General features: G+C 40.6%; 2 long non-coding RNA genes and 2 gene segments (V, D, J or C); 2 read left to right on the top strand and 2 right to left on the bottom strand.

The window, feature by feature from the left end:
- Positions 1 to 11,525: 11,525 nt before the first annotated feature.
- LOC118724741 lies at positions 11,526 to 59,723 on the bottom strand. The segment is given in 7 exon segments: positions 11,526 to 11,555; positions 12,967 to 13,080; positions 13,420 to 13,485; positions 14,067 to 14,345; positions 21,779 to 21,823; positions 59,039 to 59,359; positions 59,508 to 59,723. Coding segments are annotated over 6 exon segments (870 nt in total).
- On the top strand, positions 46,911 to 65,985 carry LOC123652696. Its single transcript, XR_006742163.1, has 4 exons — positions 46,911 to 47,001; positions 63,169 to 63,273; positions 64,377 to 64,410; positions 65,799 to 65,985. It is a non-coding gene; the product is annotated as an uncharacterized LOC123652696 (long non-coding RNA).
- Positions 65,986 to 82,655: 16,670 nt separating this feature from the next.
- LOC123652783 lies at positions 82,656 to 83,301 on the bottom strand. The segment is given in 2 exon segments: positions 82,656 to 83,026; positions 83,201 to 83,301. Coding segments are annotated over 2 exon segments (417 nt in total).
- Positions 83,302 to 92,007: 8,706 nt separating this feature from the next.
- LOC118724852 lies at positions 92,008 to 110,884 on the top strand. Its single transcript, XR_004989707.1, has 4 exons — positions 92,008 to 92,139; positions 105,274 to 105,283; positions 110,167 to 110,178; positions 110,873 to 110,884. It is a non-coding gene; the product is annotated as an uncharacterized LOC118724852 (long non-coding RNA).
- Positions 110,885 to 126,037: the final 15,153 nt, after the last annotated feature.

Below are 126,037 nucleotides of genomic sequence, written 5' to 3'. Positions count from 1 at the left end.
TTCCAAGCCAACCACCTGCCTTTATACTTGAACTTTTTAGAAATTTGAAGTCAGAATTTTGGAATCAAATCCTCAGAGAGAAGTGGCCTTTCTTTGGAGCTTACAGAGAAATAAATAAATAATTAGTTAAAAAAAAAACATACCAAGAAAACCAACACCTTTGGTTTAAAGCGAGTACTTACTAAGTTTCACTCTCACTTGAGTCCCGGCTCCAAATGTAAATTTCCTATTTCCTTCCTTCCCACAGGAGCTGATGCCTTTACATAAACCAGACTCTTGCTCACCCACAGGAAAGGTGGTTTGATCTTTACAGCCTTCCCCCATTAAATGAGGGAATTCAACATTTGGCCAAGAATTTCAGCTTCCTGATGGTCAGGTGTTAGATATGGAGGGGGTTTTGCTAAATTGACGTCTGAATGGAGATACTCACCCAGGCTTACAACTAACTGTGTCCCCTTCCCAAAGATGGGTTTCTCAGTGTTCTTCACACAGTGCCCAGGCCCTTTACTAAAAGTCCCTCTTATGGCTGAACTGTGACTTCCTCTTCTCAGATCACAGCCTATCTCTAGTGTGGTTAAGGGCACAAGAGGGGGCCAACTTTGTGAGCAAGGCCATTTAGGGGGCTATGAGTAGAGAGGACTGCCCATGTCAGGGTGGCCCAAAACTCTTCTCTGGCCTCACAGGCAGCTGAGACCCCCAGACCCTGAACACCTGTAGGCAGTTTCTTGCTGCTGACCTTGTAAGAGCTATGATGCCTGGTGGTTGGTTCACCACTGGCCTGGCCCATGGCAGGGAAGGAGACCCCTGTGGGCATCAAGTATGCAAAGGATGCCAGGCCCCCTCTTTTTCATTTATTGGAAAGACAAAAAAGTGCCACTTCTCCTATGCTGACAGCTAATTTCAGAAATGTATGATTCTTGAAAAGCTGTCCCCCAGCTTTATAGAGCACCTCAAGAAAACTTAAAATTGAAAAGATAAGTCTTCCCTGCAAAATAATCAAATACATGTTAAAGCCAGTCACAAAATAACATTTTTGATTATTACCTGGTGTTTTAAATTAGCCACGTGTTGTGCACACCTTTCCCCCCGAAGCAGTGCTTCTTACTCAGGGCCACAATGAACTGTGTCTGCATCTCAAAGGTAAATCTCTTCTTGTGCCTCCTTTTCTCTGGCCGGCTGGGAAGCCCCCCTCCTCTCTTAGAGCATTGACCACGTCTCCTCAGAAACTGGCCAGATGATCCCTGGGGAAAACTGCAGGCACTTCATAAATATTTATTAAATGGAATGTATTAAACATTCACCTTTTGTTCCTATTCCTTAAAAAACACTTGGCTATCTCTGACAATTTTCAGATGAAAAAAAATTAATTCTGCCAGATATTACTTGCTGAATTTCATGATTCTTCTAGTCTAGGCTCCAAATGCCAGTTTTGAATTAATTGCATCCCCACAGCAGTGAGCACCTTTACAAAAACCAGAAGCGTCAGCATGGTTGAAAGGGATGTGACATCAACTCTGTTCTCTTTCCTCCCTAGGCTGAGACACCTCATTGTCCCCCATAGGAGCCCATCTCCCTTGGGAAGGTCTGTCCGTCTTCCCTCTTTCAGAGCAAAAATAGGACAGGGGAAAAGATCATTTCAAGATAAAGATGATAAATAAGATATCAAATGTTATCAGACCACGCAGAACCTTCTTTTTTGGGGAGAGGGGGGTGAGGATGGTGCCAAATTGATGTTTTCACCAAAGACTGTTTTCAGCACTTTCTCTCTCCCAGATGCAGTAACAACAGATTCCAAGTTGGCATATGGGCATGAACCTCCAAGCTCTGATGAGTCAAACATATTGAATCAAGAAATTATGCTAACCCTGAATGAAGAAGCATGTTTCGCTACCCCCTAACCCCCGCTAGGCAATGAGGAGTTCTAGCAACATGCACAGGGAGATATAAACTAATAATTCTCTTAGATCATATCTGTAGCTTTAAAATTTATCATTCTAGAATGCAGGACCTGGAAGGGAACTTTGCAACTGCCTGGGCCAACACCTTCATTTTGAAGATGAAAAAGCCGAAGTCCTGAGGGAAAAATTTGCTCAAGGTCAAGTAGGTGAGTAGACCTGAGTCTCATACTGTTTTCTGCAGCTTCCTTCATGTGACTCAGGGAAATAAGGACCTTGCCTGAGTAGTCCCCATCCCTAGAGGGTCTCCTGACCAACCCAAGTATGATTATTCCTGTTAATCAGTGGATATACCATTGAAGGGAGGTGATTGGTGTTGGTGCATAGTTTGATTTTAGAGGGAGATATAGAGCATCTTAATTAATTTTAAACATCTAATTTCTTAGGCTGCCGGCAACAACAATAGATAGTGGGAGAAATGGCTCATTAGATCACAGGAAAGACAAGGGAAAGATAGAGATTTAAAAATTTGTCCTTTACTAAAAGGATAATCCAACAGAGAGTTGACTCTGATTACTCTTTCTCTGTGGGACTCATTACAGAAATGACATCCAGGGCAGGGATGGCAAATGCAAAACAGTGTGGTGCTACCTGCTGCTCCTGCTCTCATGGCAGATATTGCTAATAAACACATCATTCTTTCCCTCTGAGTCTAAAAATGGCCTCACAATCCTTCTTAACAATGTGCTTTCGAGAGCCACAACCAATTGCCAACTCTTGGTTATTGAGATATAACCTGTTTGTCCTCCCTGTTTAAGGGATAATTGGAGAGAAAACCCTATAGAAGGCTTGATAAATCTGGTTGGCAAAAGTCAGGCCAGGTTCCTCACAACCCCATCGTGAAAAGTATCACTAACCTGGTTGGACTAAGACTTCTTTCCACAGGCTTTGCAGAGGTGACAACAGCAACACCATGGAGTATCCTGTCTTCTTCACAACTTTCCTTTAAACATCAGCTTTGCAGAGGGCATTGGGCAACAAACCATGGTAGGGTTCCTCATTCTTGGTCTTGCCCAAAGGGCCTTCAGCAAGACCCTTCTCCCAAACAAAGGTCCTGGGGATGGAATATGACTGCTGGATGTCAATCCCTCCCAGGCATGCTTCCTTTATCCATCAGCCCAGGTCTCCTGGGTGAGGAAGAAAGTGATGCAGAAACTCTTTTCTAGGCCACTCACTCCCATACATTCAGACGTATTAAAGCTTTTCCTGCTCAGTCATGTTCCAATTCTCTCATGAAAAAGAGATGCACTTGTCCATATCCAGCCAAAGAGATTCCCCTGTGCCCTTTGCTATTGCATTAAGTATTTTGTTGCCAGACAAATGTCAGTCTACTCTTTTAGGGTGTTGTCTCATATTCTCAAAGACAGTCTTTTTTGAGTGATGGGGGAGAACGAGCCCTTTGGGCCAACCGAGAAGCAGCTGCCAATCTCAGGGTTGAAAGGGGAATGGGAACAGAAGCAGCAGCTTGGTTTGACTTAAGCTGTGAACAAAGAATATTTTCATCTCATGACCTATTTTCTGTCGACATCCAGTATGACTTACTTAAGGGGATGGGCTAATTAGAGCAGTAGAGGGCGCTACAAGGTCAAAAACAAAGCCTCCCACCTCAGAAGAAATTGGGAGAAAAAGTCCCTTTTATCAGTGAGAATAGCAATCAAGATCCAAGCAGTGGGGCAAAAGTAGCCTTGTTTACAAAATCCCTTGGGCCCTGCCAGGTTCAAGGGTCCCCTCTGGAGCGGTGGTTTTTGGCTACGGAGAGGCAGTCCAGGGCACTCACTGCTCTGGGTTGCTGCTCAGACTTCAGATGCCAGTAGTTTTAAAGGAGATGTGGTAGAGAAATTCAAGGGCAGTAAGTCTGTAATAGAGCATTCAATCTCGAGAGTCTTTTTTCTCTCTCCCCTTTTACTGAATTTATTGGGGTGACACCGGCTAAAAAAAAGTATACAGATTTCAGGTGCACAATTCTACAACACATCATCTGTACACTGCATTGTGTGTTCATCCCCCCAGGTCAAGTCTCCATCACCATTTATCCCCCCTTATATCCTTCTCCACCTCTATCCCCCCTCCTTCCCCTCAGCATTGAAAGTCCTTCTTACTCTGAAACTTTGGGGGCCACTCGTTTATACATTGTGGTCTCTCATGAACAAGCCTGTGCAACTTTTGGAAGACATGGGACAGTGGCTACAAGGAGCGTTTCTCTTGCTCTCAATGTTCTTAAGGATTGGGGAAGAGCACAGCTGTTTCAGGTCTTTGGGGTAGCACAGAGCCCTATGACATGCTTGCAGCATTGACAGAAAATTAAAGATGTCGTTCACCTTTCCCCCCCACTCCCCCCGCATTGATCAACATGTCTTTTGTCAGATCTCTCAACTTTACTTTTCAGATTCACTCAGCATCTTTTCTCTGAACATCTTTGATGAGAGTAAAGCTCTCAGGAACTATATTCATCAATTTATTTAATAAAAAACAATAGCAATAGCAATCCCTAATATTTCTAGATTATTTGCTGTTGAATTGCATGTGTTATTTTATTTAATTTTCCAACAGCCCTGTTAGAAAGCTATAATTATTATCTCCATTTTACAGATGGAGAAATTGACAGTTGGAAGAATTAGGTCATGTATGTTGTTGCACAGAAAGTAAATGCTAAGGCTGATCTGAACACAGGCAGTCTATCTTTAGAACTCAACTTTTTTTTCCAATTAAAAATTATATTTTTAATTCTTCCAGCTTTATTGAGATGTAATTGATATATTGCAATGTGTAATTTTAATGTGCACCATGCATTGATCTGATGCACTTATATGTTGAAAAGTGATTACCACTGTGAGAGTAGCTGGCACTTCTATCATGTCAGATAATCACCATTTCTTTTTTTGTGGTATGAACTTTTAAGATCTCCCCTCTTAGCAACTTTCCAGTATATAAATAGTATTATTAACTATAATCATCACACTCCACATTAGATCCTCAGAACTTGTTAATCATGTAACTGGAACTTCATATTCATTTGACTAAAATCTCCCCATCCTCCTCGCCTCTCCCACTCACAGTCCTGACAACCACCAATGTACTCTGTTTCTGTGACAGAGCCTCACTCTTAGCCATGATTCTGAGCGGCTGTTCTGAGAGGTGCCCTTCCTAAAGGGATGCCTTTCAAGGTGTGTTGGGAAGACACTGTGTAGGGAGAGTCATACTTCTGCCACCTGAAGGAGGTCTTAGTGTCTGAACCTTCCATGCGGAGCATGAGGGAAGGGTGTGTCCCTCTTTGTAAAGGTATCTGGAGCTCTCTTCTTCGTTCTCAGATGTAGTCAGATGTAATTGAGGTGGGACAGTCAGAAGAGGAATGGAAGTTTAATTTGAAAACTGTTATCACCGAGATTAGGCGGGAACACTTGGCTGGGCAACACCTTTGGAACAGGAACAGTCACCAGGAGCCTAGATGGGCACTGGCAGAGCCCATGGGTGTCAGAGACCTGGAAGTTCTAAATTCCTTTGCCAGCAGAAGGCTGGGTCCCTGTGGAGGGGACCCCTGCCTGTAGGCGGCAGTGCAGGCCTGGGCAGCAGTTGCTCCAGTGGGACAGCCCCTGTAGGAGGCGGTCATGTTGGGACTTTGAACTGCCTGGTGTTCGCTTTGGGTATTCTCTCTGCCTAAGGTTGCCGGGTAAAATACAACATACCCAATGAAATGTAGATTTCAGATGAACAATGATTGCTTTTTTAAAGTACAAAATATGTCCCAAATATGACTAATTTTTGTTGTTCCTTTTGAAATGCAAACTTAACTGGGTGTCTTGCATTTTTATTTGCTAAATATGAGAACTTCATGCCAATGGGGAGTTTTCAAGTGAACAAAGTTGCATTCTGTTGTTCCACAAATATATATTTATTGATTGTCAATTATGTGGTAGACACAATGCTAGGGGCTGGGGATATATCAGTGAAAAGATAAAGAAGGTTTTTGCCCTCATGGAGCTCACATGGTTTGTGCATGTTGGGGGCTGGTATGAGATGGGCAAAACAAATAGCAAATGTGAGAGAAAATAAGAAGGAGGTGTCATTGAGGGTGACTCTGGGTTGGTGGAGTGGGGAAGCCTCTTTGAGCTGAGGTTTGTGAAGAACTCAGACCAGAGTGTCAGGCAGCTGGGAGAGCGAGGCAGATAGAGGACCAGAAAGAAGGCCCCAGCAGCTGAGGGGAGTAAGAGAGGGAGGCTGGGCAGGAGGCAGGGAGTTAGAGACCCAGGAAAGGACGTCCAGCTGGCATCAGGATTTATTCCATAAATACCCAGAAAAGAGGTTGCCCAGAGATAGAAGCATAAGCAAGGGGACCAGTCAGTGGTCCTAACAAGGAATGATGGTGTCCAGGATATGAGAAAAATGGATGGACTGGAGATATATAAGGTGTTCCCCAAAATGTATACAAACTTTGAATAATTATGAAGACAGTATTTACTAATGTAAATTTCATTTTTCAAAATTGAACTATCAGCTGTTAAAGTGCGTTTACAATTTTTGAGGAAACCCTGGCAGAGAGGACAGAACTTACAGAGTTGGGGGAAAGGGAGTCAAAGGAATCCCTAGAACCACTCCCAGTACACTCCTAGGTTTGGCGGAATGAATTAGTCAGTCTTCTATTGTTCAGGGCAGTGTTTCCCAACTATTGTTATGTCCTGGCTTTTGCAGAAAGCAGCATCCGTATGGGGTGTGGCTAGGAGAGCTGGCCGCAAGGGCTTCAGCTTCTCTCCCACCCCACCCCATGGGCCACACAGAGCTCTGTCTCAGCAAGCTTGTACCCACTCATGGCAGTGTGGCCATTGGGAAGCTCTGCTTTGGGGAAGAATTTTTCAGCTGGAGTCAGTGTGTGCTGCCAAGGGTCCAAGGAGAGAGGTGCAGCAAGCCCTTCCAGGGTCAGCGCAGTTCCTAAGAAACAGAAGTAAAAGACTTCTAGAATTCAGGGCTGAGACAGATTTACAAGTAGAATTGACTTTGTCCATCCCTCTCACCCCTGTCTTTACATAGAAGTGTAAAGGACTTGTCTAAGGTACTAGTTCATTTATTCCATTTACCAAGTACAAGTGTGCACAGCTGTGTGAGGTGCCCCTCTACAGTGCTGCCATGGCCAGAGTGTGATCACATCCTGGCACCCCAGTCTGTGATCCGAACATATGGAAACGGAGGGTAGCCCTGGTGTGTTTTGTTCAGTGGTTAGAATCTTGGCCTGAGGACTGAAGGGTCATGGGCTTAATTCCCAGTCAAGGGCAAGGGAAAGTACATTGGCTGCAGGTTTCCTAGCCCCTGCAGGGGCACATGTTAAGGGTGTGTGTGTGTGAGGCAACCAATCCATGTGCCTCTCCCATTGATGGTCGATGTTTCTCTCTCTCTCTCTCTCTCTCTCTCTCTCTCTCTCTCTCTCTCTCTCTCTCTCTCTCTCTCTTTCTCTCTCTCCTCTCTCCTCACTCCCTTCCACTCTCTCTAAAAATCAATGGGAAAAAGTATCTTCGGATGAGGATTAAAAAGAAAAGAAAAAAAACGGAGGGCAGGCCACTTTTATAACAATTTGATATCTAAGCATGTGATTATTGGGCTTGCAATTTCTATTTCTGTCTTTTTGAAAAAAGTAATTTCTTTTCTTTTCTTTTTTTTCTTCCCCCCCCCCCCCCCCCCCCCCCCCTAACCAAAGTACTAGCTCAAGATGGATTGAGGACCAAAATAACAACAGCAATGCTTCCTTGGCTAGAGCATTTGCGTCAGGGAGTAATTCAGTCATGTGACCGCCAGGGCTGCCTGTCTCCTCTCATTTCCTTCTGATCTCTTTCCTGTCAGAACCCCTAAGATGGTCTCAGAGGTTTCAGGACCCTGTTTCATTCTCTAACCTCTGATCTGACATGAAAAGATGTTCTGTATTGTGGCATTTAGCCTTTTGCTTTTCTGTAAGTACATTCCCTTGTTGATGTCCCTCTTGTTTTGCCATCCCATTTCCCTTTCTTTGACTTTCAAAGGCTTGACGTCTTTCTCTCTCACACTAGTTTTCCAGGTATTCTCTGCCTCTGACCTTTATCTCTGTGTCCTTCTCCTGCCTCTGCCCATTGAGTTCCCTCTGGGCGGGTTTGTGCTGGACCCAGTGGCTGGGGGTGCAGGACTTCACTACATCCTCGGTTCTTCTCTTCACAGACAAGGGCGCGCTGTGTGACACAGTGACCCAGCATCCCCTGGACCAGACAGTGGCAAGTGGCAGTGAGGTGACACTGCTCTGTACTTATGACACCCAGTACTTAAATCCAGATTTATACTGGTACCGAAGAAGGCCAGACCATTCCTTTCAGTTTATCCTTTACAGGGATAACAGACTGGCCTATGATGCGGATTTTACTCAGGGTCGGTTTTCTGTGCAGCACAGTGACACCCACCAAACCTTCCATTTGGTGATCTCTCCGGTGAGGATAGAAGACAGAGCCACTTACTACTGTGCCATGAGCCCACCACGGTGATGCAGGTGCCCAGGAAGTCTGTGCACAAACCCAGCACAGCCTGCCTTTCAGAGCAGCTCACATCCTTGGACATGGAACTTCTTCCTAGTCACGTGTGTGCCAACCTGCCCTCTCTGCTGAATAATAAAATGCCTGTCCCATTCAGGGAGCATACTGGCTTCAGATGGAGCAGAGAATCTCCCATTTCTGACTCGGTGTCCCCCTGCTACTTGAGCATCTTCTGTAGGGAAAAGTGAACTGAATGTCTGAGCGATTGTCATCTTTGTGTCCCCAGCATCCAGGTCATCCTGATAAAGAGTGGGCATGACAAGTATGTGCTGCCTATGCTGTGAGGGTATCAGCATGATACAAACAAAGGGAACCCATCAGAAGTGTTCTTATTTTAGCTGTTCTATTTTCTTTTTAAGATTTAAATTGGACTCAAAGTTATCTACTTAAACACATTTTCCCCAATTTACCATTTGTTCTGTGTCTTCTAGTGCAGCCACTTTGTTCTTCCTGGATGCCTGTTGACACCTCCAGTTCACTTACTTCATTTGGGGAACATTTTTTCTTTCACTGAAGAGCATTGAGATATTCCCAGAAACATGTCTGTGAATCCCAGAACTCTAGCTTGAAAGTCCAGAGTTTGGAGCTCAGAGGTGTCTCCAGGGAAGAGAATGACCTCCAGGGAAATGAACTCTGTGATGCCAAAATAGATACACCTTCAGCCTGGTAGTCGGTGTCCCCTTCCTCTACCTCCTCTGAATTTTCTGCTGTGACAACTAGTAGAGTTACTGTATGTAATCTTAGAAATAGTGGAAGTCTCAGACATTGTTTTATAGGAAGTACATGGAAGCCAAGAGAGATGAAGGGTGTTCCCAAGTTGGATCACTGGTTAACGACAGAGCCAGGGTGCTGTGCTGCCTCTCTAGGACTCTCTCTTGCGGCTGCAGCCTAGGAGGCTTTGTGGCTGATGGTTTGGGCAGCAGTTTAGCTAGGCTTTAAAACAGACAAGTGAAGAGCAGTCGCTGTAGAGAGGAAGGAAAAGAACAGAGTGAGGGAGCCAAAGGCCTTGGGCAAATGACTCAGCCTCTAGGACATCTGTTCTGCTGCCTACTGAGTGCATAACAGTCTCTCCCAGGGCTCTCGTGATGCTGCCTGTGAAACTATAATTCACAGTGTGATGGCCCCAGATCTGAAGGCAGCCACAGCCCCATCTGGCTCCTGCCTTCAATCTTTTCTGAAGGCTTCTGTTGGTGGAAGGAATTCATGGTCCTGTGATGTGCTAGGATGTCTTTTTCTGGTGATTAAAGTGGGCCAGAGGGTGGCTCATTCATATACCAAATAAAGGATAATCCTATATTTAGACAATCTGGTCTAGCTGAAACTTCAAATCGACACCTAGCTCTTGTTTGGGGGATGCAGTGTGCTCTTTTTGGAGATATATATATATATATATATATATATATATATATATATATATATATTCTTCTTCTTTTTTTTTTCCATTTGAAAAATGAAATGTGATATTTTGTTCTTAGTAACTTCAGAGAAACATTTTAATGTGACTCCAGGTAACAGATGTGAATGGTTTGGAAACAAGCATTCTTTACATATACAAGATGAAGTTGTGTGGCATCTTTTCATGGTTTTTACCTGGGTGGACCTGGTTTAGCCATTTAGATTGTCTCACCCCATTGACTCAGAGTGCTACTGCCTCCTTTCTTTGATTTGGGCAGCAAGGACGTGATGTGGGAGTTAGCTGATGGTGATGGCAAGGGAGTTGCTGGTGAGGGGTGCTCTTTCACTTGTAACCTCATAAACCACCACTCAACACCCACGTGAATGCTGAGGAAGCCACAATACTGGGTGCTAAGCTCTGCTACTTCAGTGTGTGCACCTGGAAACGACTGAGGCCTTGCTGAGACGGGAGTAGCACAGCTCATGGGCTATCCTGGGGACACTGCTTATATGAATTGCTGTAGCAGAAGCAGCAACAACAGGAAACCCAGGGCTGGGCCCCTGAAGCAGAAAGCCTGAAGGTTGGGGGCTCAGGAAGCTGGGGTTTGACCTATAAGCTTAGCCTGATTAACAGTGAATTCGTAGTGCCCTGTGGTAAATTTTTGCCTGTGGCGTCACAATAGGGTAAAGCCAGAGTTGAGGCACACACAATGCACTTTAATAAATACAAGAGACATGTCAGAGAAGAATGGCAGAAAGCCATCTATTCCAAGGGCCCAGGCCAGAGTCAGTGCCCAGTGACCTCCAAACTCTCCATGCAGAGACTGGCAGGCAAGAGATAATGGATATATGGTTTCTACAGGGAAAATCTAGGGCTCTCATTTCTATCCATCCCTCCAAAAATACCTACATTGTGAGCTGCTTGAAGGCAAGCCCCTATCTTATTCATCTTTGAACCCTCAGCACAGTGCCTGGAATTTTAGAGGGAGTCAATTCATGTTTGTTAAATCAATGAATAGAAAGAAGTGCACTTCTTCTGTCTTACTCTGATCTCTGTGAATGGCTTGGAGAGAATTTAGATGATATTAAAATACCCCCATTGCCTACACAGAGAGTGTTAGGGAGTCAAATGTAATTTTGTTTGTAAAGTAGTAGGAAGAGCAGAAAGTGGTTTTGTGGACCAGATGCCAGTTTAGGGCCGATCTATTGATGGATTGAGCAGAGCCTTTCATGTTAAGGTAAAGGACACCTGCCTCCTTCCCCCCAGAATCTGCTTTCCTCTTGGAGAACAGAGCTGGGAACCTGTTGGCTCCCACTTTCTAGTCCTGAAGGCAAAGAAAGTAAAAGGAACAAGATACCATTTTCAAAGTGTATCAATTGTAGAAATAAAAAATGAGTCCTCTGTCCCTTTTTATCTCTATATCCATTTATAAAGCAGCATATAAAGCACTCAGGATCATAACCCTACCCCCCAGGACTTTGTCTTTCCACCAGGCTGGAGGATGAGCTGGGTTTGTTGCCTTCAAAGAGAAACTTGTTTGGGAAGCAGCCATTTAAGCAAAGCTGGGACCAGTTAACTTCAATCACTGAGAAGTCAGAAGCCTTAGAAGCACTTCTGTAGGCTTTGGTTTCTTTCAGGAAGTGTAGCTGTCTCCTGCCTGTCAGCCTGCAAGTGAAGGAAAGTTGTCAGAGTTGATGTAGAGTCATAGACCGTAGGTGCTGGAAAGAATCATAGCCGTATATAGTCTGGGGATGGCCAGTATTGGTTGTGGCTGTGCCACTGCAGTCATCATTAATCAGTCATGGCTATTTCCCTTCTACACATGGCAATAGTTCATCTGTCACTATCAGTGTTGGCACAAATCATGAAACCCCATTTGCTCTTAGTCACTTTTAACTCTTTGTTTTACAGATGCAGAAACTCAGGCTGAGAGAAGTGAAGCCATCTGGCTAAGGTAACGTAGTGAGCTAGTGAAAAGTCAGGACTAAAACTCATATCTCTGACTCCTAGTGTACTACTCTTTTCATACAGTCATGTGGTCTGTGTCCTTGCTGTTGGTAAAACAGTCATCTGTTCAGGAATGACTGTGAATGCTTGCAGGCTGAGTGGGATCAGCCAAACACTCTAAGTCTAGGGTTGTTCCTAGACTGGGAGCTGAGACTGAGAAGTAGTTGAGGGTTTTGGAGAAGGAACTTTATAGGAAAACCTAGGCTCTGATTTGAATTTCATATCTAAGTTTACCTGATGAGGGAATGAAAGTGATGTCTGGTAAATAATTACTGTCTCAGCCTCGACTTAGTATGCATCCTGAGTAGCTAGTAGTGGGCTGTTCATGATTAATGGGGGTATAGGCTCACCTCAATGATGAGCTGGTCTATACATTTGAGTCCTATGATTAAGAATTGGGAGCTGACATACCCTTTGTCTGGGCAAAGACAAGTTCTGCTCCCCCTGAATATACTTTAGGTAGGCTTTACTGATCTCTTTGTAATTCACCAATGGTCCCATGGCCAAATAACAAAAATAGTCAAGTGAAGAAGACTAATTCTCCTTATTCAGCTCCAATTTTTAGCTCCTGCATTGGAACTGTGGGTTATTGACTGGTATTACATTATACTACACAATGGGTTTGAGTCTGGCTTGAAATAAAGGATAACAGGAAGTGGGGTATTGCTTTTTTAAAAAAAATATATTTTATTGATATTTTACAGAGAGGAAGGGAGAGAGATAGAGAGCTAGAAACGTCAATGAGAGAGAAACATCGACTAGCTGCCTCCTGCACCCCCACCATCGGGGATGTGCCCGCAACAATGTACATGCCCTTGACCGGAATTGAACCTGGGACCCTTCAGTCCCCAGACCAACGCTCTACCTCTGAGCCAAACCAGTTTCGGAGGAAGCGGGGTATTGTTATGCTGAGCATCTGAGGTAACTCCCCTCATTAATTTGAAATATGTGTCTATGTATTTTTCCCTTTCCAATACTTTTTGATCTCTTAACAATTTCTAAACTGCTATTTTCCCCATGCACAGCATAGTTCGGGTGGAGTTAGGAATAAGAAGCAGCTAATTCTTACCTTAACAGAAAAATAACTTGGCAGTAAAGAGAAAATTGACAGCAGCCATCTTGGCAAACAGCATTCGGAGCCCCAGCACTGTGAGGGACATCATGTTCACCTTCTCGGCATGAACTGTGGTTGAATAAGAGTGAAGATGGTGACTTCCTTGAGAGAATAAATTCCCTTCCAAGAATTGGGCCCACAACACTGACACCAGCCTGCCCCAAATCACCATTATTTTTTCTGGTCTGCAAGCCCAGCTTGGTGCCTCAGTGACCACAGGCTGCTGCTTACAACCAGCTCAGCAAGCTTTGGAAACCCATGCTTGCAGCCCAACCTCTGCTGGGAAAGTCAGAGGGAACCAACTGGGCTCAAATATGGTTTTTTTATTCTTTTGAAATCTGGTGATTTTTGGCTCCAGAGTTTGCTTTACCCCTCAGTTGTGAAGCTGGTCTTTTGATTTCAACTAACCTTTGGGTTTATGGCTGATCTTTGAAGTTTGCTGTATCTTTTCAGCTTCCATTGGTTTTAGATTATCTGGAACAAACAGAAGTGGTCAGGCTTACACTGGCAACCAAGAGGCTCAAAGGATTTTAGGTTTTAAAACTGGAGAAGATTTTAAGGAAGTTAACTGAGGACGAGAGGTGAGTCTTGGTTAAGGTCATACAACTATTTGCACAGCCAACATAACTACCAGTTAGGGCTTGCTATCATTACACCATGAAGCCAATATCCAGGAATGCGTCTAATTTGTAGGAAGAACTAGGATTCTTAACCTATGAGAGGCTAGGCTGCTTTTTGTCTCGGCCCTCACACTAGATTAGACTTCACTTGGATTTTTAACTCCAGAGTCTAATAGTAGGATAATCATTAATATAAAGGAGACAGTTGGTGAAGAAGAGAGATGGGGATGAAACAGATAAATTTTATCTTAGATTACAACTCAGAAATGGAGAAAGTTCAATTTCCCAGCCATGACAGGGTATAGTTGGGCCTATGTCTTGTTTCTAAAGTGACACTATGTTGAGAGTCATCTGTTAAGAATTTACATTTTCAACTTCCCTTTCCCCAACTTTTCTTCTCCACAATTCCAGACTCCAAAGCCAGATATGACATACCTGAAGAATTTACCATCTTTTCAAATTCAGTGGAGTACCAGGTTTCATGGTTGTGTTGAACTGAACATGTCACTGAATTAGAATCTTCATACTGACCAAGCTTGACAGCACTGTACTTCCCACTGGGAGAGACAACGATAGCAGGGTCAAATTCTACTATTTTCTTGGATGAGAGGAGATTTATAGTTACATTCCTCGGGTAGAAATCTTTCACCAGACAAGCAACATTGGTCCCATTTTTCATGATGAAAACAGATGGTTTGGCAGGAGGCTGACTTTCTGCAAATATAATCAATTTATTTCATGAGATGATTATCCACAATGTGTTAGAGTTTGCCTCAATTTCCCTGGTGCCAAACACTACAACCCACACTTCCCTTCATCCTGTTAGTAACATGGACTTGTTAACACCTCCATGAAAGAATGGCCAAGGGGAGTAAAAATGAAAGTCAGTCAGTTTAAATTCAAGTTGGAGCTGCTAAGAGATATGGCTAACTATTAAATAAAGCACTGGGAGGGACATCATGGTTGAATAAGAGTGAAGATGGCAACTTGATGGTGAACATGATGTCCCTCAAGATATGAAGCAGAGATGGAAAATAGCAACTACAAAAGTTTTTTTTGATCATCTGAGTTTCAATTATCTTCTGGACAATCAAGGTCAGGTTGACTACCTGTCCACATCAATTGGTTTATTTTAAATGCATGGGCCTTCAGAGGGAAATCAGGGCAGGTGTTGTGTTCATGCTTTGCATTATGTTGATTAAAAAATCAAGGATATGAGAAGGACTACATAACTGGTTCAAACACTTTGAGGATGCTAATGTTGGGATCACTTCAGGGTGTCACCTCCATTTTCCAGTCTGGAAGGGATCTACTGAAGTTAAGTGACACATCCCTCTATCTTTAGGTGAATACTTATTCTTTTGTAAGAGTCCACCCTATAATTTCCTTTCAGTCCATTGTCAGGAAGTCCTTATATACTGTATTTTCTGGCATATAAGACGACCGCCCTAATTTTACAGTTAAAACATAGGTTTAGACCTATATTCGCTGTATAAGACTACCCCCCCCACTTCCAAGGCAACACCAGTTCTTTTTTTAATAGACCACCTCTCTGACTCTGAGCAGGCTTTTTTTTGTTTGTTTGTTTCAAAAGTCGTCTTATACGCCAGAAAATACGGTATATAAAATCAGTTGGTTGAAGTCCATTGTTCTTGTTTTATTTTAAGTGGAGCTCTGGAAAGTTGGTCCCAATAACTGGGTCTCCTCCTACCCTTTTCTTCTGTCATGCCTCACCTTGATTTACCATCTGTCTGCTACTCTGTATGGGTATATTTTATCCCTCTTAAAACCAAAAGTCTTGTAGTAAAGATTCTTTTGCATTGTGTCTTACTGAAGTTTCTGAATTGTGATACATTTTTGTGTCCATGAAGACTTAAACTCTTAGGCTATCTTAAAATCAATGCTAAAGAAAGAGCTCCACAAATGCCTGAAATAAAAAAAAGATATCCAACCTCTGAATGATCTGGATAGTTATACCGGTTAATAATGAGGATTTTTTTCAATAGTTACATATACATTGATATATATGTGATTTGATATGTTGCTATTTTGTTGTATTGACAGTAAGCTTCAAAACTTCATATGTCAAATTTTCTGAAGGTGTTAACATCATAGATATTTTTATGCTTAAAAATGTTGAATTTTGTGCCAAGAAAGAGCATTTGTGGGAAGTTTTAATTCATTATTTTATTTTGAAGAAAAGTGCTGCTGAAAGTTATGGTATACTTTGGGAAGCTTATGGTGAACATCTCCCATCTCAAGATATTTGTGAACGCTGGTTTAAATCAGTAAAATGTTGCTTCAATGATCTGAAAGAAAGTCTTTTTTTGCATTGAATTGTGACTGGCAATGGAAAGTGGATTTTTTTTTGAGAATCTCAAACGCACAAAATCATGGGTTGATCCAGGTCAACCATCAATATTGACTGCAAGTCCAAATCGCTTAGGAAAGAATACAAAATGCTCTGCATTTGGTGAGATCAGGAATGTGTGGTATAGTATGAGCTTCTAAAACCAGGTGAAACCATCAATACTGATTGCTACTGAAAACAAATAATCAATTTGAACCAAGCTTTGATCATGAAATGACCAGAATATTCCAGAAGACAAGGCAAAGTAATTTTGCTTCATGATTACACACCATCACACACTTTAAAACCACTAAATGACACATTAAAAGATCTTGCCTGGGAAATATTAACCCACCCCTTGTATTCACCAGAACTTTCTCCTTCAGATTACCACACGCACTTTCTGAGCAGCACTTCAAAACGTACGAAGAAGTGGAAAATTGGGTCTCAGAATGGTTTGTCTCAAAACAAGAGAAGTTCTATTGGGACAGTATCCACAAGTTACCTGAAAGATGGGGGAAATGTATAGCTAGTGATGGACATTACTTTGAATAAGGCACTTTTGATGTTTCTCTTGAATTTGTCATATTTTCTTTGATTACAAAATCCACATTATTAACTGGTACACCTAAGCTTAATTGCTGACTTTCACTGTTACTACAATAGCTTATGTGAATATGGCCCTTAGTATACAAAATTTAGTTCAGTTTGGCTTCTTGGTATCAAATTAAGTAATGTTGAATACCAGTGTACTTTTATTTACTATGGTCTATAATCAAGACATAAGGTATTGCTAAACTAACATCTTGGTAATGAGTGTGTATATGGAATAATTTTTCTAGTGTTCTTATCTATCCTAACTCTGGATTTGGGGTTCAGCTGTGAAGCTCATGGTAGCAGAGCTATACCAAATCCATCAGTTATATCTGTTTGAGATGGAGTGGTTGCTTGTCAGGAAGTTCTTGCTGATCACCATTCTATAAATGGACCATGGCGAATCAGCTATTCAAAGAATTCTCTCTCCCCTTTACCTCTTCTGCTGGGAAGCTTAGCTAAAAGACTGGATTCTATCACAGTCACACTCAGGGCAGGAAACTTATTCCTAAAAATCTACCGTGTTTCCCCGAAAATAAGACATCCTCCGAAAATAAGACCTACTTACAGGTTTCCTTCTGAGTGAAATATAACAAATCCCCCGAAAATAAGGCCCCCCTAGGCTAAACATGAGAGATTTGGTCCACTGATTCTGAAAGAAATGTAGTCACAAGAAATTCACCAGGAAATTCAGGAATTGGATTGTTATGATGATGTTCCAGAAGATGATGACATGATTGTCATTGAATAAATGAGTAAATTCTTGATACTATAGGATTCATAGTTTGGTTTGTGTTGACTACTGTACTACCATACCGTATACAGGTAATAAATTTCCTTTATTTTCATTTAACAATAAATGTGTACCGTATTCTTCTTCATGAAAAAATAAGACATCCCCTGAAAATAAGACCTAGCGCATCTTTTGGAGCAAAAATTAATATAAGGCACTGTCTTATTTTCAGGGAAACAGGGTAGTTTCTTATATTTTTGGGCATTAACTCTAGACAAGAGAGGGTTTGGGGATTTTTCAAAGGGCTTTCCTGGAAAATGCTTTCAACCTACGTGAGAACCCAAGCCACTGATAACAGACACTGATAACCCGAGCAATAACGGCTTAGAAACCACATGCTCTGCTCATACTCCTCCCTCCAGAACTATGACATTTCTTGCTCCAGAACTATGACATTACTTATACTGACTTTGGTTTGAGATATATCCCAGTTGATTTTCAAGGGAGTTATGAGTTACAGAAAAAGGAAACTTGTCTATTAAAAAACAAGCCAAAAAAACCTCTATCTCCTTGGCTACTTAAGCTTATCATCCGATCCTAGTCTGATTTAGTTGGCTAATTAAGGCTTGCTTGGGATTTAAAAATTTACATTCAAAGGCAGTTGTCAATGATCACTTTGGGCTGAGAGACCTGGTATGAATAATTTGAACAATGTAATATAGTTGGCAACACAGGTATCTGAAGAAATTCATCCACTTTTAATATTGAGCTCTGAATTAGTTAGTCAGCATTTGAGATAGAGCACAGTGTACTGATTTGGTAAAACAATTTTCTCAGATGTATTATTAGTCAGTGTCTATTCAAAACAATTGTTTGAAAGGAAAGTGTTTTATCTAACTCATTCTTTGTTATCATGGTAACCGAAGAAAAGGCTATTTGATTAGGTTGAACTTTTTAAAAAAACGGAATGCATTAAATATGGTTACCATATGTGACTTGGTCTATTCTTATATTTAAACCAAAAACTTGGAATTGTATAAAATTTGCACTACTGTAGTCTAAAACTTAAAGATTTAATTAATTGCTTATCTTTTGAGAATTTACAGTTTTTCCCCTTGGTTCACAAATACAATTACATTTCAACATGTGTTTCAAAGTGTTATTTGTTTGAGTAATTGTTATCTTATTTTCAGACTTTCTCTTTTTATGAGTTCCAGTCCAATGCTAAGTAAACAATATGAAAAGAAGTGTATACCGTTCCTAAACAATATTGCTAAATTTTAAACTTAGAAATCATTTAGGTTTTATATTCACTTAGAGAGTCCTACTGGTTCCCTAAAAATTGCAACATCTATAACAATGTCACTCACAATTTCAAGGCGCTCTGCCAACATGAGAGTGAACTTGAGCACTAGAATATCAGTTTGCTCTACCTGATTATTCTCACCAGGTTAAACACATTTGTCCTACATCTTCCAAGATGCAGGACATTTGTTTTCAGGTCGTAATGAGGCAGGCACATGAGTCAGATTAACCAAAGGAATGTGTGTAAGGATAAAACAACTTCCGGGAGAATCTGGGCCCACGTTCTGCCTCTCCTACACTCAGCTGCTCCAACTATTATTATAAATCTTCCAGAATTCTTTGTGCTCTCTGGGCTGCTCTGGAGATTTCAGAAATAAGTGGGAGCTATGGTTTTAACATATGTTTCTAAAAAATAAAAGCAGTTACAGAGCTACTTCAGCGACTCAACCTAATGTCTCCATTCTGGCCCATTTCACATCTCCTAGGTATACTTTTTCAATTAATGCAAATCTGTTGGCAGCCCCTGTCTCTCAATTTATCCTGAGAAATACAAATACTCACGGGGTTCCACGAAGAGCTGGGTGCCAGTTCCAAAAAATATCTGTCGGGTGTCCCAGGAGCACATTGCGATGCTGCCTCACAGGTAACCAGCCTAGGGCTGGCCCTGGGGCCTGGGCTAGAACATCTGCATCCTGCCTTCCCAGCCTGCACCCAGCCAAGAGACCCCACAGCTCAGAGAACTACAAAGCTGCCCTTGATGAGCCCAGGGGGCCATGTGCACAAAATCTCAGTTTTCTTTGGGGCTAGTAATAATTGAACTGCTGGATAAGGATGTGAGCATGAAATCCCACCTGAGAAACACTGGGATAGGAGAATGCTGAAAGAGAGAAAGACAAGAGAGTGACAGGTGACCGATAGCTGCCTTCAAGATGGAAATGTATTCCTGGTTTATGGGGAGACCTGTCTAAGAAAAACACAATAGCTTGGGAGTATGGATGGCGCATCGAATGTTGACATTTCTTATAATGAATGTTAGAATGTGGAATGTTAGACATGAGTCTTGTTCTCATATTCTGGCTCCTTTCTCTTGGGTCACAAATGCTGCTTTTTTAAAATTTTATTAGAAACCTAATTTCTCCCCTATCACTCACACCAAATCTCACAATAAGAACAAATTTGCTTCCTAATTCCCTGAGTCCGGGGAAAGGCTTTCAAAGGACCTGAGGGTTGAACAAGAAATTGGCAGCTGCCAGAGGAGCCCAGCGGTACTGCCTGTTATGAATGCAGGTCGAAGAAACCAGTGCTTGCTCTGGATTGCTTGTTTTTGTTTTATAATTTCTCCTGACTCTGGGTCCAGATACGAGCTTCAGGAAGATATAGTAATCATGTGAAAATGAACTTAAACACCCTATGGATTTCTCCATCTCATCACCAAAAATCAAGTGTCTAGGGCTAGAGCCAAAGGGGCTGACAGTTGTATAGGTCCATCATTTGCTGTCAAAACTTTAAGGATTGGGGGTTTGATTTGAAGTTCCTACTCTCCCCACACGAGTTTCACATCTCATGTTATACTCCATCACTGCTAGAAGGGAAAACCAGAGAAGGAAATAGAGTATCATTAGAGAGCATGGTCAGCGCGTCTTGGCAGAGGGGTTAAGTATCAGTTTCATCTCTTATTTTCTAAAGCTCCCAAAGGTGCAGCCTCAGATATTTGATTTGAACAGTGCAGGTAATTATGAATTTCAAATGGAAATAATTTCCCCCCAATCTTCACCCAAGTATATTTTTCCATTGATTTTTAGAGAGAGAGTAGAAAGGAGTAGGGGGATACACACACACACACACACACACAGAAAAAGAGAGAGAGAGAGAGAGAGAGAGAGAGAGAGAGAGAGAGAGAGAGAGATATCAATGTGAGAGAGACATATAGATTGGCTGCCTCCCACATGAGCCCTGACCAGAGCTGGGGATCAAGCCTACAATTGAGGCATGTGCCCTTGACCAGAAGTGAAACTGGGACCCTTCAGTCTACAGGCAGATGCCTATTCACAGAGCCAAACCTGCTAGGACTCAAGTGGAAATGAGTTAAAGGGAAAATTAAACATAATACTTTTTACTCAGATGCAATTGACCAACATCAATCAAACTGCAATCAGCTACAACATAATTCTGTTTCTGTCCTTCTTTTCATTCCTCTAGTAAACTCTTTCCCCTCGAAGGTAAGAAAATTCAGCAAATTCCACTATTTCCCTGGAAGCAACAGGCAATCAAGTACCCCTGGAATTTATTTTACCCTCTGAAAGGGACCGATGTTGTTGACACTATCAGTTGCTTTCTGGATTGTCAGCCTCACCACATTCGTGTACCTTTTCCCACTTCTTTACTTCCTCTGAAATGAAAAATAAAACCTAACAACATCTAACCATGTAAGGGGTAACATCTTCCCTATTGGACTTGGCATTTTGTGAAACCTTTGAAAGATCATTGATTTCTGGACTGGTCCTAGTGTCTGACTGTTGGGCAGCTGCCCCAACAACCTCTATTGTCTTGAAGTTGTTGGCTGTGTTTCTATATTGGATGTAGGCTCCTGAACCCTGTGCAGAGTCCTCAGATTCAGGGCTAACAGGGAGGTGAGCACATTAATGCTCTCAGCAGACCCAAGCTCATATAGGACCTTGTAGATCATTCAGTTGAAACAGCCATGTTGATTAAATGTAAATTCTCAGCAAAAAGAGACAGGCGAGATTGGCTTTTGCCTTTGAGGGAGAGAAAACTTTTTTGATTTAACTCCTTTGATATTTTTTTTCTAATCCTCCCTTTTCTTACACCATGGCCTTTTTCCTCAAAAACATCGAAGAGACTTTCCTCATCTAGGGCTTGCCTTTTCTCTGGTCCCAGTCCTTAATCAGGGGCCAAACTAAGGGGTTTTGCTAGGCAGCTGTAGAGGACTATAAACACTAATCCTTAGAACAGTTCCTAAGCATACATAAAATATTTTCATGAGAAAATCCTAGTGAATTTGCCTTCAAATTTTACCCCAACTGTTTGCAACAACAACAACAAACCTCAATTTAGAACCTCCTAATATCCCAAGAAGCACCTTTCATTCAGGACTATGCCACAACTCCAAGGAATATATAGACTGAAATAAAATGTGTAACTTACTTGGTTCCACGATGAGTTTAGTGCCCTTTCCAAAGATGAGTTGTGCTGTGTAAGCACCACTTTAGGTGTCATTACAAAAAACCTTGCTACCTATTTGCCCCCGTCTAGTCCATCTGTTAGGAAGGGGTGGGTGGAGCAGAAGAGAAGGGGTAGCTGGAGTCACAGAACTTTGCAAGGGTTTTTGAGATCTAAGCATTGCATTTTGGAAGCTTGTTTGATGTGAGTTGTCTTCTGAGTGTTAACATTTAGGGAAATCTCTAAGTTTTCTAATATTATCTTCTCAACATGCCATCTCTTTCAGGTCCTGCTTAGAAATCTGGCAGTGATGCAAAGTAAACAAAAAAGGATCACCTTTTCACAGGGAGAAAGTAATTATTTAGGTTCTTCTAAGAATTGCCAAATGGCTAATTTCAGCTGAAACATAACTTTAAGGCTTAAGTAAATCACAAAAAACTATGCCTCAGTTAGAAGTGGAAGGACATGCTGGTGGGAGCAAAAGCCATTGATGTAAAAGACTTGGAGTCTGTAGAGAGGATCATAATATTAGATGATTATCATTTGTCTAAGTATTTACTACTTATAAACAGCTTGTGCCTACACTACCTCAACAAACATTATTGTAATCAACTCCATGAGGTGATATTATTAGGCTCGTCTTAGAGTGAGTCACTGAAGCTAAGAGTGGTTAAGATAGTGAGTGGCTGAGCTGGTCCTCACTTTCAGGTCTCCTCAGTTCAGTTTCCAGCCATTGAACCAGAGTAATCAATAATAGATTGAAAGGAGCCCCAGTGATCATTTGTCAAAACCTCTGTGGTCGCATAAGGGCTAATTAATGAATGCATAGGGAGAGTTTTGACTCCTTTTCCAGTGCCTTTAAAAAATGATAGCACAGAATTTCCACTGGTATTTATACCATTGGACTTCCTTATTTTTCCTCATTGTTCCTAAGAATTGGTCTGAATGATAATGAGGATCATAGTGTCCTAAAGCTGGAAGACACATTGGAAATCATTTGGTCTAGTTTGAGGGAAACTAGAGTTCAGTGAAGTTAAGTCACAGAGCTTGTCAGCCAAAGAGAAGGATTAGTAGTTGGTCTTAGAATTCTTGGTTTAACATGCTCATGACTACACCTCACATTTACTAGATGTACTGTAGTACAGGTCTGGTTATGTTCTAGATCTGTAAATGGCAAAAGTTAGAGTATTAAGTAAGCTGGTTCTCTAAAGTTAGTTAAGTAGAGGGAAGACAAAGACTCCCGAGGAAGGATAGTGGATGAAAAAGATCCACTGTAGCACACTCCCCTCCCCCATCCTAAATTTTATTAGATACCAGTCCCTTGCTAAATTACATGCTGGAAGGATTTCTCAACATCCTGAAAAGTATTTCCGAAGCTGGTAACATGGGAAAATATCTAACAAAGATAATTACCAAATATAGTGGTCATAGTAAGGGAAAAAAAGTCAGTTACTTACTTGGTTGTACTTTCAAATGGGTTCCTTTGCCAAAGATCAGTACTCACAGCTGATAAACCTAAGCTAAAAACTGCCTCACTTCCCCATATGTCAACCCTGGCCCCACTAACCAAGTCATGTGGTAGACACTGGGTGGGATTTTCTATCTCATCTGGCTTAACCTTTTTTTTTTTTTTTTTTTTTTTAATTATTCTTATTGAAATTATTCTTATTGGCTTAATTTCTTTTCTCCTAAGTCTTGGGGGCTGTCCTTCAGGACAAAACAGGAGGTGATTATTGTGTCAAATAGAAATCTAAGCTTTTGTCATGTTTCATTGCAAATCTGTGCTCTGAATGGGAGAGACAAGAAAGGAGTCTTTTAGTTTGATCAGGAGCAAAGAAAGGCGGCGCATTGGCCATAGAGTTGTGGTTCTCAATCTTTGGGCTATACTTAGGTGGGGCCAAGGTCTAGTGAGTTATGCACCCCATTCATTTCTACTTTTTAAGGGAATTTCATTTTGTATTCAGCCAGAGCTTTGCATCATGGCCAAGCATTGTGCAGCAGCCAGACTTCTTAGCATAAAGTAGAATTAGACTTTTCAGTAAATTTTAATAACATATTCATGAATATAAAATTTCAGCAAGTTTTAATAACATACTCACACTTAAAAGTAACAATTAAATTAACCTATGTCATATACAAACGAGTCTATGAGATTGCCTGTATGTCCCTCTAAAACTAGAGAAAGAATATGCATTTTGAGATCAGTTTATAGCCCATAAAGGACTACAGATCATACTTTGAGAATCATCACAATGGAGAGTGGTTCTCAGTTGTGGTGAAGAAAGATGTCAGAAAACCTGAAACCTAGTTAGACTCTGTCCCTTACTAAGTGTGTGATTTGGCCAAGTTCCTTAAGTTCACTGAGCTTCATTTGCCTTCTTTATAAAACAAGGGTGATACCTTCTGTATTGGGAGATTGTAAGATTAAATGAAAGGGTGTAAAGCATTCACTAAAATAGAAAGCCTAGGTGTAATTATTAGAATGTGTATTAGGGTTAGATGCAGAGATTGCATTTATTTGAAGGATGTAATTTCACTAAGCTCAGAGCTCCCAGGGGCCGTCCTGTAGGGCAAAGTTCCTGAGAGAGGACAGAATCTTCATTTTCAGTGTTTGAGATGAGAGTGTCCATTTTTTAGGGCTGTGGGTGAGGACTGGAATCCAGTTTTCTGTCTCCCTTGGTCTTCCTCTAGGTCAGGTGTGACCTCTATTCCATTCTCTATGAGCCAAACTCCTTACAGTAGTCTACAAGCCACCCTCTCCCTACTTCCTTTATCAACTTGACCTCCTTTCAAATCCTCTCCCTGTTAATCACTTTCCTCCAGCCACATGGGACTCCTTACTATCCTTCACACACTGCAGGCTGCACTTGCGTTCCCTCTGCCTGGAGTTGCTCTTCTTCCAGAAATCTGCATGGCCACTCTGTCACCTACTCAGGTCTCTGCTCAAATATCACCTTTCCGAAGAGGCCTCTGCAATTCCTTTGTTAAAAATTGCACACTGTTCCCGCCCACCCTTTATTCCTCTTCCTTGCTTTATTTTCCTTTACAGGGCTTACTACCACCTAAAATACTATATATTTTATTCATTTATTTTGTTTACCATCTGCCTTTTACCATTAGAATAATAGCTCCTATCACGCACAAATTTCTGTCTGTTCTGTTCACGTCGATTCCCCCAGCACCTAGAAGACTGCCCGGCATCTAGGGACAGTGACTAGTCACAGGTTGTAGAGCTAGAGCTCAGGCTTGGGTCTGCAGGCTCTCAGCTTGCTTTCATTTCTATTTCCTTTGCCTTACACCACAGCTGACTTGTCCTCTCATCCATCCATCCATTCATTCATTCAACAAACATTTATTTAGTGCCTTCAGTGTGTTTGTGAACAAGTCACAGTCCTTGTCCTCATGGAACAAGGAAAACAGAAGATAAATGATCATAAAAACTTTCAGGTGGAGATGAACATTATAAAAAGTGCAGCAGGATAAGGGGACTGCAGAATGTTAGGGGATGCTTGAGAAAGACCTCGCTTGAGGTGACATTTGAATACAGATCTGGAGAAGGAGAAGGAGAAAGCTGTGTGAATCCATGGGAGAAAATGGCTCCAGGCAGAAGCTCCATCCTGGGAGACCCATTGTGTGTGAGAGGGAATGCCAAAGATGGGAACTGGAATTTTAGAAATGAATTGATGAGCCAAAGAAAACAATGAGCTGGTGCATCCCACCATCCTTTGAAAGGAAAAGTTGAGGGCCATTCAGAGAGGGCAGGATCCAGAATATCTTTGAATGGAATCAGATGCCAATTCTGACTTTGCAAAGCTATGTGATCTTGGGGGACCCCTTCTAATTAGTAAAAATGCAGGTAATAGTATCTGGTTCTGTATGATTATTGTGAGAATTGAATAAAAGGCCATTCATTCAGTGGCTAGAGTTAGTCGGCTCTCAAAAGTGGTAGTTGATATGATGATAACATATAATAACCCATACTAATTTAAGTCCATCTAATGGCCCATTTCATGAAGATGTTCCTAATGACTAACACCCTTTTCTAAGCTCCTGTCGTTGTCATGGTCCTTAGCACACATTTATATTGTGGTATTTATTCCATGGTGTGTTGCCTTGTTCTCTGGTTCTGTTTTATGAAGTTAAATGGTATCCTCACGTTTTCTCTATCCAGAGGGCTAAAACGGTGTGGTGGATTTGGGGCTGTGGGTTTGTGTGGACCTGTTCTGTTAGTGTGGTGCTCTCTGGCAGCTGCAAGTAAAAACTTGAAAGAAGCATCAAAAGGAAGTAGGCTTCTGTGAAGATAAAGGCCCTGGGTTTGCACTGATGCCTCTTTAATCCAATATTAGTTGGCTAAAAAAGAAGGCACTATTTAAATATATTCTGGGTCCTGCTCTGTCTGGATGCCCCTCATCTTCATTTCAAAGGATGGTGGGATGCACCAGTTCAGTGTTTCCCACACTTCAATTAATCACATCTCCTTTTTTTTTTTTTATCACACGCATCTATTATATAATTTAATAGTTTTAATTTACTCACTTTTTAACATCAAATATAATTAAAAGGAAACTAAGTCCTGTGAGTTTAATAACCTAGTTGCACTATTTTGATTCCCATTAAAAGACAGTGCAATTAAAATTAAAAGAAAGTCTATCTATGTACCATCTGAAACCATGTGACATACATGCACACTTAGGAAACACTGGATCAAGTGAGTCAGTAAACAGAAGAACATAAATCCAGTCAGAAGGTCTTGATAAAAAAGGGAGATGAAGGAAATTAGTCACTAACTTTGCTGGGAGTGTGGATCACATTATTATTTCAGTGACTTTACGTTATTAAAGTCAATGAGATCTAAAAGCAAGGGCCTGAATTAGTTGAATTTTCAAAATATTAAAAAAAACCCCCGAGTTTCTGTGCTCTGATTCTGCTAGCTCAGCTTTGGATTTTTTTCTCTTTTTGGATACAAAGCTCCTTCCCCATAGTGTATGACATCTGGGAACATGTAGCCTGAACTTCCTCTTTTTCCTCCCTCTGCCCTTAATTCTATGTCTTCTTCACTTCATACACCCAGGACTGTCTTGTCTGAGAGGAGCCCACTCCATTACACTCTCTAGAGCCTTCTCTTACCTTTTAAAACATAGTTGAATGCCAAAGCATCAGGCCAGGACATGCTGTTACTTTTCCTGTAGCCAGTGTAGCAGATTGGGACCACTGACCCCATTGCTAGACTTCCCAAGGATCTTTGAATTTGCTTATTACATTTTCTAGCTTAATACTAATGTCTACTATCTACTGGAAGCTGCTGCCAAATGGATATTGCTGTCTTTTTTTTTTTAAGTGACATTTAAGTGGCAGTTAAATTCAAATGTTACTTAAATGACACAAAAAAAGATGCTTTCTGTGTTGAGTAAAATCCTCTGACAAGTATATCCTCTGACAAGTTTAGCACTGATTGCTTTATGACAGTTAAGTAGTGAGTGGAACCAAACCCTCTTTGTGAGGGAGATGAACACCATGAGCCCTCAGGGAACTACTCCTGGTTGTGTCCTATAGACGTTAAAGCATTTCTTAGTTGGAAACATTACACATTCACTTTTTTTTTTCTGCATGGAATATGTCTCACTGGGAGCCAGAACTTTCCAGCTTCCTTAATAGTAACTTAGCTTCCATTTTCAGCCTTAACAATTGGAAAGGAATGTCTGGTTCCTTTCTCCTGAAGAAAAATGGCAACATCAGCGACCACTTACTGGACTTGCCCTTTATTCTCAGGAAGCTGACTCAGTTCTGAGCTCTCCCAAGAGCTTATGTTTGGCCTAAGGCAGTGGTTGGCAAACTCATTAGTTAACAGAACCAAATATCAACAGTACAACGATTGAAATTTCTTTTGAGAGCCAAATTTTTAAAACTTAAACTTCTTCTAACACCACTTCTTCAAAATAAACTCGCCCAGGCTGTGGTATTTTGTGGAAAAGCCACACTCAAGGGGTCAAAGAGCCTTATGTGGCTCGCGATCCATAGTTGCTGACCAAGGTCCTAAGGCTCTAAGGGATTGTTTATGTCTGCAGCCAAATTGATAAAATTTTCTAGACACAGATCAACCTTGATTTTGATCAGTTCAGACTAGACTCAGGAACTCGAAACAATGACTCATGCTCTCTATAGCCATGGATTGAGCAGAATTTTCTCAGTTTCCCCTGAGCTATGGGAGGTCTTCCACAGCCCTAAAGTTTATTTATTTTTTTTAGCTCCATATCAATTCCTATGCAGTGGGTTAACCATCCCCTCGCCCCTCTCCTCAACCTGCTACCCATTTCACATTTTCTAATATTTTTGCCTCCTTAGATGAGGATGCCTTAACCTCAAAGAGCAGACAAATGGCTACTTACTAGTACTTGGTTCCACGGATTCCTTTTCCAAAGGTGAGTTTGTCTGACACAGCACTTGGGGACTTTCCCAATACCTCAGCAGTGCTCCCACCACTCTTCTTCCTATGTAGGTCTAGGGAAACCTTTGGGGCTTGGCTCTTAAAAAGATGGCACCTGTCTATCATCCAGCTGATTCATGATGATTATATATATATATATATATATATATATATATATATATATATATTTAAATATATTTTATTGATTTTGTACAAAGAGGAAGGGATAGAGATAGACAGCTAGAAACATCGATGAGAGAGAGTCATCGATCAGCTGCCTCTTGCACACCCCCTATTGGGGATATGCCCGCAACCAAGGTACATGCCCTTGACCGGAATCGAACCCGGGTCCCTTCAGTCCCCAAGTCAACGCTCTATCCATTGAGCCAAACCAGTCTCGGCTATTTATTTATTTTTTTAAATATATATTTTATTGATTTTTTACAGAGAGAAAGGGAGATAGAGAGCTAGAAACATCGATGAGAGAGAAACATAGACCAGCTGCCTCTTGCACACCCCCTACCGGGGATGTGCCCGCAGCCAATGTACATGCTCTTGACCGGAATCGAACCTGGGACCCCTCAGTCCGCAGACCGACGCTCTACCACTGAGCCAAACCGGCTTCGGCTGATTCATGATGATTTAATCAATTGCCAGTAGGAGTGAGTTTGCTTTTGGGAGTTTTTATTTGTCTGAGGAGTAGGTAGGAGCACATATTCCTAGGCTAAGGTTTCTAAGGCAGTACATGAAGTTATCTGAATGTTGCTTTCAATTGTTTTAAATTGTTCTCATTTCCTAGACCTTCACCTAACTCTCAGTCTTGGAAAACTAGCATCACCAAGTGGATAGGTCTTAGATCCATGACTGTTCCATTGTCAAGGCCTCCACAGTCACCAGTGCTGCTTAAAGGGCAGAAAACGTGTGGCATTACTAGAGGAGACAGGCTGTGTGAAGCACTGACCAGGTACCAATGATTTACAGTGTAGTCACCGTTAGCATGAGCAGCTACTGCTGGTGATTGCCTAAAAACAAGTCAATCTCTGCTGAAATTCATCTCCTCAAACTGCAAAGTAAAGCACTGGGCAAATCTCTCTACGGATTTGGATTCAGAAATTCCCTATGTGATGGCTCATGTAATTCCCTTTTGCAATAGAATCAACGCAAAACCAAGACAAGGACATATTTTAAAGAAATACCTTTTTGTATTCCTAAACCTGGCTGTAGGAACGTATTGAAAAGCCAGTTTCACCTCAGCGAGAATAGCAGGGAGTGAGAGGCCAGGTGCTGGGGTCACTTCTCTTGGCCTGGTCAACTTCCAGGCATCCCTCTGAGTCACTGAGCAAGGAGGGATGGCTACTTGCTGTGTTCACCCTCTGGGGCAAGGTATCCAGGCTGAGGACTTCCCAGGGAAGTGCCACCTTTGCCCCTGCAGTTTTTGTACAAGTCTCTGTGGTTTTTGTAGCACTGTGCGTATCCCCCCAATCACACAATATTACAGAGCTTTACAAAAACCTTCCTGGGTTTCACCCCTGCGTGAACTTCGAGAACCTCTGGGGCCGGATGTTTTCTCCAAGTCAAGCTCCCGGCAAGATCAAAGGGTTTGGCAGTTGGCTCAGGGCAGGCTTGCCCAGATGCTTCTGTCTGAGGGTCTTCTGCCCCACTGGCTACATCTGCCCTGGAGTTTGCAACTGGAATGGACTTTCAGAAACCATCACGTCCACTCCCATCTGTGCTTTCTGGTCGGTTTCCTTTCAGATGGTTTCCCACCGAAGACCTTGTCAGCTCTCTGAATGTTTCAAGTGGGTTCTACCTGCTGTGGGTGAGGCAGAACATGCTGGTGATGAATGTAATTTCTCCTGTCACCCACTAAGCTCTGGATTACCTCTGCCTGCCCCTGCTTTACACCTGAATAGTGTTAAATAGTTTACAAAAGGTTTTCACATAAATTTAAAATTTAATCCTCTCCATTGACTCTCTGGTTTCTAAATTCATGGACAGTAGGTCATATGGTACTTTGTACGATTTAGAAAAGGCAATGGCACTGGGCGCATGCAGAGGCAGCAGCTTGGGAAACAGATGGCACCTTTGTGTGCTTTATAAAAGGTTTCCCTTTCTCCAGTTCATGCAGCTCCACAACCAGGTCTTTTGGCCCCAATTGTCCCCTTGGCCAAGCGCCCTTATGCAAGGCATCACTGTGTAACTAGCAGTGGCTCTGTCCAAATTAAATTGATATTTTTAACTTATATTCTTGTTTAACCTTTGCTTTTTGACACAGTTGCTCCCTATTTGAAAACTCTTCTCTGGGGCTCTCAAGACACTGGTCTTGGTTCACCTTTGATCTCTGTGTCTATCAGTATGAAAATAAAATGACACAGTAGGCTTATCAAAAATGACCTTATTAAAAGGGAACCATTAAAGGAGAGTGTGAATTTTGTTGTTGTTATCAAAAGGGAGCAAGATTAAGAAGGTTGATCTTCAGACTTTCCCTGGAGGATCTTATCCAAACTGATGGCTTAATAACAATTTTACTTATAATCTTTGTGACAGCTCCTTCTTTCTCTGCATATAACTGCATGCCTGCCCCGTATAAAGAACCAAACATGTTTCTGCTGTGTGGAAACCCCCCAAAAAACCAAATAGGAAATGAGGAAATGAAGAAATGTTATGGCCTCAGTAACAAAGTAATAGGGGATGGCTATTGAGAGCAGGAAAATGTGAGTGTCATGAGGAGGGCCAGATGAGAATAAAGAATAGTAATTTCTTGAGTATAGCTGTTTTAAGGTGCTAATCTTTGATCTGACAAAAGGTTGGTGGTCACTGTGTTGAATAATAGATTAAGCTTCTGAGTAACCCCTGTGAGACTCAGTGACCGCCTTGTGCTTTGAGCAGTCTTCCCCAAGCAGCTGTCAGAAATTGGTTTGAATAGAACTAGTTATAGGAAACAAAAAGTTGAGAATAAAAAGGCAATTAAAACTTCAAGTTATATCAAAATTTAAACTATGCAACCTTGTGGGTCTGGGGCAGTGACTTTTACAACCCTGTGGCCATGGCAGAGAGTTTTGAGGTGATGAGTCCTGATGAGAATGCAGTTGCTGCGGTTCCCAACATTCCCAACAACAGAAGTGTGCATCCATGTACCACATGGCTTTGCAGTGCCTCCTAGTCTAGTGCACATCTGACTCTATTGACTTTGGGGCTTGGCCATGGTTTGGACCATAGAGTATGAGTACAAGTCACAGTGTGCCAGTTCCAAGCTGAGGCTTCAAGAGGATTTCCACCAGCACTCTTGAACCTCCACCTTCTGAGAGGAGAAGAGTATGCTCCAGGGAATCATTGCTGCTTCAGCCTAGTTCTTGGAATGTAGGGCAAACCTGGATCTAACCCACATCTTGAAGCCAAGTCAAGCTGGCCTGCAGACCAGTAAACAAACAACAGCAACAACAACAACAACAAAAACAACAACAAACCATGTTTGTTGTTCCAAGCAACTGATATTTTGGGATTGTTTGTTATAGATCATAATCAGAGCAGAAATAGCTGGTTAACACAGAGGCTAAGCTAAGCCTTGGTGGGATCCCAACTATGAAGTTAACATGCTTAAAATTGTTGGTGGCTCCCCATCATTTTCAGGATAAAATTATATGGAACATAAGCTTTTGTTTACCCTCCACAGGCCTGTATTTTGTACCTTTCTACTTGCTCCTTTAAACTCAGCTGCATTGAAACCTCCAGTTCTTTCATACCTTTTGCCTTTCTTATGTGATTGCTTTCACCTTACATGCTCTTTCCTTCTATTCCCAAATTTGGTCCCTAAGCCATCTCCTTAGATCCTATTCCCTTAGTCTTAGATTAGCTATTGATTGCCTTGGAAGTCCTAAATGAAGGGTGAAGACTGGATTGGGTTAAATGCTTACCTCTTCCCTGAATTTTCATGACATTCAGTGCTTATCTCCATCATCACACTCAAAACCTCTTTTTTTCTTCCTCATAAGTTAGACATCCTTAAAGAAGGGGTTTTTCTTGATCATTTCTGTATACCTTGTGCCAGCACAGTGTCTGGCTTGATGAATGCTCAGAAAGTGTCTTAAAAAAGGATGTACCCCTATGTCCAGAGAGGATAAATGAGGAAGTGACAGAGTAATGGCCAGAACCCACACAAAACGAACTCACAGTGCCCAGCTCTCTTTCTGGCACCAAGCTGCCTTATGGAATACTACCTTTCATATGCTTAGCTGAGCATAGCAACATTAGTGGTAAACAAATTAATTTTTAACATTAGCCTGACTTAAGTATCATTAGGAAGATTAATTTGTTGTGATTTGCTTCACACAATCAAAGACATTCTAAAACCAAATAGAAATGAGTTTCACATTGTCTTCATATTTGGAGTATTCAGATCACATTCTTTTCCACCAACGTGAGTAATCAAGGATCAGTTGTTTTTCTGGAAAGGGCTCCTAGAATGTCATAGCTGGAAGAGATTTCAAGGATCATATATTCACCCCCTTGGGTGTTCAGATGAAAGAGTGTAGAAAGGTCCAGAGAAGTTTCACAACTTGGCCAAGGCAACAAAGTTCAAAGGAACATACAAGAAATCAAATATTCCAATTCCTAATTCAGTTATATTTTTTAGTATATTGGGTAAATAGCCAGTGTTCTTTGGCCTTTTATTCTGTTATTTATTATCTGAAAATGTTTCTGAGTATCCTCTTAGTCCCTCAGCTGACCTCCATCCCTGAAGTGGCCATAGAATGGCCCCAGGTGACCTGGCATTTTCTTTGTCTCTGTGACTTCTCAGTATTGTATGAGAAATTCTTCTGTGTGAAAGGGGTGTGGTTGACAGGTACAGGGCAGGTATAATCTGAAGTTCAGCTCTTCCTGGAAGGAGCTAGGCCATGTTCTCAGTGGAGAACAGAGAAAAGGGACAGTGTATGCTGGGGACGAGGTTTACCATGGTAATTTGTCCAGTTTTGGCTGGGACCAGGCCTCATGCTCAGAGACTCAAAGCACTTTGAGAAAATTTATGGGATACAAACCTAAGAAGTAAAATAAATATTAGAGAGGAATGTCCTCCAGGGATATGGACTTTGAACTAGCTTTATTTATCTCTACTTCTTGCTCCCAGTGTTGACATGTACTCTTTGAGGGTTATAGACAAACTGCAGTATATTCAAAAGAGAATTCCACCCCTCGTCCCCTGACTGTGTCCATTGGTTATGCTCATATGCATACATACAAATCCTTTGGTTGAGCTCTTACTTCCTCAACCCCCACCCCCCTGCCTTTCCTCATAGGTTGGTCAATAACATTTTAAAGTAAAACTGACTCTTCCACAACATGTACTGAACTCCACCAACAAATACATGGCAATGAAGAATATAATGGTTGCTATCATAGTACATTATGAAGAGACTTCAAACTATGTACAAGGAAGAACAGCTAAAAAACATGGGAGACATAGACCAAAGGAAGGGGTATCTCTAAGAGTGTTTGATCATATTCTTTGGATATTTGTAGGGGAAGAGCTAGCTTATTAAATCATGTCTGTTAATGCATTCTATCTATTGCAATTATTGTTTTGTTGAAATACTGTATATGCAGATATATAGTTTGAAAAGAGAGGTTAGTTGCAGTGTGGAATCTGAAGCCATGTTAATGAACTTTCCATATTCTATTAGATTAAAAATCCATTGGTCTATCTTACATTTTGGATGGAACTCTTATCCATATATGGTTTTGTAACATTATCCTTTGGTCAATTGGAAAATATTGGCTTATGAGTTAAACAACTTCCACATGTTGACACATTTCATTATATAATATCAAAATATTATAGTAGCTAATATCACCATTAATATCCTTAAATTAGAAAAGTATTTAAATGTTGGGTACCTATCCAGCTCATGGTAACTCATACAAGTTTTCCTAAACTCTAATTTTTGCCTAGAGCTCAGATTTTTATCATTAGTAATAATTATCAGTTATTTTTCTTGATGTGACAAGCTCAGTTTGTTCATTTTCAAGAAGATTCCTCCAAAATATCCAAGTCTGAATAACTATAGTTTGTCTGTCAGTCATTCTTTCAAACAAAAATGGTGTTTCATGAAAGGAGCTGCTCATTCAGTTTGCAACTCAAACAATTGCACAAATGTTTTCTCCTGAGATAACTATCATAATGAGCAGAAATGTACATCTTTTGCCACACAGAATGTTAAGAAGACATGTACTCAAAAGTTGAGATTTAACAAATTAAAATTTTGCTACTTTGTCCATGTTATGGACTGAATTTTGTCCTCCCAATATTCATATATTGAAGCCCTCCCTCCCAGTATCTCAGAATGTGGCTATATTTGAAGATATGACCTTTAAAGAAATGATTAAGTTAAAAATGAGGCACTGAGGGTTGGGTACAATCCAATTTGACTGGTGTTCTTATAAAAAGAGAAAATTTGAACTCATAAAGAAATGAGACATGCAGGCACAGAGGAAAGACTACATGAGGACACAGTGAGGAGGTGGCCTGTAGCAAGCCTAGGAAAGAAACCTCAGGAGGAATCAAATCTGTAGGCATCTTGATCTTGGATTTCCAATTTCAGAACTGTGATAAAATAAATTTTTCTGTTTAAGCCACCAAAACTGGGTATTTGTTATGGCATCCCTAGCAAATTAATATAGTCAATAACATTTAAAAAATTTAAATTCTTTACTGTTTAAAGTATTACATAAGTATCCTTTTTTCTCCCATTGACCTTTCCCTGGTTGCCCCCAACCCCCAGCACATACCCTCACCCTTCGCCCCCTCTCTCCCGACTGTGTCATTGGCTATGCTCATATGCATGCATATAAGTCCTTTGGTTGATCTCTTACTCTGCCTGCCCCCCTGTATTCCTTCATAGGTTGGTCAATAACATTTTAAAGTAAAACTGACTCTTCCCCAACGTGTGTTCAACTCCAGCAACATATACATGGCAGTGAAGAATATAATAGTTGCTAATACAAAATTGATGCCACTGTCTTGATTCATGCTAAGGGTCTAGAAGTTGTATCCACCATGGTTTTTGCACCATCAGTGAAAATGTAAACACAATGAAAAAAGGAAAATCATACTTTGGTATTATTATAAAAATAGTTCTGACTTAATGGATTCCTAAAAAGGGGTTGGGGTCCCTGGAGGTTCATGGACCATACTTAGAGAACCTTTATCTTAATTTTTTATTGTTTGTGCTACTGAAGTTGCAACAGTAGCAGAGCAGTCAACTCCAGGTTTCCTCTGCTGCCTCATCTCTCTCTACTTGTTTGCTAGTAATTAGTAGAGCAACTTTATCATATGCTTTGATTGATCAATGAGTAAATGGTCAGAAGCCACACCTAAAGAAACTAGAAAAAGAACAACAAACAAAGCCCAAAGTGAGTAGAATGGAAAAAAATAAAGATTAGAGCAGAAATAAATGACATAGAGACTAAAACAACAACAACACAAAGTATAAAAGATCAATGAAATCAAGAGCAGGTTCTTAGAAAAGATAAACAAGATAGACAAACCTAAACCAGACTCATCAAGAAAAAAACAGAGAGGAGCCAAATAAGTAAAATAAAAAATGAAAGAGAAGTAACTGACAATACAAAAATATAAAGAATTTAAAGAAAATATTATGAACACCTATATGCCAACAATTGGGACAACTTGAAATAAATGGATAAATTCATACAAACATACAGTCTCTAAAAACTGAATCAGGAAGAGCCAGAAAATCTGAGCAGAACCATTAAAATCGATGTTATGGAAGTGTTAATAATAATAATAATAATAATAATAAAAACTCAAAGCAAACAAAAGTTCTGGACTGGATGTCTTCAGAGGTGAATTGAACCAAACTTTCAAAGAAGAACTAACACCAATTCTCCTCCAACTAGTCCAAAAATTTAAGAGGAGGAAATACTCCCAAGCTTATTTTACAAAGCTAGCATTATCCTAATTCCAAAACCAGATTAAGACACTACAAAAGAAAGAAAATTATAGGCCAATATCCCTGATGAACACTGATGTTAAAATCCTCAACAAAATATTAGCAAACTAGCTCCAGCAATACATTAAGAAGATCATACACCATGACCAAGTAGGATTTATTCCTGGGATGCAAAGTTTATGATAAAAACTATCAGCAAAATAGGAATTGAGGGACTATACCTCAACAAAGTAAGGGCCATATATAACAAACCCACAGCTAACGTTTTGCACAATGTCGTTAATTGTCAGAGAAATGCAGATTATAACAACAATGAGATGTCACCTCACATCTGTTAGAATGGCTATTACCAGTCAATCCAGAAATGACAAATGTTGGATGTGGAGAAAAGGGAATCACTATTGGTGGAAATGCAAATTGGTGCAGCCACTATGAAAAACAATATAGAATTTCCTCAAAAAATTAAAAATAGATCTGGCTTACAACCAATGATGCCACTTCTGGGAATTTATCCGAAGAATCCCAAAATACTAATTTGAAAGATTATATGCACCCCTACATTCATTGCAGCGTTATTTACAATATCTGAGCTATGGAAGCAACCCAAGTGCCCATTAATAGACAAGAAGATAAAAAAAAGCTGTGGTACATATACAGTCAATCCTCATTTCTCAAACACCTCCCATCCTGAACAATTTGCTTCTCAACCAAGTTGTTCACAGATAAAAATGTCTGGGTAATGGACCAAAACTTCAATTTTAGACCTGACAACCCTTTCATGTTGAGGTATCAGCATGACAAAAAGCTTCTCACAGGCAAAGAGAATGCTTTTGTTGCTGGTGATTAGCACAATTGTAAAACATCAAGAGTGCTAAAGTTGCAAAGGATGTGAAAATGCTTACAAAACAGCTATAACAGGCAATTGAATAGGTAGAAAACTGTTGATGATCAGATAAAGGAAGTTAGTTGGTGATAGCATTTTTGGAGGCAGTGATATATGAAACATCCCTTTATGGCTAGTAGGGGGTGATTCAATAAATTTAAGAAAAGAAGTGTTTATTTATAAATTAAACAGTACATTAGACATTTACTGTATATAAGAAAGGTTGGGGGGGGGGAAGATGGGAGCAGATTGGAAGAGGTTAATGGGGGGAAAAGGAGGACCTATGTAATACTTTCAACAATAAAGATTAAAAAAAAAAAGACAAAGGTTGAAATAGGGAATCATATGGGGGTCTGAAATAGATTGAAATTATTTCTGAAATAGAAATAATTGAAATTACATTACTTTTAATGGGAAAAAATGACTAAGTTTTTGAACAAATTGCTTCTCGAATATCCATCTGGAATGGATTAAGTTTGAGAAGTTTGAGAAATGAGGTCCCACTGTATACAATAGAATATTACTTGGCCATAAAAAATATGAAATCTTACAATTTGCAACAGCATGGAAGAAACTAGAGGGTATTATGCTCAGTGAAATAAGTCAGTTAGAAAAAGACAAATACAGCCAAAACTGGTTTGGCTTAGTGGATAGAGTGTCTGCCTGCAGACTGAAAGGTACCAGGTTCGATTCCCCACAGGTGCCCACTCTGTAACCCCTCTCCAGCCTGCATGTCTTGTATCCCGTGTCTACTTTCCCAGGCCTGTGATTCTTTCCTACATAATCTTTGTCCTTCTACCCAATATGAGCAGCTGGCTTATAGTGGGGTGCAGAGCATATTTTTGTGGATGAACTGCTGCTCTCCCATACTCTGGCAGTATTGGAATAAACGCTCATATATGATTCAACCCTGCCTCTGCTTAATTGGCTCAAGTAGTGACAGGCAGCCCAGATCCCTTGGTTGTCTGGTTACATAACCACTAAGCCATATACCCAAAACCAAAATATAAAAAAAGAAGTGAAAATGGTTCTTAATTTTTGGCAAGATGCTCAAATGTATTCATAATAAGGGAAATGTAAATTAAAACTCTACTGAGTTGTAACCTCTCACTTATTCAATTGAAAAGAATAAAAGTTTCATAAATTAAAAACAAAAACATGTTTTTTTGCATAACTATGGTACTACTGTTTTCCACTTAAGAAGGTTAACAATTCTTTAAAATAATTTAATAGACAGTTCATGGTTAAATTTTCCTAATTGTCCCCAAAATGTTTTTTTATAGATGGTTTTTAAAAACAATAATCTAATCAAAGACTACACATTTAATTTGGTTGTGAAATCTTTTAAGTTTCTTTAATCTGTAATAGTTTTTCTTCCACTGCTTTCCCTCCATGGTATTACCCCTAACACCCACCCCTACTTTCCATCACATTGGGCCTGTTGTCCTATAGAATGTCTTACCTTCGAATTTTTCTAGTTAGTTTTTTGTATAATCCTTTAAAAAATTAATTTCAGAGAGAGGAAGGGAGAGGGAGAGACAGAAACATCAATAATGAGAGAGAATCATTGATTAGCTGCCTCTTACACGCCCCCTATTGTGGATCAAGCCTGCACCCCAGGCATGTGCCCTGACTGGATTCAAATTGTGACCTCCTGGTTCATGGGTGGACCTTCAACCACTGAGCCACACTGGGTGGGCACTTTATATAATCTTTTAACTTATTCTTCTAGCTCCCATATCTCCTGTTGGAATTAAAGGTTTGATTAACTTTGTTAAGTTATTTATTTTTTTGGCAGGAATTCTGTGTAGGTGATGTGTCCAGTGTACTGCATCAAATTAAGATAGAAATTACTTGCTTGATGAGGCTAAGATCAATCACTAGAGTAAAATGGTGACAGAAAAACCTATCTGTGCAAAGTTATATATTCCCATTGCAACCAGAAAGTAATCTGAGACTTTAAAATGATGTTAAACTTTCATTTTTTTGGCTTGGAACTTTCCCCCCACCCTGCATAATTTCTTGCATGAAGCAGGAAGCTGTTCCTATATATTTTTTCTGTTACTGTTTCTGCTCTAGCAGAAAAAAGTTTCAAACTCATCACTAAATGCTGAAAAATTAGTATTTAAGAGTTTCATCCTTTACAAAATAAATAATCCAAAGATATGTTCCATTACTGTGCTAAAAATGAGAATTTCATTAAAAGTGTCATCTTTCACAATTGTTTATATTCCATGATTTGATTGCGTTGATGTATTCTATCTTTTAAAAGTTATTTTGAACAACCTTGGAGGAGGCATAGGCATAGTTTTCTTTCCCCATGCAGTGCTTTTGCTTTTCTGAACTTAAAAGAGCAATTGGACTTGCTGTGCTAAGTGGTGGTTGTCATCCCAGGATGAAGGGATTAAATCCTGTGTTCTTGGATCAAATATATGCAGGGTTCAGACAAGAGTGAAGGAGAGCCTAGGCTTCATAAGCTCTCAAATCTATGTAATTAACCATTGACTGATCCTCGGAAGTGAACAGAAATATTGCTTAGTTCCCAGGAAACATCTCTCAAAAACACATCATTTAAGTCTGTAGGCATAAATGTGTCCTTGCTCTGGGATGAGGAGACTGCTTGGTGGCATTAGGTCCGAGAGGGAGATGCCTTAATTTTGAAACAAATCCCAGTTCTGCTAGGTCTTGCGCTATCGTCAAGGACCAGCTCAAAGACTGATCTTTTAAAGATCTTCCCAGCTAACTCTACCCAATAAAAATATCCCTTCTCACCATCTGTTTACTTACTTGTGATTTTCTGATTGCTCAGGTTTTATTTATGAAGAATCTGTACTCCTCATCTTATCACTGGGCCATTTGTCCTGTGCTACTTAACAATGACTATCTTGCCATCTCTACTCCCTCACTTGACAGTTTTCTAATGAGAACAAGGCACATGAACTGCTAGGGTGAGGGGATTCAGAGTTTGAGATTCACCTAGTGGATCTGCTTTCAGTACGGCCTTTACAAATACATTATTTAAAGTAAGTTGAACTCTGCCAGCGTGTCGTATTGCAATGAGATGGAATTCAATTCACAACAACCAGTGTTTAAGCATTTTTGTACATTTTTAGTAAACATTTTGGCATTTAGTAATGCTTTTATGAGGCATTGAATTATTTGAAGGGAGGAGTTATGTACATTGGGCAGATATGGATTTATCTTCTTGGTTCATCATATATAAGTATGTGACCCAGGATATAAGCTCACAGTCATTATTTGCCTCATTCCTTTTACTTCTTCCTTGATATTCTCTTTTACATTGTTCCGAGTACAGTTAATAAATGTCAAAATGTCTTTTTGAAATTATTTATTACTGATGACTTAGGTAATACTTGTTCATTCTGAAACCATTGCAGTAGACAATGAGTAAACCCCTAAAGATAGGAGTCTGGAGGCAAGGGGCAATAAAACTCATTTTATTTTCCCACAACATGCAGAGGACTCCTCTTGAGGTGAGACATACATCGTGGATCATAGTTGGGAGTTTTTCAACAAAGGCTTAATACATTTCAATCTCTGTGGTAAGTAGTCACAGTGAAACATAGCAGTACAAAAACTCTCTTCTTCCTTTTTTTCTTTCCTTGGCATTTTGCCATTACCACCCTCTTGCCATCTAGAGCCTCAGAAATCTCCTTTCACCGATGTTGTTATTGTGGTTAAATGTTATAAAATTCAGAGGCACAAACTTATTATAATCACACAAATCAATAAGTAAAGCACTAAGAATCTAAAAAATAATGGGTGAAGAACAAATGAAGACAGTCACTCATTGGTTAACAAACTTGGAAAAAATGTTTTGACCTTCTAGTACTAAAAAAACGTAAATGTAAATAAAGCATTAACAACCCCCCCCCCCCAGATATTTAAGTAATGTTCTTGTTAGAAAAGGTGAAGTTCCCCATGTTACTTTTTTTATTGGAAGCCAATTAATGAATATAAAGAGGGTGAAAACATCCAGTCAGAACAAATATTTCCATTTTGAGGAATTTGCTGTAAGAAAATACTATACACGTTTGAATATAAACTGAGGTTTATTATCCTCAGAGAAGGGAGAGTCCCCTTATATTCGATTTCCTACAAATGACAAAAAGCAATATTATACTGCTTTCATGCAATTGTTTTATTTTGCACAGTTAAGTACAGCTTAATGAAGACATATTATCCTGGAATGATCTCAATCAATGCTAGTCCATGGATGCTTCTGGAAGTCCCCAAATGAGATTAGTGAAATAGATTAACTACATAATTGAACAAAAAATTAGTAACTATTCTTGGGAGTATGCCTTTGAAATTACAAGTGTTCAATATTGTTTAAACAAGTCTTTTAAAGTAAATGTTTTGCTGTGGAGATCAATAATTTCACAGGATAAACAGCAAAGCAACTGTTCTAAGGTTATGTGAGTAGATATTGTGGTTCAAAATGTTTTTAGTGATAGCTTCATGTATGAATTTATGATGTGCTATGATTCAAATAATTGAGACCCAAGTGAGTTTGATGTGCTTTGGAAAAATGTTCGAAGATTTAAAAAGCAACTCTAGTGATGAAAATTACATTGATTTGAGATGCCTGTGAAGCATTTGAATAAAATTTGTGAACTCTGAGAATTAAAAAAAAATAATTCAAAATTAATATCCATTTATATAATATATGATTTTAAATATGCATGTGTAACTAAGTTGATAAATAAACAATATTTTGAAGTAGAATTTGACAATTTCATCTACAACCTTAAGTGTTTAAAAAGTATATTTAAAAAATTCTGATTAAGAAAAGTAATAGCTCCGAAACCGGTTTGGCTCAATGGATAGAGCGTCGGCTTGGGGACTGAAAGGTCCCGGGTTCGATTCCAGTCAAGGGCATGTACCTTGGTTGCGGGCATATCCCCAGTAGGGGTTGTGCAAGAGGCAGCTGATCGATGACTCTCTCTCATCGATGTTTCTAACTCTCTATCTCTCTCCCTTCCTCTCTGTACAAAATCAATAAAATATATTAAAAAAATCTTAAAAAAAGAAAAGTAATAGCATAGAGAATTAATTGTACAATGTTAAAATGATGCAGATGTATGCTAAGCGAAATAAGCCAGTCAGAGAAAGAAAAATATTACATGATCTCACTCATTTATGGAATATAATGAACAACATAAACTGATGAGCAAAAACAGATCCAGAGACAGAGAAGCATCTGTCAGACTGTCAAACCTCAGAGGGAAGGTAGGGAAGGGTGGGGGTAAGGGAGAGAGATCAACCGAGGACTTGTGTGCATGCATATAAGCCTAACCAATGGACACAGACACCAGGGGGGTGAGGGCATGAGGGGGCAGGGTGGTGGTGGTGAGGGGGGCAATGAGGTGATAAGGACACATATGTAATAACTTAATCAAAGAAAAACAAAGAGATGCAAATATGTATAAGGAAAACTGAGAATGTAAAGGCTTCATCTTTTTTTAACACAGACTTTTATAATGAATTCTAGGGAGGAAAAGAGCTCAGGTGACTGAGTTCTAGCTCCCAGCCAACGTAGGCGCCATCCACCTGAACTCACTTTCTGACAAGGATGCTTGTTTCACTGATGAATGGCTTTCAAATGATACAAAGTTATTCCTGCTATTGAAATGAAATCTTTTTCAAGGTATCTTCCCTCCTCTTTCCAGCCCCCATCCCATTAGTCCTAATTTTGCCCTCTTCTGCAATGGATGGGTTGATGCTCTTTGGCTACAGACTTCACTGGGCCTTTTCCTGGACATGGGAAGATAGGTGCCTGCTTTGGGAGACTCCACGTTCTTCTTGTATGATCACACTGAGCCTCCAAACAAGGCAGAACGAAGTTTCATTTGGACAGAGTTCCTCAAGCTTTGAAAATTCTGCTATGGTTGCTTCAGTCTTTAGCTTATGGCTATTATTTCTATTAGAATACAATGCTCCCATCCTCCCAATCCAACCTTAAAAAGTTAAAGCCTCCGTTATTTTCATCACTCACAAATTATAGTTGACTCCTGCACAACACAGATTTGAACTTCATGGGTTCACTGGTTTCAGATTATTTCCAAATACCAGTTTTTGATGGGAATAGAATGAAAACCAGAGGGATGTGATGGGGAGGAGGGTCTGAGGAAAGGACACAGAAAGATGAGAATCATGACATACTTTACAGTTTGTAGAAGGTTGGCAGCTGGCAACTTCCCTTAGCTTTTGCCAAGACTTTGGATTATTCCAGCCACAGCTCTGCATTTCTTTTTGGTGGGGGGTTGGATTCTGTGGGATTTAAGGATTCTGCACTGTTTGAATTTTTATATTTTCTTTCAGAGAACTTAATAAAATACATATCCTAATATTGACCTTTATCTTTTCTGAGGAAATCAGGTTAATATAAATTAAAATGATAAATACTCTGAGTCCACAACAGTATATTTCCTGCTATTAATGTCTTTGTTTCTCTCCTTGCATTTGTCCCTGTCCTTCCTATCTTTCTTATCTTAGTAAAGAAAGTGCACAGTAGGGAACATTTTCTTGGAGGAAAAAAAAAATCTATAGACTTAGGAACAGCCAAGGTACAATCTCTTATAGACAGCTGCAGGACAAGGGCATCCTTGAAAGGCCTGACAAACTGGCAATGATTTCTGATTAGTAGAGTTCCCATTGCCATGTCATACACTCAAATAGAGGAAGGGTCCTACTGCTGATGTCTTTTAATGCCTATTCAGCGTATGATCAACATGTGAGATTCAGAGTGGAAGATGGGTAAGGTCCGTAATGTAGGGAAAGCATTATGTCAAAGTTCTGGATAGATTTTTAGATTTTCCTAAAGTACATGCTGAGTTGTAATACCTACTTTCCAATAATTCCCTTAACTATCAGTCTTAGTAGTAAATTCAGTCTTCTTAATTCTCAACAGGAAACATTAAAACAATGAAGATACTCAGGAGAAAGTTTCCCAGTCTCTGTCTTGGAGCAGGTATTCTATGATTGATGGGATGCAGTATGGGAATGCCTAAGAAACTGATTCTCATGCCCCTGCCCTGAAGGATGCTTCCTGGGTAGTTGGCAGTTGAGACCCACATCTGTTGCGAACTGGCCCAATGCCATCAGCTTTTGTTCTCTGAATTGGAAAGGAACTCAAAGGTGGGGTGATAAGGGTACAGGGAACCACAGGATGTGGATATTCTGGGTCCCTGATGCCTCATAAGGAAGATGAATCTGTTGGATTAGGCTGCTGGTGAGAAAACTGAGTCAGCAGGGGACAAGAACAGTTTCTTAGCTCTCAGGGCCCATCTATCCTACTGCTTTCTACCTTTGTTAGAACATAGGCTTTTCCTGAGTTGTTAGCCAATCTGAATAGTCAGGTAGGACTATGGAGATCAGTGTGATGGCATAAACAATGCTGAACAAGGAGATCCTATCTCCAGATGTGTCAGAGACCAGATGGCTTGTAGTGTGGAAGCCAAAGGCTATGGCAAAACCATTCTAATTCTTTCTGGCAAGTGATCTGTCTGTACTGATAGTTAACTTGATGAGTGTATGTAGGACGAAGTCTCAGTTTTCACCACTGAACTCTCTATATGCAGAAACAATGTATGGGAACTGGTAGAAATGTATCCAAATGGAAATGCAGTGTGATTAGATATGTGTTTAATTATAGCTCTTGGAGTCTGCATTAGAGATAGAAAAAGATTTTCCTCTGGAGTCAGATTCACTTACTTTACCTTGAGCCTCCAGACTAATTCAAGATTATGTTGACTTATTCCAGGTTATTTCTGAGTAGACCACGTCTGCCATAAATACATGGTAGAATGAGGTGAGGTGTTAGAACAAAAGTAGACCAGAAAGTTGGAGTTGTCTAAGGTGAGAATCCTTCTTTATTCCATTGAAGGGATATGATTTGGATATCTCCCATTACAGTCCACAGAACTGGTACACTCAAACCTTTGCTCAGGTGCATTCAAATCTTTGCCCAGGAGCCATGTATCTCATAGAATCTAAAATTCAGTCCTGAGCTTTTACAGGAGTGATATGTACAATAGATAGCCCAATCTTTTCCAATGGCAAATATATCGATGGAGTAGCTGGAGCTGGATTTAGGTAGAAACTTCCAAGTCTTTCTGAATCAGGCACCTTTAAAAGTCATAATATCAGTGGAATTCAGGTGCAGTTCTAAAGTGCTGCTCTGGGGACAGATCTCTGAGAAAAATGACTTGAATGGCAGAAGGGGATGTTATCTGTCAGACCCACATGGGTTGGGGTAGGAGTCAGAAGCAAAAACAGAAATAGGAAGGGACCTGTTTTGCATCATTTCCCTGCTGAGACTCAAATGGTTTGGGAATGACCATTGTTGGAAGATGTAGGGCACAGGTCAGGGAGGCTGGGAGAAGAACTGAATTTTAAAAAATTATATAGTATCAACACTCTGTGAGCAAATGTTATAATTTTATAAAGTGGAGGTCAAAGGATCAAGATTAGAGAAAGATATTTAGAAATAAATGCAGCAGGAGACACTAAGTGAATGATTGGGTATAGAACAATAACATCGAGAGCATTTTTACTGATATTGTAAACTATGCCAATGTACAATGTAGCCCAAGCTTGAGCTCTTTGCTCCTCAGAGCTGCCTGGGATAACAGAGAAATGGAAGAGGACATTTCTACATAAGGTTTCTGAAAAAATATTTAATTTGTACATTGATCTTGTAATGGAAATATGAAAGCCCAAAGGCTTTTGGGAGTTAGCTTCAAAGGGAAATAATAGAAAACACAAATAAACCAGAGCATTTACAGAAAAAGAAGACAAGCCCGGTTTAATGAATGGTCAGATGTAACATAGCTTGGAACATATAATTTTCTTTCAGAGCACTGATAACATTTCAGTGAACTTGAGTCTGGATGCCTGTGTTGAGCAACAATGGCAGCCGCTGTTTTGTGTGAGTTCAATCAGGAGAGACAGGGAATAATTAGTCTGATTCCTGACACTGTTGTTTATCAGAGCCTTTGGCTCAAAAACACTGTGAGATGTCTTGTGGGTTTTTAAAAAATTTATTTTTATTATTTATCTGTTTGTTTTTCAATATCATTTTTAAAAAAATCCTCACCCGAGGGTATTTTCCATTGATTTTTAGAAAGAGGAAAATACAGAGAGAAACATGAATATGAGAGAAACATCAATTCATTGCCTCCTGCACTCACCCTGGAGGCACGTGCCCTTGACCACAATCGAACCCAGGACCCTTAAGTCCACAGACTGACACTCTATCCAAATAGAGTGTCAAACCAGCTAGGGCTTGTGTTTTCCATATTTTGCTTTTGTTTTGTGAATGTTGTACAGAGCTACTCTTATGCCTGAGGACCTTGCCTTTTCACACTGTGTATGTATGTATATATATGATACCCTATATTGGTGACACCAATGATTCATTTGTAAGCCTTTCTTAATGCCTAATTAATATCAGCACTTCAGGTAGCTTACAATACTGGATTCGAAGGCCACAATACAGGAATATAGACTCTTGGTCTTTTTCTTACTGTCTCCAAATGTAACCAGATAATCCTCTAGTACTTGGGAGCCAAGTTACTGTTTTTGCGAAAACGTTCTGGAGTGTTGCTTTAGAAAACCTAGGAAAGTGTAAGACTAAAGACAAGCCACAGCCTGAAGCCCAGACTGCTGACTTGAGCACAGATGGGAGAATGTTAACAGCCAAGAAATATGAGGTCTTTGGCTCCTTTCCCAGAACTGCCAGGCTAAGACCTTGGCAGAGACTCAACAGGAAACTGAACTCTATTTGCATATCCTTTTATACATGGGAGATTAAAAGCTTCAACCTTGAGTGATCACAGTTTTTGAGAATCACGATGAGGCATTAAAGAGGAGGAGTGTCCCAAGGGAGATGAGCTGGAGGCAAAGCAAGGTAGGTGTGAGGTTAGCAATGACTTTCAATTCCCTTTGATTAATCATGAGTGTATTTCATTTAGTTCTTTTTACTTTATTTTATCCTTTTTGGGTCAGAGCAAGGCAGAAACCTGTGCTTCCCAAGCTTGGGAATCTGTCAAATTTGATTTCCTTTGTCCCACAACTGTTTTCTTCTCATTCTTGCTGGTCAGAGACCTATAGCTTATTAGTGCTGAAGGAACCTTATAGGTCATCCAATATAAACTCTCTATTAAACAGATGAGAATCGAAGATTCAAAGAGATTAACTGATTTATCTAAATCATAACAAAAGAAAATAAGTGTTTGCCTTCCAAACCATTTCCCCTCCCAATAGGCTGCTAGCTCTGGTTAGCAGGTGAAAGTTTTCTCAGCTCTCAAATTGCTCCTTTCCATCCAGCATGTGGTTTACTATTGATATTCTCATAATCTTCTTTTATCAGAACATGCATTTCTGGCACAGCTCTGATTCCTTGGTCTTTCTTCCTAGCTCCACTGGATAAGGTCTCTATAGTTCTTTATCTATCTATCTATCTATCTATCTATCTATCTATCATCTATCATCTATCATCTCTATCTATCTATCTATCTATCTATTATTTTATTGTTTTCAGAGAGAGAAAGAGTTGGGGGGAAGAGATAGAAACATCAATGATGACAGAGAATCATCTACAATATTACCTGTCTCTTGTATGCCCCCTACTGGGGCTCAAGCCCACAACCTAGGTATGCACCCTGACTGGCAACTGAATTATGACCAGGTCCTGGCTCATAGGTCAGGGCTCAATTACAGAGCCACACCAGCCAGGCCTCTATAGTTCTTTAATGGAAGAAGCTAGAGGACTGAAACAAGGCTATTTATCTGGGGGAATCATTAGGAATTCATTTATTTGATTTTCTTGGTCAAGTAGCATAGGGAGAACCCCATATAGACAGCATGGGCAGAATGAGGATGGACAAATGCTACCCTAATGGGTTAGTAACTAAATTTTATAGCTTCCTTTTTAAGGATGAGAAAATATCTCTATTAATAAAAGGGTACATTAATTAAAAATACTGGGAGACGTAGCTGGTTTGGCTCAGTGGATAGAGTGTTGACCTGAAGACTGAGGTGTCCCGGGTTCAATTCCAGTCAAGGGCACATGTCTGAGTTGTAGGCTTGATCCCCAGTAGGGGGGATGCAGGGGGCAGCTGATCAATGATTCTCTCTCATCATTGATGTTTCTATCTATCCCTCTCATTTCCTCTCTAAAATCAATAAAAATAAAAATATTAAACAAACAACACAGGTGACGTCCTGAAGGAGAGCATCCTCAAAGTCAGATAAGGGCAAACTTCTGAAAACTGAGATCCCCTTGTCCAGTGATTGTTTTAGACATCTGAACCAAATCTATTGGAAAAAGATTTTGCATAAAAATCCATTCTCCTTGTTACTTCTGATAAAGCTGGGACTGGCCAGAGCCACCTTCATCTGGAATAGACACAGGGCAATGAAGACACAATGTTATTGGGGAGCCAAACAATCACAATAATGAACTTGTCTTTGAGGCTTTCACTATCATTGGTGCAGGGAAATAATTTAGAGAGGTTGTCTGGAAAGAACATTCCTGATGAGGTATTTTTATGAAAATAATACTGGCAGCAATTTGGATTTAAAAAAATTTTTTTTTTTTGAAAAGTGGTGGTAGTCATTGTCAGTGTTCCCTCTCATTTTCTATCTTTTTCTTTTTTTTCCAGGACAAAAACCACTGTCCTTCAGACCATTAATAACTAAGGGAATTAAGTATTAGCATTATTGAGCACCTTTGGTGTACTTGTCACCCCGGTGTGCCAGATGCCTGCTAGCAATCATTTCATTTAATCCTCATAATAACCCTATGAAATAGGTAGTATTATTGTCTCTATTTCATGAACGAGGAAATAGAGGTTTAGAGAAGGTGAGCAGCCTTGATCAATTCCCATATGAGTAAATGAGGAACTGTGGAATTACCTATTTTTGTTGAATTCCACAGCTCATGCTCTTTTTACTACTAAAAAGGACTCACATATAAAATCATATTTAGTTTATAGACCAAAATATATTTTTTTGAACAAAATTTTAAGCTTGTTCATTTTAAGATCAGTGAAAGGACCTTGCCAAAGTTAGGGACCATGTTCAGATTATTGTTTTTAAGTTCAACACATACTAATATTTTTTTGTGAATGATTAAACATATTTATTTTTTGTATGTTATTTTACCTACTAGAGGCCCGATGCATGAAATTTGTGCATGGTTAGGCCTTCCTTCCCCTGGTTGCTGGCACCAGCTTCCCTCTGGCACTAGTGATCCAGGCTACCCTCCTGCCAATGGCAGCCCCACTTCTTCCGGAAGGACATCTGGTCTAATTAGCATATTATACTTTTATTATTATAGATATTCACTATATTGCCACCTATTAAAGAGAGGAAAATATACCTACTTAAATTGTGCCATAAAACTTATTGTTAACAGCACAATAAAGATGTTTTCATGGATCTGCAAATGTGGGAATGATTATAGAAGTTAGGTATCTGGAACCCAGATAAAACCCCACTCCCATCTTTCTTTCAGTTCATCATTACATGTTTTGCTCTTTCTCACTTTCCTCCAATGTCCTAGAAGTCAAAGGCTAAGAAAAACAACTGTGATGGGTGGCCAGCTCCACCTGAGGGCAGGTGTGAGTTAGATTTTTTGACCACCCAATCATTATTCAGAACAATCCTTCTGCCAACAGAACTTTTGGAAAGATCACTCAGGACTGATTCCTTACCTCCTTACCTTTTGGCCCAACCAGCTCTGGATGTAGTAAGTTGGAAGTTGAAAAAACTGAGAAGTTCAAAGGAGCAGAATGAAGAGGTTGTGTTTCACATGTGACGAAGAGGGTAGTCCCAAGCTGATGAGGAAGGAAGTGCAGGCCTGGGATGGGGAGACCCAGCTGGAGAAAGATCACTGATTGTTTCTACAGGTTCTCCTTTTGTTCTGCCCACCAGAGAGCTTTCTCCTTTATTTCCTTTATGGTTCACTGTGGTGAAAGCACAATTATTCTGTGCTGATTCTTCCTGTTTTAATCTGTTGGTCTATAAACACAACTGATTTTTGATATTATTCCTGGTGATAACAAACCTCTCCAGGTAAGATGTGTAATACTTAACATTCCCCAAAGGACTAATTTTGGAAACATATTCACATGGTCTTTTTTGGAGCTTGGCTGTACCAGTTCATCCAGAGAAATCCAAAGTTAAAGCCAGACGTGTTGCAGGTGATCATCAGGGAGTTGTGGTCCCTCTTTCTCCGAATCCACTAGCTGATTCAGTGAATGAACCTCTGGAAAAGAGAAAGAACGGATGAAACTTGTAAGAGACAGACATTATGGTACCTCCAAACTGATGACTCTTGCACGACCATAGAGAAACAGCACAAGGAAGGTCATCCAGGAAAGACAGTACATGCTAGAGAAGAGGGTGGAAAAGTGCCCACAAACACTTTTTGGATGAAAACTATAAGGGTAGTACCATGGGCACCCAATAGGAAATAGTTTTGCCCTCCTTGCACAGCCTCCTTTTATAGAATAGAGCTACTGTAGTCAGAAAGGATTCTGGGAAGGTACTGGATCCATTCATGCCCACAGACATGATTTTTTAAAAGCTTTCAATAAGCACCAGAAAAAAGAAGCTCTCGAGTCATGTGGCAGGGCATCTTTGGAGCAGGCTGCCTGAGCTTATGCCCAGGCTTAGCTACTCACCAGCACTAAGACCTTTGGCAAGGCCTTAACCTCTCCTTGCTTTGCTTTCTTCATCTGTACAGTAGGGATAATTTTGTAATGGGTTATCATGAAGAGATGAGACAAATCAAAGTATGTAAACTAATTTGAACAGTGACTTGCATGTAAAGTATCACATGACTGTAGGCCTTCCGTTATTATTATCAGCAGTACCTCTTTATATTTGTTGATAATTTTCATTTTCAATATTTTATTTTTAACCTCTTTTTGCTGAAATTTCAGAAGGTTTTCTCTTTTTCTCCACTTATCTGTAATGGGGATGACTGATCACAGTTATCGAGGGCGAGAACTGGAAGGGCCCTCAGGCTGTCTCAGTTCCAGCTTCTTCACTTTATAATGAGCCTGGGGAGGTGAAGTGATGGGCTCTTCTCGCAGTGCAGAACTGGTTTTGAACACAGGTTTCTGGATTTCTTTTCTATCATGTAATAACTCTTTACATGCCACAACTCAATATTGTCTAATTTCTCCTGATTAACTCAGGGTACCTTGGAAACATACCGGGCCTGTGACCGGTGCTGAGTATCATAATATTGCCATTCTTATGACCTTATAGCACCCCATTGACTTTATTTTTCTTAACAGCATTGTCATATTGTTGACTTGTACTTATTTTGGAAAAGAAAGGAGAGGAGATTTTGTCTCTAAATGAAAGGCAGGCTCTGGCCATTGATTCATCTATTGCTCCACAGAAAGGATCAAAGGTACTGCCATGGGGATAAAGGTCAGGGAGCAAGGAGCAGGGTCCCTAAAGAGTGGGATTTATTTAAGTTGAGATGAGAGGGGAGGACTGGTCTTTGTTCTTTCAATCCACAGCATGTACTCTAAGTGTGAAGCTAGGCACCCATTAGAATGCAAAAGGACCCATCTTCCTTCCTTTCTTTCCTTCCTGCCTCCTTTCCCCTCCCTCTCCCCCGCCCCCCTTCTTTCTTTTCCTCACCCAAGGATAGAGAATATTTTTTTCCCATTGACTTCTAGAGAGAATGTAAGGAGGGGAGGGGGGAGAGAGGGGAAGAGAGAGAAACAACGTGAGAGAGGCATATCGATTGGTTTCCTCCTGCATGTGTCCTTGTTGAGTATATACACGTGACCTTTCAGTCTGCAGGCCAATGTTCTAACCACTGAGCAACTTATGCAGGGCTCAAGGAGTTTCTTTAGAAAGAGGTGGAGAACAAAGACAAACTCTGGAGTTCTTTAGGGCTTTGTACTCCCACAACACAGAGGAGACTTCCTACTCTTCAAACTGCAAAGTCACTTACTGTAAGGGGCTCAGCTTGGCTGGGAGGAGAAAGATTTTCCAGCTGATTGGAGGGGAAGAATTGCATAGCAGGGATGTGGGCTGGAAATACACTGCAATAGAATGGTTCCCATGGCAACCAGATGTCAGAGTACAGGGGAAAGAGTTCTTGACCAGGAGTTTGGGAACCTGTGCTCTTTGGCTTTGCCACTGGCTGGTTGTGTGATGGTGCGAGTGTCACTTAATATCTTCATTCCGAAGTTTTTACATCTTCAGTTGAAAAGGTTGAACCAGGAGGTGATTAAAGTTTTTCACTGTTCTGACACTGTGCATGTGTTTGTGTGTGTAAGGGGTAGGGCTGAGGAGGATGTCCTTCACATGGAAAACATAATAATGATTTGGATGCTGACAAGTGGATTAGCTGTGAACTCATTTTTAAGCTGATTTTTTGCAACAGAGGAGGGTTATTGCTCCTAGACCACACTATAAGGGTAGTACCATGGGCACCCAATAGGTACTGTTTAACGTAGTGACTGTTATACTGACCCCTTTGTGGTTCTTTGTTTCCTTATTTGTAAACTTGGCGCGTTAAATTCTTCTCCTCTTTAGACGACTGGGACAGTTAATTGCCTGTTAAGCACTCTTGAATATAACATGTGCTCTGCAGACGCAGTTTAGGTCTTTATGAAACAGGAGGCCTTTGACATGCAGAGCTTCTGACAACACAGGACATTTCTCCCTGGTGCTGTCCTGTGGATGTCGACTTTCCTTCTCATTGTCTATGAGCAATACTGCTCACTTCTGCCACATGGCGGGTGAGGATGAAACTGCCTCTGGGGCCCACCCTAGGCACACCCAGAAGTCCTAGAGGACGAATCTCTAAAGCTTTGGTAGGGATTTTGAAGACACTCCAGCTTTCTCCACAAGCACTCCACTCCCCCCTTCCCCCACCCCCGACCCTCCCAGGTTTATCTGTGACTGGCTTTCTTTGGACGAGGAAAAAGCAAGAACCTCACTGAGGTAAATACGTTTTATTTCAGGGTCCCAATCTATTGGACCCATTTCCAGGAGACACATCGGTCTGCAAAGGTAGATGAGGCTGCAGATTTGTCTCCTGGGGCTGTGAGAGCAGCTGGATCTTGAGGATCAGTGTGAGACAGGAGTCATTCAATCTGTATATCTCGCTTTATGTTTAGGAAGCAACACTCATCAATTCATGGAAGGTGGTCACGAAAGTGGGGAGAGAAGACAAAAGGCTCAGTGTTATATATTCCATTTGTCAGTATTCCAACTCTACCATCTCCCATTTCACCTTCTAAGTTTTGACCTTTTTAGGACTTTGTGCTAATTAATGGAATTCTATTACTTAATCTTGAAAAATGAAAGTCTGAACTATTTTGGGAAAGAGCTCTCAGCAAGGTAAGAAGACAAAACTATTGCTTATTCTCCCAGTTACAGAAAAGCTGGTACTATTATGTGTTATAAAGTGGGGCATGAAAATATTTCTAAAAGAAAAGTCTGGCAAACATCCAGACTCCAAATATTACCATCCTGACCACCTTCAGGCTTTTGTCGAATGTAATCTCACTGTAGCCTTTCTTGACCACCTGATTTAAAATAGTTATTTCCCATAGCCCCTTGATAGCATATTCGGTCTCCCTGTAGGGTCTTACATGGCAATTATCACCATCTAACAAATATTTTACTTTGTATTTATTTTCACTAAAATAAAGTCATGGGCTTCTGAGCATTGTATTCCCAGTGTATCTAGAAAGCTATGTGGCACATAGTAGGTATTTACAGTGGGTACTTAATAAACTGTTATTAATAAATACTTCAATGTTATATTCTAGGAAAGCAATTTTAACCTCCCAAGGTTCATACTTTGCATTAGTTTTCTTTCTTAATAATTTTCTGCCATAGCAATATATTTGTACTGACATTTCTTTTTCTTAAATTTATAAGTATTCATGAGGTTTTGTCCTTAAAGCAGAAAATAATAATTTAAACTTTCCTATTTTCCCACATGTGTGCAAGTAAACTGAAAACTTAAGGCTATTAGATTTCTTTTTTAAACAGTTTGAGAACCTGTCTTATTTAAAAAGCAATTGCTTTTTTGGTTTGGTTTCCTTTGTCCTGTCACCAGGCATGCTGCTCCTTGGGAGCTCTTGAGAATCTGGGATATGCGTTCAGAGAATTCCTTCAGTGTTTGATACACACTACTTACTGTATGCCGCTACCATCCATAATGCATTTGTGTATGTGTGAACTTCTAAAAAAAAAAAAAGAACCCAGATTCTGCATTTTTGAAGAACGCCCAAATCATTTGGTGGTGGTGAATGGGGGAACGAGGGGGAGTTAGGAATTACTCTTGGTTTAGGAAAGGTGTTATTGTGGCTTAATTTACCCAGCAGGTCTGTTTGGAGAAAAAGTTTGCAAAATCCCTTAAAAATAAAGTAGAAATGTTCTCTGACAGTCCAAGCCTCAAGGCCTGGGGCCTTGGGATTAAAAGGAAAGAAAAGGTAGTGGAAGGAGAAAGCCTGCTATCTTCCCCATTTTACTCCTGCCATGGGGGATGTGCAAGGAACACAGGCACAGGATGTCTGCTTGCCAAGGGTTAAGTAACTTGGTGTTCTAGAGTACTCTGTTAGTTACCCTTCAGACATTCTTGTTACAGTCAATAGCATTTTGTTAGTGGCTAGACGAGGCTTAGAGAAAGCATCTCAGAGGGCAATGCTAGCACCAGTGTTGTGTACTGCTGCATCCCCAGCTTCCAGCGCAGGGTAGGGAATGTAGTACTCACTCATTCAATGCTTCACTCACTTGCTCATTCCACACATTTGTTGGTTGCCCATTTTGTGCCAGACTTATTCTCAGTGCTGGAGGTAAGGCAATAAACAAAACAGGCAAAATCCCTGCCTCTTGGAGCTGTATTCCAGTGGAGAGCTAGATAACAGATAAATAAGGAAGTAAAATATATAGCACATCAAATAGTAATAAATGCTATGGGGGACAATTAAGCAGAAAGGAGGGATGGTATCTGCAAGAGGGATGAATAAAGTATCTTGCAAAAAAAATCAGAGATGCATATTCCTGTCATTTCAAGCAACATTTGGAGGCAATAGACTGTTTTAGGAAGAGCAGGAAAGAAGCCTGGATTCTGAAGAGTCTTCATCTTGTCAGTGCGGACAGATTATCAGGCCTCACTCCTGTCAGACACTGCATCAGGCTCAGACTCCCTCTGAAACAGGTTAAGTTTGGCTTGAACTCAACTCTCTTTCACATGGTGGCTCCTGCACCTTAATTCACTGCTGTGCTTTCTGGCGTCAGTTTGCTCATTATGAATGTAGAGAACTGTGGACAATAGGTCTTGAGGCCTTTGCTGCCTTGGTATACCAGTAAAAGTAATAATAAAACAGAGAGAATGGAAGAGACCAACTCAGACACTCTGCCTCACTGTACTGTAGATGGTAAGGTTAGCAATTTTGTGGACCTGCCAGAGACCCATGGAGTTTCTCTAGCTCTCATCCCACTGGCCACAGACCCCTGGACTGCCATTGTAGGCAGGCCCTGAGAAGTAAAAGAGAAGGCAGTCATTGCATTAGTGACCCAGAGAGTCTGACAAGGTATTGCCTTCCACAAGCATTAGGAAGGAGAGGTATGGGGTCATTTCCCATGCCATGGGTAGCCGCTGTCCTCCTTCAACCCAGGGAATGAGGCATCTCAGGAGAGCAGCCTGGGAGCTGAAATTGCAACTGGTGTTTGAAAGCAGGGGAGGGAGAGTTGGGAGGTGGGAGGAGTTAGTTATTTCCACCCCCATCCCCTTGTGGGGATGGCCCAGGAGTCAAAGGCACCCCCTGCATCACACAGATGATTGGACTTTACACACCTGCTCCCAGCTCTTCTTTCATTTTGATATTGTTACAGGTGATGCATTACTATAGTATATCCCACAGCCCCTAGCCCAGTGCCAGGACAGGCAGCCTTTGACTCAGACCCAGTTCTTGGCATTGCTTCTGTAACCTTCAGGAAGCTACCTAGTCCCCCTGAGGCTCAGTATTCCCATCTGTAAGATGGAGCTGAGAGTAACCACCTTATGAGGTTGTCATAAGGACTGAGTGAGTCCACACCTGAAAAGTGGTTGCATCTTTAGTGTGGCGATTGTGGGGAGAAGGGAGGGGGATAAATGGTAATGGAAGGAGACTTGACTTGGCATAGGGAGCACACAGTACAGTATACAGATGATGTGTTGTGGAATTGTGCACCCAAAACCTGTATAATTTTGTTAACTAGTGTCACCACACTAAAATGGGGGGAAAAGATGAAAAACAAGTGGTTGCATCTTGTCAGCACTCAGCATTTTAGTTCACTTTTTCCTCAATTATTTCATTGTTTAGTTTCCTCTTTAAAAAAAAATAAAATATATATATATATATATATATATATATATATATATATATATATATATATGTAGCATTTATTGACTAGTGCTATATGTGCCACCCAATTTACTTACTTTCTGTCATTAGCTTTTTACAACAACACTGGGAAGTTGGAACTCTTTTATCAACCCTAAGCAGAACCTTAGTTCAGGCTTTAACACTAACTTTAAACCTAACTGTAAACATAGTCCTAGGCTTACTCCTAGTCTTAACCCTCACCCTAGATGGTTTTAGAAGACAGTGTAAAGTTTATGTCAGGATCACCAAGTCTCCGAGTTAGAAAACATTTGACAGATCATCTGGATCACTGTTCCATTATCCCAATTTCTTGACAAATGGGAAGGAACATCAGTTTGAACAGGTCTGGTGGTGAGGGCACAGCCCTGTTGATCCCTGTTTCTAACGTTTTGGAGGTAGCCTTGTCTATGGCTCCCCCATCGTGCTGTGTCCTCTAGCACACGCTCCAGAGTCTGAAACCTGTTGCCTTCCCTTGCTAGCTTTGGAAATTTGGGCAAGTATTTTAGCTTTCCTGTGCCTTCATGTCCTCATTTATAAAATGGGGATAATAAATAAAAATTGTTTTGAGGATGAAATAATAGAATAGATGTAAAGTGCTCAGAAGAGTGCCTGGACTATAGCAGGCAACAATAGCAAGATGCTGTTATCACAATTAACATACAATTTTATGAATTTGCCCAGATATTTTCCTCTTCCTCCTAAAACACATTTTTCCAGGTTTTTGTCAGAGGATCCATTGGGTCTCCTCCTAAGAATCCATCTTGCAAACCTTATAACAGCATGGTACCAAAACTTTGACAGCATCTGCATAATCAGCTTCCAAATGTCATTCCTTTTCCAAAGTCATGATTTCAAACAGGGAGAAAATTGTACCCTTTCAGTCTTGGAAGTGCTCTTCACCTTTAAATCTAGCATAGATTTAAAGAAGAACAACAGGATATGAATAGCAGGTAGTGGGCTAGATGAGTATGATAGGGCGTGGGTGGTAACTTGGATACATCCCAGGAAAGTTGGATCCAAATTTCCTTCTAATAATGTAGGGCTCAAGATGCCCAATCTGGATGGGGATCTGAGAACCTGATTTTATATAAGGACAGAAATCAATATTCAGAGCCTTGAGACAGTTTTACCAGAGAAACCATTCAACAGAGTGGGGCAGTGAGGTAGAGGCCAGGTAGAGGCCTATGTTGGAATTAGGACACTAGGACAGAGTGAGTGGGTTTGAGATAAAGAGTTGAAAAGAGAGATTCTTGGAAATGTACCTGTTTGGGGAGATAAATGAGAAGAGCTCATGAGGTCATGGCTAAAATGCACAGAATAATTACACATTATAACTATATACATTATGTATATATGTGCATATATATGTGTATCTATCTATCATCTATCTATCTATCTATCTATCTATCTATCTATCTCTCTATGAATGAAAAGCCAGGCAGAATCATGAGAGGTGGGAGGTTTGGGAATATTCTTGGTGAAACAAGTAAGGAGCCCTGACTGGAACCAACTGTGTGTGTCTGCAAACTTGTTAGTCTTTTTGTACTTTTGTGGAAAGTATCATAGAATCTTTGATAAGAAGTGTTAGTTGGAGAAAGTATTCCCTAAACATTGCTTGGAGTAGTCTAATAAGGCTTTGACAGTTATTTTTATTTTAAATTAAAAAAATATTTTTGACTTTATTGATGTGCAATAAAATGCAAATATTCACAGTGCACAGTCTGATAAATTGTATATACCTGTACATCCATGAAACCATCACCATAATCAAGTTACTGAACATATCCATCATCACTGAAAGTTCCAATGAGGTATTTTATAAGGTTAGTGATAGATAATTCTAGATGAGGCCAGAAGGATAGCCACAGGTACAGCCTCAGAATAGTCTGTCAATCATCTAAGTCTGGGAAAGTACATTGTTTAAGATAAAAGTGGAGTTTAAATTGAGTTGTCTACGGAAGGATAAGAAAGAAATTCTCCAGGATTTATTTCTAACATATATATATATAGAAGTACAGAGGTAGAGAAGGAAGGAAGGTCAAAAGGCTATATTCTGTCAGTAATCATCAAAACAATACAGAATGCAGTGCATACTGTTGATGCTGAAGAAAGGGATTCTCTTCACTCCCCCCCACCCCCCTTCCAGAACAGCTATATTCATGGTGTATGTGACTGGGGAGAAACTGGACATCCATTACCTGTAGTCATATTTTAGAAAGTGCCCCTTTAATCTAATGCCCTAAACACTTTGAGTATGGGGCCAAATCTTTTATGAAGTTTCAAGAAAACTGTTAAAAGTGTACAGTGAATGCTCCTGACTTTGGCTCTGTCTCTCCTCCTGTCCCATACTGGGCCACACCCACTGGGGCTGCCTCTTTGAGTAACATGGGAGCTCCTGAGTGACCAAGGGTGAAGGAAAATCAGCCTTCTCTGGCCCCCGTTTCTTAAACTATTTATTAAAGATGAAATCATGATCTTGTTGAAATTGCTGTTCTACATAGATCTCTATGGTTTTTGAGCTGCTCAGAAGTGGGCCAGCAGCAGGGTGGTAGTCGCTGGCACAGTAGTAAATTCCTTCATCTCTTTCTGATGCTTTAAGGATCTCAAGCTCAGCCTTGTTGCTTGAACTATCAATGCTAGCCCGGAACTTGCCGAAGAAACCACGGCCATACATTCCCCCTTCTCGGTGTATGTAAGTCATTGTGTTACCCTCGGTCTGCCTGTACCAGCTGATATAGTAGTTACTGATCATTTCTCCCTCCAAGGAGCACCTGAGGGTGGCAGACATCGCCAAGAACACAGTCACTTCTTGGTCTTGTTCCAACTGGACAGCTGACATGACTCCTGAAAGCAAAGACATGACAGGGACTCAGTGAGGACTGGGACTACAATCATCAAGTAAGGGGCACTGTCCATGAACTCCAGGCCCTGGCATTCTTGATGCCTCATTGTTGTTAGTCTTACTTGATTGAGTTTCTAGGATCTACCTTACCTGTCCAGAAGAGGGTGAGATAGATGAGTGAGCAGTTCCTCTGCATGGCTCCACTCAGAAATAGCTCTGCCTCTAACTCACCCTCTGCCGGGTCCCTCCTCTGAGTCAACACCTTCTCTGTGACACATGTGTGACTGAGGAAATCAGCCCTTGTCGGCAGCTGTTCTGTTTCCCATGAGGGGTTTTTGCCAAATCACAGGAGTGTCACAGAGCTTATAGCTTGTTACTGGGATGATAATACCACCTTCAAGATTGATAATGTGGTCCAGATAAGGAAGGACACTTGAAAAAAGGTAAAGACAGCTTATAATATTTGATTGATAATAAGGTTCTGCTTCCTGCCCTAGAAATTACGTTTGATATTATGCTCCATTTTCATGTTAGATATACTTGTTATGTGCTCTGTGGTGATGTCACAATCAATGCCAAGAAGAATTATTGATATTTACAGCTGTAATCAAAAGAACCATCAAATAAGAAGATCGATGGACTGCGGGTGTTGTAATGATTTTGTGTTGACTGCAAACTCCCTCTAGGCAAAGTTGGATAGCTGCATAAGGGTGATTCACCAAGTGTAAAAGAGCAAGCAAAGGAAATATTGTCTCCAAATTTGAGCCAGTTTCCTGATCTTTATTGAGCTCATCTGTCTTTTCTGAAGATAGGTCACCTATGTTGAATTACATAGAGCCAAATATTGTTAAAAAACTTAGAAACCACCACTACCTTCCAGTTTATGACAACCTAAATTTATGTTTTCAAAACAGAGGCATGCTTGAACTTTCAGGACCAACACTTTTGAATTTCAAGAACAATAATCTATGCAATTTTGAAATAAACAGGTAAATTAATAATGGAAACTAGAGGGTACAGCAGAAGCGGGGAGGAGGATCCTTTGATATGCAAAGAAGCAGGAACAACGTCAGCACCCAACATCTGAGGCTAGCTGCAGGACCTAAATTCCCATGCTAGTGGAGGAGAGACCCACCTAAACTTTCCTGTTTTCTCCATGTGACTGGGACCAGACTGGCCTGAAGAAATTCAGATAGAAGCAAGCTCAAGTTTGCTGGATCTCATAGCAGTTGCTCTCCTAATCCTTGAATCATCTCATTTGCCCAATTGCCCACTACAACCATTCCTAGAGGACCATTAGCAAGTACTCAAGGTGGACTCATTCTTTGAAATGATAAATTCCATCATCAGTGCTCACTTGAAGAACACAATGATGCCCATTCTCTATAGTTCTTTGAGAGCTGTTGAGGGCAGCTTCTCTGGACTCAAATACTTTATCTTTTTATATCAGGTTCTTAGCTCTTGGCACATCCTATAATTTTGTCATTTTTACTACACACTAGATCCTAAAGACTCACTGGTAAATGACAGATGTTATCTCTCCTCTTATAAAACTTATGTTCTAGCATGAGACCTCATCACTTAATGCATAATTTGCATAATGAATTCCTCCACTGCAGCTGTTATAAGTACTGCGCAGAAGCAGAAGTAATATGAGACCATGTTGCTGGGGCCAGGATCTGGTAAGGGAAGGCTTCCCTAAAGAAGTGACTTTGCAGATATGATTCCAAAGAAGAAGTTACCCATCTATGCTAGATGGAGTCTTTTTGTCCCTTCAGGTTTACTCTATTTCTTACTCTAGGAGGCTGACCTTAATGGACAACATCCACCTGGTTCCCTTGCTCTCTGGTATGCCATTGGGAGGTACTAAGATTGGAGAGGAGGAGAATGAGGTATGTTGTTATTACCCCCCATTACTTCCTGCAGAAATGCATATTGGCAGAGGCTGCTTTCCTCAACTGCAGGCTATAGCTTCTCTCCTACACCTGCAGCATCCAGTAACAGCTCCTCTACATCATGCTTCAGGACTAGGTGGCAGTGGCTTCTTTGTTGTCAGACCCAGGATGTTTTATCATATTTTCGTTTCCCACAACCCAGCTGCATTAGTTTTCTCTGACTGCCTTAAAAGAACCACAAACTGGGTGGCTTAAAATAATAGAAATGTAATGCCTCACAGTTCTGGAGGCTAGAAGTCCAAAATCAAGGTGTCAGCAGGGCTGAAACCTGTAGGGGGATTCTTTCTTGTCCCTTTTTGAACTTCTGGTGCTTTGCTGCAAATCTTTGGTGTTCTTGGCTTGGCTTTTGGTGTGTCACTTCAGTCCCTGCCTTCCTGGTCACACTGTGTTCTCTCTCCATCTCTGTTTTCGCATGACTGTTTTTCATAAAGATGTTGGTCATATTGTTTTTGGGGCCCACTCTATGTGAGCTGACCTCATCTTAACCAATTATATTAATTTCAATGACCCTATTTGCAAATAAGGTCAATTTCCAAGCCCCTGGAGGTGACAACTCAACATATCTTTTCTTTTTTTTAGAGACATAATTTAATCCATAACACCTGCCCATACCTTTGTAAATGCCACTTTCATTAGATTCTCTCAAATCACCACTCCAAGAGTATCCTCTGCCTGATACACCAGGTATCAGGGGACATGTATAGGGAAAGATTATTCTATATAAAAAAACAAGTTCATGTAAGAAAAAGCTCTGAGGCAGGAGGAAGTGTTGTGGGCTTAAAATTGCACTAAAAGCAAGAGAACAATTAGCTAGGCTCAAAGAAGCCTGTCTTCTTAGATAATTGCTCTTGAGTTCTCCCAAATTATTCAGCAAGTAATTCTGAAAAATCCCAAGAATGTGCTTATGTTTATGATTATGACTTATATCTGCTACAGGTTAGAAGCAATTTTAAGAGTTGATTGCTAATGGGCAAAGGCAACCTTCCTTAAGGCCTGACTAGGAGTGAGTCAATGTTAATAATAAATCAAAGCCAGAGATAGAAGACAGTAGTGGAGAGGGAATCAGTTATGATGGTGTAGAAGCTTAGGGCAGTGGATGTCTAGAAGCCATGCCTTGCCTGGTCTGGGAGAGTCAGGACCTGCAGCATACCTTGGCCTTGGTCAGGTCACATGGCAGGAGCAAGATAGAATTTGAACACAAATGTAGCCTATCTTGGGGTGCCCAGATGGAAGATAGGAAAGTATGCCAGGGCTTTGCCTTTGGACTCTACCTTTCTCAGGCTCTGTGCAGGCTGTTCCTTGTGCTGGTTCTTTCTATATCAGGGACAGCAATTAGCCACATCTTCCCATGACCTGGGGGATGACTTTTATTTCATGTGATTTCCCAGGAGAACTAATGTTTATTTCAGCCTGTGAGGGATAAATGAGATAATATTTGCAAACACTTGTCTCATTACTTGGCTATTTGTTAGTTTCCTCCTTGATATATTTTTTATAAAAACAAGGATATTTGAGACTTGAGTGGTCAATAGCAGAGGCAAAGTGGTTTGGAGGGATTTATCCTTCCTTCCCCATCATCTCCATCAGCTTCCCATTTTGACATCTTCCTATTTTGAAAATACAGCCTCAGGCAAGTTCCTAAGGCATCTTCCAATGAGATCACTACTCTTCAGCCCCTTGCCTGTAGAAATTTTGAAGTTGCCTTTGCATGTAGTGCTTTATGATATATAAGTGCTGCCTCACACTTGTTACTCGGCCTGTCTTTATCTCTTGGGTAATCCCTCCAAACTCCTTGTAGAACTCATACTGCTCCTCAAAAGTGCTGATTGAAATGAAATGATTTTTTCTGCCCACAGGATGCCTGACTTGAATGTGAGTTGTTGTCTACAACATACAAGGAGAGCAAAGGAAGACTAGTAAGGAGCTCATTCCCAAGGTCATGACCATAGGAAGGACCCCAGGTTTTTGGGTTGTGGCTTTAAAGATAGACTATATCATTATAGAAACTTCTGTTTCCTTCAGCCTGACCAGACAGAGGAGGATTAAGAAAGAGACCCTAATACACAAACTGCCTCAAATGCTTTCTGCTTTTGTGTAAGATGTCTAGAGATGGCTGTAATGCTGAGGTCATTAATATTTCATTTTCAGGGCCACAGTGCTGCTTACGGGTCCCAGGCAAATCAACCAATGAATTACATAGAAATGGAGGAAGATGTGTTTATTGAAAAAAGAAAGAAAAATATTTGATGTCTTGGGGCCCTTAGCAAGCCCTTGAATTTATGTTTCAGCTTTCACATCCCATAATCTCAAGCAGAGGAGCTGCTTTTCTGTTCTTCAAATGAGTTCTTTGAGCTCATCCTCCATTTTCTTTGAATTTTCACAGACTGTTAAGAGCAGGCAGCTGGGTAACCCTACCTTTTCTCAGACAAGACTTAAACAGAACACTACCTATAAGATTGGGCTGGATGGGGTCCTGGAACTTGGGGGGTGGTCCTTTTTTTTCCAGTGCCTTCTCTAGTTCTCAAGAAGTAGTTATGCTCTAGTTCAGAGACCACTGTACTTAGAAAAGGCTTGGAAAATCTGGATTTGTGCCTGATACCATCACTTAACCTCTCAAGACATCAGTTTTCTAAACAATAAAATTGGGATAATATCACTTCATGTGGTCATGAAATAATGGATGTGAGTACACTTTGTGATTGATCTACAGTTAGGCTGGCACTGGAGGTCACCTGACAGTGTGGAAGCTGCTAGGGGCAGGATTTGATTTGTGGCCTATTTGGAAGCAGAGGAGCAGCACCACCCATAGAGCAGCACAGTAAGAAGACCCCCTCCTCTTCCATGGCGGTTTTGACTCTCCAAGGAGAATTGGCATCTACTATGAGTAAAGTTGCTCTGGAGACCAGAGCCATAGATGTCTCCTTGTTGATATATAATTTCAGGAAGCCATCTTGGCTCACTTTAAGCCAGTATATGGTATGGTCATTAATTTCCCATTTTGTCATTTGGCACTGTAAAATTTTGCTTCTACTAAAAGGAACAACTTTTATTGTTGCTCCAACAGGCATCTAGCTTGTTTCCTGAAAAACAAAATCAAGGTAAAAGAAACCATAATTTTTGATGGTTTCTTACTCTATTTGTAAAAGTTCTTTTTATTGTTTATTGAAATATATTTACTTTGGATCTTTTATTTATATATCAAGAGAGTTTATTCCTAGGAAGGGAGATAGTCTTTGCTAAAATGCCACTCTTCCACAGGACAAGAGCCCATAACTGTCACGCAGAATTTAACAGGAAACATTATTGCATTGATGTAATTCTTAGTGGCATTTAAGTGCCTACTATTGTATTCTGCCCATATAGAACACATCATAAATGTAGATGCTGGACTGGAAAAAAACACAACACAAAATAAACATAATGGGAAGACAAAGGAAGTGAAGTGGGCAATGAAAATTAGATGAGAAAAAGCAAAGTTAAAGCATGGAAAAAGGTTTACTAGCGTATTATAGACTTATCTGCTCAAAGAACAGAGTAGATCAAACTAAAAAAGAAGGGAACTATAACAACTTAGATAAGAGAATGTGAAGGCAGAGAAAAATTGGAGAGGAAATTAGGACAGTTATTTTCAGGCAGTGGTTCTGATTCCCAATCTTGGCCCCACATCGGGATCACCTAGGGAGTTTTCAAAAGTACCGAAGCCTGGGTGCTACCCCCAGAGAGACTATCTGGGGTGGGGCCTGGGAATAAGAATTTTTAAAAAGCTTCCTAGGTAATTCTATGTGCAGCTGGGGTTGAAGACTACTGGGTAAGAGATCATTAGTCAAACAAAGAATAAACCATGCAGTGCAGCAAAGGCTTATTACAGTGTTGTTCTCAGGGGACAAGACAAAGCCTGTGGCCAGGTGTCACCTGTGATTGAATGGCTCTGACAGTCTTCTGTTCCTTGTCCTTTATCCAGGAACAGAATGGACATTCAATGGCTCTCCTCCTTGGTAATTGCTCACAGTGGTCTCTTATGAATAAGAGGGTGTGAGGGCCTGCTTAGGTCAACATCAGCCATCTCTTTGCTCCCCTGAACTCCTACAAGTGAGAGCAGTTACTTAGTGCTTAGCAAGTATTTGCTAGCTGCTATGGTCCTTGTCCTCTGGGTCCTTCTATACTAATTGAAATGGGCTAAGTCTGTGGTCCTTGGTTCTTCCTCTTAATCCTACCCTGACCTTTAGGATCCAAATTCTGCCCTATTCAACTTCTGTCTGAGAGGTAGAATTCAGCCAAAGGGGCTGCTAACAAGCTGTGATTCCTTATACTGAACAACACATCACTGTGTGTGTGTGTGTGTGTGTGTGTGTGTGTGTGTGTGTGGTGGAATGCAGCCTATAGCACACCAGACTGACAACGTAATGGGTTATTTGCTGTATTTCAACTATTTATTTTTCCTTTTTTCCCTCCTATTTTTCTTTCTTCCTCTCTATTTTTTCTCTAGTAAATCACAGGCTCACAGAAGATCACAGTCATCTGAGGAGATCTACCACAGAGAGTGAAAATGTGTTCAGTGTCCTGATGTTGAGCACCAGTATTTAGAGGGGGTGACTTACCTCTGCTCTCCTGGAACTGCTGATTTCATAGTAAAGATTTGGAGAGAGAGAGAGAGAGAGAAAGAGAGAGAGAGAGAGAGAGAGAGAGAGAGAGAGAGAGAGAGAGAGAGAGAGGGAGAGAGAGAAAGAGAGAGAGAGCGCACTGTGGGTAGAATGTAAAGTTATTGCTGTCACTGGAAATCTTCTTTGATTTCCTTTGCTTGCTGGAATAGCTGTGGGGCCTCAATTAGAACATGGAGAGGCCAAAACCAGAAATTTTTATGCTGAGAAGAGAATAATCTTATGCCTTTGCTGGTAGAAGTCTATTTATAAAAAAAACAAAGTAATGGTAATTTTTGCTTTCATCCAATAATATCCAGATAAAGAGGAAAATGCTAGAAAAACTTGGATTGGTTATCAGTTTAAAAGAATCTGAATAGAAGCCCCTCTTCATTTTTTTCTATTTTTTCTGTGCACAAATAAAAAGCACTTCTAATTATTCTCTTCTGAAATAGGGAAAAAATATTTCACTCAAGATTCCTGGTTTGGAGTAGGGTTGGGATAAAGGTCAGAGATAGGGATAAGATAAATGTTTTGTGTGTTTTTTTGATGACAGGACTTAGAAAAAAGTAGAATGTAGATGCTTCAGTGCTTATAAGAAGTTCAGATTATGTATTTTAGAACTATACAGCTGTGGAATTCATCTTATATTAATCTCCAACTTGGCATTAGTCTCCCAGGACAGGATGTGGTGGCATAAGGAAATTCTCTGTCTCATCTTCCACAGCGAAGTAAAGGCCTTTATCTTTCCATCAGAGGGGAGGGGAGAGCTGCAGGAAGCCTCCTTAGGAGTGAGACCCTCCCCAATCTACCTCAAGTGGAAGAGAGTGAGATGATCCTATCTTCTGGGTTGGGTCTATGCTGCTAAGAAGATGGAAAAGCCTCACTTTCTTTCCTTTGTGAAAGGGGAGTGGTGGGCCCAGCTGCCAGGACAGACTGGTCCTCCATGCCAGTAGCATTCATAGCCACCAACAAAAACTTGCATTATCCATGCTCTTTCCTGCCCTGACACAATTCCATAGGTGCCCCCTAGTTCTTGGGTTCTGAGCTAACACACTTACTACTTTTACTTAGTTTCATCAAAGGAATGAGGCTGAAAGCATGCCAAATTTCCAAACATAGAGTCAGCCCTAAAGAAAAAGGACTAATTGAGGAGACAATGGCAGAAAACATGGATCTACTCTAGTGTGCTTTGGGGAAGGCAGTTGTGTAGATTTAAAAAAGAAAACAAAACAAAACAAAACAAAACACAAACCCTGGCTAATGTGGCTCAGTGGTAGAGTATTGACCTTCACACCAAATATTTGATTCCCATCAAGGACACCTATCAGGGTTGCAGGTTTATTCTACCTCTACCCCCCCTCCCCCCCAACCAAGTTGCATATGGAAGGCAACCATTTGATGTTTCTCTCTCACACCAATGTTTTTCTCACTCGCTATCTCTCCATCCCTTCCTTTCACTGTCTCTAAAAATCAATGGAAAAAGTATCCTTGGGTGAGGATTAATAATAACAACAAAAAATAAGTAAAAAGGACCATGAGATAGTTTGGGGGGCTAAAAGAAGAGAGTTCCTAAACCAACTAAGCGGTAAATTTAGTATTTGAGCAGATGTTCCTATAACAACTTGGGTCATCATAGCCCAGTGCCACACCCTGTGCACCTCTGACTTTCTGGGGCTTGTGGTGAGTCTTTATTGGAAACTGAAAATGGGTATAGAGGCAAGGATTTGGGTAAATAAAGGGTGGGGCAAAAATAAGTTTGCAGTTCATGACATAGTTTATTCTTGTATTATTATTTATTAACTAGAGGCTTGGTGCATGAATTCGTGCATGGGTGAGGTCTGACAATCCTGCATGTATGGGAGCCCATTGGGGTGTACCAGCAAGGGGAGGAACATGGGCAGTTGGTCTGCTGGCCCTGCCCCCAATTTGAGTGTTGGGGGCCAATTGGGGGCCAGGCTGGCTTGAGGGGCAGTGTGGGGGTTGATTGGGGCCTAGATCAGGCTGGTTGCCAGTTGCAGTGCACATCATAACCACTAGTCATTCCAGTCATTCTGCCGCTTTGGTTGCTGGGCTTTTATATAGATAGATCTTTATATTATTTTCCATACAAACAACTGTAACCTACTTTTGCCCCACCCTGTACTGCATCTGTCATATTCACCATGGCTAGAGATACCATAGTTAAGATGACTATTTATTATTTCCATAGTACTATTGCACATGTGTCAAACACAAGGCCCGTGGGCCAAATCCGTCCTGCCAGGCCTTGCAATGTGGCCTGCACAGCGCTGTCATCACTGCACTCTGCTGCGTTTCCATCACAATGACAGTTTATGACTGTTCAGTAAACCATTCGGCCCGCGATTTAGGCTGGATTTTAAATTTTGGCCCCTTCTCTGATTGAGTTCGACACCCTATACTATTGTGTTAGAGCTTAGTTTAGAATGCGAGTGCTGTTATGTACAACATGATGAGACAAGTTAAAGGGCTGTTAACACTGAGCTGTGTAATGAACACTTAGTATGAGTGAGTGAAGAGATTATTGAATGGAAATACAAGCTATTCAGTTGGCAGGGTTTTAATTGCCAAGTTGTCTAAGGGTTTGCATACATGCATGACTGAGTACTACTGACTGTGAACTTGGGAAGTTACCAAAGGAGGGCAAAGGAAATAGTACGTGCAGCAAGTCGGCTCTGCATCATGAACAACCTCAGCATCTATCAAATGGAAATGCATGGTGAGTGAAATAATGGTGCATGACAAAGCACACAGTATTGATCTAAGCTGAACCCCTGAACAGTGTTCAGGCCATGGCGAGAAAGCATGGATGTAGGATGACAGACACTGCACAGGGAATGGCTTATGCCAAGGTGGACTAGTAGAGCACATGGAAAGAGGATTTTTGCAAGACTCAACTGACAATGATCTCTCTTTCAGAATACCTTCTTTTAAAAAATTCTAGCTCTGTCACCTTACTACTTAAATAAGATTAAAAAAAATAATAATAACCCCTTTGTTCCACCTTCGTCTCATGGACTTCAAGAATAATTTAGTTCTGGCTATGACTGGTTTGGCTTAGTGGATAGAGCGTCAGCCTGTGAACTGAGGTGTCCTGGGTTCGATTTCAGACAAGGGCATGTACCTTGGTTGCAGGCACATCTCCAATGTGGGGGTGCAGGAGGCAACTGATGGATGTTTCTTTCTTATTGATGTTCTGACTAACTCTCCCTCTCCCTTTCTCTCTGTAAAAAGTCAATAAAATATTTTTTTAAATAAAAAAATAAAAAGTTCTAGCTCAAGTCTCAGAATCGGTGACTCAGAGGCTGAGCTGAGGGTCATAGCTGCAGCATGCTAGGAGAACTGTTGTCTCTACTCACCATCTGCTGTGTTTGTATTGACTCACAGTGTGGTTGGGGACTCAGCTGGACAGCATACCAAATGCCCAGCAGAACTCCCAAAGTTATTGTTGGTCCAGAGGGTCCCTTGTTAATAAATATTATAGCACAAACTATTTATCCAGGGAAGTATGATAGGGAAGGCATACTAGCAGAAAAAGAAGACATATTTTAAAACACTATGGCAATTGAAAAATGTTTATTTTTGAGGAAGAGATATAATCCAGACAATTTCCCCCTTGTCAATAGGGCAACCCTAAGCTTCAAGCATAAGAGAGGCCAAGGACAAACTTTTTTTTAGGACAAAAAGGTGAGGAAAAGCTGCCTCTGTGTACACACACAAAACCACTATGCCTTAGAGACCATGGCCACATTACAATGAGAGTCTCCCTGTGTGGTTATCAGGGACCCTAACTCACTTAGGCAGATCATCACGTATGAAAAAGGCTCTCAGCTTCCCTCTATACAGTACTCAGGTTCCATCAGTCCTCTCTTTTTCTAACAGTGTGTGAAACCTAGCTCACTTTGACTGGTAGAAGAGGCCTTAGGAAAGGTTTGGGGAAAAAATAGGATCAAAATTAACACAAAGACCAGAGGTGCAGTTATTAAAACTGCTGGTTAAACATCTTTCTGCAATCCAGGCAGTCCTCCTCTTTTGACCCCTTCTTTGGTCCTGCAGCTACTAGTAAATTGAGGAATCAGCATTATGCGCTTGAGTTGCTGCTCTGGTTGTGTGGGAGAGTTTTAGGCAAGCTCTGTCACTTTAAAATATACATATATATATATATATATATATATATATATATATATATATATATATATATATGTACACACACACACACACACACACATATATATATATATATTTTATTTTTTTATTTTTATTTTATTTTATTTTATTTTATTTTATTTTATTTTTTTTTTTCATTTTAAAGTAGGGACTAGATCAATGTGGGACTATTGTGAAGAGTAAGTCATCCATGGCTGCATCATACCAGCATCACCAGATGGGGTGTGGGAATGTAGGCAATTTATAAAAACGTGGCAGCTTCTGTGACCACAGGGGAAGATATTGACTTGACTTAGCATTTTTAAATTTAAGTATTCATCTCATGCCAATGTATGTAGCTGTTTTATCTCATCTGAGGTTGGTTATTTGGAAATACAGAAAGATGAGACATTATTTATTTAAATAAAATATTCTCTTTCATTACTTCAGTCCCAGGCCAATGCTCTATCCACTGAGCCAAACCAGTGGGAATAATGAGCACATATGTGGAATTTAACACCATGAGCATAAGTGAGATCATGTAGGGCACATGTGTCAAACACAAGGCCCGCGGGCCAAATCCGTCCCGCCAGGCCTTGCAATGTGGCCCGCACCGCGCTGTTATCACTGCACTCCGCTGCGTTTCCATCACAATGACAGTTTATGACTGTTCAGTAAACCATTTGGCCTGCGATTTAGGCTGGATTTTAGATTTTGGCCCCTTCTCTGATTGAGTTCGACACCCCTAATGTAGGGAGAGATAGGAGAAGGGAAGGGGGATCCAGCAAGGGTAATGGGTGCTCTATAGTTAGAAGCAGATAGAAGAGGAAGAGTCAGTGAAGGAAACTGAAAAGGAGAGGCCACTGGTGGAGAGCATTTCAAGAAGAAATGGGTGGCTACTGCTGAGAGGTTAGCTGTTTATTCCTGTGTTTGCTTTATGTCTGTTTTCTCTTCTCTTAAACTGGTACATCCATGAGGGCAAAGCCCATGTTTATTTTGGTCACACTATGTACTCAATGCTTGGCCCAGGACTTGGCACAAAGTAGGGCTCAATTTATATTTGTTGCATAATAAATAAAAGCCAGTCTGGAGTCTTTATGTTTAATTTAGTAGGCAAAGAGTAGTATCAGATTCCTAACATAGAGTTTGATTTTAGAAAAAAAAAAAAAAAGGAAGCCTGTGCAGACCTTTAGGCTCACTGCATACCTCCTCTTAACATCATTAGGTGTCCTTCAATCTGGACACCCAGCATTAAGGAAATAGAAAGAAACTATCTGAGTGATTCTCCCATAATCCTTTAGGGCAGTGTTAGCTACTAATACCTCATGGGATATGAATGGATGCCATTATAGAAATAGTTCTCTGATGCCAATCATGGGTTAAGTAGGTATCTTTACATCAGGCATTCTCAGAGCACTTAATATGACAATAAAGAATTGTGGAGGAGAAACCAAGATGGAAGCATAGGTAAACACCTAAACTGTTGCCTCGCACAACAATTCCAAAACTATAACTAAAAGACAAAACAAACATCATTCAGAACCATAGGAAAGCTGGCTGAGAAGAAATTCTACAACTGGAAGGAAAGAGGAAAGCAGATGGAGAATCAGAGGAGCTGCAAAAGGCTGAGGTACAGAGACACCTGAGTGGGGGGCTGAGTGCCTGGCGGGAAGGAGACAAAAGCTCCTTACTGTGCTGAACCCCAGTTCTAACTGCACTGAACCCCAGTTCCAGGGGAGACTCTGGGGACCCAGGCTTATATGGAGGGAATCTGGACTGTCAGGGGAGCTGCAAAAGGAAGAGAGGTCTGGAGGCCTGTGCGCAAGTATGCGAAGAGAAGACTGTCTGCTGAGTGAGCCACTGGCTTTCTCTAGTGGGTGGGAAACGGAAATTCCCCATTGTGCTGAACTCCAGTTCTGGGTGAGAATCTGGGAATTCAGATTCATTGGGGGAGAAACTGGACTGTCTGGCAGTGGGCAAAATTTGATGGAGGCTTACTCTTAGAAGTGCTTGCAGTGATTACCGAGGGACACTGAGACCCAGGGACCTCATAGGGCAGGGCTGATGGAAAGCCAAGACTGTCTGCTCAGCCTGGAGATTCTGCCCCATCCAAGGTGAGCATAGAGGCCTTTGCAACTTTGCAAGTATTGTCCCATAAGGCTATCTCCAGCATAGAAGTTCTCCCGGTGTAGACACAGCTGATCCTCAAAGCCAAAAGGCCTGAAGGTCAACTTCTCCCACTGATACCAACAACAATCAAGACTTAACTAAAACAAGGCTGTACACACAGTCCACAAAGGGTGCACCAAGAGTGTTCACCATAGGTAACTGGGGAGGCTGAGCCACTGTGCCCTATAGGATACCTAGCACACAAAGCTACCCTACCAACTCAGGGAAGCAGTGAAAATGTGGAGACAAAGAAACAGATCACAAAAGAAAGAAATAAAGGAAAAAAAAATGACTGGATATAAAGTTCAAAACCATGGTTATAAGGTTTTTCAAGAATTTCCTAGAAAAGACCAATAAATTTAGTGAGACCCTCGTGGATATGAAACAGGACCAACTAGAAATTAAACATACGTGGACTGAAATAAAAAATATACAGAGACCTAACAGCAGTCTAGAGGAACACAAGAATCAAGTCAAAGATTTGAAATACAAGGAAGCAAAAAACACTCAATCTGGAAAAGCAAAAAGAAAAAATAATTAAAAAATTTGAAGATAGTGTAAGGAGCCTCTGGAACAACCTTAAGCATACCAACATCAGAATTATGGGGGGTGCCAGAAGAAGAGAGAGAGCAAGATACTGAAAACCCATTTGAAGAAATTATGACCGAAAACTTCCCCCACCTGGTGAAAGAAATAGACTTACTAGTCCAGGAAGCACAGAGAACCCCAAACAAAAGGAATCCAAAGAAAACCACACCACGACACATCATAATTAAAATGCCAAGAGCAAAAGACAGAATATTAAAAGCAAAAGACAGAATATAAAAAAGAGAGAATATTAAAAGCAGCAAGAGAAAAAGAGTTAGTTACCTACAAGGGAGCATCCATGTGATTGTCAGCTGATTTCTCAACAGAAACTATCCAGGCCAGACAGGAGTGGCAAGAAATATTCAAAATGATGAATAGCAAAAACCTACAACCAAGATTACTCTACCCAGAAAAGCTATCATTCAGAATGAAAGGTCAGATAAAGAGCTTCACAGATAAGAAAAAAGCTAAAGGAGTTCAGCAACACCAAACCAGTATTATATGAAATGCTGAAAGGTATTCTTTAAGAAGAGGAAGAAAAGAAAAAGGTAAAGATAAAAGTTATGAACAACAAATACATATCTATCAACAAGTGAACCAAAAAAATCAAGTGAATTAAAAATCTATGTACAGAATAAACTGATAAATATAATAGAATCAAGGGCATAGAAAGGGAGTGGATAGGAAATTCTCAGTGGGAAAGGGTGTAGGAAGGTGGGTGTAGGAAGAGACTGGACAAAAATCGTACACCTATGGATGAGGACAGGGTGGGAGGAAGGGAAGGGCAAGGGCAGAAGGTGGGGTGGGAACCGGGTGGAGGGGAGCTATGGGAGAAAAAAAGAGGAACAATTGTAATAATCTGAAAAATAAAGATTTATTAAATTAAAAAAAATTGTGAATATTAACAGAGATATTAATATAGTGCATTTGCCAAATGTATTGGACCATGGAATTCTTTTAAATTGCTTTAACTGTTAACACATGAAGGGACTGGGATATTCTGAAGAACAATTTGGCAAATGTTGCCCCAGAGTTTTGTAACAATTCTAAGAAGAAAGAATTCTTTGTTAGTTGACATGGGGAGAAATACTCCTTGTTGTGTTGGAGTCAAAGGGTATTGTAGGTTGATTCATTATTCTGAAGCAGTTGATCTTCCTTCTATGTGAGAGGATTATCATTTCCTGATTATTGCTACATGTCTGTCTTACAGTGACTTCTGTGGGAAGGGTTGAGTCCCTGTCCAGTAGATTGGGAGATTGGCCATAGGAGGGCTTTGGCCAATGAATATGAGTGGACATGGTGTCATGTCTGAGCAGAAGCTCTAAGGAGTATCTAGAATTTCTTCCAGCAGCTCTCTTGTTCTTTTTCCTCTGCCATGAGAACAATGTGTCCCAAATATGGTTATCTTTCAACCTGGATTCTGGAATGGGAAGACACAGAGAGCAGAGCTTGGCAGGCACCAAATTGTAGTAAAGACAGAAGCAAAAGTAAATTTTCATTGTCTAAGCTGTTGTTACCACAGCAGAATTGATTGATATAAAGAGAAAAGTGTGGAAGGCTGATATAACTATGAAAGCTGTTTCTTTCCCAAACTTCTAGAAGAGAAACAACTCCAGAGAAGCAAAAAACAGAATGGCTTCATTTAAAGCTGAATTTTTTTATACTTCACAGGAGAAAACATACACTCTTGCTCTGACTGAAAACAACCCCATGAATTGAAACAACTTGATCAGCCTAGATAAAAATTTATAGAGTTATTGTAGGCTATAAGGTGCTGGCATATCTGAGAAGAAATCTCAATATTTCAAACCAAATGAAATCAAAGAACACAGAAGTGTAAATTCATGGCCAGTCCCAGTGGCATTATTGCCTCCCTGTGGAGCACATTACTTTCTTAATAGTCTCCAGATTTCCTCACAATTCCCATTAGCAGGGTGGGGAGGAGGTCAGTGCCCAGAAGCACCAAAGCCAGATTTGGGAGGGCTCTTAAATAAGAACCAAACGTTGATGGGAGTGACTGGTATTCAAGAAAATAACATTCTTTCCCATTCTCCTTCCTCTCTGCTTTTCCTAATTCTTTATCTTCTCAACCCATGCCATTATAATTTTGCTGGTCTCTTTTGCAGGTGTACAGTAGCAGAATTTTGGACATCTCTAAGCTTTTCTTTATAGGGAATTTACTACATCTGTCAGTAGGAAGCCCTTATGAAAACTTGGATAGACAATAGCTTCCTCATAAGAAGAGACTGTGTCTAGTCTAAGTTCATTATTTTTTCATCAGTTATCAATTTGTTGGTCTATCTACATCTATTTCTATCTATCTATCTATCTATCTATCTATCTATCTATCTATCTATCTATCTATCATCTATCTATAATATCATCTATCTATCTATCTTCATCATAATCATCATCATCTATCATCTATCTATTTATCTATTATCTATCTATCTATCTATCTATCTATCTATCATCTATCATTTATCATCATCTATCATCTATCATCTATCTAAACTAAGACTATCATACCTAAAGGGGTGTGTGTGTGTTTGTATGTGTGTGTGTGTGTGTGTGTGTGTGTGTGTGTGTGTATACTGTTGAGGGTGCTCATCTTTCTTCCTGAGTCATCTTAGGAATCCTCCAAGCACATGTTACCTCAGGGGAGCAGGTGTTTTCTCTGTTATTAGATCCATCACCTCCTCTGAGAACCCTTTCCCAGTTCTAGGCCATTACTTTTCTCTCTATGTTCTCACAGCTGTTTGCTCCTTCCTCTGTTAATAAGTCTCTATTTTCATGTCTGTTTTACTCACTAGAAAGAGCACCTTGAGGACAGAAATTGAGCTTTGGTTGTTTGTGTAACTCAGAATATGACACCATACCAGGGATACTGAATGTATTCAGTACACACATGAGGGATGAGAATATGCAACCCCATAATCATAGATTTGTGTATTTTAATAATATAGCTACTGAAAATATCCACTCATAATTCAAAACACCCAAAGGGCTCATCATATTCCAGCCAGGAGTCACAGGGAAATAATAATAATAACTTCTCTGATTTGCTCATAGCTGGTCACCCTCTCTCTCTGGGTAGGTTTTGCTTACCTGAGTTCCTATGCAGAAATGGCTCAAAAATATGAAGAACACTTTAATCCTTTCGGTTGACCTGTGTGCCCCCAAATAACCTTTTGAGTATGTCAGACAGTTAGAGAATGGGTGAAAATCATTGGCCTCTGAGAACCCTTGGCCCCTAGATTACTCAAAAGTGGAAAGGCTTGGGGCCCTACTGTGGCTGAGAGTCAGTGATGCTTACCCATTTCTGATAAATCCTAGAATCTGTGAGAGCCATTCCTTTAATCATACAAATACATTTCAATTGGTCTTATTCAATTATAAGCAAAAGCAGATAAAGTCCTTGACTTCTAAGAACCTATAAACTAGTGAGAAAATAGACATTAAAGAAATTAATGAAATATTATTACAAAGTGATATATGAAAGTATATTAAAAAAAAAAAAACACCCTAAAAGCTAAACTCTGAACTTGTTGGATGATCTTAAGATGTGTCTGAATAATTGATGTGTAAACTTTGATCCAAAAGATAAGTAGAAATTAAATAAGTGATGAGGAGATAGGAGAGGTGTTTCATAGGAAGGGAATCGTATGTGCAAAGGCCTTGGAGTGGGAGGGTACATTCAAGCAACTGGAAGGAGGCCTGTTTAAGCATAGGCAACGAAGAATAGAGGGGTAGAAATTATTGGCAGTGGAGATGAGAAGGGGTCAGACTGTGCAGAGTCTTAGAGGTCACTTTAAGGATGTTTGGTCATTTGCTCTTTTCCCATATACATTGGGAAGTCAGGGATGTAACATGATCATATTTGTATTTTCAAGAAATCTTGTGGCTGCTGTGGAGAGGACATATTGGAAGGCCCCAGAGACCAGATAATTTGTTTTGTTTATTCAAAAGGATACTAAAATGATTCAAAGGAAAAAAAAAATGCAGTTTGGACCAAGGTATTTGTAGTGGAGGATGGAGGGAAGTGCATGAATTTGAGATGATGATGTTATTCAGTGAGATAAGAAAGTTTAAGAGAGGGCCATCTTTGGAAGGAATATCTCCATTTAAGTCTTGGAGTTGAGTTGCAGTATCTTTGAGACATCTAAGTGGACATGTTGAATAGTCAGGTGAACACATAGACATTAATTCATGTATTCAACTCATATTTATTATCTACCCACTACATGCTAATCACAGTATTGAGAATTGCATGAACCAGAAAAATATATTAAACTTGAATTCTCCTCTTGAGAAATTTAAAATTTATGAGACAGAATGGTTGAAGATATTAAGTATAGAGCTGTTCTTGGCAAACTGTGGCTTGAGAGCCACATGCAGTTCTTTGGCCCCTTGAACGTGGCTCTTCCACAGAACACCACAGCTTGGGCGAGTATATTTTAAAGAAGTGGCATTAGAAGAAGTTTAAGTTTAAAAAATTTGGCTCTCAAAAGAAATTTCAATCATTGTACTGTTGATATTTGGCTCTGTTGACTAGTGAGTTTGCTGATCACTGGTATAGAGAAATAGGACTTAAAAGGATATAATAGCTGTCTTCAAATATTTGAAAAAATGATGGTAGAACTTAGTTTGTGTTGTTTCAGAATATGCAACAAATACCAACATATCTATATATATAAAAGGTTAATCTGCAAAGTGTTCTCTCAGGAGTTTGACCGGGAGACAGGAGTTTGATCATTAGCTATGACATGTGCTGACCATGAGGGAACAGTGTAGAATGAAGGAAGGCCCCAGCTGGCTGCTGGCTGCTGGGGAAAGGAGGCCCCAGTCAGCAGCTGGAAGGCCCTTATTGGCCCTGATCGCTGGCCAGGCCTAGGGACCCTGTGCATGGATTTTGTGCACTGGGCCTCTAAGAAAGTTATAAGGAAGCAGACTTGAATTTGGTATAAGAATTAAATTTTAAAAAATAAGAATGTTCATTGAAAATATTTGACTTGAGACTGGATGATCATTTATTTAATTAGTATCTAATGAATTTGAGTGGAGGGATTCCTGCTTGACCTTTAAGATCCCTTCTGACTTTTAAATTAAATGATTCTAATGTTCTGTTTAAAAACTTAATTGTTCAGAATGAAGGTCACAACTTGGATTTCCATGAGTCCATTTTCTTACTTGGGCTCTCCTGTTTACTCTTTGTACATTTTTAGACAAGATCGGGTGAGTTCAGGGTAGTATGGCCGTAGACTACTCTTTGTGCATTTTTATGATGCTGCAATGAGTAACTTCTTCAAGATTGTGATATCTTTAGAATATACAATGTAGGATAGAAATCACATTCTCTTCTTTGAGTGTTTGTGGCCTCCTTTGATGCAGAGGAAGAATAGTACTCCCATTTCCTATTTTTCTCTTGCTCTGAAACCATACCTTGGTTCCGTGATTTTGGATGACCTGTTTGCAAGTAGAGCCAGTCAATGGCACTGTTTGTGGATACAAGCAACTTCTTACTTGCTGCCTTTGACCAATTATGTTTTCCATTTCTAGCTGCACAGGATGCCTAAGATCTCCTTTGCTTGGGACCCTGGTGGAAGTGTCATGCCTGTTATGCCACTACAGTTTGTGGAGAGCAGATACATTGTTCAGACGGGATCAAACCTTGGACTGACTTGTAGCAAAGCCACATGCGAGTCCCAGCTTGGATGGCAAAGTACTTGCAGCACAACTATAGCCAAAAGGCTAGGGTTGTAAGCTTGACCTTCTAGTCTGACTCTGCAGTACTAGGTAGCTAAGGGATGTGGGCTTTGAGGGGTGCAGCAAGTGCCTTTATAGAGTTCAGAGAATGTCAACAACAGGAAAGAAGCAGATTTGAAATTCGTAAGAAAATTGTAAGCATCTTGTCCTTATTTTGCTTTGTGTGATCTAACTATAAAATAAAGCTTCAGTTTATTGACTGTGTCACTGTTTCCTCATCCAGGCACAGTGATCCCACCTGGTCCAAACTATTCTCTTGTCTGTCTTCTTTAATCCTTCACTGTCCCTCCTCAGGTTTAACCTGGCCACGCTGGAAGTGGTTCACAGTTTAACTCAAAGATCTTTTAAGAGGACAAACGATACTCTCTGGGATTTCTTTTCATATATCTGGAATATACCCTCCCCCCCCCTTTTTTTTAAATGCACAAACCAAGATAATTGGGGCAATAATATGAATTTAGTCAACTTTCAATTGCTTTTAATAATCCAGTGGAGGAAAATATGAACAATTCAAAAATATTAGCTAACATCATGTCATTCACTTGGTTTTGGGATTTCCACAGAAACACTTGGTCCATGTCCATACTCTGCTAGGGGCTTTGGTATCTGATCTACTCTTACACCTGAGGCTCCAGGTATTATATAAAAGGCTTTTCAGCCCTGGCCAGTGTGGCTCAGTTGGTTGAGCATCATCCCATGCACTGGTTGATTCCTGGTCAGGGCACATGCATGGGTGTGGGCTCAATCCCTGCTGAAGGGTGTGCAGAAGGCAGCCAATGGATGGTTCTCTCTCATCTATCAATGTTTCTCTTTCCTCTCTTTTCCTCTCTCTAAAATCAGTAAAAAAAAAAAGTTTTTTTTTTTTTTTTTTTTTTTTTTTCTCCCCTCCTCTCCCCAGTTATATGCTGGCAAGCTTAGGAAATTTCTCCAAGTATTTAATTTTAATTCTTATCTGTTTTCCTTTTTCATTGTTTTATGTTCAGACTCTCTCAGATTACTATTGGGTGGTCTGGTTGCTTTCCCCAAGATGTCTCTCTTCCTTGGCTCCAGGCTCTGTTTTCTATGCTCACTCCATGCCCATCTCTGGTTCTGAGTTGTCTCACCCAAGTATGGGCAAGAACTTCATGTTAAAATGTATTCAGCAAAGGAATGAGGCACACATTCTCATCTTTACTCACCAATTGGTTTTAATCAGACACTAATAATTCATATTTGTTTTTCTGGTTTGATCTTGAGTTGAAGGTATATGGCACAAGGTCCTGGGTTGCAGTGGATAAACCATGAAGGTCACATGGTGTGTTAAAAGGAACACTGGCTCAATAAATATTAATTCATTTCTTAACCCACTTGTGGATGAATAAGAAATGGTCAGACCAAGAATTTATGCAATGCCCTATTCCAAGGAGTATACAAGGACAAAGTAGTATCTCATTGAGAATATTTATTATATTAGCAACACAAATAACATATAACCTGATTTGGGGATGACTGATTGCTTATCATGAGTCTCATACCTGGCTGCACATCAGAATTCCTTCAGGAGCTTTTTACAAACATAAATTTTATGTGGCATTTGGGAAAAACTGATTTATATTTCTCCACCACTTTGAAAATTTTTAATAATGATGACTTCCCTAGACCAGTGCCTCTCAAACTTTAATATACATATAATTCACCTCAGGAATCTTGTTAAAATGCAGATTCTGATTTAGTAGATGTAGGGTGGTGCATGAGATTCAGCATTTTGACAAACTTGGGGTGATGCTGATGCATCACCAGAGACATACCTTGCAATAGCAAGGTCTTAAACCTGAGAGGCTGGGGAGGAAGGTTGAATGACAGACCTCTTGCTCACACCAATTCAATTGAATCTCTGGGGATGTATGCCAGATATTGGTATTTTCAAATAATTCCCTTAAGTGATTCAACTATACAGTTGGAATTGAGAACCATTGCTTAAGAGAGATACCTTGACCACATCTAATATCCATTTTTTTCTGTAGTGAGGGCAGATAAGCTTGGGCACATTTTTCTTGTATTAAAAAAAAAAAAAACCAAAAAACAACAACAACAAGAAAAATAAACAACCCAACAGTTCTATTGCTTATAGTAGATTTTCTTAAAGCATGTCCTTGGACCATTTGCATTAGAATGACTCTGTTACTTGTTATAAATACATTTTCCCAAACTTGCCCCCAGATAAAGTGGATTAGAATCTTTGCAGTCTCATCTCAGGAATCTGATTGGACACAATCTCTCCAGGTGCTTTGCATGCACAATGAAGTTTGAGAAATACTGGCTTATAAGATAAAATTAAATCTCTTTAGCTTTGCAGTCAGGGGTCTTTAAATAAATTGGTTTCTACCAGAATTTTTAAGCCCTCTCTTTTTCTGCTTTACTGCATTAATCAGGAGCCTTTAAGATGGCTTCCAATGACTTGGTATTCTTGCTGTCATGTAATCCTTTGCTCTTGAATGTGAGCTGTATTTATTGACTCATTACTACTGAGTAGAATATGGAAGAAGTAATAGGATTTCCCTTCCAAGATTAGGTTATAAAAAAACTGTGCCTTCCATTTTGGATGTCCTCTATCCCTTAAAGTTCTTGCTATAGGGAAGCAAACTGCAATGTTATGAGAAACCCTATGGAAATGCCTACCTGAGAACTCAAGTCCTGCCAACATCCACATGAGTGAGCTTAGAAGTGGTCTCTTCCAATCAATTCCGGACAATGTCTTGATTGTACCCTTTTAAGATACCTTGAGCTAGGGGACCCAGACAAGACCCACCTGGATTATTGACCCATAGAAACTGTGAAATAATAATTGTTTTGAAGCTCTAAATTTTGTGATAATTTGTTATGTAACAATAGATAACTAGTACACCCACCTTGAAATACCCTTCCTCCTCCTTCCTACTTATCCAAACTTACTTCTTTCAAGGCTTAGCTGTTCTAAGAAACCATTCTTACAGTGATTTTCCTTTCATGAACTCCTAGAGCACTGCATATGAAGTCAGTAGTGATCATTGCTAGATAGTATGTGCTTTTTTGTATTCATTTATAATATTTAATTGTAAGTTCTAATGCTCTGTCTTTAAAATAAAATATAAACACATGAATGAGAATATAAGTTATAATGGAAGTTGATTTAGAATTATTTCTATTCCCATGAACTATTCTATTATCATAAATATAATAAGTGCCATATTAGAGGCAATAGGATAAGAGAACTCCCTTGATGATTATTATTCTAGGGTTGCATTTTTACACTCCCTGCCTATCAGCCAGTTCAGTGGATTCCTCCAGGTCTTGACTCCCTATAGTCTCAGACATTTTCAGCTCACTCATTTCAACTTGGGACTGAGAGATCTGTATTTTTGATTCAGTTAATTCATGACCAATTCAGAAATGCCACATTGCCACAAGTATTTGTCTTCAAGATCTGTCTCAGCAAATCACACAAAGAAAGCCCATCTGTTACCCCTCCCTGGCCATTCCTCTTGGTCCCTAGGACTCCTCTGTAGTGAAGGGATAATATAAAACATTCAATACCTGAAATTGTTATAGGAGCATTTCAGAAAATGACTCTATTCATCTTTCTTCACAGAGTAAGAGTTAAAGCTATCTCTAATGGCTTTGGAAATTTTGATTAGGATGGTAATGGAAACCATTCTTGCTTTATCTAGTTTATGCACACGAATGCTTTCTCAATAAAGACTCTGGAATGAGCTACAGCACTCATGATAGTGGAAATTCTGTTCACTTCAGCCGCCTTCACAATGAGAGGGCCTTCTCAGTACTGAAGGTTGTTTTTTTAAACCTTTCCTCAGAGTCTGGAGAGTGGGAAGCATTGTCTTTCTACATAAACCCTAATAGCATTTGGGTTTAAAAGCTGACAAAGAAAGATAAGGCTCTCGCCCCAACTCAGCTTTTGTCTCTTTTATCAGATGTTACTAGTAAGGTTATCAGTGTGGTCTCATCTAAGGCGTGGCACACATTCTAACCACCGAGGGTCTCTAATTGGATCTGCCACCCCAGTCTGACCCTGTGGGTTCTGAGGTGGTCAGAAGCAGAAGAGCAGCACTGTGGATAACGGACCCACAGTAGTAAGTCCCAACGTCTTTTGTTGTTGTTTCTTGAATGTCCAGTATATATTGACTGTTCAAAACATCAATTTTCCCTTTGATATTACTTCTTAAATGGTCATTAGAGTTGTTGCTTGGTCTATATACTAAAGTCAGTGAGTTATCTTCATGCTTCTTATACCAGATCATTTGATAATTTTTCACGTCCGCTCCTGTTACATGGCAGTGGAAGGTGGTAGTCTCCCCAGCTAGAACCGTCAGAGTTTGGGTGTCTGATTCCAAAATTATATCCAACGAGACCCCTGAAAGGAAAAGCCCACAGTTAGAGCGCTGTGGAGGACTCCCTCCACCCCAAGGGGCTACGTGTCAGAGCAATGCCCAGAAGTGGTTTCCCTGTTAGGCGCCTTCCCCCGCTCAGCTCACTGATCCTGCTGCACTTTGCCCTGAGAGTAAACGGCCCAGTGACTTGCCCTTACCTGCACAGAAGATGGCGAGGTAGAAGAGGGGGTAGGTCCACTGCATGGCTCCAGCAGGAGTGACTCTGGGGTATTCTGCTGCTCCCTGGCTGCCCCTGCCCCATCAGCCGCTGTCTGCCCATGAGAAGTTTTGTCCGTTATAAAGGTGGTTGGGCGTGAGTCACTTCCTCAAAGAGAGGTGTGACAGGCCTGCAAGGGCACAGGTTAGGCTGTTTATTTAATAAACTTGGGCTAACTACCTATTGCAGACCAGGTACTATTTGAGAGATGAAAAGGTGAACAGAACATGGCTTCTGCCTTCAAAGATCTCAGTTTTGGGGCAGACAGACATGGAGGAATTACAGAGTAGTGGTAAGTGCTGAAAGAGGTGGGTACAAAGTGATTCAGGAGCCCAGAGGAAAGAGCTGCTTCTGCTTGCGATGCTCAGGAGAGGTAACCCCGAACTGAGCTGTGAGTGTTGAGTAGGGCATTCACAGAAGAGAGAATGGCATGAGTAAAGGCTCAAGAAGCAAACCAGCCTGCAACCGATGGTTATTCTGACTCCATACAATTCCTGTGCCGATCCCTTCTCCTTTGGCCTCTGCCATCCCTGCCTCAGTCTGAGCATCCTTCACCTGTTGCCAGCCATTGCTATAGTATCCCAAGAAGTCTTTCTTCTTTCGGAATCTCCCTCTTTTTTTCAACCATTTTCAAGCAGCCACCACACTGATTTTTCTTCAGACCAAAAGGGGTCAGTGCTGAAACTCTTTTAGCAGCTCCCCTTGGCCTAAGAATGGGAGGATCCTATGTCCTGGCCATATGACCTCCTGATCTGCTTCCTTCTCCAGTCTCACTTTTGCCTACTTCCCCACTTGCTCTAAATATGTCAGCTGCACAAAAATTCTTACAGGTCCAAAGATTTATTATAGTCCTCATATACCCCATTTTTGTATTGACTGTTTCTTCTTCCTGATAAAACCATACCTTCCTTCTCCTCCCTTCCCAACCCAACTTGAGAGAGGTTTCCACCTGGGCTCCCTGAACTTGTTGGGTCAAGGCACTTATCACCTCTATTATAATTACATGATAAGTTATTTGTTTTCTGCATTGGACTGTAAGATTCTTTAAAACTGGGATGTATCTTATTTATATTTGTGTTCTCAGTGTCCAACCCAAAGCTTGTCAATATTAGGAACCTTGCAGATATTTGCTAGTGCAAGCAGGATTTCTTTCTGTAGCCTCCTGCCTCAAGGAGCCTTGTAGATTGCTTAACTAATTAAATATGGGATTAGGAATGGATTTGTCAACAACTAAAACCTGAGGAAGCCAGTTCTGCAGGTGCAAGATACATCACCATCCCCCCTCCCACCCCCCTGCTTGGTTAGAATCTGCTTGCAATTGGTTGTGACTAATATTCTGATATCACCCATTGGAGCCTAGGTGGTATCACTTACCCACATTATCTACATACAAAAGGAGCACTCGCTTTGCAGGTATAACAGCCCTGGGTTTTGAATCTTGCCCTGCAATTTACCAGCAGCTGGGCAAGTTACATCTCTTGAGTCTTGATTTCCTCAGCTGCAAATAGGGTAATTGTAGTTACCTTGCAGGGATGTTGTAAGGTTGAAACGAAAGAACACAGGTGAAGCACTTACTCCTGTGCCTGACATACATTTGTAGGCCCGCTGTAGATGTTAGTTCTTTGCCTCAACTCTTTGCTTTGCCATGGTTGGGTTAGTGCCCTACTCAAAGCTACTTACCTTTGCCACAGTCACCAGGGAGAAGCAGAGCTTATGATTTCAGTTACAGAACATCACTCTGTGGGAAGGAGGTGTTGGCTGAGCTATGTTAAGACTTTGTGCAAGTAAATGGATGAGCCAAATGGAGTTGTGTTAGAGATGAATGGGTCAACAACTTTAAACAAAATATATATTTTATTGATTTTTTACAGAGAGGAAGGGAAAAGGATAGAGAGTTAGAAACACCATTCAGCTGCCTCTTACATACCCCATATTGGGGATGTGCCCACAACCAAGGTACATGCCCTTGACTGGAATCGAACCTGGGACCCTTGAGTCCTCAGGCCGATGCTCTATCCACTAAGCCAAACCAGCTAGGGCTCAGCAACTTCTTTGCCCTTAGACAAAGGACTGTCTCTGCAGTTAAGGATGGAGGCCATGTATGAGCTACAGCCCCAGTTTTCTTTGTCCATTGGGATGAAGAAAGAATAGGAGAATTTGGAGAAGCAAAAAGACCTCAAGGTGAGATTAAATTAACCCATACTGGCTACTACTTGCCCAAGCCCAGTGCCATTCTCTCTGAAGGTCTCTGCCACTCTGGGTCTTTAGTATCAAACATGTATCTGAGTATCAGTGAGGCAGAATGCCAGACTTCTGATTTTCTCTCAAGTTGAAAGTCTCTGGGCCTGCTTTGCCTTTGATTTTGATTTGAGAACATATCCACTCTCTCCCCACCCTCTTTGAATTCTTTGGATAAAAAAGAGATAAATTTAGTGCAAGTCCTTTCTTTGCTTTATCTCCTGCTCATTACCCTCAAACTTCACACATAAAACTTAAGCAACCGTGGAGGCAGACTGTGATGTGTGCCCGTGATTTATGTCTATGTAGTCCTGGTGGTTATCAGATGTTTGCTATTTCTAGTTGCTGTTTTCACTCTCTGGTTTCTCTGCTCTAGCACTGGCTGGTTGGGAAAACAACAGGAATGAAAGTGAATGAAAAGAGAAAAAGCTGCGTTTCTGTTTCCCTTGGTAAGGATCTCAGCTGCCTGGTATCCCAGGACGGCCTTCAGTAAGTAAGTGATTCTTCTCAGTCTGATTGATTTGGGCTTAAAATGCTCAAATGGCTGGGATTACTTTGTTTCTCTGATTTGTTTTCACTGAAATGCCTAAGCCCCATGAGCTGTTTTAAAGCAAACAAGATATTTTTGGAAATTAGTGAGGAATTTCAATGGGTGTCAAGAAAACTCACGGTGTCATTTGCTTCTAAAAAAAATTTTTGGTTGCCAATATTCCATCTGTGACTCACTTTCCCAGCTGTGTGGCACTGAATGAAGCAGCTGCCAAGCAAAGCAGTATAAAGACAAGTTGGGTCTCTTTTGAGTTGTAATTCTGCTTCTGTTACTGACTTGGGACCTTGGGATGTACATAAATAAACTTTTCCATATTTAGTCTCAGCTCAGTTCCTCTAAGATGTGTTTTCTGACTTCCATCATCCAACTCATCCTGAAATCTAAAGGTACTAATTCCAATTTGTATTTGCCTCCTGGAATACTCCTGTAACTATTACCACCAATTACTTCTCTTGCTCCCACATATGCCTGATTTGGTCCCTCTATTAGGTTGTAAGTCCCACTACTGTGTGAAGTTCAGAAAGGCAGAAAACTTGTATTATTTGCCTTGATATTCTTGGCCCTTGGCATGGTGTCTGGGACCTAATAGACACTCAATATATATCGCTGAGTTAAAAATAGACCATGTAAAAAACAAACACCACATCACTTCTCTACTCTGATATGTGATAAATACTTGTTAAATAGTTTAATCTTACTGCTCAGCTTTTCTCTTATGATTGTTCTTCAAAGATCACATAGGAAGATTGGAAGGCTTTCAGTTAGATGATGAGGTAGCTGAAAGAGATACTCTCAAAGATATCATCTACTCCACCACAGTTTTCATTTTTGTTCCTATTGTTCACTACCAGGAAACCCTCCCTTGGGCAGGTATCTTCAGTCAATGGATAAGTCTCTGATGACTTTGTTCTTCTTTCAAACTTTCCTTTACATTTGATATTAATGGGTTTTGAAAAGGAAGAAAGATATTTCTCTCATTGAGATTCTTAGCATGGTGAAATCAGAGACCTGGGTGACAGAGTCACATAGAATCTCCTATTTTCCTATTGCATGTGACATGGCTCTGGTCTTCCAACTTTAGCTCTAGGGAGGAATTACTGAATAGCTTCTTACTGGCAGGGTTACTGGAGTTGTGCGTGTCCTTTACATGATTCTTCCAGTTTAACATTCAGCAATTCTGGGGATGCATCACCAATAACCCCGAGATGCCCCAGAGAAGAGCAAGCCCAGGAGGAAAGTGACTTATTCACTCAGCAAACACTCTCTTGACCTATGTCTGTCCCAGGAGGGTTAAAACTTTGAAATCTAATCCCCAAAGCCAAATTCTGCAAAGGATCTTGCTCTAGTTCTTTATCCCAAGAAAAGCCTTCTGTTTTGTGTGTTTCTGGGCCCATATGCTGGCTGCAAATGAGAAAGCCAGCAAGACAGCAGGGGATTAGGTTTTTTACTGATGAATAAATTCAGGATCTGAAGCAGCAGGAGACCATGTATCTTCAGAAGAGAAAATAGAGAAGAAAGTCCCACTTACTCTCAGCTCGGTAATTCACACCAAGGAGTTTCCATGAATGAACGATGCCCAAGTAGATGTGTTCTGGAATCTGGAATAATCTTCCTTGGACAGGTTTTTAGGATGTCTGATGTACTTTGACTTAATTGGTAATCCTCTTGGAGATGAGAACTTTTTTAGTAATATCTCTGTTATGTTGATAGAACCAGTTCCTTATTTATGATTATGTTTATAAACAACTTCAAGTTTATTTCTGGCTCTACATTTATATATTATTCTGCTATCTATTTAATGAGTGGGGCTACTGTTGTATTTTAATACCTCATAAAATCTATATTTGTTTTATGAAGGGGAGAAATTCAAGATGACACTGAACACCCTTTGTCTTGGTGGATAACCTTTCTGAATTTTCTGTGTTGAGGCTCACAGCTTTTGTTCAGTATGATATTAACATGCATAATGGTGTTTGTACCGCACACTAGTAAATGGCATTGTCTCTTGGCTGCATGTATATAATGGTTGAAGGACAGTTCTGTCCACAGACAACTGGTAGTGCTCCAGTTCTATGGTGCCTTGAAAGGCACGATAGATATAGGTGAGCCTTTGGTTAGTTCTCTGTAGATACAGTACACAAAGCCATCATTCCCATTAGGAATGTTATATCGGCATTGACACATCCCCAATCATGGCAACTATGTTGGAAGATTGTATAATTGCAGGAGTTGTCTGGCGAAGGAAATGAGAAGTGGTGGAAAACCACACCAGTTTACCTGGGAGCTACTTACAGAGGAAAGGCAGCACAGTGCAGAGAAGCTGGTAAATGGTGCTTCTGAAGTTCTTCTTCAGTGCTGTGCATCTCGCAGCCTACTTTGCATGCACAATGCACTCACGCCACCTTATCTGCAACAGCCATGTGGCTGCTTCATTGCTGCAGCAATAAAGGAAAGAGGTCCTTAGGGGTAGTGCTTGTGCTATTGAAAGACTCACTCAGATTTGTTCAAAGGCAGCAATCCAACAGGCCCCTTTACAGAAGGCTTGGATGCCCCTCCTTCATGTGGGTTCTGTGTTTTCAGCATATGGTCCCATTCCCTTATCAGCCCCAGGAGGCTCCCCAACAGGACTCCTTATAAGGAAACAACCAGGGAGATAGTCTTTTGCTGAAAGACATTTGGAGGGTTATGATCTCTTGGGTCCATGTCCCTGAGTTTTAGGAATGTAAGGTGCACAGAACAGTGAGGAAAGATAGGACTGCATTATGGCTTCTGTTGCCCATCTGGATGTTTCTGGTTTTGGGTATCTGGTTCTAGGACTCACTCATCATAAGCCAGATAGGAAATAATTTGTTTATTTTTAATTAGTGGATGAATCAATTAACCATCTATTCACTAAATATTGAGTGCCAACTATACACAAGTTTTCTGTTGAGTGCTGTGGAAACAATGAATTCTAAAGTTGATTTTAAAGCATGGTGATGAAATTTAACTTCAGGGAAGAGAAAGAGGTACAGCCAGGCAGGGGCGAAGTGAAGGGTCTTCTGGTTCTGCACATACCACACATAGGACTTCCCTTAGTTAAATGGCTGGTAGCAAGCTACCCACAGAGGAACATAAACTTGGAATTTTCCCTAGTAATTCATGCTTCACCCAAGAGTCAGAGGGTTCCTTTTGATTCACCTTCCTTTATAACCATTCTCCCATAAGAAGTTATTTTATTTGTTGACAATTCAAAGTCTTGGAGTTCCTGACTTAGCATTGTTACCATGCTATTCTTGGAGCAGAATCAGTTTGGCTGTGATTGTTCCCACTGTGAGGATAACTACATCTTTTGTGTGATGGTTTTCTTTTCATTGTGTGCACAATGACTGCAGAGCCAGTAAATTTTAATTTGGGATAAACAACAAGCTATCTTTAGGGCCAATCTTATTTTGACAGTTTTGAGAGTCAGGGCTGATGGAGGTCAAGGATTCTTTCTCTTTTATCACTTTTCTCAAAGCTTTTACTCCCACCTCTGCTTCTATCTTACCTCATCTTTTTTCTAAGACTATTTTTCTGCAAGATACTCTCATGAACAACTTCAAAGGTACATACAATAGGACAATGGGCAAAGAAATAAGGAGACACCCTAGAATGCCTGAGTTTAGAGGTACCCAGAATAGAGCTGGGGACAGCTGGGGCTACATAGACATGCAGATAGACATGTGGAGGTGGAGGGCTGGTGGCATGGCTGTGAGTGTGCCTGTCCAGAGCAGGGAGTGTGACAGGAGAGTCTAGGAGTCTGCCAGAGGCTTGGCTACAGCAATGCGGACGCTGCTGGAACAGGAATGCTGGTTGGGAAGATGTATGTGTGCATGGTGGTCCTACACAGGCTCCCTAACAGGACTCCTTGGGAAGCCATCCCTGATAGTGGGGGAATGCCACACTCAAAGGGACTCTAACAAGTCAGGGAGGGAAAGAACTTGTGACACACGTTCTCTGGGTCTTTCCCTACACAAATCTGAAGAGAGAGGAGAAAAGATAATTCAGAGAGTAAGAAATATAAAAGATCTTAAGCTTAGATTTCATATTTAAATAGTATTCAAATAGTTTCAGGCATAGTAGTTGGGCGCTCATTCATACTTTATTTATAAACAGGAGATCTGAATAGTCAATTATATGAGTTTTGAGGGGCCCAAGAAAACTCCTGCTCCTAAGTTTCCTTGGAGTTTAATCATTTAGGCCATAGATACATAGAAATATTTATAGGAGAATTGACACCTTAGGCTTTAATATACTAAAAATGAATAAAGATTAATTCTGATGGCAAAACCTTGTAGCAGAGAACTAGGGGATCTTCCAGCACTCAAACAGGATGCCAAGAAGAGGCCATCTCTCTTTTCTCCTTCACTCTCACATGTTTTTCATCTACTTTTGAAGCATCTCTTGAATGTTTCCCTTTCCAGGTCCTTATTTCCGATTCTTATTGTCCTCAGTCTTTGCATTAACTTTATATCTATTCTCACTACTTTTAATTTCAGAACCAATCTTTCCATCCACAGTGATCTTTCTAAAACACTGTCCAAATGCATTTCCAAGAGGAAATCTTATGTGCCTCTGATTTTTGTTCATTTATCATAGGATAAAATCCAAATCACTTAGCCTGGTTCATAAGACCTTTCTCAATAGGCGACATATTACCTTTCCAGCCACTCTTCTGTCCCAGCCAATGCAGATTCATTTCCACAGAGTGGACGCTGATCTGCAAACATGGTTCTATCCACCTTCCTGACTTGCTCAAGCTGCACTACTTCTTGCCACATCTTGCTCCAGTCCTCCCAATGGTCAAAATCCTTCATTCTTTAATTTAGTTCAACTATAACATCCACTAGGGAGCCTTTTCAAGTCCTTCTAAACCAAACTAATCTCTTTCTCTTTGGGCAACTGTGCAATGTATACTCTGACCAACATTACACATGGTCTGACTTTAGAAACTAATGACATGAGGGTCTATATATGTCTCCCTTTGAATAATACTCGCTTCTCTCATTCTCTCATTGCATTCAGGAAAGTCCATATGCCTGAGGAAAGGGTAGATATTCCAAGGAGCTGATTTTCAAGGCACTGCTCATGTGCTCTGTCCAAAGTCTGCTGATATGCAGTAGTATCCCAGAACCCCTGAACAGAACTTAAAAGAAAACTTTTCTCTTTGGATAATTTTTGGTAAGTGTACTAAAGACCTTGGCCCTTATGTTGGTGATATTTGGGGAACAGTCCTTATTGGGATCCTTGTGTTCAACAAGGTAGTGTAGTAACACCATTTCCCTAGAGGATAACCCATTGTATGTGGTTTGGAGGGACTGACCAAGATTTCCTCCACAGCCACAGCTGCATGAAAAATTCACTCTATCAAGCTATTAACCGGGGCTGTGTGGCATTGGAGTCATAAAAAAGAACTATGGTTTTAAGGCAAACAAACTAGATGCTTCTCACGTGGGAAAGACTGAAGTCAACAGCTTGAAAACTCAGGAAAAAATCTGGGTTTTTCAAAATCACAAGGCAGTGAGGTCTGTGGCCTGCTGTCAATGTCAAACCTGAACATCAGACCTGGTATCAAAATCTCAGGCATTACCACCCACGGGAAATCTAGACCTGGAGATTAGAGCACATGCAACAGATCTATTTGAATGCAGTGAGCTAACCCTGGTGACTTTTCCTTGCCTTTTGAGCCTTATATATTGTCTGTCAATCTCCTCTCTAATGGAAATGTCTGTGCATTATTTTTTCCAGGTATAGAATTGAGATGCTCCAGATATAGAACACCTAGAGAGTTGTCCCTTAATCACACTGAAGGCATGTTAAGAAAGAACATAGTATAGGCCAGTGGTCAGCAAACCATGGCTTGAGAGCCACATGCCTCAATCAGACTGACAACATTTTTAACAAAGGCCAGTTTAGGAGTATCCTAATTAAGGTAATAACAATGTACCTACCTATATACTTTAAGTTTAAAAAATTTGGCTCTCCAAAGAAACTTCATTCGTTGTACTGTTGATATTTGGCTCTGTTGACTAATGAGTTTACTGATCACTGGTATAGGCCATGCTTAAGATGTGATCAACTCAACCGCATGGACAATGATAGAAAAATACTATTTTAGAATGAATTTTTTTTCTCAATTTCTGTTTGTTCTCAGGAAAGGTATCTTTTGATAACATTTTTTTTTTTAAATGGGAAAGATGAGGACCATTTACTGTGAGAACCTAGACTTGGAACTGTAGGGAGAAATTTTAAGTTAGAAACCTTTGTAATAGGGATACCTTATAAAAGAGTTTCTTTTTTCTTTCTTTTTCCTTCAACAGGAAAACTGCTCTTTGTTAATCAGTAGAATTTCTAAATTACCTTTAAAGCACTCTTCTTTTGATGAGAAAGCTAGAGTATAGTTGAGAATGAGTTTATTCACATATAAGACAACTATCCACACATTGTTGTGGATATTATGAAGTCAGTATAAAACTAAATGCAGATGTTGTAGACTAAGATGGTAAATTTTCTGTTATGAAAAGTTAATTGGTGTCTTTATAATTATAATTAGGCACATATACCCCTTTTCTCCCCACCAATATGAATTTAATCAAGGCTACTGGTTTCTCATACATGGTATTCTAAGATCTAATATACCTTGTTTGCCTTGTTGGACCATGAAGGTCAGACTCCACCTGAGGGTGGAGGGCAGGTGGAGAGCTTTCTGGGAGGAAATGATATTTTCCCACTGTCAGTCATTCCAGGATGGTAAAGGACTAGCCTTAGGTTCTGCACTGGGAGATAGGGATACCTGCAGATGAAAAAATATGTTTTTATTGGTTTGAGAGAGGAAGGGAAGGCAGAGAGAGAGAGAAACATCAAATGGCTGCCTCCCATACAAACCCCAACCGGGGATCAAACCCACAACGTAGGTATGTGCTCTGACCAGAAATGAATTGGCAAACTTTTAGTGCACAGGACAATGCTCAACCAACTGAGACAGAGCTACTTGCAGATTTTTTTTTTTTAAACTGGAGGCACTGACTTGTCCCTGCTATGTGGCAGCCTGTGGGAGACAGGGAGAGTCTCATGTTGGGTTTTAGGGTCTTGACATGTATACTTTTTTCTCCCCTCAAGCACTGATCTATGTTCTGAATTATTAAAGGAGCAGACTACCATCCTTGGGGGACAGAATGGATGCTCCATATTCTTATGATAGAGGTTAAAGGTATTTGTAAATTTAGTATTAATCAGGCAATGTCTGTATTTTTAAATCTATATGCAGGTAAGGTCTGAACATAGCTGGTTGACATAATGAAGGACTTGCTAAAAGTAAGAGATCTGAAACTATTAAAATGGTGCTAAAAAACACATTTGTACAATGACAACCACTGCTTTAATTAATGACCTGACTATCCTTAGCTGTCTTTAAGACTAATAATGCTCAGCAACTAATTGATGGCTTACACTCAGCAACTAATTGATGGCATTAAAAGAGGTGGGAAACAGCAACAAATCTGAAAATAGCCAATTCCATTTTATCCATATATATCTATGCATTCATCCATTCATTCAACAAACATTTGTTGCCAAGTCCTGTGTTTACTGCCAAGAATATAGAGCTTACGAAGACATTACCCTGAGGAGTAGGAGGAGACAGGTAGTGCTCTGCATCTCTTAGTCAGAGAGACAGATTGTTCCTGGTTAATGACACAAGGAGGCAAGTTCTCCTTTCAGTCTCTTTTCCAAGGGATTGTTTCACTCCTGGAGCCAAATCTGCTTTCTAGTGAACTTCCTTTTATTCCTATGTTCCAGGAGCAGGAAAGCCATTGTAATTAGTTTGGCTGTGCCACTGCTCTCTGGGTGCTCCAATGGTCCTTGGTTTTTGTTTCTAAGTAGAGGCTGCATCCTGGAATGACAGAACAAGGTGGGGACAAAGGTGGAGTGGAGCACAGAAAAAGATTTGGCCGGTCCAGCATTGCCCTCAAGTGGTCAAACGCAGGCATGTGGGGAATGGAAAATTCCTGGGATGAAGTTCTGAGGTGGATAATTGAGGATTAATGAGGGGACTCAAGAATGTTTTTCCCAGATGAGATTGAGAAAACAGGAATTGAGAGCCATAGCTAAGAAATTAAAGAAAAGATTAAGATTTATCAATGACTGGACACCTGGAATGATATGTGTAGAGAGAACCAGAAACAAAGACAAAATCTGTTTCCCAATCTAGGTCTTGTCAGGAGGATCATAACTGGCTGACAAGATGACCTGGTTACCTAGGGGACTAGAACATGTGGTGGTGGTGGTGGTGGTGGTGGTGGGGTGACCTTGAGTCCTCTCAGTCCCCCCTGTCAAGGCTCCAGGAAATCTCTGATCTAGAATCATTATCTTCAGATTGATTGGCAGTCCAAGAATGAGCACAATCTGAAATGAAATGAGATGCAAATTTGTGTGTAATGAAGTTTCAAAAAATTAGATTTACATAGGAAGGTAAATTTTCTCTCAGCATTCTTCTTGGGGCTCACATGGTCTCAGTCTCTCATTGTGTTACATGCAGGGGGTTCAGTAACTTGACTTTGGAGGGAAGTTTTTCTTTCTTAGCAACAAGAAGCCTCCCTCTTCCTTCCCTCTCCCACCCCAACCCTCTTGGGTTTAATGCCACTGGAAGATATCTAGCACAGGACTATGAATCCTGGCAGCCAATCTGCGCATGGCAAATCTGCAAGTAGTACAATGTTTGCTTCCTTCTTCCTGTTTCACTGTAGCACACAGTGTTGTTTAGATATATTATCACTTCCCTTATGAGGTCATGGAAGCAATGGGTTCACACCCTGAATCTTTCCCTGCTTTATTTCTTTCAGTTGACCTATGACTTGACTTTGTGAACCTTCAACAAGCTTGAAATCCTGCCTGTCCCTGACCTTGTTGCTCTCCTGCTCAGCTCCCTTGAAACAATAGAGAAATGGATTAGAGAAACTTCCTGACCAAAACAGTAATCAGTTCAAGAGCTGGGTAAATGTAGTATAATGCATCAATGGTCAAAATTGTCAGTGAAATTCCAGCATCCCAGGTCTTACTATAGAAAAGCCTCATCTTTACGGTAGGAACAATGTTCAAACTGTGAATGAAAGTCTGAGAGTAGGATAATAGGGAAGGATGGAACATGGATACCTTGGGTGTAAGATTCTTGGAAGATGCCATAAGTCAGAGTAACTTTGTGCTTGTGTGCACTGGTGTGTGTTTAAATCAAAGGTTTCTGAAGTCAAGAATTGTACCTTTCCTACCCTCCCTCATAACATCAGGGCCTTGCATGGAGTAAGCACATAATAATGAACTCATTGCCCCATAGCGCAGTGGTCAGGGGAATCTTGTAATCCAGAATCCAACTTCTTTTATGTTAGTCACTCAATCTTAGGAAAGTTTTCTGACTTTTTGGGGCCTTAGGCTCCTCATCTGTAAAGCAGGGATAACAATAGCAGCCCCACTCCCTCACATGAGAGGTATCTGTGAGGATTAGAGGAGGTGGTGCATGTGAAGCCCTAGGTAGTGTGCTTGGCACATGGTCAGTGCCCAGGAAAGAGTAGTCTTATTATTACCATGTGTGCATGTACAGAACTCTGCTATAGCATGAGAATTTTTCAGTCAAAGCCCAACTTAACTATAAAAATAAGATCAGCCTCATTTCAGAAAATGAAAACGTGCAGGCATGGGGTTGAACAGACCCTCTCCCAATGTACCCTTTGCCACTTCCTTCCATAGCTATAAAGGCTCTGCCCAAGTTTCCAGGAACCGATATGCTCTTGAGCCCTGTCTATTAATAGAATGGGAGAATCCTTTGCATATAAATACGTTTTCAGTTTATCAGCTGTGACATGGTGGTGGCTGACCCTGCCTTTCTACCGGGAGCCTGGCTCTTGCCCTGGACAGTGTGATTGACTGGGTTTTGGAAGCTGCCAATGCACGAGAGACTTGGAGGCTTTGATTTCAATCATCACGGAGAGCCTATTAGGAGAACACGGTACCGTGCAGCGATTCAAAAGGCTGAGAGTCTAGAAATAGCCATTACAGAGGAAAATCCTTCCGCTTGGCGACTGGGACCAGGTCTATGGCTTTTAAGCGATTGGTGCAGATGGCAAGTGAGAGGGTGCATTCATTTTGTGCTCAATAAAACCATTTTTATTCAGGCAATTCAATTGTTATCCCCTCGGGAAGGGTGAGCTATAAAAACAGGTTGTAATTCTAGGAGCATCTAATTCCTCTGTAGTTGGAGGGGGTGGGGAGAGGAGGAAGAGAGAGAGAGAGAGAGGAGGCGGGGGCGGGGGTGGGTGAGGGAGAGACAGATGAAAGGGCGCTTGGCTTCCCTAGAAAGTCCTAGGGTAATTACCCAGCGTGGATTTCTCCTGGAGCTTTGCAATGGTGCCAGATGTGTCCTGGCCCTCTGTGCACCACCCACAGAGGCAGCATCCAGAGTCCCTCCTCCCCCGGGCTGTTCCTCATGTCTGGGAACACATCAAAGAAGGTTTGATATTCAGAACTGCCGTGAGTCATTTTCACATGGAGCTGCGGGGAGCTGTCTGAACCACCGGGTGCTGTATTCAGCCCTTTTCAAGAGCAGCTGAGCTGAACCAATTCCCCATTATGGGCCAGAGCAGATTCCTCCGGGGAGACCTGGATTTGCCCCCAGACCCCTGTGCAGAGCAAAATGGGTCTTTTTATTTTATTTTTATTTTTATTGAGAAACAGTTATTAAAACATCCTCCAGGCTTGGCTATGCATCTCCACTGCCCACGGGGACAGCTCTGTGTGGTGCTTCCTCAACAGCGTGGCCACTGCCAGGCCCTGCTGTGAGTGTCCATCACACCCGAACCCTCCTTGTTTCCCTGGCTCTGAGGACAGAGGATGTCAACAAGACTCCAACCAGGACCACATTTCTTCTCAACTGGAGGGGGAAACTCTGTTCACCAGCTGTTGAATTTGGCTGTTGTTGGAAAAAGCATCACGTGTGATACCTTGAGGGCTGGCAGAGGCTTGTGCAGTTAAAGCCTCAAGATCATGGAGCTGGAAGAGGCCTTAGTCATCATGCAGCTCTAGCCCCTCAAATTACAGATGAGAAAACGAAGCAGAGGGAGGTGAATGACTCGTTTAAGGTCATACTGGCAAGTGAGGATCTTCTAGTACACAGAGCCACTTTCTACAAGAGGGAGGATAATAACGGCAGGGCGAATCTTGCTATTATTTTTGGCCTGGAGGCTGCTTCACAGGGTCAAACCAACAGGAAAGGGATGGGACCAGGAGGCCGAAAGCTGTGTCAGTTCTGCAACTCTCTATGAAAAAATGGCTGTATTACTTACCATCATTTCAGGATTGTTGAGGGGCTTTGTGTGTGACTTTGAGAAGTCCTGGGAACTTTGGGCTTTGGGGTGAAGGAGAGAACAGTCTTTTAGTAGGTTTTGGGAGGGGTGGGTCCCTTGTTTGGGCTGACTAAGCTGTTTTTAGTTCCCCAGTCACCACAGAGGCCTTGGTAAGAAGCCCCTGGGCTTGAGAGGGTGAGAGAATAAAATAGGGAATGATCAGGCTGAGTGGTTGAGGGTAGGGAAAGCGTGGAGAGTGGGAAAATGGGTGGAATATAGTAATAAAATATACCAATACCTGCCTGTTCTCAGACCTGGTAACAAACAGTCTGTCAGGAGAAAATGGCCTCTCAGTCAGCAGGACTGGACTCCCTACCTTAGTTTGAGGCAACTAAGTGCTCCCCTATCGATGCATTTTTTAATGCATTCTCATTACACTATCTGTCTTTAATTCTGCCAGAACAGCAAGCATGGCTTGGTCTTTAAAATGTCCAGAGCTGCCTGGTGGTAGTTGGGTTCTGAATAATGAGCCCTGTGGGATGGCCAGGGAGGCCGGAGAGCAGCCCATGCTGTGCCTGGACTGAATCTGGGAGCAGAGGCTGCACAGGCCCCGTGGCCAGGTGGCCTGACTGAGCTGGGCTGCCGTGTTTACTGGCAATCCACCTGGCATCCTGCGTGGTGATGCAGTGAGAGCCCAGAGGCCTAGGTCCCTACATCCGTCTTCTCAACTGCTTTTTCCTGTTATTACCTTGTCAACAGCAGTATCCAAGACACAAAGGACAACTCTGCATGATGATGCAGTGAATGACTGGGTAGGTACCTCCTGTTTAATAACCAGAGAAATATTGCTATGCGGCATCTCTCCATATGCTGTGGCATCTGTGTCTGGCATGTAAGGGACTCATTTTCTTCACATATCTCATTAAAGATGTAAAGCAAAATGGAGGGACCATGAATCTAACTCCAGGAGCTGCCTGCAACTCACTTTTCTTACCTTGTACTGCCATCTAGTGGCCTCCTGACTTCTGTATTGTCAGTTTCATTATGGGCTGAAGTCCTGGCCCCTGCATAACAGGAATAGGACAATCATGGATCTACCTCGATGTCTTGTTGCAACCATGAGGTATCCATCTCCTGATGTCTGCCTGGACATCCTGGGGCTGTCTTATTGGAGCCTGAGAGGGCCCTTTGCCCTCTGGAGAGATATTCTCCGCCGACTTTCTCATAATCTGTCCACCTTTCAGACTCCAAATGTAAATCACGAAAACCTGGCACACTGGACACATCTGGCCAAAGCTGAATGAATGACATGACCTGGGGGCAGACTTAATCCCACTCTTCATGCTGCAATTTCCCCTGATATCTTGAGAAATCCCCAAGTTGGGATGCAGAAAGGCATAGACCCTCCCCATCCATAGAAGGGAAATAGCATGAATCATTTTAGCTGCCTATCCATCTATTCCCTCTCAGAGTCCTTGAAAATGCAAGCTCCCTCCAATTGGGGTCCCATTGTCTCAGCTCAGGACCCGTATTCCCCAAGGATGACTTTGTTTGGCATTCACCCGTTGTCTGTGATGGCATCAAAGTGTTTTAAGCCCATCAGCATGGGGTTTGGGGAGGTACTCTGGGGTGTGGATAGCTGTGAACCACTCTCAGGATGGAAGACACTATGCAATGTGAACCAACTTATTACAATGCAGGAGAGCAGCACATGAAGAGCAGACAGGCAGCAGCTGCAGGGTTTCAGCACAGGCTGCAGGTGCCTGTGTATCACCGTGGGCTCCCAACACAAGGGAAGTACTGTGCCTCTGGTTGGGGACTGACACACAAACAGTGGTGTTGCTTTTTGTCATTAAAACAAGTGGTTAATGTCCTTCTCTTTAAGACTTGGCACATTCTATTAATTTCATGAATTGATTCATTCTTTCGTTTGTACTCATCTCTAGAATATGCAGTGAAGTAGACACAAAAAGCAGCATATGACACAATCTCAACCTTTAAGGATATTTGTATTAGCTAGAGAAGGAAGAAGCATGACAGTCAAGGCAGTACTGATGAATTCTCCAAATGAGAAAAACATCTAACATAGGAAGCAGGCATTCTGAGAAGGGAGGGATCACTAGAGGTTACAATAGCTGGGGAACGTGTCATGAAAATAAGCAATTTAAACTGCCCAAGGAATTGCAGCCGATGGTGAAGTGCTGGCAGAGGTGTGTGGCTCCTGGATCCCCATGGCCTAAGGACTCTGCTCTGGCTGTTAGTCCCTCTCCCAGGGTGAGAAGACAAAAGGGACTCTCCCTGGGCTCTGTTTATTGATATGTAATAGTGTTCCTTTCCTCCTCAATATTACTGCTCATTGTTTGATTGACATTTAATTTCATTTACCCATTCAAGGAACACAATACCTTTCTAGCGCTGGAGTTCTTGAGATAAATCTACTGGAATTTCCAAGTTTCCACATCAGCCTGACACTGAACTAGAGCATCATAGAGCAGAGACAAACTAAAATCACTTTTGTCTCCATCTTCAGTCACTTCATCTGTTGGTTCTTTATTGCCTTCAGATAACCGTCCATATAGCTCTCTCGCCTTTCTCTGCTCCCCCAAGAACACTTCAGACACAGGTGCAGCCCCAAGTGTCCTGTGGCCCATTTCCTTAGCATCCCTTCATCTTCTTCTCTCTGGGGTGAACTGGCCTGATACCAGGGCTTTCCATTGGCGGCGATGCTCAGAGAAAGCGCTTCATTGGCCAAGTGGAAACAGAAAGTCTAGCTACAAACCAAGAAAAGACCCTTTAATTTAGTCTTGGTTGAAAGTAAAATAGACTCTAGTTTGCAGTTTGATATCTTTTGTGAGAAAGAAAACTATTATGTCAAATTTCCAAAAGTCTGTGTTACTATGATAAAGTTATTTACATCCGATGACCCAGAACTCAGGGAAAAGGGGCTGTTAACAGACCAGACAATTGGAGAAAGTTTTTATGTAATTCCAATTTACACAAATTGACCTTTGCTTATGTTTACAGACAAAGAACAAGAAGCTTTGATATCAACTCTCCAGGAAAATAACTTGTAATGGCAAAGCATGTGATCACAAAGAGCTCAAAAGGTATTACAGCGTTCATTGAATCCTCAGAATGTCTGTGGAGGCAGTATAATTTGTTTAGCTGAGTTGTAAATAAAGTGGCAAAGCTTTTATTACTTTAATTCATCTCTTTGTCTTTTGTTCTCTCTCTCTCAGCAAACCACATGAGATAAAGAGCTGCAGTAGACATAGTCTAGAGCCTGGTCTCTTGGCTGGTCCTGCTGTTGGGGGCTTATGTTCTCCAGACAGAGACTGCCAGGAAGAGTAGGTACCAGGTAGTGCCTGAATTCCATAGGTGCCAGAACATGGCACAGCCACTGTCAGGCTTCAGCTGTGTCCTGGAGAAGGGCTGGGGACCCTGGTATTATCCACCTCACTTGCACAACCAAACGGCCCTCCAAACTCTATTAGATCCTGGTCTTGGAACCTAAGTGAAGCTAACAATCATAGTCTTTATACCTTGGGTCTATCTCTCTTCATTTCTGAAAATGTCACAAACAAGGAAAGTTCTGCTGAATTTCATGAGGTTGTGAGGGTTTTTTGTTGCCTGACACAGTTTCATGGGAGCCATGACCTGTGAATGTTCCACTTGTTCCCTCCATCCCCATCACGTCTTCTCTGGGGTTAAATGAGTTTAACCTCAAATTTATGTGCCAGCAAGTGGAGAAGGCAATTTAATTGTCATTGAGCACCTACCGTTTACCTTTAACTTTACTACAACACGGACTCATTTAACTTTTACAACAACCACGATATATATTTTATTCCCATCTTATGAGCAAGGGGGTCCTGGGAAGTTAAATAACTTTCCCAAAGTTTTAGAGCTAATAAATGCCAGAGACAGAATTTTAGGCTAGGTCTAAAGTTCTGGCAATTTTGATGGCCATATACCCCAAAGAGGGAAGGATAGGCCAGTCAATTCTCTTTCCTCTTCTACCCACCACTGTCTTTGCTAAAGGGCTGAGGAATTGTTTGGAGGTGGGAGATTCCTCCCCAGTGTTCCATGGTCCTAAAGCCTCACTCCTAAGACCCAGGTCCTCCACCAAGAGTTGTCAGATTTCGCGCTGGGACCCAGGCCTGGGGCTATATCCTGGGCAGGGCTGGAGGCAGGGAACTTCACAGCCACTATCACAGTTCTCAGCAGCCAGCTGTCCTTCGGTGTCCTTAGGGTTGGAATCAGTCAGTCTTGCAGCAGTTCCTTAACTAAATCTCTCTCAGGGACCATCAAATCTCCAAGAAGCAGGATGGTGGGAGAACCACATACCCAAACCCACTGCTGCACTTTATCCCCTGACAGGCTGGACCCCGTGAGGAAAATCAATGGCAGAGTGACCTCCAGCTAAGGCCTGTACTCTGTTCACTTTCCCCAGGGGGCAGGGCAGTCTCAGCTTGCTCTACACCAGTCTCTCATGGGCTCCTCTGGAGTGGGAATCACTGTTGCAGGACTCCCCACAATCACAGGAGACCAGGAGAGGTTAGGGATTTCTACCCTTTCAGAGGAGAGGGGTGATAAAGTTGGCAGAGATCCCCAAATTTCTCAGCTTCAGCTAGCCTCAGAGGCTCTGCAGGGGACTTGCCCACTGATATAGGCTCTCTTGATTTTGGATCAAATCAGAAGAATTACTGTTTGTGAGGCAAAAACAAGCCACAGAACTTAATCCAAAGAGCAAGGTATCATCAGTTAAAGCTGGGGCAAGGGCAAAGCAGCTGGGTGTAGGAAGTGTGTGGACTTCTGGTTAGAAGACAGGTTTGAACCCTGTCTAAAGGATGAAGACCGTTTATGGAACTAGTCAAAGGCTATTGATTCACCTTTCCTCTGGAAGCTGGCTTCAGTAAAACATAAAAACTGAATTTGGTTTTCCCTGTTTGAAAATGTGGAGGGATCACAATAAAGTGTCTTTCCAGGCTCAGAAGGCTTCTAGATTCACCCTGGTTGATAATGGTATTTAGTCACTTGGCCTGCACACCCAGATTCCTCTGTGGTGGTGGTGTTTGCAGTTTGGTTTTGTTGTTATAGGATATGGGAGGCAGTGATTCATGAGAAAGAAGACTTGTAAGAAATCTCTCATATCATGGCATCATAATCATAATACTGATGATTTAGCCCCCATGTGTGAGTGGTTCTTTATTGGGCAGCATACTTAACCCATTAAATGGAAAGAAGCCCTGCCTTCTTGAAGCTTCCAGTCTGAATTAAGGTGGTTCTTACATGCAAAGCAGACAGATATACAACCTAGTGCAAAAGCACCAAAAGGTTATCCCTTCGGAGTAACTATGTCATTAACACTGTGAGCCTGTGGACAGGCAAGCAAAGAATGATCCATGGTGTGCCCTGACATTCCTAGCTCAAAGTCAGGCTATAATAGGGTCCTTGGCCAGCCCAGCAGCCAATCCTCTCTCTGATGGGTGTGAATGGAGGAAAGAGGGAGAGATTCTTGAATAGAGAATTAATGAATAAAAATTTCACAATGACTTTTCTTGTCCACATCCCAGCTTTATAGATGAGGAAACTGAGGCTCAGGTAGCTTGGCCAAGGTCATGTATCTTATAAAAAGTTATATCACATCTTTCTGCTCTGTCATATATGTCCATTACACCAAATTACAATCTGCATCCGATCCCTGCTAATGTTCTGATTCTGACAGCAGGGGAGCAGGGGAGATAATCCTTCTTCTCGACAGAAATCTCAAAGGTTAAACATGTCCTCAAACTAATTTCTATTAGTAGAATATCAAGGATCTGACATGCATTCATTCATCCCAAATGATCTGGAATCTATGTATATTTTGGAAACACCTTTTAGTGTTACCATTTTCATAAGTTGAATACATTATATAAAGTCATTTCTTCATTTATTGGAATGTTGATTTTTAACCCAAATTTCTTGATCTGACATTCTGGCAATACTGAAGCATTAATAGTCAATAAGGCTCCACAAGCTACTTCTCTAAGTAACAAATTTGCATTTTAATCTGTACCTTAAATGGCTGAACTCCAAAGTGTGACTAATGGATAATAATTTCAGATCTCACAGTAGGTTAGTAGAGATGTAATTCTTTTAGTGGAGGAAATGTGTGTGTGTGTGTGTGTGTGTGTGTGTGTGTGTATCAAATTTTATCATGTAAATGATTAACCTATAGGTAAAGCCAGTCTTGAGCTAAAATAAGGAATTCTGGGAAATTTCATATGCAAATCATGCTCATGCTTATGCTCATTTTTTGATGTTAGAGACAACATCCAACTGGAACAGCACTGCTGTCCCTCTGACCAATTCCTGGAACTACAGAGGAGCAACTTTTCCCTGGTCTTGGGCAGTGGCATCCACCCTCGGCTACACGCTCTGATCACAAGTGCAGAGCATCATACTCCCATGGAGGAGAATTTCCTGTGGTGTAAGAAGATCTTACAGAATGAATCCTCAGAGACCTCTGCTGAGCTTTACCAGGTTGTTTCCTGTTTTATGTTTCAGAAGGAGCCAGAGAGGTCAGATGGAACACTGGCCCCAAATACATGAAGTTGCCCTTTTGAGTGACAGCACTTACTTCAGAACCAGCTGCTAAGTGCCCCATCCCTCCATAAAATCACAGCTGATCCAGGGAGGTGATAGCTCACATCATTCTACTGAAAGCGAATGTGCCTCTGGGTGGAATCTAAGTGGAATTGCGACTTACTCCACTGAGAATGAAGTGGAAGATATTACAAATTCATATGTGGGGGAGTCTTCTTTTTTGGGACACTCATCATTGTTAGAAAGAATGTAGCTAAGAAAAGGCAGTCCTAAGCCTGGACTGTTGAGGAGGTAGACATTTGGAAGAGATCTTTGCCATCGTTGTTTACTGGGCCCTTTGCCCACCATCACTCCCCATATTCTCTGGTGGTCTTATATTTGGAGAATGAATTGATTGGGCCCTTCAGGGAGCCATGAGCACGTATGAGCTGAAACAGGGCAGGGTCGGTTGGAAGTCATTTATTTGGATCTTGCTAGCTGAAGGTTATATGTAAGAAGAAACTTTCACAATGTCCTATGCTAGTGCTTTTCAAATTTATTTCCATCTGAGATCTATTTTGGCTAGGCAAATACCCCACAGGCCTCTATCTCTTCAGCTCTTTCTTACAAATATAAAGTAAGCTCATTGGAATGAATAAAGAGAATGGTATTGCTTTGGCTCAAACACTAATGAGCACTTACTTTGTCATAGTGTAAATATTAAAGTTATAAGAGAGAGCCCAGGGACCAACTAATTATTTTAAAGGTCCAAAGTACTTGCAGAGTGTCTAAAATTCTACTTGAAGAACTATGTCCCCATTTAGTGTTGACACTCTTGAGTTCACTAAACCCAAAGTCTCTGTTGCCTCCAGGGACCAACCAGGGGGAGCTCCTCCTAGAACCATGGATGTTAGAGCTAGAAATCTTAATCTTTTTTTTTTTAATTTTATTGTTTAAGGTATTACAAATAGTAGTACATATGTCTCTTCTCCCCCGCCCCCCAACTAACCTTCCCCTGGTCCCCCCACCCCCAGTGTCTTCAGTCTGTTGGTTGTACTTATATGCATGCATATAAGTTCTTCTGTTGGTCTCTTATCCCCCCTCCCCCACCTTCCCACTGGTCTGCATTATTTTATAGGTGTGAAACTGAGGCCAGCAAGTGCAAAGATCTCATAATTAGCTCTGGAGGGTCATGATTAAAAGGCAAATTTTCTGCCTGCCAGTAGGGTCTTCTCACTATTTTTCTGGGGAAAAGAATTGTTGAACAACGAATTTTTGATCACCAAGACAGGAACATTTTCACAGTTTTTAGGGTGTTTTTATTTCCAAAGAGCATTGTAGTGATCTCTTCTTGTTTTTCCTGTTTATTTATTTATTTATTTTAGGGAGGAGAGAGTATTTACCTAGCAGTAGATTTGTTCCAGGGGATGCTTGCTTATAGAAATGTTTGCAAATTATTCCATTTTGCTATGAAATAATTGGTAAAACAATTCTTCATTGGCCTTTTTTTTTATTTATTTATTTTTTTTTGGAAGGCAGGAACCCAAGATGAATGTTTATGGCTCTATGCCTTGCTAATCTTTCAACTCCCCTCATTGTAATGCTCATGACCTGGCAGAGCACTTGGTGTAAATAGTCACTCAGAGTGATTGAATTCAGTTGAGTTTTTTGGGGACAGTGGCCAAACATGATTCTGCAGTCATTTAGATTGCTCCCTCTGTCCCCTAGCAGTAGACATCTTTTCTGCCTTGTCCTTTGTTTAGAAACAAAGCATTACTTTTATTTAAAAATGGCTCAATAGACTATATAGCTTGAATTGTTGAACAAAAGGAATATAGAGCTTTACTTGATGTTTAAAACAGATTCAGAAAAAAACCTCGGAAGTAAAGGTTGTTCTAATTTACATAGTAGGCAGTAGACTTTAGGAATTTCTTAATATGGGGTTGGTATACATAAATATGTGTTCTAGTGAGATTTGAGCAAATTTATGTTAGACAACCAACATTAAGGGAAACTAGGAATATTTTAAGTGCTTATAATTTAGTATTTAAAAGGTGGTTTTATTAGATTATCTTTCTCATTATATGGGTTCATGGAAGGTAAAATTATAATTACATCTTATATAATAAAGAGCTAATATGCTAACGGTCATGGCGCCCTCATGCCGTAATGACCATTCAACAGGAGGCTCTGTGTGCAGTTGGGCGGAGCCACCGTGTTGCTCCGGAGATGGGGGCAGAAAGGGAGAGGTGCCCAGAGGAGGCAGGATCATCCTGTGGTGGGGAAGGTGGGGGTGAGAGCTCATAGCACCCCCTTCACCAGTCCTTTGCCACCCACCACTCACACTGCCCACCTGCCAGGGGAAGGAGTACAGTGTGCACGCTGCCAGAAAGCGGTGCTTGAAACTCCACAGCAGGCGGAGGCTTCCATACTCTCCTCCAGCACCAAGATGGGGCCTAAGTGAGGAGACGCCTGGAGGAGGCAGGACCAGTCCCACGCAACTAGCAGAACTAAGGATAGGGCTTGAAGTGGTCAGAGAAGGTCGGAGGGGTCAGGGGCAGGGCCAGCATGCTCGAGCTCTGGGTGAAGAGGTTAGGGTGTCAAGGCAGAGTGGTGGGGCACGTGTGGGTGGGCAAGGCCACACAATTTCACATGCTGGGCCTCTAGTCCTATCTACCGTATTTTCCGGCGTATTAGACGACCCCCTAATTTTACAGTTAAAACATAGGTTTAGGCCTATATTCGCTGTATAAGACTACCCCCTACTTCCGAGGCAACACCAGTTATTTTTTTAATAGACCGCCTCTCTGACTCTGGCTAATCTGAGCAGGCTTTTTACTAGAACACAATGTAGCTTCAGGTACAGAACATGTATAATTTGCATGCATAAAAAGCCTGCTCAGATTGGCCAGAGTCAGAGAGGTGGTCTATTAAAAAAAGAACTGGTGTTGCCTCGGAAGTGGGGGGTAGTCTTATACAGCGAATATAGGCCTAAACCTATGTTTTAACTGTAAAAATTAGGGGGTCGTCTTATACGCCAGAAAATACGGTAATAAAAGAGTAATATGCAAGTTAACCACCACTCCCCTACACCCACAAGCCATGCCCACTAGCCAATCAAGAGCGAGTATGCAGGTTAACCGGACCAAGATGGCTGCAGCCATGGATGGAGCAAGAGGCTTGGGTTTCCCCAGCAATGGAGGAAGCCAAGCTTTCTGCACACCCTGGCTGGCCCAGGCCTCTGCTAGAGGCTACAAAGTTTCAATTATAGAAGATAAATAAATCCCCCCAAAAATGGCTGTGAACATGGAGCAAGCAGGAGGCTTGGGTTTCCCCCAGGATGGAAGAAGTCAAGCTCTCCCCTGGCCCTGGCCTGCCCTAGCTTCCACTCAAGGCTACAAAGTTTCAATTATAGAAGATAAATGAATCTAAGATACCAGGGCCTCCACTTGGGTTGATGGGAGGTGTGGCTGGCCTGCAAACTACCCCTCACCCAGGCCACCCCATGCCCCAAGAAAACCCCCACCCTGATTCGGGACACCCTTCAGGGCAAACCAGCTGGTCTCCATCCATGCACCAGGCCTCTATCCTATCTAATCCTATCTAATAAAAGAGTAATATGCAAATTGGAGTGATGACTCCAATACACAAGATGGCTACCCCCATGTGGTCAAAAATGGCTGCCCCCCTGTGAACACAAGATGGCCACCACAAGATGACCAGAAGGGGAAGGAAGTTGGGAGGGACCAGGCCTGCAAGGCAGGGCAGTTGGGGATGATCAACCTTGCAGGGAAGGGAAGTTAGGGGTGACCAGGTCGGCAGAGGAAGGAAGTTGGGGGCGACCAAGCATGCAGGGAAGGGCAGTTGGGGCGAGGGGGCCCAAGCCTGCAGAGGAGAGCAGTTGGGGGGGGGGGGGGATCAGGCCTGTAGAAGAGGGCAGTAAGGGTTGACCAGGCCTGCAGGGGAGGGCAGTTAGGGGCAAACAGGTTGGCAGGGGAGCAGTTAGATATCAATCAGGCTGGCAGGGGAGTGGTTAGGGGATGATTAGGCTAACAGTCAGAAGCAGTTAGGGGCAATCAGGAAGGTAGGCAGATGAGCAGCTGGGAGCCAGCAGTCTTAGATTGTGAGAGGGATGTCAAACTGTCCGTTTAGGCATTGATCCTAAAAGGGCAGTTGGACATTCCTCGATGGGTCCCAGATTGGAGAATGTGCAGGCTGGGCTGAGGGACACCCTCCCCCCCAGTGCACGAATTGTGTGCATTGGGCCTCTAGTATTATTATAAAAAAGAAGGACATGACCCATGATTCCACTACCAAGCTATAATAACTGTATCATTTTGTTATATTTCCTTTCAGTCTTTAGTCTTAAGTATATATATATTTTTTGTTGTGACCATATTGTATACTACATTTTGTTATTCATTTATCTTAGAGCAAGATTTTTCCCCCATAGATGATTTAAAATTCTTCAAAATATAATTTTTGATAGTGATTGTTTCATAAAAAATCTATATTATTTGATATGAAAGTTATTTTCAATTACTTTTTAATTTTAAATGTGATTCAATTTTTTCCCCAAATATTCATTAACAATTTATATGTAATTTTTGTATTTTATTTTTGCTCTATATTTATCAGGCAAATGTTTTCCTTATTCATGTATATAAACTCTTTATATATTAAATATATTAACATTTGACTGTCATACAACTCATGTACTTTTTAAAAACTAACTTATTATTAAAAATCTTTTCATTAAATCATTTTTGGACATTAAAATCTTTTAGCTTTATGTACTAAAATTTATGTAGACATATATGCATTTTTATATCTGGTAATATTGCTACTGTCTTTACACTTAGAAATTTCTATTCTGTTTCAGATGGAAGGAACAACAAATAATACCTTGTTTCCCTGAAAATAAGACAGTGTGTTATATTAATTTTTGCTCCCAAAGATGGGCTAGGTAGGTCTTATTTTCAGGGGATGTCTTATTTTTCCATGAAGAAGAACACGGTACATATTTATTGTTAAATGAAAATAAAGGGAATTTATTACCTGTATATGTTACGGTAGTATGGTAGTTGTCAACACAAACCAGACAAACTGTGAATCCTACAGTATCAAGAATTTACTCATTTATTCAATGACAATCATATCATCAAGTTCTGGAACATCATTATAACAATCCAATTCTTGAATTTCCTGGTGAATTTCTTGTAACTCCATTTCTTTCAGAATCAGTGGACCAAATCTCTCATGTTTAGCCTGGGGGTGGGGGGGGCTTATTTTGGGGGGATACCTCATATTTCACTCAGAAGGAAACCTGTAAGTAGGTCTTATTTTCGGAGGATATCTTATTTTCTGGGAAACATGGTAGAAGCATGGTGTGCATTGGGAGGAAGACGTGGTTAAGGCTTGGATTAAAGGTGGGTTGTATTAGCTGCTTCAATAGCAGGTGTCTTTTTGCTGCTAATATGCTGCAGGAACTCCTGCTGGATATAACATATAGTACCATTTCCCCCAGTGTGATAAGGCTTCTCATGGGATTGAGAAGGTAGAGAGACTATAGGTTAATAGGAAGACACTGAAAATCTGCCCAAGTAAATTCATGTACAAAGGGAGGAGACACAAGAAAAATGATTGAGTTTCAACTCTGCTCTAACATGATATCTCTAAGGAAATAATAATCTACAGGAGAAATGTAGTGAGCACATTTTGATTTATGAGAATTTCTGTAAGAGATATGGATTAGTTTTGTGCTATTATTTTTTACAGTCATGTAAAGATAATTTCAAATTGCTTTGCCTTTTTATATTAGCATTCATTAAGAGTTGGTACCAGAGCTTGTGCTGAAAATTGTATACCCAAATACATAGCTTTTAAACAGATATTAGCTGTAATTCAGTGCTACAAAGAAAGCCAGATAACTGCCTTCACATATCTTACCATTAAAGACAAGCAATTGCTTAATATCTATATATATATAAAAGGCTAATATGCTGAGTATCCCTATGTCCATCCAACCAGTCACTATCATGTGCACTGACCACCAGAGAGCTGCTGAGCTGTAGTGACTTGGCAGTGGTGGTTTTCAGGTGACACACCCTGAAACCAAATAGGAGGGAGCCCAATTCCTCATGGGGCTGCACAATTCCACCTTCAGCTATGGGTTATGGTGTTGCTAGGGCATTGTAGGCCTCAAATTTGGTTTACTGCACACTTGCATTTGTGTTCCACACCCTATATGACAGCAATTTTGCAGAGTGCATTGGAGGATGTCGGAAAACTAGTTTTGGCCCAATTCCTACAGGCCAGGCCAAGGGAACCCACCTGCTGGAGGGACCCCACTCACTCCTCAGACTCTGGGGAGGGACCATGGAAGGTTGGCTTCAGGTGCATTTCTGGCCTAACTCATCATTCCCACCCCACCAGCCACCTTCTAATTAATTTACTTTCAATGTGCACAAATCTATGCACCAGGTCACTAGTTATAGATAATGCTAAGAAAATAAAGAGTGGCATTTACACAGAAATATACTATAAAATTGTAGATATATATGCTCGGTAAACCAATTTCTCATTTTCCCCCTAGGGGGACAATCAGCCTTGAATTATGCAAAACTGTAGAAATTTGAATTTCTTATAAAATGCAACTGACTCATGGTGAGGCTTGTCTTAATAGTGATCTTAGAAGCTAATACTATCATAAGACTCCAATGTCCTCCTCTACTTGTTTAGTAATATTTTCACTAAATGAAGGTTAAATAAAATAAAGGTCAGGCAATTTGAATAGAAAACAATTATAGGAAAACGGAATCATCACAAGTTAGAGGCTATAAGCATGTGAAACACAATGTATGATCAATATTGTATTCACCATTCACATGGCTATATTGTGTAGAGTTCATCTTTTGAATAAACCATTTAGCTACAGTTGATTAGCAATAGGTATAATAGTAGTTATGTAATAAAAAAAAGTTTCATTAAAGGGGAAAAAGAGAAACATCTGCTAGAATGTCAACATTAAAACTTTTTAATAAAAATGTTTAAGTTTTTCTTTCAATAATTTACTGTTGATGCATCATAAATTGATTGGCCCATCAAGGGATTGGATTAACAATTCAATATGAATTTATTTTTGAACAAAAGAAAAATAACATTGATGAAAACTATGCATAAAATCAGAAGATCAAGTTGATAAGTAGAACCCAACATCACATATATATTTTTCATATACTCAGTTCAAAATAATGATTAAGTTTCAGCAAAACTTGATTTATTATGTTGAATTAAAATCATTAAAGTTTTATTAGTTTTGAAGTTTTTGTGCATGTTTAACTTGTATTTTCTTTATAGTTGATAAAAGATACTAAGCATGTAGCATTTAAACGCCATTAATGTTTCTGTATGTTAAAAGTAATGTAGTTAATGCTAGGGGTTCATAAAATGTATTTGTTTTTTAAAGGAGATGCATCTGACGCAAGCCAAAAGGCATTGCTGTGGTGCTGGGAACTCTGAATTTCTATTGCAGACAGTTTCCCTGCTCTGTTCTTGGCTCTATCGAGGCGGCTGAGTCATTGGCTGGGAGTGTGGCTGAGACCTAGGTTATAGAATTTAGGGACAGGAGGCAGGTGGTGGGGAGCATGTGTAGTCACTGCAGTGAGATAAATGGCTGAGAGTTTGATTTGGGAATCATGTGCAAGAAGAGGCAAACATATTTAGGGAGCTGCATTATGAATCATTCTCCTCCTCCTCCTGCCCCACACCTTTCTCTTTCTCTCACTCTTTCTCTCTCTCTTATTTAATAAGTCCTGCCTGAGCCACTGAAAGGCAAGCACTGTCTGTGTAAAACAGTTCAGAATAAAGTTTTCTGCATTTTAGAATTGATGAGGCCTGGGGATTCTGTTCACTCTCCTATTAGTATCCCCATTCCAAAAACCAAGTTGATACAAGAAATGAGCCTTTTGTTCATCATATCCTATAGTGCTGCTTTTAGTTTCACTGCCTCCAAAAGGGCTTCCAGTTGATACAGATCAACATTCTGTTATTTGAGAGGAACATTCCCTGTGTGCCCTGACTGCTGCCTTCAAATCTCCCAAAGATTGTGACTCAGCTCCAGTGACAAGACCACAGATCAGCCTCCAGACACTTCTCTCTGCATTCTTTCTGCCCATACTTACTGCTTCTAGCTCTGGGATAAGGACAAGCACTTTAGGAGTACTGGATCACACTGATCGATCTGGGTTAGCAGATAACTGTGTTTCCCAGAATCGCCTTCTATGAATAGTTATGCCTTAGAGCTGACCACAGGTTGAAATTGCACACGTTTTGGAAGGCAGAAGAGAAGCAGTAGCAAGCCCACTTAGAAGGCCACTGTGGTCAGGCACTGTGACAGATGCAGAGATACCAGCAGGTCCCACATTGTCCTTGCTCTCTTCCACTCTGTGCCCAGCCAATCTTTCTGACTCTTGGCCCTGCTGACCGACAGTGACCCAGGCCTATCACCAGATGTTCGACTGAAGGGGTAGCTTCATAGATGTAACTCCACACACTACTCAATGAACCCTTTTCACAGTTCCAGTTCAGTGGCTGAAAGTGCTTGGGTTCTTGGATTTTCCTCTAAGTCCCAACTTGTCTGTCTCTCTGTGCTACTGCTTTAGGCAGACAGGCTAATGACCTTTTTCTGATCCTCTGATTCCCTCTTCCAGTCCTTCCGTTCTCCAGCTCCTTCTGCATTTGTAAAGTCGGTTTTCAGAAATAAGTCCTCAGCCCTTTATTCATAGTGGTTCTGCTAACCTGGCTGATCCTTAAGTGATACCATTATTGGTTTTGAACTGATCCAGAAGAACATAACCTTAAGGATGGGAAATTGGTATTAAGTCTCTGACTAGGCATTAGTGATCCCATTGCCACTAAATAATTTATTGTAGAATGCCCAGTTAGTGTGGTTCAAGTTGAACACTGACCTATGAATTGGCTCGATTCCTGGTCAGGGCACATGCCAGTGTTTCGAGCCTGATCCCCAGAAGGAGGTGTGCAGGAGGCAGCTGATTAAGAATTCTATCATTATTGATATTTCTACCTCTCCCTTCTTCTCTGAAATCAATAAAAATATATTTTAAAAAGGTATAAGGAGTGTGTGTGGCTTTTAAGTGCCACAAGGGAAATTAGAGGAAGGAAATAATGAACTCAGGGCAATACATTCTCAGCCTGAGGTCCAGGCAAGGAACTGGGAAGTTTCTGTGACTTCCCTGAAGAAATCCTTCTTTCTTGTGGCTGTCAGTCTGATATTTCTGAAAACCAAACCTGAAGACTAGTTGGATCACTAGTCCCATGGGTTACTGGATTATAATATCAATTTAATTCAAGATCTGTTATGGTTAAAATTAGGGCATTGATTGTGGCAAATTAGGGCCCTGAAAATTGAGATGGCAACAAATGGGCAGATTCTGATGAAACTGAGGCCCTTGAAGCCCCTCACAGTTCCAGTTCAGTGGCTGAAAGTGCTTGGGTTCTTGGATTTTCCTCTAAGTCCCAACTTGTCTGTCTCTCTATGCTACTGCTTTAGGCAGACAGGCTAATGACCTTTTTCTGATCCTCTGATTCCCTCTTCCAGTCCTTCCGTTCTCCAGCTCCTTCTGCATTTGTAAAGTCTGTTTTCAGAAATAAGTCCTCAGCCCCTTATTCATAGTGGTTCTGCTAACCTGGCTGATCCTTTGCCACCAACAGGAGCTGACTGAAGAATTTAGTCCCTTTTTGCTTGAAGAACCCATGACAACATCTCCCGCAGGGAAATATTGAGACTCCTCAAGACACACTTCCAATACCTTTTATTGCTTCTATATCTATAACCAGACTCAAGTTCTGGCCGGCCCTATCAGGCATGAATAAAATAATGAGGTATCATACATGCCAAAAGAACTGCAAAATTTTAAAAAATTATGTCACCAGAAGTTTGTATTGTAAGTTTTCTTTCTTCCCTTTCCTTTCCCCAAAAAACCTTCAGGCATTTACAAAAAAAAAGTATATATATATATATATATCCTATCTAATAATAGAGTAATATGCAAATTAACTGTCCCTCCATGACAAAATGGCAGCCCCCATAGCCACAAGATGGTCCCCTCAGCTCTGCTGCGGGAGTGTCCGGCCTGTCTGCAGGAGCAGCAAGTCTGGATTCACCTCCAGAGGGGTTTTTGATCTGCCCCCAGACACGGCAGTCAGAGCCTGGACAGCAGGGCATGGAGGCTTCCTTAGCAAGGTGGCAGCAGGGGAAGCCCCAGGCCCAGCAGACAGAGGCCAGACAGCAGGGCTTGGGGATTTCCTTAGTGCTGTGGCGAAGGGAGCACCCTTAGGCCCAGCAGACAGAGCCCAGACAGTGGGGCTTGGAGGCTTCCTTAGCACAGAGGCAGCAGGAACACCCCCAGGCCACACAGAGCCAGGACAACAGGGCATGGGGACTTCCTTAGTGTGTCGGTGTAGGTGAAGCCCCCAGGCCTGGCAGACAGAGCACACTGCAGGGCATTGGGGTTTCCTTCGCATGGCACGTGGCAGCAGCAGGCAGAGAATGGACAGCAGGGCATGGGGCCTTCATCTCCATGGCTGCAGCGAAACCTCTAGGCCCACAGAGAGCAGAGAACCACAGGGAGTGGGCCTAAGCCATCAGTAGGACATCCCCTGAGAGCTCCTGAATTGTAGAGGGTGCAGGCTGGGCTGAGGGACCCCTGTGCACGAATTTCATGCACCAGGCCTCTAATAAAACTGGGGAAGGGAAAATAACCAGACTTTTGGAGAATTTCTGGACACTGGCTCTGAAATGATAGTAAATCATGGAAACCCAATTGGTACTCTTGTCTAATTATCAGAATAGGAGTTTATATTTATTATCATCATTTTCTTTTTACTATGTGCAGGCGACATTCTCTTTATTATATTTAAAATTATTAATATGTTTTTATGGTTTAAATATCAAAATGCTATAAAGAGGAAAGGATCAATAATCTTGCTTTAACCATTCTTCCCATTTGTCCCCACTCATTATCTTCAAGTAAACATTTTTATTCTTTTTTAAAAACCTGCCCAATGTTTCTTTCTACAAATAAAAAGCAATATGATTATATGCTCCTTTTCTCTTTTTCTCACATAAAAATGTAGCATACTATATATACAGTATTACAACATTTCCCCCCCCTTTTCCTTCATATATCCCAAGACTTTTCTATAACTAAACAGAACCATCTTCTTCATTGCATAGAATAGGAGTTTATTGAGGTCAAATGATTAATGGTATTTTGGCTCAGATCCATCTCACAGTGTATTCAGTGGGGCTCTGAGTCCACCTCATGGTTATTTCCCAAGTTTTAGAATCCCTAATGGAAAGGACACACTCAGCAAATGGCAAGGCTATCTGATCTCAGTGGAGTGAAGACAAGTAGAAAACATTAGAAGTGCCTCTGTATCCCAAAATAGTAAATACAAAGTAATACTGAATTCCTAGAGAAACGGTAGAGATTAGTGCCTCCATAAAGGACTTAGAAGATGCAAGGTTGTTGATTTTCAACATATCTTCGTTCAACTCATCTATTTGGCCTGAGCAGAATCTAGATGGATCTTGAAAAGTGACAAAGGTTTATTGTAAATTTAATCAGGTAGTGAATACAATTGCAACAGCTCTTTCAGATGTAGCTTCATTGTAGGAGTAAATCAAGAAATCTCTTGACATTTGATTTGGGTATTAATATGGAAAATCATTTTTTCCCCTCTCTTTAAGTCTCATAAGTTACACAGCATTACTTCTTCTGCATTCTGCTGGTTACAAATCAAGTCACACAGACAGTCCAGACTCAAGGGAAGGGGACCACACAAGAATCTGAATACTGAGTTGCACGGTTCATTGAAAAGCCATCTTTGAATGCTAGCTGTCACAGTCTTAAATACTTTCTAAATAGAAATATTCTTACATTAATATCTATTCTCTTTACTAATTACATGGAGAACCCACAGTGTGTTGAGAACCTTAATGTAAGTATAAGAAACAGAGAAGGCATTGTGCCTGTTCTCCAAGTTTGTACATTTTATCATGAACTATTCATATTAGCACCGAAGTTATGAGTGAGCTGGGAATCCCAGAAGTAAGAATTAATGTACTGGTACTGATGGACAATGTGTGCATTATAGCTCTCTGAGGTGAAATAAATAGCTTAATAATAGGCTTCTATACATAGTTGTTTCAACAATAAAATGATGGAATACTTTCCTAGTTCAAAATTTTCACAACCCAATGATCTTCAATCTGGTATCCAACTCATTCCTATGATAAGACCTGCCTACTTCAAAGAATTGCTTATGAGGATACACTGAAATAAGAGTCAGAAAGGACCTTGTAAACTATAAACAGTGATACAAATGTAGGAGACAGCTTTTAACTTTTCAAAAAGAACTCATGATAGATGTGACATAAGTATTTGTTGAATAAATGAATAAGAAGACATTTTTTTAAAAATGTATCTTTAAATTTTTATTTAACTTTATTGTTGAAAGTATTTTAGATTTCTCCTTTTTATGTTGTTGTTTTCCCCCCACATTGATCTCCTTCACCCCACATTCACCCCTCCCAAGCCTTCACCACACTATTGTCTGTGTCCATGGGCTATGCATATATACAAATAAGTTTCCCAATTAATCTCTCTCCCCCACTTACCCTTACCCCTGCCTTCCTTCTGAAATTCATCAGTCTGTTACATGGTTTTATGTCAATGGATCTATTTTGTTAATCAGTTTATTTTGTTCATTAGATTCCACATATGAGTGAGATCATGTGATACTTACCTTTCTCAGACTGACTTATTTCGCTTAGCATAATAGTCTCCAGGTTCATTTATGCTGTTGCAAATGGTAAGAGTTTCTTTCTCTCTCTCTCTCTCTCTCTCTCTCTCTCTCCTTTTTTTTTTAATTATTAAACCACTGCATTGTATTCCATTGTGTAGACGTACCACAGCTTTTTCATCCATTCACTTATGGGCACTTGGACTACTGCTATGAACATAGGGGTGCAAATGTTCTTTCTGATTGGTGTTTCTGGTTTCTTAGGATACATTCTTATAAATGGGATCACTAGGTCAAATGGCAATTCCATTTTTAATTTTTTGAGGAAACTCCCCACTCTTTTCCATGGTGGCTGCACCATTCTGCATTCCCACCAGCAGTGTTCTATCCTTTTATCCATATCATCTCCAGCACATAAATACTTGTTGAATAAATGAATTAGAAGATAAAACACATTCTTGAAACAAATCTAATATATGGTTTGCTAATTTTTGCTTCTTTTCAAGTTTTATTATTGCTTACTCAGCCTTATTATACTTGACAACTCTTAGAGCTTTGTGTCTTAATTTTTATGTGTCTATCCCAGATTTATGGCTTGATGAGAATAAAAGCAGATGAAGAGGAAATGAGACACAGAAAGACAGTATCATGTCTAAGTGATAAATAACATCATTCTTTCAATTATACATGCATCAGATCTTTTTCATTTGTTGAATAATTCAAACAAGTTCCTGTTTTTTTATGCCTATATTCTGGTGGATAGACATCAAAGAAATACATCACCAAATATATCATATAATGTCTGCTAATGTTGATTGCCATGAAAAAAAATGTGAGGCAGGAAAAAGAGGAATGTGTGGGTGAGTACTATCTTTCATAGGACTGAAGGAAAGACCTCTCTGATGAAATGGCATTTGAGCAGGGACCTGAAAGGTAGATTTCTGTACATAGGTGTACAAAACAGAGACATCTGGGACATGATTGTTCAAGTTCAAAGACCCAGAGGTGGAAGCCTGCTTGGGCATTTAAGGAACACCTAGACTACTTAGGAGGCAAGAATGACACAGTTGAGTGAGAAAGATTGAAGCAATGTAAGAAATACACAGTAAACCTGAGAGTCTTCTATTGTCATATTCTGTGTCATGCAGTGGATATGAGACATAATCCTTGCCTTCATGAATTAGAGTCCTCTAAAGGAAACAGCTATTATAACATAAAGAGATAATTGCTTTTCTGGAGATGTGTACCAAGTTCAAAGGAAACTGAAATTTTCCTGAAAGATCAAGGTAGGCTTCAGGAAGGAGATGTCAGGACCATGAGCAGGAGATGGTGATGAGGTTGGAAATTCCAAACAAAGAGAAGGGGACAGGGAGAGATGGAGGCAAAGGAGGTAATAACTCAAGATATTTCCCCAGTTTAGTAGTTTGATATTTTCAGAAAGTCAATGTTGATGCAAGATATGCCAGGAGAGGAGGTTGGAATGGTAGCTAAAGGCACATCATATATTGACTTGTGTCATGCGAAGTCTAAGAAATTTTGAGAAATGAAATAAAATAACTTAATTTGACTTTTATAAAGAGCTGTTAGGCATGGGGGTATCATTAACTAAGACAAAAAATACAGAGAAGAGCTTGGAGTAGGGGGAGGTGAAGAGACAATGGGTTTTAGTTTTTGTTCAGTTTACACTGCCCAAGGATCATTTGACTAAAATGAAGTTGGAGCAAAAGCAAGGCTAGAATTAAGCATATTAATTGCAATCATAGTGTGGAGAGAAACAGAATAAGGTTGGAGCCAGGAAAATACAGCAGTTAAAGAAGAAAGGAAAGGAAAGTTGACCCGATAGGAATAATTGCAGTATTACTGAAACACCGTGTTCTAATATTTATTTACAAGCCTAATTTCCCAAGTACACTGTGAACTCCTTGAATAAAAGAATTATAGCTCCATTAAAAAATTATTGCTTTTTAGAGAGGAAGAGACAGAAAGAGAGAGAAACATCAATGTGAAAGTGAAACATTGATTGACTGCTTCCCACATATGCCCTGATTGGGGATCAAACCCACAATCTAGGTATGTGCCTTGACTGGAAATCAAAACTGCAATCTTTTTGGCCAGTTTTATAAGTTTTTAAAATAAAATTTTTACGTTAGAATAGTTTTTGATTTACAAAAGAGTTGTGAAGATAGTTTCCATATACTCTATACACAGTTTACCTTCTTATTAATATACACTAATAAAAGAGAAATACGCAAATTGACCATCACTTTGTGATGACCACCAGCTAGTCAGGAGTGAGTATGTAAATTAACCTGACAAAGATGGCAGCAGCCCCAACCCCCCAGACACTATGGGCCTCTGGGCAGCACACATGCAGGCTTGGAGGGGTCAGGGGAAGTGGGTGGTGTGTGGGATGCCTGCAATGAGGGTGGGGGGTGGAGGGAGCTACAGGTGTGGCACTCCGGCCAGAGTGAAGACTGAAGGCCCTGGCTGGAGCAAAGACTCTGGCAGGGAGGCTGCGGCCAGAGCGAAGGCCTGGGTCCTGGATGACGGAGGAAAATCGGTGGTGGCAGCCAGGGGAAGGAAGGCCTATTGCATGAACCTTCATGCAACGGGCCTTTAGTATCATATAAAGATACAATTGCCATATTAATAAAACAGCACTGATATATTGTTATTAACTCAAGTACATACTTCATCAGATTTACTTAGATTTTACCTAATGTCTTTTTTCTGTTTCAGAATTCCACCTAACATATCACATTACATTTTGTCATCATGTAATATGGGATATGGGCTTCGGTCATGTACTTATTCTTGAACCAATCATTGTGGTCAGAGAAATTGACCAGGGGTTCAAGGTGGGATCACTTTCATCCAAACTCAACAATTAGGTAGGAGGAGGTGAGGCTTAATTATCCAAGGCAAATCAGGATGTTGTCACCAGAAAAGGGGCGATAGATGTTGAGCAGACAGAAGAGACATAGACAACCTCCATCAGCTATGCTATTGTCCTTAGACATCAGATTCAGAGATGAAAATGTTCCTGAAGCTAGGTTCTTATAACTATGATTCTTTCTTTGATAGCTAATGTGGGAATATTACTCCTAGAAGATCTATTAGCTTCCTCTCTAGATCCACCAGTGCCTCCCACCATGCCTTGTGTCCACCTTCTTCCTGTCCTGTTGCTTCCTATGCTCTTAGAACAGGTGCTGGCTTACATGGAGGGCTAGGGTTTTTGTAAGGCTCTCCTTATCACCATACTTCCCATGGAATCTGTGACAACACAGAAATAGAAAGCTGAGTCTCTAGGTGCCAAGGCTGACATGGTGAGTTTTATGCTTTGTCTTTTTTTCCTGAACACCAAAGAAAAGCACCCTTTCCTGGACTTCATGTTTTCAGAAGACAAATCATGTGAACCATGTTGTCATGGGAAGGCTGTTGATACCAGCACATCACATAATAATTATAACTGACTGTAAAATCACAGTTCAAGGCCACAGATTTCTTCTCTTGTTTATACACTGCATTTGTAGATTTATGGATTGATATTGCCAGAACCTGTAGAAAATAAGAAAAAAATGACTTATCTGTTGACATTGCTCACAAGAAAGTATCACAAATACTAGGTTTTGACCTGAAAATGAAGAAAAACACAGTCCAGTTGTATTCTTTCCCAAAATTCCTTCCTTAGGCTTCTTCCTTGGCAGGATCCCTACAAAGGGAGATGAAGGCTGCGATTGTGCATAAGGGCAGGTGCCCCTGGGTGCATCCTGTGGCTTTTCTCACTGGCAAAATGGCTCTCCTTCTGCTGCCACTGACAGGCCTTTGCAGTGTCACTGAAGCTGAGTGGCCCTGTAACCTCGCTGCTGTAGAGCAGAAGTGGTGTTTTTATGCAAACTTAGTCACCTCCCCTGCTGCCTTGTGTTTGCCCTCTACCTCTCTTTCTTCAGGCCTCTTCTTCAATAAAAATATAACATGTAATGTTTTTATTATGAAATAAAACTTGTCCAATGTAAACATATTCAAAATGTATAGAGGAGATAGTAAAATCCAACTATAAGCTCATTATCCAGAGATAGATACTGATAACATTTTGTTATATTGTTTTCAGTATTTTTTAAGGCAGGTATTCATACTTTAAAGGAATTGGGATCATATTAAAAGTATTTTTCCTGTTGAACATTATGTGTATGAATAGGCCATCATGTCATTTTTAACTGTATGTGAAAATGAGATTTTTATAGATTCATATTACTTTGCTGTGTAAGTGTACCTTAATTTTTTTAACATCATTGTTGACATTATTTTGTTTCTTGACTTAACTATTTTAAATAATATTGAAGGGATATTTTAAATAGAAGTCTTTGCATTTCTGATGATTTATTTGTATGTGAACTGCATTCTTTTAAAAGTTTATTTATTTATTTATTTATTTTTATATATTTTATTGATTTTTTTACAGAGAGAAAGGGAGAGGGATAGAGAGTTAGAAACATCGATGAGAGAGAGAGAGAGACATCGATCAGCTGCCTCCTGCACACCCACTACTGGGAATGTGCCAGCAACCAAGGTACATGCCCTTGACTGGAATCGAACCTGGGACCTTTCAGTCCGCAGGCCGACACTCTATCCACTGAGCCACACCGGTTTCTGCTTAAAGATTTTATTATAGGATATTCAAACATCTACAGAAGAAGAAAGACTAGTGTAATGAAAAAAACATATATCTACCATCCAGCTCTCACAATTATCAACTCATGGCCAATATTGTTAATTTAAACTCCCACCACCCTGCATATCTACATACCTCCCACAATCCTGATTTCTGAAGCAACCCCCTCCTCCCACATCATAATGTGTCCTCTCTCTCTCTCTGGATATGTGTGACTGGATATGTTGTTAGTGACTGGTGATAAGCAATGACTAGAACTATTGTTTGGTAGGAAGTTGTTTGGCAATATAATGATATTTTAATTATATCATTTCTGTTTCATTTGTTAATTGAAATATTTCTGTAAAGATAATATTTTCCTTGTCAATCATTCTGGTGTTAAGTGTGTGATTCTTTCCATTTACAATATTTATCAGTTTTTGGAATAATTAGTTGGTTCCCTGGTAAGGTTTTATAATAGGTTTGATCAAATAATTGAATCAATACCCCTTCCCCAGGTAACTGACCTTTAACCACTTCACAACCCACATTCTAAGAGCACATTCCACTTGCTAAAACCATTATCTTTCCCTTCAGGACACATGCAGAGAATTTTCTGTCCAGAAAAAGCATCCTTCCCCCCTCAGAATCCTTTAAAATCTCTGACTCTCTGTCCCTGGGTGCTGTTGCTCTTTTGGGGATCAGCCCATCTGATATCCAGATGACCTAATAAATTCATAATTCTTTACCACTTTGGCCTCATGTGTTCCTCCTGCGGGTACCCCAACATAGGGTGCCTAGTCATCCTTGCTTGCCTGAGATAATGGGGTTTTCCAGGACACGAATCTTTCAGAGCTAACACCTAAATAATCCTAGGCAAATCCCAAGCAAACTAGGTCAAATCCCCCCAAATAACTGAGGATTCTTTTATGAATCCATGGATTTAAATATGTTTCAGTATCTTGGTTTCAGTATCTTATTATGCCATTGTTGTTCCACAAAAATGATTCAGTCTGGCTCCTAGCCTTTTTCACATGGTTTCTGTAGTTTTTAATAGCTTCCTAGTTTTCTGGGATGAAAAGATATTCTAGACTCATTTCATACATTTTCTCCCCCAGAAATGGAATCAGCCATCTATGACTAATGATAGTTGTGTTTTTCTTTTCAGTGCTAATGATTGTATTATTTTACTGCACTTGCTAAGACATTCAGTGCAATGTAGACTAGAAAGGATAATATTAAAACCCTTTGTCTTTTTGAAGTTTTTAAGAGACTGCTTTTAATATCTGACTTTAAAAACAAATTCAAAGATTTCTTTTGTCAAATTAAGGAAGTTTCTTTGACGAATTTAGTTTTCTGCATGTAGTGACTTTTTTTATAGTTAATATATTTATGTGGTATGTTGCACTGATATTAAACCTTCTTTATATGCTTTGAATAAATCCCAATTAATTGTGGTTATCACCATTACTTTATAACGTTCAATACTAGTTTGATAATATTTTTAGAAGTTATAATTGTTTTCATAATTTTCATTTGTCATCTATCTTTATTTTTGTCATTGTGATTCTGTTGGTCTCATAAAATGCACTGAGTAGCTTTCTTGTTTTTATTATTCTCAATTCTCAGATACAGTTTGTATAACATGGAAAGTATTGGTCTTGGATTTGATGTAACTGTAAAACAATATGTATAGAGATTAACATTTCTTTATATGTGAATTTTGAATTTCTAATGTTTTGTCAGTTTTACTAGGTTATAATTTTCAGGAAGTTTAAATTTTGTCCAAGTTTTCAACTTTATTTGTATAAATTTATTCCTTGCATTTTTTGTAATTATTTAAATTTTTACTGAGCTTGTAGTTATAATTTTCTTTTTTTACAATATTTTTATTTTTTATTTTATTGATAGAGCTTATCAGATATTTGTCCACCTTCTAATTGTTTTCAGTGAATCATTTTTTAAATTTAAAGATTTCAATCACAGTTTACTTTTAATATTATTTTGTATTGGTTTCAGGTGTACAACATAGTAGTTGGACAATCATATACTTTACAAAGTATTCCCCCAATATTTTCAATATCTAATTAGTACCATACATAGTTATTAAAATATTATTGACTATGTTTCCTGTGCTGTATTTTACATCCCTGTGACTATTTTGTAATTACCAATTTGCAGTGTTTACTCCATTTATTTCTTTCTCCCACTCCTCTAACCCTCCTCCCCTCTGGCAACCATCAGTCCACTGTCTGTTTCTATGAACCTATTTAAATTTTGTTTGTTCATTTATTTTGTTCTTTAGATATCACATATAAGTGAAATCATATGTTTTTTGTCTTTGTCTGACTGACGTATTTAACTGAGCCTAATCCCCTCTAGCTCTATCCATGCTGTCAAAAATGTTAAGATTTCATTTCTTTTTTATGGCTCAGTAATATTCCATTATATATATGTACCCACCAATGTAAAAAATAATATGTCTCTTCATTTTATTTTTCACCCATCCCAGAGATTTCCCCACTTTGGTTTCTCTTGCTCCCTTAATCTATCTGTATATTGTATTTTTGCATCTAAAATAACATTCTTTTGAAATGTCAGAGTAAACTTTTCCAGGCCCCTCAAGGCACAACCTCCACATCAGAGCACAAGACCACAGAATCATTCATTGTTATTCTTGTACCATCTTTATGTGCTATGAATGCTAATTATTAACTATCCTGTACCCACCAATGTAAAAATAGTGTGTGCCTCTCCATTTTACTTTTTAAAAATATATATTTTATTGATTTTTTTTTTAATAGAGAGGAAGGATAGAAAGCTAGAAATACTACTGGGGATGTGCCTGTAACCAAGGTACATGCCCTTGACCAGAATCGAACCTGGGACCCTTTGTCCGCAGGCCGACACTCTATCCATTGAACCAAACCAGTTAAGGCTCTCCATTTTACTTTTTATTCAATCACAGAGATTTCCCCACTTTGCTTTCTCCTGCCCTATAATCTACCAGTGGATTTCATAAACCTCCTTTACACCTCTTCCTTTGATTTTAGTGTATAAAATAAGCAGCAAAATTAACATTCTTTGGAGCATTTTCTCAGTCTGTTGGGAATCTTACTTCCTGGAAATCATTATCAGTTTGGCTCAAACTCATACTCTATAGGTTTGTACATTTTTTACATTGACATTTGCTAGGCATAGTTGGCAGGATTCCAAAGAAGCCCGTCTAGGACCACCCTGCAAACCTGGACTTGGTGGTTGGTACCATCAGGGGCTCATTGTGTCCCACTGACTCCTTCACTTTGCATTGGGTGAGGTGTTTTTTTTTTTTTTAATTCCAGACCTCCTTGTCTTAAGGTGAAAGGCCCTGACTTTATTTGATCTGTTCTTTAAAAAAAATTCATGAGGTGGCACTGAAGAATAGGAATTGAGATAACCCAGGCTAAGAATAAGGCTGAGATAACTCAGGGACAGGATGAAAATATGGGTAGTTGGTTTTTAATTTTGACTTTTCAATTGGAATTGCTTACTGAGAATCTGAACAAAACTTCTTGGTAGATAAATGAGAGTTTGAGTTCATTCAGCTCTAAAGATAAGAGGCATATGCTCCCACCAGGTAGATTTTCAGATATTCTTAGGTGACTAAGAAAATCTGTGAAAGTGTCTGAGGGTACTGCTCAAGACAAACAGGGCTTCATAGAGAATTCCAACACCACTGTAATTAATTGACTTGTCTGGGGACACTCAGATAAAGACTGGTTACCTAGTCCTCTTAGTCCTCACAGTTGTATTAGTCAGTGAGAGTAAGCAAGACAGGGAAGAAGGTTGGAGGTGACAGCTCCTTGGAGCTTTCCCATAAGCAGCAGCACACTTCAACTCACTACACGATATCCCAAGGAATTAATACTCATGTAGAGGTACAGTTCATAGAGAACCTTTACTTGCAAGTACTTAACAGAAATGGAGAGACTTAACTGGAAGGGATACCAATTTAAAATGACCAAAATCGATGTCTTCTGACACCTAAATTAATATTTTTGTACACACAATAGAGAAAAAAGCCAGCTCTAAAATTAAACTCAATGAATGGGAGGCTTACTTCAATTGGCAAAGAGCAGCCTCTAAAACAGAGCACAAAGAGCCGAAACCGGTTTGGTTCAATGGATAGAGCGTTGGTCTGCAGACCGAAAGGTCCCAGGTTCGATTCCGGTCAAGGGCATGTACATTGGTTGTGGGCACATCCCTGGTAGGGGGTGTGCAAGTGGGAGCTGGTCGATGTTTCTCTCTCATCGACGTTTCTAGCTCTCTATCCCTCTCTCCTCCTTTCTGTAAAAAATCAATAAAATATATTTAAAAAAATAAATAAAATGGAGCACAGAGAGACTTTCTTCTCTTCAGGAAGTTAATAATAAAATTTTAGAGATTATCTCTGAACTAAAGAAGGCTTCCAAAACTGCTTAATGCCAACATCCAGTTTTCCCTCTTCTCCCAACAGCCCCTCTGTACCATTTACTTTTTTTTGTCCAGACTTACTCTCTTTTCCTCCTCCCCCTTCTTTCTCTTTTCTACACCTCCACCATTGCAGCTCCC

Source organism: Pipistrellus kuhlii, unplaced genomic scaffold (genome assembly GCF_014108245.1).
Source record: "Pipistrellus kuhlii isolate mPipKuh1 unplaced genomic scaffold, mPipKuh1.p scaffold_m20_p_1, whole genome shotgun sequence".
NCBI lineage: Eukaryota > Metazoa > Chordata > Mammalia > Chiroptera > Vespertilionidae > Pipistrellus > Pipistrellus kuhlii.
Note: the sequence above shows the minus strand (reverse complement) of the source record. Positions and strands in the feature narration are given on the sequence as shown.